The sequence below is a fragment of the Mytilus californianus genome, unplaced genomic scaffold (assembly GCF_021869535.1).
Source record: "Mytilus californianus isolate M0D057914Y unplaced genomic scaffold, xbMytCali1.0.p SCAF_3, whole genome shotgun sequence".
Lineage (NCBI taxonomy): Eukaryota > Metazoa > Mollusca > Bivalvia > Mytilida > Mytilidae > Mytilus > Mytilus californianus.
The window spans coordinates 57,973,491-58,095,386 of NW_026262679.1; the positions used below are offsets into that span (position 1 = coordinate 57,973,491).

The following is a 121,896-nucleotide window of genomic DNA, read 5'->3' on the forward strand; positions in this document are numbered from 1 at the left end:
CTTTCACTGAAGCCAGGAAAACTTTCACGAAAATTTTCCTTGTACAATGAGTCTTGAGTCAAACAGGAAGTGGCTACACGGCAAATGCAAAAATTGCTTACTCGCTACAACTACTAGTATACAATGTCATTATCAAGTTGCAGACTAATAATTAAATCATTTCCTTCAATAGGAGCTGAAAAACCTTTTACTTAACTTTTCCTTGTGCAATGAATGTTGTTAAACATGTAAAATTTCAAATTATCTGCAAACAAGAAGTGAATACATAGCAGATGTAAAATTTTACTACTTGCTACAACTTATTATAATCAAGCTGAAGTTCAAATATTAAATCATTCCCTTTCATAGAAGCCAAGAAGACTGACGAAAGATTTTTATCGGACGTACAGACGGACGGACGGACGAACGAACGGAGTCGAGCGGTTACTAAACTTGCTTCCGCCTTCGGCGACGCAGATAAAAAGATGTTTTGCCATTTTCGGCGACGTTTAATATTAACTGTAACAGATCATTTCTACATACCGGTACAATAATACATACTGAAATTTAAAAGACGTATACTATGTTCCATAGCATCCGTCATGCTCTTTTTTCAAAATTTTGCTGCTTTTTTTGTGTTTTTTTCAATTCCAACCTAACTTTGGACGCTTTAACACAGACATATCGTCATTTGCTGCCGAAAATGTAAAACGGGGTAAAATTGATGATATCTTTGCAAACTAAGATGGGTGTCATGTTACTCAATTCATGAAATATTTGCAATAACAATTCCTTGTTATATTTTTTTAAATTATCTGCAACTTAAAATGTACTCTAATAATCAAATCTGTAATAATGTGTTTCAAAGAAAATTTACTAACATTGTTCAGCTTCTATTCTAAAATGACAGTATATCTATTAATTTTTGTCATGGTTACAGAATATTAGGAAATTTATTTAACTTGCCAAAAATGTAACACCTTGTAAAAATCAATTTACAGTCCATGTATATAAACGATATTTTTTACAAGGTTATCAAACTTCAGGAATGCACATTTTAGACATCAAGATGATTCTCTATACGACCATATCGCTGATTATCTTTACTGGAAACACTTTTGCAGAAACAACGCCAGGAAAGGACTGCGCATCTGGTATAATATTCTTTAAATTATAATGCTTTAAATTAATTCTGAAATTTTATTTCGACTTCCCTAAAGTTTTAGAATTTTGTCTCGTCAGTTTCAGTCCTAATCTCCTTTCCCCGGTTATTTTCTCAGTGATAGTTCATCGATTGTTATAAAGAAACAAACTATTTGATATGCTCTGGTTAATATATAAGACATATAAATTAGAAAAAAAGTTATAAATACCAATGATACCATTATGTGACAAACTATCAAATGTATAATAAATTATTTCGTGAAATTTATTTCTGTTGTAGCTGTTACATTTTATGGTGAAACAGCTAATAAAGTCGTTGGGTTACTCTCTGACAACTGTGCATTCAAAACAGCCAAAGAAAAACCAAATAAAATAGAAGATAAAAATGATGATGAATCCCAATCCTCATCCACAGGTATGAAAGCCATTTAAATAATTTATTGCAAAATAACTGATCTAATGTGGTAGCAAACATGACTGTTTTCGTTCATCTCTCAAGTGTTTATGTCTAATTGATACCAACATTTTATACATAAATATATATATATAATATACATAAACATTAATACCAATTCCTTAAAAAAAGTAATCTAGGCTCAAAGTCACGTGTTTTGTTCTCATGTGGTAGCAATAATTGAAAAAAAAAACATCTTTGCTTGCTTTTTTAAATTTCGGATGAGTTATATGTTTATATGTCTATATTTGTTATTTGTTGTTATTTTCAGGTTTTTCAACGTAGAATGAATGGAAAGACTAATTTCTATAGAGACTGGGTCACTTATATACAAGGATTTGGTAACCAGAAGGAAGAATTTTGGTTAGGTAAAAATACTTTCACATATATAAAGAAAGTTTATAAGTTTATCTACTATACAATTATTTACTCAGAGCTAACAACTATAATAAACGGTCTTAAGATTCGTCTTTGTAGGTTGATAGACTGATTTCTAAAGGATCAATTTATTGTACTGTTGTATAGTCATATCAAATTCTATTTATAATTTTTATCAACATCAGTTTTCTTATTTAAACTTTGTAAAAACTAAAATGTTCACTTTTGTACATTGTATTCCTAAACAAAATGAATTCTACATGTCAAAAATCACGTCTTTCTGCATTGATTATGAAATTGCATTGTGATCGTCCTCTCCGAGGTAGGGCAATTAAAATAAGAGATTCAGTGTAGAACCTAGTGATTTTATATCAGCAATAACTGCTTCCATCCTCTTTCCAGTTATGTGAACATTCTTTAATACGGTATTGTTTGAACTTGTGCTTTTTCTAATTTATTTTGCCGGTATTATAGAGTACGTCCGATCTGTGGTTTTGTTTGATGTTTTTCTGCTTTGTATCGATCTAATGAGTTAAGCCTTTTCAACTGATTTTTATAGTTTGTTCTTATGTTGTGCTGTTACACCACTGTCCAAGGTTAGGGGAGGGTTGAGCGCTCACAAACATGTTTAACCCCGCAAAATTCTTTATGTGCCTGTCCCAAGTCTGGAGCCTGTAGTTCGGTGGTTGTCGTTGGTTCATGTCTGTCATATTTGTTTTTCGTAAATTGTTTTGTTATAAATCAGGCTTTTAGTTTTTCTCAATTGAACTGTTTCATATTTTTTAGGTCGGGGACTTTTATAGCCAACTATACAATTTGGGTTTTTCTCATTATTGAAGGCCGTATGGTTGCCTATGATTGCTTACATCAACTTCATTTGAACTTTGGTGTATAGTTTTCTCATTGGCAATCATACCACATCTCCTTATTTTTTATATTAAGTGCTCTTCTGTAATGATTTTATCGTACGCTTTTAATGTAGCTTTTTATGTCACTAATAAAAAGTATGAAAGGTGTATGTGCCCGTCTTGAGTCGGGGAAACTTTTCAGTGGCTGTAATAACTTTATGTTTCCGTCTTTCAAGGAATTCGGTTTGGCTGTCAGATCTTTGATAGTTTCTGCTAAAATCTATCTAAAATTTTCAGACTTTGTCCGATTGAGAGCTTAGCATATTTTATGTATCTGTATTGCTGTAACAATGACAAATATCTGAAATCTCCTTTCAACACGCGTTGTTAAATTTACCAGATGCAATCAAGATCTGCCAATATCACCCAATTCTAGAAAATAACAAACAATATTAAGATCTGTCATTTAAAGTACATTTTAACTTGAATTTACGTAAGGTAACGACCATCTTCATCAACTTACCTCGCAAGGAAAATACAAATTGAGGATTGATATGGAAGACTTCGAAAACAGCCAAAAGTATGCCCTGTATAAGAAGTTCAGCGTTGGAAGCGAAAGTTCTGGATATATTTTGGATGTTGGTGGTTATTCTGGCGATGCAGGTAAGCTTCTTTTGTCTTTAGAACCTTTATTTTTTTTTATCTTATCTTCAACCCATTCTTTTATTCATTTTTCTGTTTTGACTTTCCGTTTGATGAGAGGAGAAAATATCTGATGACGTAATATTTTAACATATTTTTGCAGATTTCAAGTCGACTGTTTATCTATACAACATGAAAGAAAGCCATTTAACACTTTCCCATCGTTCTTAAAATCTGACTAAATGATATGGGTTTTGACTAAAATTAATTTAAAGATCTAAGGCATTAACAGAATTAATGTTCAAATTTTCAAGTTTTAATGTTACCGGTGTTTTAAATGATTTCCCAAAACATACAGGTAAAAAAGGGAAGATGATACAAAGGCTTTTTGAAGACTAAAAGAGGATTGAGCACCCATAAACGTTTTAACCACATTCACTTATTAGAACTCCATGTTATCTTTTTCATGTATCATTTGCTTTTCAATTTATGATCATATATGGATTCGTAAAATTTCCTGCAAAACATTTGTAACGTGTACACCAGTTTTATGCTCGATCCGAAATATTCTATTTTCATATTAATCAAAACTTTAATTGTATTCATAAAATGGTATCAATAGCTAAAATATGTACAACTGCTCTTTCTTTGACAGTTAAATTCATTTATAAAAATCATTTCCCTGTCAATCTATATACACTGATACAAATTTGTTCAATTACTTTTTTGTCCTGTGTAAGGGACAAACTTGTCCTTATTGTAGAATTTGATACCCTACAAGCTATGCCTTGTATGATAAGGTACAATGTTTACTTGATAAGCTACAACACTTGTCAAAGTCTGAAAGAACTGGCTTCAACCTTGTCCTTCGATGAAATGCCATATTAGAGACTACAATCTCTCATAATCACGTGACCGACCGTGCAAGAATCTCATGGGTAGTCAAGGTCGTTAAAATCCCCCTCGTCATAATCACGTACCGTACGTATCGTGGTCATTGTCTTCGTAGACCTGCGACTAGTGACACTGAACTAGAATTCTTCTTAGCTCATATACGACCCTTATGGTCAAACCATTATTGTTACCTTACATTCCTTATAGCTCATTAGGTTTTCCCTGCGAACACCCCTTTACATTTGACCTGGCCTCAAATTTACCCATCAAATATCTTGTTCGTTTCTATGTTTTATCTAGGTATTATAACCGAAACATAAAATAAGGTTGCTTTCAACCCGTTTCTATTGTAAACTCTCAAAACTTTATATCAGTAAACATCACACAATCATGTGTATCAAAGTATTCAATTTTGGAAATTTGCTCATGGTATCTATTTAATAAATAATTTGCTATTTCATGAAGAAATAAAAAAATATATATGAATAAAATATCAAAACTTCTGTTTTCAAGAAAAAAATTGTGTCACAGCCAATGTAAAAAAAGAACGAATCTTTAAAAAGTAAATTTTCCGTAAATTGAAATTTTGACAATTAGAAGGGGTATCCAAAGCACAAGTAAACAAAACCAAATTGAAATAAAAGTGAATTTTATTGATGTTTTTACTTCTTCTCACAGTACGATTTATTTTTCCGTACCATACGTATCCAGCAACTTTCACCTCAAAACACTTTGGATATTTTGATAACTTTAAATTGCTAAACAAAGAATGGTCAAAATAAAATTGATAATCAACGTCTCTTCAACGGAAAACGCAATGATTAGTTTATTAATTGTAACAAATTATTTTTAGATCCGAAAACATAGTTACATAATTAACATTACCATCGTTGTTACGTATTTTGGATATGACTTGAGTTCAGAATGGACAGAAATTCTCGGCAAAAGATAGGGATAACGATAAATGGGGCAAGTCATGCGCAGTGGACTTCAAGGGAGGTTGGTGGTATAATGCATGTCACCACAGCAACCTGAATGGTCTCTATCTGAAAGGGAAACACAAATCATCTGCTACTGGAGTCAACTGGTACCACTGGAAGGGATATCACTACTCACTGAAAGAAACAGTCATGATGATCCGCAAAGCCTAGATAGTTGAACATAAATATTGGCCAATAAATAATGCATATTTTCATTTTCATTTTTTATTATTTTGATATTCAAATTATTATGCAGAGTGTACCAGTCTATCATTAGATTTCGGTTTTATAGTTTGTGTTGAAATATTATTAGTGTCATGGTTGGTTCCTTATTGCCTGAGTTTGATCTGATCACAGATTCAAACAGATTCCTTACAGTTCGAGTCGTCTTCATTATAATATTTTATTTTAAACAGTTTTTTTAATTGATATCAAACCCCATGGGTAAGATGAGTTCCTGGTCTGTTTTCTAGAGGATGCATGTGATATTACAATAAAAGATAATATATGAATGCAATTATGGATCAAAAAGTTGTATTTTCAGTATATCTTAATTATAGGTAATACTTTTTACCATACATCAATATGGTAATAGTTGTAGACTGCTAGTATATTACCTTTGCTGTTAGTTGAACCGTTAAACTAAATGACCATGTTGTCGTGAGAGGATCAAAGCGAGATACAAATAAACTATATCAAAATACATGTAGTTTAGACCAAAGGTGTGTATTAGGCACATTTGTTTTGCCATTTATGAACTCATTCTTGATGAATCGCATCTCTTAACTAGGTGAAAATAATATAATTTCAAGGCTTTCAATTACTTTTACCTAACAGCTAAAATTGAAGCAGATTGATACATGTTTGATAATCTGATCATCTAAGCCAACAGTTATTAATTTGACTTGACTGTTAGTGTTGCTATCCACCTATTGCAACTTACTCAAAATTCTGACCACATTGCAATTTGTTTTATAAAACCAAACTGTTCAACTGGTCAGAAATTTGAACAAACTGCTGTAGAAAATCGTCAAGAATCAGACATCGTTTGAATTAAAACATTTTATATTCAGTAAATAAAGGCAACAGTAGTATACCGCTGTTCGAAACTCATAAATCGAAAAAGATAAAAACAAATCCGGGTTACAAACTAAAACTGAGGGAAACGCATCAAATATAAGAGGAGAACAACGACACAACAAAAACACAACATTAAAATGTAACACACACAGAAACGAACTATAATATAACAATGGCCATATTCCTGACTTGGTACAGAACATTTTAAGAAAAAATGGTGGGTTGAACCTGGTTTTGTGGCATGCCAAACCTCCCGCTTTTATGGCAACGTCAAACACAACATCAAAACGACAACATCACATGACAGGACCACAATACAAATAAATGGGAGAACATAAAGGACAAAGAAACACACGAATAATAGCTAACAAAAGGTACTAGGCTTAAAATTTAATACGCCAGACGTGCGTCTCGTCCACACAAGACCAACCAGTGAAATATGTGTGAAATTACAATACGTTGTTAGGAAGTTTCCATGAGCGATAATCAATTTTTCTTTCGAAAAGTCTTCTATTATAAGTTATATGGTTTGCTACTGACCCCCTACGGATACATAGAGTGTTAGTAAAATCCATAGGGGTGGGTAGGCCGAGTCCCCCATGAATTTTATTAACCCTCTATGGATTCGTAGGGGGTCAGTAGTGAACCGTATAACGAATTTATCGCACGCAGACTTTTCCTGCTGCGTTTTGTAGAAAAATAAACAATGAAATACAACTACGTCAATAGATAACATCACCATTAACAGTAGACGTGACGTGACGTCATGAACCCCCTATGAAATTTACTAACCCCCTACGGTTCCATAGGGGGTCACCACGTGACGGCGTTAAACCAATCACGACGTGATAATTTACCCGCGGTGCGATAAATTCAAATGGATAATGTTTTAGGTTAATATCTGATTCTTATAAATATAGAAGACTTTTCGAAAGAAAAATTGTATGAAAGCTTAGTTTGGACATTTTATAGCAATTCAAAATTTCTATCCATCACCTTTAGCATGACAATAACAATAAATTGTCTATACAAACTGTAAGACTGATTTTTCATAATAACATTGAAGTGGAATTAATGTCTTATAGGATTGTAAGTATGCCTTATTTTATCACCTTGCACTTTCATGACTTGACTGTGGTTTTCTACAGCAGTTTGTTCAAATTTTTGACCAGTTGAACAGTTTGGTTTTATAAAACAAACTGCAATTTGGTCAGATTTTGAATTAGTTGCAATAGGTGGAAAGCAACACTAACAGTCAAGTCACAGTCACATTTTTTTTTAATTGGTCAAATCAAATGTGTAAGATGAGATCCTGGTCCGTATTATAATTGTCATTAAAATCCATTTCGGAAACGAATGCAAACAGGCATTTAAATCATAGTTTAGAAATAACAGTAGACTTAACATCTGCAAAAAAATGTTAAAATATTACGTCTTCAGTCATGTTTTCCCTCTCATCAAATTGAGATGCAAAGAAGAAAAATAAATATCATTATTGATTAAGAATAAATTCCAAAGTTTGAAAGATTAAGAAAAGCTTATCTGCATCGCCAGAATAACCACTAACATACAAAATATAACCGGAACTTTCGTTACCTATATCGAACTTGTCATACAACGCATACTTTCGGTTGTTTTCGAAGTCGTCCATATCAATCCTCATTTTGTATTTTCCTTGAGAGGTAAGTTGATGGCGATGGTCATTACCTAATGCAAATGTAAACTGAAATGTATTGTTTATGACGGTGCTGTATGAAATCCTTTGTGAAATATAACAACAGAAATTAGGTGTATGCTGCGACTCCTGTAGTTGAAGGAAGGTATGATTTCTCAGCAGCAGATTTACAACTTTGAGCTTACTATCAGTAACTGCGAACATACTTTGATACGGTATAATTTGTTATTTGTTATTTTTGTTATCTATTACTAGTATATAGTTATTTGATAGTAATGGCTTTATAGTATGATCTTTTATGTACACTTTGTTAATCTATTGATTGGAATTAAAAAGCAGTGGAGTTGAGATCTCAAAAACAAGCCTAACACCGCAAAATGTTACTGCTACTGTCTCCAGCAAGGAGCCTCGTATATATATATATATATATATATATATATATATATACATAATAAAATTGAAAATGGAAACGGGGAATATGTCAAAGAGACAACTACCCGACAAAAGAGCAGAAAACAGCCGAAGCATCCTATAAGCCATTTTTTGTAATTTAGCCCTTCAATCCGAAATAGCCCGCTTTTGGAAACGACAAATGATTTAACGCATGATTAAATTCAAATTACTGGTAAGATGCAATTTTCTAAAGCTGATGTTGAGGAAAAAAAACGTATGCCTGTTAAACATATGTCTTTAAATTGCAAACGTATAAACTTCTTTAAACACGATGGGTGCCACATGTGGAGCAGGATCTGCTTACCCTTCCAGAGCACCGTAGATCACCCCCAGTTTTTGGTGGGGTTCATGTTGCTCAGTCTTTAGTTTTCTATGTTGTGTTTTGTGTACTATTGTTTGTCTGTTTGTCTGTTTGTCTGTTGGTCTTTTTCTTTTTCAGCCATGGCGTTGTGAGTTTATTTTTGACTTATGAGTTTGAATGTCTCTTTGGTATCTTTCGCCTCTCTTTTTTAAAAAGGTCTACATTACGGTAAATAGCTCCTTGTAGTTAACGAACGGAGAAACGACTACCGGGAGCATAGTGCAACCTAACGGGCAGTTCGAGTCTGCATAATTCAGCAAGGGCTTTATTTCTCTCTGGTTTAATTTTTCTATTGTAAATAGTAGAAACAAAGGAAAAGGAATATAGGAGCATAAAAAAGAACCTAAGTGACATGTTCAGACTACGTAGTCTTTATTTGATATCATTCTAGTGCTAACACACGAGAACAAAAGCTGCTGTTTTTTAATAATCTTTTGTCGTTTACTTCATTATTTTATTCGATGAACTTAGTTATTTTCGGCTGTTTTACTTTCAGGGGGTTGTTTTATAGTTTGTGCCCTGAAGACAAATTCCCGAAATTCTACAATAAGATGAATATTAATTTGCTGACTTAAAGTTTGAAAAAAGTAAAATAACAAAAGTACCGAATTCCAAGGAAAATTCAAAACGGAAAGAGCAGAAAACAGCCCAAATGCAAAATCAAAAGATCAAACACAACAAACTAATGGAAAACAGCTGTCATATTCCTGACTTGGTACAGGCATTTCCTTATGTTGAAAATGGTGGATTAAACCTGGTTTTATAGCTATTGAAGCGATCTTAAAATAATTTATATATTTTTCTGTTTGAAATTATGTAGTTTATAGTTTATTCTGGGCATTCCACAAGATCGAGCCGACTTCTACTGGTTATGACGTTGATGTATGAAATTGAAGTCACAGCAGCAATATCACAGTGTTGGACGGTATTAATTTGAATCAGAAAGTTGTGTGTTTTGATTTTAGTTTTTATAGTTTATATATTTTGTGCTTTTGTTTTTACCTCTTAAATGAAATCTAAATAAGATCTGTGTTTTCGCTATGCTTATTACTACGTGAGTAAGCGAGTCACACTAGATCGGTAGATCGGGATTGTAATCAGTGTCTTAAGTTTTTTTTTATTTTCTTTCTGAGTAAAGTCCTTTTCCTGTAAAATTTTTTATAATATGTTTTTGTATGTACCTTTTGTTAGTCCAATGATTTGGATAAAAAGCTACTGGATTGAGATTTAAAAAAAACTAGTTTAACCCTGGTATCTATGTATGTACCTGTCAAAAGCTGGGAACTCGTCAATGGTTGATTAATGGTTTTTGTTATTGAAGAATTTGGTGTTGATGGCACACCTGTTTACTACTGAATTATTTACCACTTATTTTAGACACGGGGTATAAGTTTTAGAGTTCTACGCAAGATGCATTTCTTGTACTAAGTTTGATAAAAACAGTTCTGCTAAAACTCGGTGCAGAAAAATCTACTACTCGACATACGTGGTGCATATAGTCAATCAATTATCCGAGCAAACAGTACGTCAGCATTTTGATATGAAGACTATCAAGTTTATACAAATCTTGTCACTACATAATCTTACTAGGTGCCGCAAATCATACAAGAACCTTAAAATGGATCGTTATATTTGAAGCGTTGCAATGAAGGTTAATGTAAACAAATACAAAAATGAACAATTACATTCAAGTTGATACGTAGATTTAACAAAGTCGTTTAATTATGTTAGGTCCACGTAAGCTAGTTTCCTTCTGTTAAATACGAAAAAGAACGCAACACGAACATCTTCTTCTTCAACATTTATACATCCGTTTCCTTGAGCTATACTACAGGTAGTCTAAAAAATGTTTATAGAGTAAGCACAGTCTAAAAAATAGCTAATGTTCAAAGTCACGTGCAAATCACATATAGCTGAATTGTGGAAGATATATATATACATTAAGATAAGGATACGTTCCTATATCAAACGTACATGAATTTCAAGTTGTACTGTCTATCTGCGTAACGAATGGAAATAAAAGAAAAAGATCATTGTAAAGTATATTTAGAGAGCATATTCATAGAGCGTGGAAACTCTCTCACCACGAGGCATCGGATTAAACTTCCCCATTTAGATCAGACATGACTGCCCGCGAACGAACTAACGAACGCCCCACATTGGCAAGGGATTAACTGGATGAAGACAGATGTGACCATATGTATACAAGCTGTATACACGCTTGTGGTATGACAATTTCATCATCAGGGGTTGGGAATCCTATTGTGTAAAAAAGAATAGATTGTTAGCTCACATGGCATAAAAGCCAATTCGGGCTAATGTCACCACTTGGCGTTCGTCAACCCGTCTCCCTAAACTTCTCCTCAGACTACTGTGCCAAATGCTACAAAAAATTACTTGAATATCTATATTGTTTCTAGGGATTTAATCCATTAACAAATATTGTGGCTGTTGCTAAAAATAAATCATAAGGGGTGAAATACAGTTTTTAACTTATATCTCAAAAAGTAAAGCGATAATAGATAGATAGACACTTAAAATATCAAAAATGATCATCAAGACAAGATCTACAAATAAGTCAACATGGCTAAATCGTCTGTTAACTCCTTATTGGAGTTCTTGATCTTACATGACGATTTTTGCCATTTTATTTTTGCGTTTATGCCTACTACCTTGAAAACTATAAAAGATAGATATATACACTTTAAATATAAAAAAAAAATTGTCAGCAAGACAAAATCTACAAATAAGTCAAATGTTGCCGTAATCTTAAATAGACGCTTTATAGATGTGATTGCTCATAAATGACGACTATTTTGTGTTTTTGGGCAACAACTAAGATAGAGATAAACTGTAAACAGAAAAAAATATCAACAATACAAGATCAACAAAAAATAAAGGATTTTTGTCATGAATTTTATTCTAGTCTACAATGTTGGAGAGTGTCCATTGTTGAAGATGGACATAAATCTAGGTGATCGACAAAGGCTCTTTCATATACTAGTAAATAGACCTTTCCGTTCATTGAAGGATGTACCTTTCAAAGTGTTACTATATTTGACACAATGATTAAACATATTCTTACAATGGGCTCATATTTTATATTACGAAAGTGTTTACAGAAACGACAAATAAACTCATAATATTATTGACAACACCTCAAGAAATGAAAGATTTGTGAATATGTTTTTAAAACCGAAATACAACTGCAACTAGCTTATAACAATCCCCTTCCGCCTATATTTCATAAATCATTCGAATCGACTTGTTGGTGGTAGGTTCGTTTACCAGATGGTACAAACAACTTTTTGAAAATTTTGTGTTTACTGTTTCTCTTCTAAGCATGCAACATTGAGAAGTAACAGCCAAAAAAGGTTAACTCGGTGTCCAAATAATGCTTTCGGGTGAGATTCCATGTTGACCTGCGGACCTGTACCATATAAAGAAATTCTAAGAAGCGTTAATGTTCATGTCTGGCATGGTTCATTGATCAATGTTAAGTTTTCGTGTTTTTGTCTGTTTCTCAGATACTATAAGCAATAGGTCAGCTGTATTTGGTGTATGGAATTATTGCATGGTGTACATGTTGTCTGGTAGGGTTCATCTGACCTTGACCTCATTTACATGTATTTGATAATGTTAAGTGTATGTGATACATGTAGTAAACCCTTCATATTACAGACTTTCAATATAAATTCAATAATGATAAGTAAAGCATGCTAGACATTTCAGCGTGAACACTCTTGATTAGTGATTGAGGTCGTCAGTTAGGACAGAGACATATATACTTAAATTTAGTATATATGTCTCTGGTTAGGATTATCTACCACAATTCCTCAAAGGGTGATAATATATGTCTCTGGTTAGGATTATCTACCACAATTCCTCAAAGGGTGATAATATATGTCTCTGGTTAGGATTATCTACCACAATTCCTCAAAGGGTGATAATATATGTCTCTGGTTAGATTTATCTACCACAATTCCTCAAAGGGTGATAATATATGTCTCTGGTTAGGATTATCTACCACAATTCCTCAAAGGGTGATAATATATGTCTCTGGTTAGGATTATCTACCACAATTCCTCAAAGGGTGATAATATATGTCTCTGGTTAGGATTATCTACCACAATTCCTCAAAGGGTGATAATATATGTCTCTGGTTAGATTTATCTACCACAATTCCTCAAAGGGTGATAATATATGTCTCTGGTTAGATTTATCTACCACAATTCCTCAAAGGGTGATAATATATGTCTCTGGTTAGATTTATCTACCACAATTCCTCAAAGGGTGATAATATATGTCTCTGGTTAGATTTATCTACCACAATTCCTCAAAGGGTGATAATATATGTCTCTGGTTAGGATTATCTACCACAATTCCTCAAAGGGTGATAATATATGTCTCTGGTTAGGATTATCTACCACAATTCCTCAAAGGGTGATAATATATGTCTCTGGTTAGGATTATCTACCACATTTCCTCAAAGGGTGATAATATATGTCTCTGGTTAGGATTATCTACCACAATTCCTCAAAGGGTGATAATATATGTCTCTGGTTAGATTTATCTACCACAATTCCTCAAAGGGTGATAATATATGTCTCTGGTTAGATTTATCTACCACAATTCCTCAAAGGGTGATAATATATGTCTCTGGTTAGATTTATCTACCACAATTCCTCAAAGGGTGATAATATATGTCTCTGGTTAGGATTATCTACCACAATTCCTCAAAGGGTGATAATATATGTCTCTGGTTAGGATTATCTACCACAATTCCTCAAAGGGTGATAATATATGTCTCTGGTTAGGATTATCTACCACAATTCCTCAAAGGGTGATAATATATGTCTCTGGTTAGGATTATCTACCACAATTCCTCAAAGGGTGATAATATATGTCTCTGGTTAGATTTATCTACCACAATTCCTCAAAAGGTGATAATATATGTCTCTGGTTAGATTTATCTACCACAATTCCTCAAAGGGTGATAATATATGTCTCTGGTTAGATTTATCTACCACAATTCCTCAAAGGGTGATAATATATGTCTCTGGTTAGGATTATCTACCACAATTCCTCAAAGGGTGATAATATATGTCTCTGGTTAGGATTATCTACCACAATTCCTCAAAGGGTGATAATATATGTCTCTGGTTAGGATTATCTACCACAATTCCTCAAAGGGTGATAATATATGTCTCTGGTTAGGATTATCTACCACAATTCCTCAAAGGGTGATAATATATGTCTCTGGTTAGATTTATCTACCACAATTCCTCAAAAGGTGATAATATATGTCTCTGGTTAGATTTATCTACCACAATTCCTCAAAGGGTGATAATATATGTCTCTGGTTAGATTTATCTACCACAATTCCTCAAAGGGTGATAATATATGTCTCTGGTTAGGATTATCTACCACAATTCCTCAAAGGGTGATAATATATGTCTCTGGTTAGATTTATCTACCACAATTCCTCAAAGGGAGATAAATGTATTATTTATACTGTTTTATAAGGTTATTCCGTTAATACATTCAATGGACCCATGGAAGGCGTGTCAAAATCTTAACTATGGGTGGGTGTTGAGTACCGTACAGTGAAAATGCAAGAGAAATTCTAAATTTTGCTTCTGTAGGTGGTCATCCCATTTTGAAAGTGCCTTCCTTCCGTACCATGCATGTTTAAATGGAAACAGCCCTTTGCAGATTATTGAATTGATTGTTGTTTAATGGCAAATATTTCATGCATATTCAGGACGAATTATTGAATTGAATAACTGTTAGAGACCTATCCTCAATTTCATCACAAATTGAAGTCTTTTTTCTTTTAAATGTATGTCCTTTTCACAAAGTCATACACTTTGTGTTACTAATGTTTGGTATACACATGTGTATTTTTAGCTACAAATGTTTCACTGTCATATTTTGGTAGGACTCTGTGCTTAGAGTTGTAAAACTTTACTCAGTACTTGCAAAATTGTTCTAGAACCATCAAATCCAGCATTTTGATTGGTTGAATTCTGAGTACGATAATTATGCTCCAAATTTTTATGACCATAAGGCCTGGTGTCTGCTCAGACAGAAATGGTTTGCTTGCTTATAAAAAAAGGTTAATATAAGGTACACTTGTAGAGGTCAGAAATCTACCAATATAAACTTGCAAAACTTAGTCATTGTAGATAATTGTATGGCCTGTAATGATAAATATTGTAACTGATAACAAGAAGTAAGATGTAAATGGCACAAGATAAGGGAAGCAGATCTAAATAATGATCTCAATATACTAGTTTTTGAGATTTCAGCACTAACCCTGAGCTCAACTAGTTTATGAGATTTCAGCACTGACCCTTCACTTTTTTGAGATTTCAGCACTGACCATGCGCTTAACTAAGTTTTGAGATTTCAGCACGGACTCTGCGCTTTACTTGTTTTTGAGATTTCGACACTGACCCTGCCCTTTTTATGCTGCTCAAATCAGTAACAAAGCAATGATGGCTAAATGTTCCAACAGATTGAAAATGAAACATAAGTGCACAGATTTTAATCCCTTGGCAAGTGTACCTCATAAAAAGGACAGACACAAGATTTGAGTCTAATGACGTCACAGGAAACAGATTTGAGGCTGGACATAGATTTGACTCTTTTATATATATATAATGGAAATAGGTTCAATATCATTGTACTAAGTAGATTGCACTACAGTATCTTAACATTTAACTCACCTGACAATATTGTGTGACTTGAACAATGTACATAAAGTAGAAACAAAGAATGGTTGACTGATGTATATGAAACCATTAAGTGTTTAATGGTGTCCTTCCCAAAGCCAGTAATAAGAATAAGAATAATATAATTATAAAAGTTAACATCACAATGAACATCCACTTTATTTGAACTTTGCTGGATAGTTGTCTCATTGGCAATCATACCTCATCTCCTTATTTTTATAATGTTAACTACATTTCAATCGATGTGACCTGAGAATGCACTTATTTTACACTTTCACATTTGTATGTTAAATGAACCATAAAAACAGGGTAAAAACTGTAATTTGGTATATAAATTAAGTTCAAGTAATTATGAACATGTGTACTAAGAGTCAAGTTGATGTACTACCATAACCAAAAACATGAACCAGGTATGTTATGGACTAACAGACTAAAACAACAGAAAAACATAAGGATCCCATACTAAATGAAACCTTACGTGGGGTATAAAAATTGTAAGAAAGATGTTGAAAAACTACCTAGACTACTAAGCCAAAAAGAGTAGTAGTTACTTTTTGTGTCGCAACCGAAACTGTAATGTCAGTGTTAATAATTTTTTTGCAAGTGGTCAACACTATATTTATTGAGTTGTTTTAACTGGAGGCTCTGAAGAGCATATGTCACCAACAAAGACCTATGTGCATCTTCAACAATGGATTCTCTTCAACATTGTAGACTAGAATAGAATTTATGACAAAAATCTCTTTTTTGTTGATTTTGTATTGCTGATAATTTTTGCCCAAAACACAAAAAAAGGTTAAAAAAAATCATTTAAGGGCAATCACTCATATATAAAGTGTCTACTAACGATTTCAGCAAAATTAGACTTATATGTAGATCTTGTCATGCTCATCTTTTTTGCAATTTTAAGTTTCTTTCTATCTAATATATTGTTCAAGATAGTAGGAAAAAAAACAAAATTCATAAAATTCATCATTTAAGGGCAAAACTTCCTTAAGAAGTTGTCTGACAGTTTTGATGTAAATGGACAGAAGGTAGATCACAACATTCTGAACATTTCTGCCCCTGTCAGATTTTCTCTATTGTTAGCGGCTTTCAAGATATAACATAAAACTCGCATTTTCCCCAATATGTTCTATTTTTTGCCATGTTGGCCATTCTGGTTGACAGGCGGGTCATCAGACACATTTTTTAATCAAGATACCCCAATGATGATTGTGGCCAAGCTTGGTTAAATTTGGTCCAGTAATTTCAGAGGAGAAGATTTTTGTAAAATTTAACAGACATTGCCGAAAGCCAAGTGATGAGAAAAGCTTACTTGGCCATTTGGGCCGGGTAAGCTAAAAATTTAAGGTGCTGAACCAAAATTTCTCCAGTGGAAACTCAGTAAATGTAGGTCAAAATGAAGTAAGCAGACTAATGTCATCAGTCTGAAACCAAATTTACAATTTTAGACCAAGTCAAGGGCATAACTCTAAAATGGTAATTGCAGCAGCAGTTAAAAACAAACTAGTCATTTTTGGGGCCCTTTACAGCTTGTTTTTCAGTGTGAGCAAAGGCTCTGTGTTGAAGGCCGTACTTTGACCTATAATGGTTTACTTTTACAAATTGTGACTTGGATGGAGAGTTGTCTCATTGGCACTCATACCACATCTTCTTATATCTATCTACTGACCTGCATTTAATGGCATTAAGTAATGCTGCAAAGCTATTGGATTCTTATTTAAAGTGAACATTTTTGGCATGAAATCCCCATACCTTTAAAACTTTGTAGTTAATATGGAGTTAGGAAGATAAAATACACAATGTCTATATGTACATCTTCTGTATCATTTTTAAAGCTATTCAAGAAGTAACATCTGTGTCTCAATTTTTGGGATAATTTTCATGATCTTACATGGTAAACGAAACACCTGCGATAATGCATTTTTCATTTGTAGGAAATATAAAATATGATCTCTTCCATGACACTGATACTTTAATTTTCGACAGTCTGGATTTATTTTTGGCGAGAAACTAAACATACTACAAACATAATTTTTATTGACTTTTTGTTTGAATCTCTCAATTATAAGTCATTTGTTCTTCTTTTTTTTCATTCACACTTTGACTATTTTCTTGTCAGTTACACAATAAATGAACACAATTTGATAGTGTGGTTTATCATAAGCATTCATAGAGGTGCACTGTATTTTTCTTCCACAGAGACTTATAAACAACTAATCCAGTTCATATCCTAGAGTGTCTCTGTTCTGATCCAGTACAGCTAATGATGAATCTCGTAGCAATTTCAAAAGCTGCTGAAGCTCGTCTTTTCGGAAAACCTACAAAATTATATGCAAAATTAATTTTATGCAAATGATTGATTATTCTGATATTTCTAATAAAATACAGCAAAAAATCTAAACACCAAGCAAACCTATATCCAGTAATGGATTCTGTAATAAAATAACCACCAAATTTTATTTTTTTTCAACAATTCAAAGACAAAACAAGAGTGCACACGCTGAAATGTCTCGCATGCTTTACTGGTCATTGATTTTATGTTGAAAGTTTTAACTTAAAGCATTACAGAAACTCAGGTCAGATAAATGCTGTACCTTACAATTTTTTTATACACAAAATATATTTGACCTATTGCTTATGATAATTGAAAAACATACCAAAACAAAAAAACTTAACATGACCAATGAAACATGAAAATGAGGTCAAGGTCAGATGATACCTGCCAGACAGACATGTACACCTTACAATCGTTCCATACATTAAATATAGTTGACCTATTGCTTAAAGTACTTGAAAAACAGACCAAACCACAAAAACTTAATATTGACCAATGAACCATGAAAATGAGGTCAAGGTTAGATGAAACCTGCCAGACTGACATGTACCCAGTACAGTCATTCCATACACCAAATACAGTTGACCAATTGCTTATAGTACTTGAAAAACAGACCAAAACACAAAAACTTGACATTCATGACCAATGAACCATGAAAATGAGGTCAAGGTCAGATGATACCTGCCAGACAGACATGTACACCTTACAATCCTTCCATACACCAAATATAGTTGACCTATTGCCTATAGTACTTGAAAAACAGACCAAAACACAAAAACTTATCATTGACCAATAAACCATGAAAATGAGGTCAAGGTCAGATGAAACCTGCCAGACTGACATGTACCCCTTACAATCATTCCATACACCACATATAGTTGACCTGCTGCTTATAATTTTTGAGAAACGGACATAATCACGTAACTTTAACCTTGATCACTGATCCATGAAATGAGGTCAAGGTCAGGTTAACCCTGTCTGACCGACCTGTAGACGTTGCAAGGAACCCAAATACTAAATATGGTTATCCTATTGCTCATAATAAGTGAGAAATTCACATGACAAAAAAACTAAAAAAAAATATTAAGCAGTCGTTGAACCATGAAAATGAGGTCAAGGACATTGGACATATGACAGACGGAAACTTCGTAACATAAGGTATATGCATACAAGATATGAAGCATCCAGGTTTTTCTACCTTCTGAAATATAAAGCTTTATACAAATAGTTTATGCCGCCGCCGCCAGATAGTAATACCTATGTCTCGCATACTGCGACTTTCGTTACAGGCGAGACAAAAATCAGAATTTTCAAGTTTACAAATCATTTGGTTGTTTTTATTAACACTTGATTATAAGAAGACACTTTTCAAGGCAGACTGGTCATACCTTATAAAGTAGATGTTGTTCTGATGCTATAACATCAGCTAGCTGTAAACACTCGGCATACTGTTGACTAGTGTGCAATGTTTTATGGAGTAAGAAGCAAAGTCCTGGTAAAACTAGCTGACGTAACAGCTTCATCTGTTGTTGTTTATTCTGGTCTGGCTCTTCTTCCTTAAATATACAACAAAAACATTAGAACCATAAAAAAAAGTGTTTACCTCAAAATCTGGTCATATGGGAATCCAAATAAGTAAGATTATCATAAAATTTAAGAAATTCTGTTGAATTCTAAAAACAGATATTCATATTCGTTGGAATAGATTCTTTTCTCAAAAAGATCGTTTTACAAAAAGAATTGAATGGAAGCTTAAAACAGAACTAAATGTTTTTCTTGCAGGTATAAAAAGGTGATGATTTTTAAAATCAATTAAGGTCATGTAAATCACTTACTACAGATGTGGCAGTATGATAACATAAGTTTTGTGACCCCTTACTTTTGGAAATTATTTTATTTGATGACTTGTCTTAGTTTCAAAACATAAGACCAAAATTCCCTCTCATATTCCAATGTAATAAGAGCTATTGCTACTTATCTAAGGACTATTTCATACTGTATGTTTAATCAAACTTTGCTACTTCGTATCGTACAACTATACAGTATGCCAGACAAGTGCACATGTATGTATTACCTCTTTCTGATCCACCATCCAACCACCATCAGCAAATAACAGTACATTGTACATCTTTCCTTTAGTTGTCTAAAATGAAGATAAGGTCTTAGTATTTTAGGAGAAGCTTTATGTGTGTTTTTTGCTTTTTTGTTTCTGTTCTTAGAAATCTTACTGCATGTGTAAATCTTACTTTCATTATGAACTTTCCATAGTAATTTGCCATCTTTTGTGTAATTTTAATATTACTTTTTACAATTTATACTCCATCATAAATATTTTTGTGAATTTTTTAACTTAAATAATGGTAAAGTTGTCAATTGAAAGGCTTTTGCCTGAACCAACAGGACACCAACCGAAACAGCATGACTTAGTCTCGTCTATGCGACTTCTTTGAGTCAAGACAAAAACCCTCAATGCATCTAAACAGAAATTAAAAAAATTATTATTTAAAATTTACTATTTACTTTAGTTTGGGAAATTAGATTATGTCGCCATCTCTCCATTTCGGCCTCATACTGTTTTATACGATGTTCATGAGCAACTTTCTCGGTAAATGTAGCACCATGTGACAATGTAGGTTTCGTTGGCTGTGTATGATGATAAGTGTTGAACCAATCATTAAAACTATCCATAGCATCCTGTAATGATAAAAAACAAAATCCATTAATTTATATATTTACATATAAAATATGGTGGCTTACTACCTACCTACCTATCTTCTTTGTCCCCGATGGAACATAAGGCCATAAATGGTGGCCTACAGCATAAACTATAAAAAGTCTATATACTGGTAGCAGACTGTGCGAGACCTTTTCAGATCACCAAGGTTATTAAACTTCCCCATGGTAGTATATATAGGTTAACTAATTTTGAATTAATTGGTCATACACGCTATTAATGGCTATAGGAATGGCAGATGCAATAGGCAACACAGATTGAAATCTGATGTGCATGATTGCAAAATCCATTTCCATTGCAATGGCAATTGGGAACGCAGACAAAACTTGGCTGTGCACGATAGCCAAATCAATGGTTTTTATAGCAATCTGGAACACCAATCCTTTTGTGTCTGCTGTACCTACAGCCATAGAGTATGGATCAGTTTTTAATTTGAAATCTATAAAGAGGTTATTTAGAAATTGTAAGTTTTGAAGTCTGTTTTCCAGGTGAGACAGCTGGATTTAGGTAATCTGGTTTAAAAACTGGAACTTATCAAAATTAGCTTTTGATGAATCAAAACAGGATTGATTGAATGTTCATTTTAAAAAGTATCTTACAAGGAAATTTTCCTTGGCTTTTTATGACACTTATCAGTGATGCATTATAGCATGTACACAACAAGAAATTTGCAATAGGACAAAATAATTAAAATAATCGCTCTTCCCTGGACCTATATCACCCTGTGCAGTCTTATTATGGTCTTTGTAATTCTTTTGCAGCATTGAAAAAACTATGAGAATAATCAGAGGCGGATTTAGTGGAAGGGGCAGGGTGCCCAGGCTCCCCTTTTGTGGGAAAAATTTAGTTGATTATTTAGGGAATCGCTGAAGCATGACTAAGCGGGCCCCCTCTTATGGCAGTCAGTGTGCCCCCCCCCCCCCCCCCTCCCTTATGAAAATTTCTGGATCGGCCAGTGATTATTCATCTTTTCCAACTTAAATTCTGTATAGAGCTAATTGAAAACAAAATAGATCAGGAGGAACTCTGATAAATCTAAAGTAGAGTCCCCTGATATGGGCTGTTCCAACTGAAAAATTCTTATTTCAATTTTTTTTAACTAGCTCTTAATTATATTTCAAATTGATTTGACAAACCAAACAAAATGCATGGATTTGTTACAGCCATTATCATAAGTAAATGCAAGATATTTTCAAGGTTTACTATTTTTGTTTTGTTGCAGACAAGGCAACTTTATTCACAGTACTACTTACCAAGTAAGCTCTGTGGCAAATAAACTCTCTGATGGAATTTTCATCTTCTGCAGATAAATCTGTAGTTCCTGTCTGTAACAGATAAAAAGTTATAAAATTCACAATTTTAATACCTCATCATCCTTATTAATGATAAAAATCATACATTTCTCCAACAACAATGCCACACACATTGCATGACCCATGATTTATCTTACATTTCTCCAACAACAATGCCACACACATTGCATGACCCATGATTTATCTTACATTTCTCCAACAACAATGCCACACACATTGCATGACCCATGATTTATCTTACATTTCTCCAACAACAATGCCACACACATTGCATGACCCATGATTTATCTTACATTTTTTCAACAACAAAACCACACATTGCATGACCCATGATTTATAACACATATCTTGTAAAATTTTCTGTTTTTATTTTTATAACTGCATGGTTTTAACTCTATCACAAAAAGCCATCTTCAAAGTTTAACAATGCTATTTATGTTAGGCTCTTCAGATTTTATTAGTCTGATTTTATCTATACATCTTTACTGTGCCAAAATTTTGACTCTATGTATTCCTGATGGAGTCTAATCAGGAAAATCATTTCTAATTGAACAAATTTAGCATGCTTGGCTTATAGTTTTGAATATCAGATGAATGAAGAATTTAGTAACCACTCGTACATTATACACCATATGAGAATTAATCATGATGTTAGTAAAGAAGAATACAATGTAACCTTTAACTTTTTTGGGGTGGTGGGTCAAATGTTCCATGTCTTGAGCAAATTAAATTTTTTTAGAAAAGCAGTATCATTTTCAAAAATTTCAGGTCAATTCATCATTATGGTGTCTATAGTAGCTTATTATTTTTTTTACAACAAATAATAGAATTACCTGCATTGACTGGACTTTGAAGACAACATCTATAGAATCTGGTGGTAGCTTATCAAATAATTCCTTTGCTGCAGTTAATTTCTTCACAGCTGAAATAAACAAAGTACTTCAATAAATATGTCATATCTTAATGGGTATTACTAATATACTGACTGTGTTTCCATATTAATCAGTTATTGCAATAATCTGTCATCCAAAGGATCAACCCCAAAAGAAAAAAGAAAAACAGACTTGCATGGAAAGCATTGACAACCAGAACAATTTCTCCATATATAAAAACAGTAATATTTGATGCAGTTAACTGGAGTTTTGTTATGTAATTCTACTACTGAAGTAAATATTTGAGTACAATATCAATTGACAGGGATTATGAAGGTAGTGTGTTTGTGAAAATAACAACTTCTGTAGTAAGTTGGACATTTCAATCAAGAATACTTATTTTCGTGGATACCAATTTTTGTAAATTGAGGAAATATTGCATTTTCCTGGATATTTGATTTCGTGGTTTTGTCAAAGTCTGAATATAAGCCTATAGGAAATTTGTACTTCGTTGAACATTGAAATTTGTGCTTCATCTTTAACCACAAAATCCACAAAAATTGGTATCCTACGAATAATGAATCCACAGAAACATTGTTTTAGAAAGCCTATTTATATCCTTTACATTTTACTTTATAAATCAGTTATAACAAAATGCAGGCTGTTTTAAAAAAACAAAAGGACATGGATGTCTGCAAAGCACTTTTTCATAAATACCTTAACCATGGATTTTTTTGCTAATAAACTCATTGTTGAAATATGTTCTAATCTAAACAACTAATAGAAATTTATATGCAAATGCAATCAAACACTCCAACTTGAAAATGATTTTTTCTGGAACTATTATACAGTGTTCTCCCCAGGATTTTTGGATAGCACCAGGGTAACACGTGTGGACTTCTTGGTGAAATATTTCATGCAATCAGTCGTGTCGCATCGCGTCGCTAAGCTCTAGTTACTGTAGTTTTTATGTCTCTTGTTTTTTTTAATACTGTGGTACTTAGTTATGTAGACATTGATTCAGAAAATTATTGGTAAAATAGAAGTAAATCACAAAACAGTTTGTATACTCTAATATTTTTTTTTAATAAATAAATTATGATTCATAATAAAATATACATCTGAATTTAAAGTAATTAAATCTTTTATAAAATCCCAAATCAATAAAAAATAAAATATCATTCAAAAGTTAACAAAAATGTTCTATTTAAAAAACTTTCTAGTTTCTAGAAAAAAGTTGTTGTATGTGAAAGGATTCTTGTCATAAGAAAATATAAAATTAACAAGAACAATTGCAAATATTATTTGAACCAGTTTCTATCTTAGATTTTAATAAAAAGAAATTTTTCATAAATTTTAGAACATTTTGCCATAGATTTCATGTAAATATTAACCTTTCTTGTCTTTGGTGATAATCAAACATAGATACAGACTTAATACTGCCCAGAAATCTAAATCTTTATTTGTCATGAACCATTTAAAAGGAATTCCTAAATCTATAAATTTATCTTTGGTCTATAGATCTATAAGTAACCATATTCAATGTCAACAACTAAGTCACCCTATTTTTCCGCCTAAATGACAGGAAGTAGATATAAATAGATTTAACATGTGCTTATGGATAAAATTTGCAAGAATTAAATTACTTCTGTTATTCATTGATTATGGATATAAATATCCAGTTTTAAGGTACAGTCATGCATTTTATTTATAAAATATAATAGAGTGCAATTAATTGTAAATAAACTTGAATATTCTACGTGAACTAACTGGGTCATGTGATATGTACAGACAGATACTACAGTTTGAAACCCGACTATCATGCAATAACTATGTCATAATTAATGATAATATTGTCCATGGTTTAATCAGAGACATATAATACTATATTTATTATAAGAATTGGGAAATGTATAGTTGTCCATTATACGTAATGAGCCACCTTTATGATGTACACAAAATGTACCTATCGGGTCAAGACACTGTTTGTGTACAAAGTATTTACCGGACCGTATTTACCGACTTGTCACAGGTCAGTGCTTGGGTGGAGAGTGAAGCCATAAAATAGTTATCTGTGATCATAAAGTTATGAATTCTTAAATAAAACACAAAAGAATCATGTTACAAGTGTTTATTACATCGATTAAATGCAATCAACAAGGTTAACCTCATAAGGTAAATCGATCACGTGGTGTAAACAATCTGTGTTGAACTGGTCAAATTTCACCTGGAATTTTATACCGCACAGAAAAGATTTAACAGGTCGTTTAAAACTTTACCGATTTACGATTTTTAACTGAAAATTTTAGCACCACGGATAAAAATTATACATCGCGGTAAGAACGATACCACCGCGGTAAAAAATTATACATTGCGGGCCCGCGGTCCTTTAAGGGCCTGGGGAGAACACTGTATTATATGGAAGTTATATGGAAACATTTCACGTACCAACAAATGCCCTCATGATGGCATTAGCTTGCTTTATTGCCTCTGACCTTTGGTAAGTGTCAAATACCAGCCAATCAACAGAATCTATCTTTTTCTTATCATCCTGCAGAAAAAAACATAATCAACAAATCTGAATATCAATCAAATTGTATATCAAATTTCAAAAAGAGTTATACAATGATAACATATGTTACACATTAAAACAAGCTGAAAGATTTCTCAGAAAATATAATTTAATATTATTGTTACCAAGCTTACTGTACCAGATGTGCATTTCGACAATAAATGTCTCATCAGCGATACTCCAGGCCAAAATATTTGAAAGTCCAAAACTTATTAAACAATAAAGAGCTTATAAACCAATAAAATGCTCCGCTGGGCGCAGCTTGATACGACCACAGAGGTTGAACCCTGAACAGTTGGCGCAAGTATGGACACAACATTGAAGCTTGATACAGCTCTGAATTTGGATTGTGATTAAATATTTGACGCAGCATAGGTTTCTGACACAGAAAGAATGTGGTCTAAGAACTTAAATTTTTTTAATTTACCTATTATGGTCCAATATCCAAAATCAAAATACATGGTTAGATTCAGCATATCAAAGAACATCATATATTCAATTTTTGTTGAAATCAAACAAAGTTTGGACCCCAACTTGGACCAACTTGAAAACTGGGCCCATAATCAAAAATCTAAACACATGTTTAGATTCAGCATATCAAAGAACCCCAAGAATTCAATTTTTGTTAAAATCAAACTAAGTTTAATTTTGGACCCTTTGGACCTTAATGTAGACCAATTTAAAAAACGGGACCCAAAATTAAAAATCTAAATACACGGTTAGATTTGGAATATCAAAGAACCCCAATAATTCAATTTTTGATGAAATCAAACAAAGTTTAATTTTGGACCCTTTTGACCTCAATATGAACCAATTTGATAGCGGGGCCCACAAATAAAAAATCTAAATACATGGTTAGATTCAGCATATCAAAGAACCCCATATTTCAATTTTTGTTGAAATCAAACAAAGTTTAATTTTGGACCCCAATTTGGACCAACTTGAAAACTGGGCCCAAAATCAAAAATCTAAATACATGTTTAGATTCAGCATATCAAAGAACCCCATATATTCAATTTTTGTTAAAATCAAACAAAGTTTAATTTTGGACCCTTTGGACCTTAATGTAGACCAATTTGAAAACTGGACCCAAAATTAAAAATCTAAATACACGGTTAGATTCGGCATAACAAATAAATAAATGTGGTCAAAGATTTTACAAATCTAATGCGCCATACTGTGCAATTAAAGATTACTTCTTGAAATTTTTCAATATTTGAAATTTGAAAAAAAAATAATATTTGAAGAATAATTCTTTTTAATTTCTGAAATCTGAAATGAGAAAAAATTGCCCCCCACAATTTCTTTTTAACCCCCCCCCCCCCACACTTGTTCCCCCCAAAAAAATTCTTTCCCTCAAGATATGGTCATAATCTCAATTCAAATTTCCAATGGAGTTTGCAACCATAACAACCCATTTAAATTTACCATAGTGCTAACTTAACCTTTTTTATAATAGAATTTAAAATATGGTGTCAAATCTTTCATTTGGATTTTTTTGTAAAAAAAAAAGATGCAACATTTGCAGATATTTTTACTGGTCTTCCTTTATAAATATGCATTGCTTTAAACATAATTTTAAAGCAGTGTAAGGGAGGTAATTCAAATGATGTATTTGATTTATCTCCCTTACACTGCTTTAAATTATGTTTTGTACTAAAGTATTTGTCCATTAACCAGGACAACCTTGTTTTTCCCCTTTTTTTGCCCCTAATTCCTAAACGGTTTGAGCCATAACCTCCCAAAGAAAATCCTAACCATCCTTTTGTGGTATGGAAACTTGTGGTATAATTTCAGAGAGATCCATACACCGTTCCACAGTTATTGTCTGGAGACTAAAAATGCTTATTTTTGGCCCCTAATTCCTTAACTGTTGGTACCATAACCCCCAAAATCAATCCCAACCTTCCTTTTGTGGTATTGAACCTTATGGTAAAATTTCAAAGAGATCCATTCACTTAAACTAAAGTTACAGTGGGAAAACCAATGTGTCTTTGGACGACGATAACGACGTCATACCAATATATGACCGGTCATATAAAAAGGCCAAAAAGTATAGCCAAAGCCAGGCAAGGAACACATTCATCAAAGTTGATTGTAAGATGATGTCATTCAAAAATGGAGTATTTGGTAAGTACCTGCACTGAACATGTCCATACTCAATAATCTCTTTATATGGCATTGCTACCTCTCTGCCCTCAGAAATGAGACTTATTAAGTTCATCTTATTTTGAGAAAGGGAGGAAAAAGCCTATAAAACATGTATACCTCTGTAATACTTGTATCTATGTTGGCTTCTAAGTTTTTGCTGAAATCAATGATATGATGGCTACGTATGTTTTCTACAACTGTCTTTGTAATGGATTGAACATCTAGTCCTGCTTCTCTTGCCAACTCCAAGCACTGCTGTCTTTCTCCTAATTCTGTAATTCCTGCAATAATTATTTGGAAATCAAAAATATTATCTTCCATTCATAAGTTTAATTTGTTTTCTCAATAGGGCAAAATAATGTAACAAATATTGTTTTTTTTTCCAAATGATTTAGTTTGTCATAGCATTTTTCAGACCAATACCATTAAAAAGGTTACATACAAAAAATAGACAAAAAAATGTTGTTTACAAATGCAAAGCAGTGATCTAGCCAGCAACTGAGGGCAGACGGACACAGTTGTATAAACAGGGCAATTTTGCAGTTTTCATTTTTACAAATGATTTGTCTTTTACAATAATTATTATAAGATGCCCCTTTCAATTGTTTTCGTTACCAAAGCAAAACTTCCCTCCTAAAGAAATAAATGCGAAACCAGGAATTCTTTACTTAAAATATAGAAAAAGGTTTCTTTTCACTCAATTACATTTTTTCAAGGGTTAACCATAATCAAGATACTGTATGATTAGTTAAGTGTATATAAGAGCAGGGCCCTCAGTCATAAAACTTCACTCAGTACTCAAAGTGTACGAAATTTGTGCTCGAAACACCAAATCCAGTAGTTTGATTGGTTGATTTCTGAGTCTGAATACCATAATCCTGCTTGAAATTTTTATTACCGCAAAGCCAGGTCTAGGATATAGTATCATCAATGATTATTGTCATTAACAGTTTGTTCATCACTTCATATTTGACGACCTTGAATTACCAACAAGGTCTCACATTATCAGTGATATACATGTATTATACTATTTCAACGGGGGTGTTAAATGACCTTGACTACCCCCTGAGGGTTTCACTCTGACAGTCAGTATGTATTATAAATTGCAATTAATTACCATGATAAAAAATATTAACATTAATTAAGCATAAATAGAAGCTTTCAACAGATAAAAGAATAGTTATAAATATCTAATTTGACCAGCATTGATTTCTATCTTATCTGTTGAATAAGAAAAATAAACATTTCTTATATAATTATAATTAAAGAAATAAGTAAGATGTTATATAACAATAAACAAGTAACTATCTTTATTTAAATTACCTTCAAAGAATCGAGCACACCATAAAATCTGCATTTCTGGTGGTAAAGTTGCAATGAAATGTGGTACTAATGATTTTTTGTCTTCCTGGATCAGGTCCTCTACATAGGCTTCTAATATTACATTTACATAATCATCCTGAAAAATCAAATGTTGAATTAAAAAAAAAGTGTACATGCTGGAATGTTTCACCTACTTAATTGATTAAAGGTTTATAATATGCATCTTTGTTGACAGTCTTTAAGATGAGGTGTTACTAAATGTATGTAAAACTTAATGCTAATCAATGAACTATGAAAATGAGGTCAAGGTCAGTTGACCCCTGTCACAAAGAAACATACATCTTACACTACTTATAGTTATTCTATATTATAAACCAATTAAACATTTAGATATATTCTACCCAGAGTATCTTAGATACTACCTAAGAAGAAAAACTAATTGTCGATCAGTTAACCATGAAACTATTTCATAGACTAAATGAAGTTCTATTATATATAGTAACTGAAAAACCCACTGAAGCCTGAAAACTAAGAGTGGATCACTGATCTATAAAAAGAAGTCAAGGTCAAATAACTCCTGTCAGAAGGACATGTATACCTAACAAACAGTCAATAAACCTAATATAGTTTACTTTTTCTTCAAGGAAATTGAGAAACTGATCTTCATTTAAATCATCTTGATGCCATTCATATCATTTACAATGTTAAATCAATCATTTTGCTCTTTACATGTCGTAAAATATTGGATAGATAATTTTCTTCAGTTTACATACCCTAAATCCTTGTCTGGTACCTCTGAAGAACAAAACAAGATGAGCCATAAACCTGACCAGATGAGTATGTAACTTTGCCCTGTCTGTATGAATCCACTGTGCCATTACCTCTAATACTTCTGAAAGATAACAGAAAAATCACTAATGCTTAATATCATTTATAATGTTTTATTATGAAACATCTTAAAAATTTGCAAAGTATGAAATTTCTTTAAAATAAATTTCTAAACAAAATTATTGTCATTTGCTTAAACCAGCATGATCAAATATTTGACTGATTGAATGTTACTTGTTTAACATCCAGTCCAAAATATATTTCATGCATATTCAGGACAATTAAAAAATTTAGGATGTGAATGCAAATTAAGAAATTAAAACCAATGTATGTTTAAACTCATTCTTTTCTTTTACTTATGCAAAAAATTAATGGTACAGGATGAGCACCAAGTAAATTAAATCCCAATATTTCAATATTTGCTTGTAATATACAGAAATTACATTAATCAATTTCATTTAATTTACAAACGAAAGTGAACCAACGCGCCTGGTAAATCTGTAGTACGGTAGAATCCCTGAAGTGGATACCTCGGGTATGCAGGGTTGTTATGATAAAGCACATAAAATTTATTGATCTACATGTTTCGGTGCCTAGGGCACCGTCATCAGGATAAAAACAATACAGAAAATTGCGCCTGAAGTACAAAATCGGGTATGCATAAATACATCACAATGTAACCATGGTGAGTATAAATAAAAAGTGGAAGTATACATGTATGGAAGTAAACTTGAACAAGAAAGTTGAATAAAATGTGAATGTCATTGAAATTTAAATGTTTGTTGAATGAATACGTGTTTGTCATCTTACATAACGGAACTAAAATATATAATAAGTTATTGTCCGGCTGTGTACAAATGGAACTGACGCGATTTGAAGAAGTACCTCTGGCCAAGTGAAGACAGTCGAAATGGTACGGAATTGCAAGTCAAGTGCCGTTCATATTTGGATATAACACAATATGTACACAGCCGGACAATAACTTATTATATATTTTAGTTCCATTATGTAAGATGACAAACATGTATTCATTCAACAAACATTTAAATTTCAATGACATTCACATTTTATTCAACTTTCTTGTTCAAGTTTACTTTCATACATGTATACTTTCACTTTCTATTTATTTTCACCATGGTTAAAGTGTCTCACAGATTGTATTTTTCTAGATAACCTTTTTTTGCTGTTCAACTATGATTGGCGTGCCAGTTTTCCTGTTAAATGTTGGACATTCATTATTGCTACCCCTGATTTCCTCAATCAATAAAATCTGGCAGCCTTGTTATAGTCAAGGTCGCTGAAAGTGGTATTAAACACCAACAAACTAACTAACCCACAGACTTTTCATGGAATTAGGGAGACATTCATGTCATCATGATTAAGCATTTATTGGCTGAAAATTCTTACTGTTCAGGTTTTTTAAACGACCAGTTATTAAAGAGCATATATAAACTTACTGTCTATATTGCCCAATATGATGTGTTTCTGTATGACATGGTACCACTCTTGTGATTATGTTAACTTACTGTCTATATTGCCCAATATGATGTGTTTCTGTATGACATGGTACCACTCTTGTGATTATGTTTACTTACTGTCTATATTGCCCAATATGATGTGTTTCTGTATGACATGGTACCACTCTTGTGATTATGTTAACTTACTGTCTATATTGCCCAATATGATGTGTTTCTGTATGACATGGTACCACTCTTGTGATTATGTTTACTTACTGTCTATATTGCCCAATATGATGTGTTTCTGTATGACATGGTACCACTCTTGTGATTATGTTTACTTACTGTCTATATTGCCCAATATGATGTGTTTCTGTATGACATGGTACCACTCTTGTGATTATGTTAACTTACTGTCTATATTGCCCAATATGATGTGTTTCTGTATGACATGGTACCACTCTTGTGATTATGTTTACTTACTGTCTATATTGCCCAATATGATGTGTTTCTGTATGACATGGCACCACTCTTGTGATTATGTTAACTTACTGTCTATATTGCCCAATATGATGTGTTTCTGTATGACATGGTACCACTCTTGTGATTATGTTTACTTACTGTCTATATTGCCCAATATGATGTGTTTCTGTATGACATGGTACCACTCTTGTGATTCTTGTCTCACATCCTACAATGAAGGATAAAACAAGATGTACTGTGAGGTATTGCTAACTACAGGTAATTATAACCCTGCTAAATGTTATTGATTCTGTTGTCCCTATTTTTTTCTCTCCTCACGAGTTCATGGTTGGACAGCTGAGACTCTTGTTTTTCTTTATAGAAAGGGATTTGCTAACTTTGACTAAAATTCAATAAATTGAGTGCCTGAGCTCAAATAAGCTGAATCAATCGCATACATTCTATAAATAACACCATGTACTCTATGCTGCCTGTATCTTTCTACCATCATCATATATATTGTAAAACAACTTATTTCCGCTTGTAGAAAAAAAACTTTAATTTAAATCGTCACTAATATGGAAAACTTTGATCTTCCCTTATATAAATATACCATGAAAATGAAAAGATCATGAAAATTATTCGCCATGAGGTTGGGCTAGAAGGAACTTTATATGAAATAAAGTATGCATGAAAATAAGGTTGTTTACAGTATATATATATATCCATGACTTTTACAGGAGATGGATAACTGTAAACGAACAATTTTTTTGTCCATTCATTTACACATTTTTCAGAAAAAAGTAACAAATATAAATCGTCAAGAATATTTTAAACTGAGATCTTCTCTTATACCAATATAGATATATGAAAAATAGAAAATCATGAAAATAAATAGCTGTGAAGCAAGTAACAAAAGGCTTAACATAAACAACTGTATCTTGGAAAATAAGCTGATTTACTGTATGTATCTCTTTCAAGTCTCATCACATACTTCTTTCTTGCATTAAAATGAAATTTCACAAACTGCTCTGGGAAATTGGAATCATTTCTGTGAACCAAGGTGATCAAGTCAAGGCTTATGTTTTTTTTAAGAGTGTTATATTTAATATAGAAACTTGTTTTTTGCTAAAGATATAGATATCTATTTGTTTTGTTTTAAGGTGTTGTCTGGTTCTGTCTCATTTACATAAACCCTCATATAGGCTAATTTGGCTGACTGCAAGGATCCGGAAATTTTTCCACACAATTTCGGTCATTTTGAGATGATTGAAAAGTTGGTGCCCCTTTCCAAATTGTCGATGTCAACTTGACTAGATTCATATCATCAACGAACTGCTGTTTCGTCGCATTTACTAAGTAAATGTCTTACCATTACCATGAAGAACAGTTTAGGGAAGACAATAGTTTAAAATTGAAATGATTTTAATGACTCAAAATGGTAAATCTCTCAGACATTGCATACGTTTCTTTCGATTTGACAAAAGTTAAAACCGGAAGTTTGCGATAAATTACGAATAATTCCGGATTCATTTCCGGGATTTGTTTTGTTTATCAAATTGACAGGAAATCACCGGCTTTTTATGGCTTTTTTATTTTATTACCTTTAAAAGTGTTTGAATGTAACAGACAATATTTGCACTCGTTTAATTTAGCATGAAATCAATTTGCATTTTACGATTAAATATTAAATTTGCTGAAGACAATTTCACGCATGCGTATTATATAGTAAATAAAGCACATTAAAATTATTTTTTTCTCAGTAAATTTAGGTTTAATTTTTAAATCTGATTTGATGATTGTCTTTGCTGAAAAGTAATTAAATAATGAATACACTTGTCAGGGAATTTCAATTTTTGTTAAGAAATTATTCTGAGCTTGTGATCACTGTCAGGTGTGAATTAAAACCACAGGTAAAAAGTGATTAGCGATCATTAGCCAATGTTTCCCGGAGGCATTGATATAGATATTAGGAGGGCCCTCAGGATTATCAAACTACTGAAGTGGCAGTTTTATTACAGGAAAGGGATTATAAACAAAAACAAGTGATCACAACTTACACAAGACAGTGCAAAATGGCGATTAAGAAATCCGATTTCAAACATTTAGTCAATGAAATGACCGAAATTACTTCTTTAAAAAAATAAAATTTGTCCTAAATCCCAATTACTCGTTTAGGACAAATAGTTTCATCTTAGGACATGACTGGCATATATGACCGTTTCCGGACCCTTGGCTGACTGGAACATGTATATGGTTTTGCAAACAGTGTTAACCCTTAATAAAAATATTTGTACTTGTAATTTCACATTTAAATCAACTGTTGTTCCTTAGGCATTTAAATGCATAATTTTAAGGACACTGAAATCCTTCCTATATGGTACATTTTTTTTTTGTACTTCATAAAACTTCATGGTATAATTTATCAAAACAACCACACAATACATTTTTATAGTTAGGAACAAAAATAAATCTACTTACCTCATAAGATTCTATTTTTTGAAATATTGATTCTTTATCAGTCCTGACAAAAAACATAAAGAATGATTAAAGCAAATTAAACAAATTAATACTTTTACTATGTCACATGAAAATATACTTTCTCTTCTACAGTTATATAAATAAGGATTGGTCACTACAAATGACACCGATTACGAAACTACCAAACAAAATATTGGTATGTCTCAACCTTGTGCATATTTTCTTGCATCTAATAAATTTGTATCTTGGTACCCTCGGATTGTCAGTTTATAGAAGAAATGAACATCCTAGCACTCATCGGACAATAGATCAATAAAAGATTTCATAAATAGATATATTAATATATTTCCAATAGATCTTTTGAAATGAAAATACATTTGAAAAGTGTCAAGAAAAATTTATTAAGTTGAACCTTTTTACTGTAATACTTACAACTGATCCCAATATTCTGGTGGGAGACTCTCTAATGTTCTAGGAATAGTCTGATGTAATCGTATTTCCTGCTCTACCCAGACATCTATACCTGCCCTTAAATGTGCCCATAGATGATCTGACCATGATTTACATGCTGGTAATACGGCTCTAAGATTACCAGAAAGTACACCGTACATAGCCTTCTCATGAATATCAAACTTTGGCTGAAATGAAATATTATAAATAAATGTTTGTCAAAGAAAAAGATATAATTTTGTAGTAATTTAGTGTGTTAGAATCTATTTGTTGAATGTTTCAGATTTTTTTTTTGGGGGGAGGGGGAATTAACAAAAATGTGAGAAATAAGGCGCTTTACAACTTTTTGAAAATTTCAATTTTTTATGCTCTTCAACTTCATATTTTTGGCCTTCCAACTCTTTTGATTCAAGTGTTACTGATGAGGCTTATGTAGATGAAACCACCTCTGGAGAAGAGGCTTATGTAGATGAAACCACTTCTGGAGAACCATATAATAAGCTTGGTATCTTTGACTGTTCAGTGTTTCATCCATTTTTTTCTTCTAGAAAGCCCTTTTAATATAAAAGCAGAATGAGAATACTGTTTAAATTGCAATCAAGACTGTCTAATAAGCCAGTATTTCTCACCCAATATCTTTGTCTAAATGTTACAATGTAAAATTGTCATCTTTACAAGTTTTCTGTCCATTTAAAGAATATGAAAATTCGCAAAAAAGTTTTGTGATTTAAACATTCTATGAAAGACTATGAACAGATACTATTTTCCTCTCAATCCTATGATCTAAAGGGTCAACAGACACATGCGCTCTTTGAGATATGAACAGTTGCTTCTTAAAAGTAACAATGTTTATAGCAAAAGACTTTTTTGGCCAAAAAATTAATATAAACATTATCAAATGATACCATCTGTTCATTTTATATTTTCACATAAAAGAAATAAAATCATATCAACTGTTTATAAAAATTACTTCTTGAGCCATGTTCCAACAAACACTTTTCCAAATATCTCTGTAAGGATTGCCTTCTATTGTAGATAAGCTGCCATCTTCTGATATACTTGAGAAGTTTGGATCGTGATGGAGTCTCCATCCTTCTAAAGTTGCTGCTCTCCAAGACTGGCCATGAGATCTACACATATCTTGAGCCTGAGATAAAAAGTTATCTTATCAAAACCTTTATATTTAAATATTTATAACTGCCAATGCAAATGAATATCATTTTAAAATTAGTCTTGTGATTTTAAAGGTCTTTAATTCTAATTTTGCAGATTATAACTCCTAGACCTGTGGACAGTGATGATTTTTGTTATTTTTTGACAGTTTGGAGTTAATTTAGTTACTGAAATTCCTGCATAGTTATATAAAGTCAAATACTGAATATATTTTAAATGTTTTATATTAATCAGTACATGTACTTTTCATTGGCTGACAACAATCATGAGGCATTAAAAATTACAATCTATTCCACAATTAAATGCAAAATTCATGACTCCACATGCTTCTCTTGACAACGTCACAACAATGCATAGAAAAATAAACTAAAAACTTGAAATAACTCGTAATTTTATGTTTGTAGAATATAAATGTAATTACAAGAATTGAATGCTTCTTTTTATAAAAGGGTTGATCATGGGCACAAAATGTACTTCTGTCAATGCTTTTACATCCAAATAAAATTACAACAAGAATGTGGCCTTAGTACACGGATACCCCACTCGCACTATCATTTTCTATGTTCAGTGGACTGTGAAATTGGGGTCAAAACTCTAATTTGGCATTTAAATTAGAAAGATCATATCATAGGGAACATGTGTACTAAGTTTCAAGTTGATTGGACTTCAACTTCATCAAAAACTACCTTGACCAAAAACTTTAACCTGAAGCGGGACAGACGGACGAACGGATGAACGGAACGAACAAACGGATGCAGACTGAAAAACATAATGCCCCTAGGTGGGGCATAAAAAGAAATATTTTAAATTTTAAATACAAAGATCCATTAGAGAAATTGAAGGCCAAATAGTGGAATAATGAATGATATAATCATTTGTACATTCAAGCACAAATACTTAAACCAATGAATAACATACCAAATCAACCCTTCCACCACGTAAACAAAGGAAAAGTGTTTGCAGCAATCGTCTTTCATCATCTTTGTCAAGGTCATCAAGAAGTTTATTCTGTCTGATTGGTGCATCAGGATCCTGTAATGTAATGTTTCCATAGAATTTGAATAACAGTTTGTCATCATGTGTACTCTTAAAACCCCTCCTCCATTCTGATAGCTAAATATATATAACCAAAGGATTGACTGGGGTATCTAAATAGTCACTTTGACCTTTCGTGTGGCAGGAAGAGAAATCCATTTGGTTCAGCTGGTTGAATATACAGACACATCCCACACAGATAAAAGAGACTTTAAGTCTGATGAGTGTTGTTGGAAGAGTACCATGTTTACTGTAAGTAAATAAACTCTTGCAGAAGCTCTGTGAGAGGTCCATGAAAGATGACATATTACACCCCTACCCAACATACTCTTTTTTTCCAGGGGCATTCCAAATATTCCATCCTTTACATCTGACCCACATAGCAGATCCTACATAACTGATTTTGTTTACTTTTCTTTACGAATATATATAATACATTTACCACTGAATATTAAACTATGTTGTACACTCACTCATTATATACTTATGGACAGTCAGATTCTTGGATTAGTTATTCTATAATTCTTGAAAAAATTGAATCATATAATAACATTTTTCCATCACAGTATGCTAACCTGATAAAAATATATGACCAGCATTTGCCAAATATTACAATTAGTATTACTTGATAGGGCTATGTCCATATCTATTTATTCTATATCTGGGTCTCTTATTATACATTTACAATCTAACAGATATCATCCTTATAACTGTAAAATCAAAGACTATTATAAAACACAGAACATACCATTTCATCCACCATTGGCCTTTCACTACCAAATAGTCCTGATTCTTTGCTTTTAAGTTTACTCAATGTATTTTCCCTGAAAAATAAACATTGGCTAGAGGTATAGGGGGAGGGTTGAGATCTCATAAACATGTTTAACCCCGCCGCATTTTTGCGCCTGTCCCAAGTCAGGAGCCTCTAGCCTTTGTTAGTCTTGTATTATTTTTAATTTTAGTTTCTTGTGTACAATTTGGAGTTTAGTATGGCGTTCATTATCACTGAACTAGTATATATATTTGTTTAGGGGCCAGCTGAAGGACGCCTCCGTATGCGGGAATTTCTCGCTGCATTGAAGACCTGTTGGTGACCTTCTGCTGTTGTCTGTTCTATGGTCGGGTTGTTCTCTCTGTGACACATTCCCCATTTCCATTCTCAATTTTATGATAAATACACAAACTAATTTTAAAAATTAATAAAATCATTTCACATTTTTTTTTAATGAGATTGATTGGTGTTTAACCTCCCACTTTCAGCACTGTTGGCTATTTTGTGGCGGTCAGTTTTTTTTGGCGGAGGATGCTGGAGTGCCCTAGGAAAGAACCCCCAACCTTCAGCAGGAAAACTAGTCAATTAAGATTGGAGTCCATACCAGCCACATACAGTGTCCCTACTCATAACCTCAGTGTTGACAGGCTAGTGATACAGTAGTTGGGCTACTTAGACCACTTGGCCACCAAGGCCCCTTTTTAAAATGAGAAGGAAATTCATAAACTTTGATATTAACTCAACTCACAATTATAATAATACTTCAATAAGAAGCTAAAAATATGACAAAGAACACTACTGTTTACATGTATATCTATATATAGAATATTTCAAAAGACAAAAAACATAGTGCATTCTAAACTGTCTGATATCTAAATAAAAAATCTTTTAACATTAATTTATCATTAAAAGCAGAGCTATTTAAAGTTTTCTTCTTACAATTTTGAATCAATTTTGAGTTCTGTCATTAAAATTTATTACAGACTTATATTTGCACTTATTTGCAATGTCAGAAAGGAAAACTTTGTATTCACATAACTTTTCTTATATTTGTTACTTGAAAAAAAATAATTTTTAAATAATTTTTCTTTTAAATTATTAAAGGAAATTTTGTTGATTAAAGAAAAAAAAACCTTTTTTTTCAATGTTGTTTCGAATGAAATATATGTAATTATATTTAACTGGCATCTTCCTTTTGACCACCAAAGTCTGTAAAATCCTGACTCACCATGCTACAGCTCTGTCAGAAAAGAAATGTACATTTTCTGTGTAATTATCCACACTTTCCTGTGCACAACTTTCTAACCAATCTACTACACACTGTAAAAGAAAATACACTATTCATAAAACAACTTCATATTTCTTAATTTAAAATATTGTGACTTGTGGGGTTAAAAATTGGTTTGTGTCCTTTTGAGCACTGTAAATTCATAATGAAATTTCGTAATTCAATGTGTGCATTTAATCGGGAAAAACAAGACAAATCTCACATTTTCCCTATAAATTATATAAGTACCCCATAAATTTAATACTTCTACAGTATAGAGGTGTTTAAATCTGTGTAACTTGACCTGCAACTAATTCACCAAAATATCAAAGGTTTTAGTAAAAAAAAAAAGCAAGAGCCATAAGAATGGACATAATGACAAACCTTGTTCAAAATGAAATGGTTAATGGTATTAAAACTAATGATCATGAAAAATTAATAAAGCATGACAAAAAAATCAACAAACCTGGCATTGTCTAACATCAGAGTGTTTTTCAAACAAACTTTCTGCAATTTCTTTATCGCTCCTTCTAAAAGGTGTTTCCTGAAAATAGAGATCAAACAATATTTTTAATTTATTATCAAGTACAGTTTCAACTACATAACCATTCAAACGTTTGGTTAAAGCCTTTTGCACATTACCTTCACAGACAAAAACATAGACAAATTCAGCTGATTAACTTAATATCAAATGTTAATATCACAATATTAATTTTATCTAAAATTTACTAAATAGCAACAGATAATCAGAATTAACTATAAGTATTTCATAGCATTTTTTAAATATCAGTTTGATTTCATCCAATGGTATTTTTCAAATTTTGGATTTTAAAAAGGGATGACAAACCCATACTTTAATTTTTTCTTGTAATAAAAAAGACAACAGATGGATAATAAATTAAGTTCCAAAAGACAATTTAAAAAGGTATGTAAAAGCTTGTCTTTTATGAACTACACTGACGATAAGGTCATGTGATGTTATCTTACAAGTATAAATATGAATTTAGACATCATTAAAGTAATGATATAAAAACACATGAGTCATTACATGGAATAACTTTAACTTTTTATACATGTAAAGACAAATATTTGTTTGAATTACCAGTACAAAAACAGAATATCCTCCTAGACAAAATAGGTAAAATGGGCTCATCGGAAACAACAGATTGATAATCTGAAGCTACACACTCTTGATAGTCTAGTTCTTAGTTCTCCAACAAGTGCTAGTTTGTAGTCCTGAACACTGCAATCTCTGATATTGGGCCTCCTTGATCTGACAGATACTGAATTCCAAAACTCAACAGCATCAGTTGGATCATAGGTAGATAATTAGATATTGGCTTTGCACCCCGATATAAATGAATTGCTCTTGGGGTTGCCACCATGCTGTTTACAAATGGAACAAAGTCGTTTCTTATCTAAATCTACCATATACTGCAACCATTTTCTGTCAGAGATTAAGGTACTGTCTTTCAAACAAATTGTATGAAGATCCAATATTTTCTTCTCGAGAGAAATTCTACATCTTTTGCTCTTCTTCCTCTATGCATCACTCGAGAAAATGAAAACTTTTTACACTCATGTAAGAACCAATGATTTACCTGATCAACTGCCATATCTTCATCCATTTCATCTTTCTGTTCTGTTTCCACCTGATCTTTAAACAGTGACATAACTAACTGCCAAGTGTTTCTCTCTTCATTCAGTAAGTGTAACAAAGCATATTTCTGTTGTGACCTAAGAGCAATAGGTTTAGAGTAGTAAAATGAAATCTAGAATTTATTTGGAATTCCTTTGAAAAAAAATTTATTTCTATTTTCAGTGTAGGGCATTAAAGCATTTTTGCTCTTAATTCTCATAGAATGTATTTTATGTGATTTTACTGCCCACCTTCATTCAGTTTTAAGTTCAAGGTATATATCAAATTTCATCCACGATACAAACATAGTCTAAAAATAGCAAATATGCTTTTTGATTTTTAACCGGGATTCCCTTCATCAAAACGACTGTAGATTAACCTTTTCATTATGTATAACACATAAACGGTAACTTAAACAGATAACTTCCTAATAAACTACAAAAATGTATATAAAATGACATAAAATAGCTTATTTTCTGTTAAATCTCTCATACATTCAATTAACAACAATTCAAATATGATGTTCTTCTTTCGCTTTGGAAACAAAGCCATGTTCTAATTCAAATAAAACATGGGCTGCATGTGACTGGCATCACAATTGAAATTGCAAAGTCAGTTGTATTTCAAACAACACCGGAGATCAAAATGGACATTTGTGTTTGTGTTGCTCACTAGGAATTTAATAAAATCATTCTAAAATTTAGTTTACATGCATCTGTCCATTTTATATCGTGAAACCGTTGATTTTCTATATCCTTTTTGGATTCTTCAAATCAAAATGGTTGCCTTTCGAACGCATATTATAGGTCCACTTCAGAGGATAAAAGTTCTAAATTTTCCTATTAGAATCAAAATAATTCTATCATGCCATGCTCTATGCTCATTTTAACATGGGTAGGCATTATATTTGTCAACATTTTACTACTCGCCAACCACAGTATAAAGATATTGGCCAATATAATGCCTACCCATGTTAAAATGAGCATAGAGCATGGCATGAAAGAATTATTTCTGAATCAACACCAAGCTCATTAAGGGAAAGGTTTGATTGGTTAGTTATTTAAATGCTTCATATATTATTAAGCAAAGTTTAATGTTTCCAAAACTGAATTATTCCTTACACTGAATCTCTTGTCGCTCCACGGAAAGTTTTCTTTAACATTGTAACCTGTTCTCTGCAAGTCTTCTCATAACCTTGTAACAAACTAAACGACTGATTTGCTGATTGGAAGGATTTCATTATTTGCATAAAATCCTGGAATAAACCTTTACACCCTGAAAAATAAATCAATTCTAAGAAGCCAGGTTAAGAATAAATGTATATGTAATTATAAACATCATTTGTAGTACATGTATTTTTATTTTTTTAAGCTGCTCAAAATCTTCAAAGACTGATAGGTTCCTTGGTGGCCGAATGCTCTAAGTAGTACATCTACTGTATCACTAGCATGTCAACACTGAGGTCGGTAGTTGGAACCCGGCACTTGGCATGTACGTACAAATCCTTTCTTAATTGACTAATAATAATGTCTGAAATATGAAATATCCCAATTTAATTTTTTTTTTCATGCAGACTTTGTCCTAATATACGCCAATCAACTTTTTGGAAGAAAATATATATTGTAATTATACTTAATTTTCCACTGAACCAAAAAGTAGTTTGTTGACAAGTTACTCAGCATTTTCTACATAAGTCACTTATCAGTTCATGGTTCACCTAAAAAACGAGCAGATTTAAATGTGTATTCACTTAATGCAGACACAAAATAGTAAAGCTGTAAGACAAACCTAACATACCAGAACCTTCCTCTAATAACAGTCCTACATTTGTGGTTGTCAAATCTTCTGTCATATCCTCCTGCAGAAAGAGAAATTTCATATTACAGTAACTTCATGTTCAATTCTTGTAATTATAAACAGCAAATTATTGTGAACTAAACATTTTTTTAAGTAACAAACAACATCACATGCAGATTTGTGAGTTAAAACATGTCTTTTCATCTTTTAGAAGATAATCTTTTTACTCAGGTAAATTAATCAATGAGTGATGGATTTCTCTGAAAAGAAACTTAAAGGTCCCAGTGAATAAACTACACAGAGAACAATAGCTATTGTATTTATTCAATGGGACAATAGAACTGACAAAAGTTTAATTAGATTGACCAATAGAAGACGATCTCTGGAAAACTATCATTTGGTTCGTAATAATTCTTATGAAATAAAAAAAAGCAGCCCAATATGAAATTATCTTTTTTCGTATGAGAATGACTAGATAATTAACTGTTATCACAGAGATATGTCTCGCCTTTTTGTTATTTTGATAATGCAAATGTTGAAATTAAAATAGCAATACTTTGACATGTAAGTTATGCAAATATTCAAAGTCGATGAACCATGACTGAAGGTACATGACTAAACAATCTCCATGGAATGAGATGTGCCAATGCTAATACAACTGCATACCAAATACCATTGACTTATTATAAGTCGTTCCCTTTAAACAAACCTAAACACAAACATTAACTTGTAAACTATGTAAAAGTTTCAAAGTCAATGAACCATGATCAGGGGTGGGGCTATATAATCTCCATGGAAACAATACTTGCAAATGCCAATAAATTTGCATACCAAATATCATTGACTTAACATTAGCAGTTCATCTTAAACTGATCTAATCACAAACTAATACATGTAAAGTAAGCAAAAGTTTCAAAGCAAATAGACCATGACTGAGGGGGCGGGGCCAAATATTCTCCATGGAAATGAGATGTGCTAATGCTTATACAACTGAACATCAATTAACATTGGCCTACCACTAATGGTTCCCCTTGAACTGACCTAATCACAAACTAATACATGTTAACTTAGCAAAATTTTCAAAGTCTATAGACCATGACTAAGGGGGCGGAGCCAAATAATCTCCATGGAAATGAGATATGCCAATGCTTATACAACTGCATACCAAATATCATTGACCTACCACTAGTGGTTCCCCATAAATTGACCTAATCACAAACTAACACATGTAAACTATGAAAAGTTTCAAAGTCAACAGACCTTGACTGAGGTGGCGGGGCCAAATAATCTCCATGGTAATAAGATGTGCCAATGCTAATACAACTGCATACCAAATATTATTGACCTACCACTAGTGGTTCACCATGAACTAGACCTAATCACAAACTAATACATTGTTGACACCGCCGCCGGAAACAGCATACCTATGTCTTGCTTTTTGACTCCATCAAGGCAAGACAAAAATGACAATGAAATATCGCATATCATCATCAGGAGTCAAAACTAATTTTTCAACAGAATTAAAACTAAATAAAAGGTTAAAAGTCGTACAGTTTAGGTTTTTTAATGATTAAATGGGTAAAATCATGTCTGAAGTTGTATATACAGTTCATAGTGCGTTTGTTGATCTCCATGTATTCTCTAGATTATATGGCGGTATACATGCAGTCAAACCTACATGGCGATCTTTTCATGTCTTGATTTGGACATCAGTTGTTATATTTCGTTGGCAACTTAAATTCATAGATAAAGCCATCCACGAAAACCATGATAATTGGTACCCCACGAATAAAAGTACTTTCACAGTATAAGTCCTCCTGGAATCTTTACTGATTCAAGATTACAAAGGAAAATTACATCCACAGCTGATACACAATCTGCCAGTATCTTGACCAACTGACTTTTATCAGAAAGTCTAATTACTTTCACTCCAGATAAAACAAATAGGCATAACTAAATCTTATTACCCTATATAAATATAAGAAGATGTGGTATGAGTGCCAATGAGACAACTCTCCATCCAAGTCACAATTTGTAAAAGTAAACCATTATAGGTCAAAGTATATACAGTCGACTCCACTTAATCGCATACCGCTTAATTGCATAATTCGGTTAATTGCATAATTTGGTTAATTGCATAATTTTCTCCTGCACAAAACCATTTCCCATTCATCTAATGTTAAATTATCCGGTTATCTGCATAGCCTAAAAAGTGGCCTTTCGGTTAATTGCATAGAAAATAATCGCCAGCTAGATACGCTTAGTTAAAACTTGCAAGATTTTTTACTGGAAACGGCAATTTGGTAAGTATATTTTTCTTGAATGCATTATTATTTTCGTTATTATTTCATATTCACTTTTGTGTTGTTTAAATCAAGTTTTAAAACAGTTTCTTTCATGTTTATATGATAGGATATTGATTAATAACCCTTGATGTGTACACAGGTAAAGTTTCCCTTGTTCTATTTTAAGCCTTGAGGTTAAAAAAAATATCAAACAGGTAATTGTTGTAAAAACACAACCATTCTCTCTCAAAAGGTGTTAATTATTGATTGGAATTCAAACACTGTCCATAGATTTAATTTGGGTTGAATTTTAAAAACAAAGACACCTGCTAATTCGCTTTAAAAAACCATCCGATGTGTACAATCGTAATTCACTTGGGGTGATTTGCAGTCATGTTAAACATTACCATGTGTCAAATTAGCCTTAGCTTGCGGCATTACTTTCTCTGTTCACAAATACACTAAGTTATAGCCAAATTGACCAAAGGTCAATATTTACAAAAATTAAAATATTACAGTCAATCATGACATTACACACAAGTTGATTCAATGAAAAATTACCAATGTTTATGTAGAAAAATTCAGTGCTAGTAAAAAGAAGTGATAACATTCTGATCTATAACCTTTTTATATACTGGGGATTCATTTATTTTCGTAGGTACCAATTATCGTGGATTGAAGAAAACCTGCATTTTCATGGATATTTAATGTTGTGGTTTTGACAAATTTTGTATACATTCCCTTAGAAAATTCTTCATTCCTTGAACACTTAAATTTGTAGTACCCCTGTTCCCATGAAAATTGATATCCAACGAATAATAATGAATCCACAGTATTACCTATGGTATGTCAGAGTGAATCATCAGCATCCACTATGAAAATTCCCCAGAGAAGCTATTTTTAAGTGAATCACCTTTTATGTTCTGTATCTAAATCCATACTTAAATAATCCAACTTACCAAATATTGCGTCCCTGAAATATTCTGTGGTGGGTGCTTTAACAGTGAGGTCTGGAATGAGATATTGTTTGGTTTCTGTGGAGTTTTTCTAGGTGTTGGACCCAAAATGGTTGACACATCAATTGCCTTTGGAGCATCTAAATAACAAATTCATATAAACTTAAAAGAAGTGTCTACTATGAGGGACATAAATCCCCAATTACAGCTTCAGGAAACAAAACAAATATATGATTGGGGTTTTGACATTATTGAATCTGACCTTGACCTATCCAATTTGACATTGGGTAAAGTTCAATATACAAAATTCTACAAAGTAAATTAGCTTTCAGGAAATTATGCTCAGAGTAACTTACACAAGGTATCATCATGTTACAATATGCAACAAATAGCTGAAGTTCATAAATTATTTCTAACCAAAAAGTTGTCAAATAAAAATAACAATGTAGCCAACTAAACATCATGAACATTGTTACATACAAGCTTACTATAAGTAAGAAAGATATATGATATATAGTGTCACAGGAACAGCCTATGGACTTTAAAATTTGATCTTGGACTATGTTCATTACATACCCCTAAATCCAAGCAAGTACAAAGTTGTATACAACACAAAAGATGGGACACATGCACAGATACAGAGTCAAGACATACAGACATATACCCCAAAAAAGAGGAAGGGAGGGATATAAAGTTATAAACCAGGGTCTCTGAAGTTGTTTCTTATACAAGTTCAGTTTATTTGTAAAATGTCATAATAATTGCTCCTCTACAGATACATTTAATAGCTTCATGTATTAACTGCATTAAACAAAATCCTATTTGTACTTACATGATGTGTACCTAAGGCCACCACGAATAGGTGTTCTTGAAAAACTAGAAGATGCTGCATTTCTGGCTTCTAGAGGAGAGGCAATACTTTCATCAAGCATTTGTAAAGCTACAATTTGTCAAGGATGTTAAAATAATTTTGTAAAGATATCAAGTTAAACCTACTCCAGCAATAACTATGGAGAATTGGCCAGATGGCATTTTGAAATTACTTCCACTAAAAGTCTACCTCCTGCAACACTTTAATTGGAATACTTCACATTTCTAGATTTCAGAATGGGAAGGAAACATTTTTTTAAATAAACATATTAAAACCTGAAGACAATTTGTCATGTGATCTTTTTTCAGGTTACCACCCGCCTCAACCTATTTGAAAGAAACAGGTAAAATTGGTGATTTCAAATGTTTCATTCACAATACATTATCAAAATACAAAGGAAATCAGTGAAATGAAACAAAGACTGTATGCAGACTAGCTATGCACATACAAGATTTTCGTACAAACAAATTGTGCTGATGTTTATTGACTAAAACTTTATAAATCAAGCAAAAAAATATACATGTGTAATTAGGGCTTCCCAACTGACCATAATCTGGTGCTCTGACCATTAATTTAAACTTTTCATCAACATATCAGTTGTCATAACTTCTACTTAATTCTATGTAAATATGTAACAGAGTTGATGGTAATCAATGTTAATCATTCTCACTTACAGCTGTTATCCTAATGCTAGAAAGTTAAAGGTTTGGTTGGCTTGCTTGCTTTGTTTGTATTAAAGTTTGCTCAAGCATTGTAATTAAGATTGACATCTGCAAACAATATAAGTAGGCAGAGTTAAACCTGTATATAGGTAAATTTGAATATTTGGTAATGTCCAATCAAATTTAAATATCTTGTATACAAGTTTAACTCCACCTTTTTATATTGTTTTCATATGTCAATCTTAATTACAATGCTTGAGCAAACATTAATACATACAAAGCAAGCAAGCAAACCAAACCTTTAACTTGCTAGCATTAGGATAACAGCTGTAAGTTATTGATAGGTTACAAATTGCTTGCTTCTGGTAAAACAATAATACCATTACTGGTACTAGACTCTGCCTTAATTCCCCCAAAAAATCACAGACCACACAGACCATCAATTATTTGGCAAGAAATTCTTAACATGATTAATCCAGTTAAATAGTTGTTTTTTTCCAATACACATATACTGTAATAGTGGTTATTTTCTAAACAAAATGGATACATTTCTGTATGTTAACATTAGCACTCCTCCTCCTGAAAGTTCTACTCTGTTCTTGTCCTCGTACAGCTGGGGATTCTCCTTCTAACATGGCCTCTAATCTCATTTGTCTTGGCCTTCAAAAATCAAACAGTACAGGATATATTTATAAATTTTCCAAACGAAAAGTGCATCAGATTTTGTCAAAGGCATATCAATATTTATCACATAACGTTTTCAACTTTATAAGTTGGTGCAAGGGACAGAAACTGTTACTATAGTAGGTCCGAGGACACATTTATCGTCCTTCAGTTTTTGTTGTCTACGAATATAGTCCCTAGTGTGAACAGTGTATAACTTGCAAATTTTTTTCTTACACTTTCCCAATTTATTTCTTTATATTTTATGCATGAAATATTAAGTAAGGGGATGAAATTACATGTTAAAAAAAATTGGGTGTTGAATCTTTATGTTTAGTGATTTGGTCCAGTTAAAAAAGGTCAAAAATTAGAGTATGTCTGTAGCTGTCAAAATGAATATTAGACCCTCTTACCATAGAATTGTCCATATTTTGAGTTAGAGCTGGTAGACTTTTCTATAATTTTGATATTATTTGTCCCAATAGTAGTACACTACACTGTAAAAATCTTTTTGAGATAGAGCAGATGCGATTTTTTTAATTTGAATTTATTGTCTAAAAGAAATGCACTACGAAATACCAGTAGGCCCCTGGTGCATATAATATTCATTTTCTTTTATCCTTGTATACACCTCATTAAAAGTCATTTATTGTTTCATGCTAGATAGCAATTTCACTGGAACATTTTGACCAGATGGTGAAAAAGCTGTTTCATGAAGATTTTTGAATGTGGAAGGACTGCTTACACAATAATATGTAAATAGCTATCATGGCTCTATGAGCCTGTTGAGCTTCAAACCATTAGTGAAAAAAATACAGATCACCATGGCCACAAAAAAAAAAAGAAGAAAATTTAACAAAATTCAAACACACTACATGAAAAACTAACAGATTGAGCAGTATGAACCAATCTAAAAACAGGTGGTGAACTGACATTTCTTAATTAAAACCATTAGGGCAAATTATGAACAGTTATTGACATTAAAGGTTCAAAGTGCTCAACTGACTATGTTTAAAGTATTACTGTTTACTACATTTACTTTATCATTCAATCACAAATGCAGACTGACCTTTTGAGATTTTGAGAATAAAACAATTTAAAAAGGCACATAAGTTGTAATGGGAACTTTCGTTGATTACACATGTCAATCACCTTGTATGCAAGTGCATAAGCATAAACATGATAAAATGCTGAATATTTTAGAGGGGCTTCTTCTATACTATAAAGTATAATATTATATTTGCTCGGAACTTTAGAAAAGAAGATATTTGAAAATTGATTACTGGTAGAATCAAGAATTGCCTCAGGCTTAATTTTTAAAAGATCTGACTAAACAAGGGACAATATAAGAAGTTTAAATAAATTAATGCTGCAAAGTTTGGTCCGATTAGCCAAGTAATTTCAGTGAAAAAGTTCAATATAAGATTTCCAATGATATCTTATTGAAACTGGTTGTCATACATGTTTGACATGTGAAACAACATGAGGAAGGTCTCCCATTCATCACCTCTTTAATGCTTAACTGAAGAAAGTTGATAATTGAATTAGATTGGAATGACATGAGGAATAGATACATGAAGGGAATTTGCAAATACTATTGTGCCACCTTTATCCAAATTGATCAATCAAACAAGAAATATGAAAAGTTAACAGAAGTTGACATAAGTTGAGAAAAGAAACTTTTCAGATTGTAATCTTAGTCATAATGATTGTACCAGAATCAGCCCCAGAAAAGGAAAAAGAAATATAAGAGAGAACTGCCATTAATACAAAAATAAGATGTGGTATGATTGCCAATCAGACAACTCTCCACCAGAGACCAAATGTTGTAGAAGTTAGCAACCATAGGTCACTGTACAGCCATCAACAATGAGCAAAACCCATATTGCATAGAATGCTATAAAAGGACCCAAAATGACAAATGTAAAACAATTCAAACGATTTATGTACAAAACAATAAACAAAATACAAATATGATATACAGCATCATTAAGACTGCTATATCTGATACACAAACAGGCATTCATTTATTCTTTACCTACCTTTGATCTAATGTCATGTCTGACTCATCCATCATGATTATTTACAATTTTCCTGTAAAACAACAAAGAAAATCATATCAGTAAGACAATGTTAAAAAGGACGATTTGAAGGAAGGCTAGTGTTTACTTAGGTTTTTCTAATAATCAAAAAATCAAATATATGGTTAATAGTATAAATGTTACGTTCCTTTTAAAAAAACAAAACAGTGTTTTTTCTCAAATTAAACATTCATTATTATAATGTTGTTATGCTTTTGGACAAAAATATTTCTTTTGAGACGCTGACTTTCTAAATGTAAACAATTTTGTTTCATGTTGTATTAAAATTTTAATATTAATGTTAACAACTATATATAATTTCCCCATATTACGATAGTCTGTAAGATAAATTCGTTACATCGTGTGCTAGTAACATAATACGACATATACATGTGATATATGGGGTCAGTAAATCCCATAAGGGGCTTAGACTTCACTCGCTCTCGCCCCATGTGGAATTTACTGATCCTGTATATATCGTATAAGGTCACTAGCACACGGTATAATATAAGTTATATGGTTCACTACTGACCCCCTAAGGATCCATAGAGGGTTAGTGAAATCCATAGGGGTTGAGGCCTAAGGCCCAATCTCCTATGTATTTTACTCACCCTCTATGGTCCGCAGTGAACCGTGTAACGAATTTATCGCACACGGGACTTTTCATGCAGCGTTTTGTAGAAAAAGAAACAATGAAAAACAACAAAATCAATAGATGACGTCACCATTAACAGTAGACGTGATGTCATGAACCCCCTATGAAATTTACTAACCCCCTACCGATCCATAGGGGGTCACCACGTGGCGGCTTTAAAACAATCACAACTTCATAATTTACCCGCGGTGCGATAACTAATAATATTATTCTTTAACAATACATTACAGTTCAATTATATCACATGCAACATGATACAAGGGTCTGACAAATCTTATACTTCAGTCTAATTTTGTTTTGTTTTTAGTATTGATTGTAAAATAAGGGAGTGTATCATAGTTGATAAAGTCACCCAAAACAATGTTAAACAGGCAAAGCACATATAAGTACAGTACATTTTAAGTCTTGCTCCTATAAATGTTCCTATGGGACAAGAAGTCCAACTAGTCCAACATATGTCTGACTGTAATTAACCCCTGCAGTGATATTACCTGTGTAATACCTTGCTGGTAGGTTGTAAATTAATTTGTAGCTGTGATTGGTAAATTTGGATTCTTACCTGTAAAGACTTTTAAAGATTTATGGATGATATTCACTGTTTTAGTATAGAAAATATCAGATAAAACAAGAATGTGTCCATAGTACAAGGATGCCCCACTCACACTATCATTTTCTATGTTCAGTGGACCGTGAAATTGGGGTCAAAACTCTAATTTGGCATTAAAATTACATGTAGAAAGATCATATCATATGGAACATGTGTACTAAGTTTAAAGTTGATTGGACTTCAACTTCATCAAAGACTACCTTGACCAAAACTTTAACCTGAAGCGGAACAGGCGGACAGACGAACGAACGGACTCACAGACCGAAAAACATAATGCCCCTAGGTGGGGCATAAAAATGGCACTAGATATTATCACTTTCTAAAAGGGAACTCTAAGAAGAACTATGAAATTGTGTATTTCAACTATGCTAAATCTATTCTAACATTCTAGTTATTAGGCATAGACAAATCAATTGTAATTTATTCAAAACTCAGGAAATTAATCAGTTTTAAAAAATAAACTTTTCATTTTTCTTTTGATATCACGCTCCCTGTAAGAGCCTCTACATTTATTCTTTCGTGTCAATCATTGCTCGAATTCGACCCTGGTCATCCAAATCAATTGTGCAGATGATAGATTTATGTAACATATTTCACTATCTTTATAAAGAAAATTACGGATAAAAAAATACAGAACAGGATATTAATTTTTTGTTACATTTATAAAACTCTCTAAAAAGAAACGCTCAAGACAAACTTCGACATGTTCGGAATTGTTCAATCCCTCTGAGCTTCATTACTTGCAATGCTTTTGTCATACATGAATAAATCAATTGTGATTTTTAATCAAAACTCGGAAAATTAATCAGCTCTAAAAAATAAACTTTTATTTTTTTCTTCCAACTTTACGCTTCCCGTAAGAGCCTTATCATTTATTCTTCTCTATCAATTGTTACACTCATTTGACCCTGGTCATTTAAATGACTTTTGTTTACCGTTAAGTAATTTCTTAAAATCTTAGCCTGTGCAGTCGTAATTTCTTAAAATCTTAGCCTGTGCAGTCGGCAGGTTTTTGTAAACTGTTGTCAGCCAGTTCTAACTTTTTTATAAAATGAGTAATCAAGGTCAAGTTCATTTTACGAATCAATCAAGTGATTTTAAACGATATACTGATTACCCGTAACTGAATTTATTGGAATATATGTTTCCCAATGTTTACAATACCGTTAACATGCTCTTATTTAATCCATTCTTTTTCATTTGTTTAATTAATTATCAAATAACAGCTTTGTTTGCAACCGTGACAAAAATTATTGCGTATCCGATTTTAACGGTATTAATGGATTGTAATGCATGATTAATTTTACGCCAACTTGATAAAGAATACTTTTAATTTGAAATGTTATTTAAGGAAAGGAAATTATACTTATCTGAATTGTATAAACAATTGAAAATTGTATCTTTTTTCAGGAAATATAAGGCGTTTGCGGCGATACATGAAACACATCAATTACTCATTTTAATAAGAGTGGCCTTTTCTTTTGGAAATATATGTGTCATAGATTTTTAAAAGAATGAATAAGCTATAAATATAATAAATTGATCATTACATCCCACTTTCAGCAATAAAATGTATCTATATAAAATATGCGACACAAGAGAGAGGTATACTTATTTCGAAAAAGAATAATACCAACTATGAGGACTTCTTGTGCATTGTGTAATTAGTATCGTAAGCCTTTAAAGTTGTCATAATGGTCAAACTTTGTTGCTTATTTATTTAATTTTAACAAACGTAAAATAATTAATAATTATAAACATCCATCGTTTTTCTCTAGTAAATACATAAATCACTGGTACACATTGTATAGGCTTTGAAGTTGGATGGATGGTTGTTTAACGTCCAGTGACAAATTCTGCATATTCAGAACAACCTTCTTTCTCTTTGCTGTTGGTGTTTATTATTCAGGTTATTCAGTTCGTTATGATTACGAATTTGTTTTCATTTTTATATTTTTGGTGAAAAATAATCTTATTCTCATTCATATTCTTACCAATATACAATTTGAGTTGAACATTTACCATTAAGACAACCTTTTAAAAGTTCATGCAAAGTCCCTTGTATTTTCGATAATAATAATGAAAGAATAATTAAATCTTAATTATAGTTATAAATATATATACAATATATACATAGAACTTTAATTTTTATCAGTAGCATTGTTATTCTCCGAAATCCAAACGACTTTTTGACACTTCACAGGAGAGAGCTAGGTAAAAAAAACAATCACTGGTACTCATTGTATGAAATGAATTCACCTCTTTACTATCAAAAATCAATACAACTACGATGTACGATGTACGTGTTCTACATCTGGCCATAAATTAAATTACATGGGGATTGACGACTTGTGCCAATTTAACATCTTGGTTTTATATTTTCATCCAGAAGTTGTTCACATAGTTTAAATATATATACCTATAGCTGATTGATAGACCATGATATAAATGTATTTAAATTGGAACATATCTTTTAACTTCATTTGAATATGCTGAATCCTATATTTAAATTGTAATTTATTAAGTCCATCAGTTTGAAATTATCTAATTGTCGGCACCCATGACAATATTTGTTTTGCAGCAAAAGGCGCAATGCGTATCTATTTTTCTTGTTAAAGTATTTATAGATTGTAACAAACTTTTGGAGCACATGTTTTATTGCAGAATTTCATGAATGAAATATTTTATGGACACAATTTATTGTGTACTTTCCCTAACATGAACGAGCAAAAAGAAAACGTTTATATTATTGATAGATAAAACGTAAAAAAGACAATGTACATGTAACAGTATATAAAATTGAGAATGGAAATGGGGAATATGTCAAAGAGACAACAACCCAACCAAAGAGTAGACAACAGACGAAGGCCACCAATGGGTCTTCAACGCAGCGAGAAAATCCCCTACCCGGAGGTGGTCCTCAGCTGGCCCCTAAATAAAATTGTGTACTAGTTCAGTGAAAATGGACGTCACACTAAACTCCAAAACATATAAATGAACTAAAATTAAAAAACATACAAGACTTACAAAGGCCAGAGGCTCCTGACTTGGGACAGGCGCAAAAATGCGGCGGGGTTAAACATGTTTCTCTGCGTGATATGAAAATAATGTATTAATCCTTATTTTTATAAATAAATGGTAAGTTATATGTAGTACGAAATTGTAAAATAGTTATTTCAAGATCGAAAGATAATGCTAACAACCGAAAAAAAAACAATAACAAATTATAACACGAACATGACAAAGAAACTAAAATTTATTGTAATAAAGTTACATCTATATCATTTTTCGTCAATTGCATACGACAAGAGAATTATGTGTAAATCCATTTACTGGTCAACACAGGTAGAGAAAAAGCGTTCAACTGTAACAGACCGATAAACGCATGCTGTCTTTCAGTGGCGATTAAGGATAAAAGGGTTCATGTAGTAGCTGTACCTGTGAACCATTTTATTTATGACTGTCCGGGATGAGATGACGGACACGTTAGATGGCACCGGAAAACCAGTTTATTGAAAAACTGACGGAAAAGTTCTGTGCTTTACAACACAGATCATGCGTCGATGATGCAAGAAAAAACTTGAACTGTTAAAAAAATGGCGAACTTTTGTTTAAATTTAAGGACAAAATGGATCTATGATTACCTTTAAAGGTAAAATGGTAATGTATTTTTAAAATTTTAAAATTCTGAAAGGCGGATATGTGTTCTAATCAATTCTTACTTGCTTCTGGTTTACAGAATGGTGCTGAAGGTGTAAAAGGTGACAGTTCGAGGTGAGGTAGTTGGCAAAATTTTTCCTGAATAGACTTGATAAGGAATTTTAAGGCGGCCAAATCAGAAAATCGTTCTGGACTCAGAATCCCAAAAGGGATATTTTTTAGAATAATTTTCATGTATTCCCTTCTCCCTCTTCTTTTAGGTTACAATACACCATTAGATTTTATGGGCGCAGCCATTTTATGAGCATAACATGGTATTCAGAATTAAGAGTATAGCTAATCCTGATTGGTTGATAAGTGCGCTCGTTATTTTTTGTTATTAGAGACTTCGTGCATTCTGCATTATACCAAAGGCCAAATAAATTATTTTCCTTAGCCCTAACGGAGCTGAGATGTCTTTTAAACGCTTGGATGAGACACGTATTTTTAAGTGCAAAATTGATAGGCATGGGAGATAAGTACAAATCACGCTAAGAAAAGCAACGCGAACCTATATTTTTTGGACCAAAAAATACTGTCCTAATAACTTTTCTTTAATTCTAGCAAGGTTTCGTTAAAAAAATCAACTTTCTAAAGTCTGTATCTCGAAAAAGGCTATCATTGTCGCCTATGGGGAAATTAATTGTTTATTTCAATCTATACAGCGTCGACATTTCTTTATCATAGTGCTCAAAAAGTGTCAAAAACAGTAATTTTACTTGATATTTGATGTGAAACCGTATTTTTTGGTGACAAATGAATTATTGATTAACTAGTTTTTATGCTATAGTCTGTTTCATATTTGTATTGCATTTTACCTTAGAAACAAGGGTGGGTTCGACTTTTGACTTACTGTGGAGAGAATATGTCATTTTCTGAACTTCTGCTGATTTGTTTGAAAAAAGCACGTACACGTCTAGAGTTTTAATATACAAATCGATTTTTAAACATGACAATCTCGATCCAAGTGCTGTTATCGAAATTACCAAATTCAGTGAAAATGTACAGAAATGATCCCCTTCGAACATTGAAATGTTCACTCGAATGGCAGACTATAAAAATTAGAATAGGCATGACATTTTGTAGTTAACGAATAGTTTTCGATGTTTAAACACAAATATTTACACATTTTTCATATTTTGAAATGCTATAGTCTGTTTCAAAAATGTACTTGTATACGAAAATGGTTTCATTTAAAACTGTTGTTCAAAATTCACTGTAGTAGTTACATATTGGATCGGTTTTGGTATCAATATAATCAGTACTTGATGACATATAAAGAATCATTGGAGAAAGTGGACATTATCTTCAGGCCCTTTTTAGCAGTACCGCATTTACTCCAAAAAATCAGAATTTTTTTTTCACATTTTTTGACTGGGGTCACCTCTGATAAAAAATTGTGAAAATTCAGAGAGTAATGCCAGAACGTTTTGAAGATGATTTTTATGTGGCATATATATTAGTGCATCTAACAAACTATGAATTGCATGATTCTAGAAAGTATTAAATACCGTATAGGTTCATACTTGCCAACCTCTGACAATGAAAAATCATGTCATGACATGACATGTCAAAAAGCGTGTGAAAATGTGTGATGTAGTTGCGGACTTTTTAATATGAACATTATACAAATTTGTTAATATAAAACAATAATATTCTACTGTAAAATTTTATTGCATTCAACAATGGCCTGATTTTGCTGCTTTCAAAACAACACTACTAGGCAAATATTCAAAATATCTGCCAGTTTGGTTACATTTACATGATAATAAGGCACACAATGTATCATTGAGTTCTGATCTGAAATCAGTGTAAATTTCTTTATAATTGAAAATGCTCTCTCACAGTAACAACTGTTAAATAATATAATTGGCAAAACTAAAATAGCTTTAACGTTTAAAATAGCAAGCTTTGAAAAAATGTCATATATATATATGATGTTTTTTTTTTTTGCCATTAAAAATGTCATCTATGTCTGCCATTGCGCTCCCCACAAATTATATATGTTGCTATTGTCCGGTCAAAATTCATCAGAAGACAGCTGGTACTCAGAGAACTGATCCAACAGTTTTGTGATATTCCCTTCCCATATGATCTGTGGAAATCTGTTGGCTAGATTTGAAACTGAAAAAGAAAAAAATCTTATAATTTGAATACCATTGAATACTTTATCAAATAGTACATGATTGATAATGTTTGCAGATGATCCAATATGAATATGAGAGTAACATAGGGTGCACATTGCATTGTTCGGCCCTCGATCACTTTCTTTTGATTGATTTTAACACGGACTCCCAACTTTTTTGGTACGTACACTGTTATCGTTTTCGTTTAGCCCTCGGCTCTTTCGACGACAGTACAGGTCCAGAAAGTGACCACTTTTTGCTTGACATTTCCCCAAAGTGAATTTGAGAGAAAGAAGTAACAAAACCTTAAAACCTACTTACAAACTTACCTGAAGTAAAGGGCTTTTGTTGTTCGTCCATATCGTAAATAAGCAAGTAACAATTTCTTCGAAATTCTCGGTATTTATCGTCTACTAATGAAAACACCCGTGAATCGCGATCTCAATAACGACCAAAAAATCAAAACAACAAAAAAGCGTGTAATAGCGTGTTAAGTGACGAAAAGCGTGTACACGCCATGTGACAAAATCCTCGCGTGTAAACCGTTGAAAAAGCGTGTATTACACGCGAATATCATGTGAGTTGGCAACTATGTATAGGTTACAATACACCATTAGATTTTATGGGCGCAGCCATTTTATGAGCATAACATGGTATTCAGAATTAAGAGTATAGCTAATCCTGATTGGTTGATATGTGCGCTCGTTATTTTTTGTTATTAGAGACTTCGTGCATTCTGCATTATACCAAAGGCCAAATAAATTATTTTCCTTAGCCCTAACGGAGCTGAGATGTCTTTTAAACGCTAGGATGAGACACGTATTTTTAAGTGCAAAATTGATAGGCATGGGAGATAAGTACAAATTACGCTAAGAAAAGCAACGCAAACCTATATTTTTTGGACCAAAAAAAAATACTGTCCTAATAACTTTTCTTTAATTCTAGCAAGGTTTCGTTAAAAAAATCAACTTTCTAAAGTCTGTATCTCGAAAAAGGCTATCATTGTCGACTATGGGGAAATTAATTGTTTATTTCAATCTATATCCTATATGATTCTTATATTTTGTAATAAGTCATTATAAGATCTTTGTAACCATGTACTTTGCGTACACTTAAAATAGATAAAACTATATATTTAGTCCTCCTGTATACGTATATGAGTCACCCAGTGTTTAATGAGGTTGCGTACTGATTTTCTCTGAAAATTTCTTATTTACATTCCCGCTGCCGGCAAAATCAAGGGAGGTAATAACTTATTTTCAACTTTCGCATCTTCAATGAAAACGAATGAACATTTAATTTTTTAAATGTACATTAAAAACTATATCATTCGTAAAATATCGAAAAAATTTGTTGAAATCAATACGTATAGTCAAATTTTGTAGAAAGAAAAAGATTTTGTCACCATTTTATAAAGGTTTAATTAGTTTTCGTTTTTCACAAGATTCTTAAAGACTCAAAATGGCTTCGAAGAAGAAACGTGTTGTGCAACTTGAAGAAAAAATGCAAGCCGACGAAGTCGTTGCCGATGATGAAGAAGCATCAAGTGGCATGGATGATGATGACAGTAGTGATTGTGAAGTTAATGAAGTAAGAAAAAACCCTGTCAACCAAATTAACAATATGAAAAAGTACTGAGTGAAAGGACGTTTTCTGGATAAAAGAGTTATCCCCCTTTTCCCACGGTTTTGTTTGTTCCTAAAACTGTTTGGCTACTGACATCTTAATATCAGATAGGTGTTTTTACTGTGAAAGAGATGGGATTTCGTATCAGCAGCTGTTTCAATAACTTTTACATTTTATTTACATAAATTAGTAACCTGATCTTAGACTTAGTATGGTATGGTGTCAGACATGTCCGTCGGACAGTATATTACACTGTGTACTCTGTCAAAAAGCAATTAACCCAAATAACCCCCACCATGTCAACGAATAAAGGATATCTTTCTAGTGTTCAAGAATATTTTCCATCAGGAACAGATATTATGGCATTGTTTATAACAAATTTTCCAGGGGAACTTCTGTTAGGCAGAACAGACATACGCTGACAAGACAACCCATAAATGGGGAAGAGATTCATATAGGGTCGCTATTCCTCAAATGAGGTATAATTTTCTAGTGTTGAATTATTTTTTTTTTAATCTACATTTTATACTTGAAATGACACATACTCACGAATAATGCAGCAAATTTTCCAAAAATGTTTTGGCATATTGCAAGATTATGAATTGAGTAATTTCCCCTTTGCATTAAAAAAAATCCTAGGTAGACCACTGTCAGCGTAATACAGTACAATATGTAATGTATGTCTAGCTCTACATGTAATTTAAGTACTCAAATGTATTTCAACTTTAACCTTGCAGGAAATTCAAGTAGAATTTGAAGCTAGAACGATTGAAGACAGTGATTTTCATGGTACTAGAGCATTGCTACAGCAGGTAAGTCGTCCACACTGGTCTTTATTTATATGTTTTATGGTTAACACTTTAACAACCCTTTTAAAATGCAAAAAAGAAGCATTCAGTTCTAATTTCAAAAAATAGAAAGTTACAAAAAAAAAAGTTTTTTTGTTTGCTTTGTTTAAACTATTCTTATGCATTGTTGTATGGCACCTACCATTATAGATAAATATCTGTGTACAACTATAGTTTGGTTTTCTTGTCATTACAGCTGTTTTTAAAAGCAAAGATAGATTTATCTGAGATGGCCAACACAATTATATCACAGAACTATATAGGAAGTGTTATAAAGGTTAGTTAATAATGTTATTAAGATCCTAATTAAATTTGTCCTGAACATACACATGTAAATGAAATATTTGCCACTGGATGTTAAGCAAACAACACTCAATCTGTCTAAATTAAAATTGATTTTAAAATTTGATAATTTGCCTAAATGAAATTTGAATCATGCTTTTGAAAAAGATATATGGTATAAAGTATGGGTTACAGGTTGTTTTTTTTTACAACTAAAGGTTATGCAAAATTTTCAGATTTTCTATAGATTATACATGAATTTTGTGTGATAGAAAGAAAACTTTATGACATAATTTAAAGATAAAATATGAAAATATGGCTCTTATAATGTGCTTTGTGCTTTCTGAATATAAAAAGAAAATTTTGGTCAAAGGACTAGTTTTCTTGCTACAAAATACACATAGACACACTCATTTTAAAAGGTACATTTTATGAGTTATCTCCCCTTATATGGCAAAGTGGGGGAAAATATAACTAAACAAATATTCTGTATTTGTTAAAACCGTCTTAAAAAAAGAAATCTTATAAATGCATTGCATTCCTCTCTTAAAATTTGAACATTTTTTAAAAGATCTAGATACTCTTTTCGCCTTTTTTACAACCCAAGATGGCAGAGACGCATAATATACCATAAAGGTGATGTTATTTTAATTTGATGTTTGAGATATCCCTCAATAGTGAGAGCAGACTGTTGTCTTTTCATATAAATGTTGGGTTCAAAATTTAATCATGTCAATGTGTAAAAAATGGTGAAAATCTGTATTACTTAAAAGCATCATTCTTTAGAATTAATTTCAGTTAAATTTCGATAAAAATGACAGAATATCAGTCTTCCTTTTGAAATGTCATTTCTAAGGATACTTTCAGTAAGAAAAGAAAGCTGTTTCTAGTTAAACAATTTAACGATACTCTTGAAAATAGCTCTTGATAAAAGTTAATTTTGATCTGTTCAGTTGCAAGAAAATTGATTAATACATAATGGTTTCTTTCTAAAATCAATTGTTATCTACCCTTTAGCAAATAGATATTCCAGACAGTGATGAAGAAGATGATGATATGGGAGAAGGTGACCCAGTTCTTGGTTTAATTACAGTTATCAACATCACTGAAAAACAGGTGGGATTTTATTTGTACATTACAAAATTTTGTATATCGTTTTATATCTGTTTTATATCTGTTTATATACAAAACTAGAAAGAAAATTTTACAAGCACAATTTCATGCACAACAATAAAAATGTTGACTTCCCTTTTTGGCGGAAAAAAAATGTGTAAATGTGGATTTGAATTTGATCAACAATTTTTCATATGGGATTATTATCTTAGGAATCCAGCATACCCTTTCTTTATCCAAATCAGTTCAAATTTCCTTCAGTCTTTTTTTCAGAACCTGTCTAAATAATATATTGTTAAAAAAAAATTTAACCTGAGTATTACTGTATATATGAAATATTTGTCACATAACATTAAGTGATCAACAATCTACATGTACAATGCATGGAAAATTTACATTTACAATTGTTAAGCCCTTTCATACAAAAGTTACATTACAGAATGTCGAGTGTGTTAAACAGTTCAGGTCAATGTTAATGGAGAAGTGTCAAGCATGTTCACAACAACAAAAAGAGAGGTTATCACAGATATTGACAGATGCAGAGCAACAAGTAGGATATCTGATATCAGAGAGATATATCAACATACCACCACAGATATCTGTCCCTATGTATGAATCTTTATTGTAAGTATACATGTACATGTACGTTAATACATATAAATTAAAACTTTTGCAGTATCTCTTGAAATTTCTGTCCTGTAAATCAATAGTACATGTATGTCACTATATACATGTATAAACCAATGATACCACTTCCTGTTTGCCAATAGTTTGGAATTTTTCAACACTCACTGTACAAGGAAAATTTTCGTCAACATTTTCTTGGCTGCTATGGAAGGGAATAATCAGTTATGCTTCAGTTTACATGTAACCTCAATCAGTTGCATGCAGTAACACAGGTCCAGACCCAGTATTTGGCTTGTTTATGCAGAAGTTTCATTTTTTGTGACACATAAACCTGAGACTTTGAGCTAAAACATAAAAATACCTGTCAACAAAATAAAATGCAGATTATCAGTCATGAAGAAAAAAATCTCATAAAGCTAATAGTAACCATTCATGTATGTTTTTAAGTAATTATGAAAAATATTCTGTTATTTTAGCAAAGAAATGGAGAAATGTACAAGAAAGAAAATGAAATATGATTTTGGACACTATATATTAATATCAAAGTGTTACAGACTTAAGGGTTCAGATCAGATGTTTTATACTAACGCTGAGGAGGAGTTCTTATCAAAGGTAAGCACTGATCAATTTACATGCTTTGCATTTGAAATCATGTATAAATCTTTTTATGAAAGAAGCATTTTCTTGAAATTATACCAAATCATTTTGTTATCAGGGAAAAGAATATCAGTATGCGTAGAAAAAATTCTTATTGATATGAAATCTTATGGTTCTACACTGTTATGTTGGTGGCTGTACTTCATAGAAAATTTCATAAAGCTACATCGTAAACAGACCAGGAAGACATGATCTTTTGCAATGCCCAAAACAAACTGTTCAGAATTTCAATGCAGGAAAACAAAAACCAATTTAGCTTTACTTCAAACTATAACTCAGCGAATTGATGTCCATCCCAAAAAATACTAGACTCAATGATTGAACAACACAGCATACAACTTGCATGCAAACAAAATAACATTTGGATTTACAAACAAGCTGTTTCCATCTTTTTCCTTTCGTACTGTTGGTACTTATATTAAAGAAATAAAGGATTATGTCAGTTTTTAAATTAGCCAACATAAATTTTCTAATATGAAGATTAAAGTTATGTTATTTTTATATAATTTGACCATTGTATACAAAATATTTCATCGTATTTTATTAATACATATTATGTGAAAATTAACTTTTCTTGTAATAATATTTATTTTGTTTTACAGGAATGTGAATTTTCCTTCACATACTCTGTTGCATCAGAGCGGGATACTGTGGTGGATGGGAAGTGGGATGCTGAGGATCAGATGGAGGCTATGAGAACTGTGCTTGTGATACCAAGAGAAAATCTCCAAACAGCTGTGGCTAACATTAAAACAGCTTTAGCTGCTACTTAAAAATAAATTTTATCTTTGTCTTAAATGCATATTTTATTGACAATTTTAAGGATGCTTTCTGCTGACATTTTCATTTTCCTCTGTGTTTTGTAAGCCCTGCGGCCTTTCTTAGGATGTAATGCATTTAGATATTTGGTCCACAACCCCATATTTGTCAATACTGAGGATTCATCATTATTAGTGGGATACAAAAATGGCAAATATGACCACCTTGGCCTATTCTAATTTCTGATTTGCTGGACTTTGAAAGTTTTCTTCTCAAGAACCATTGAATTACTAAAACCAGACTTCAATGATATTTTGTTTGAAAGTCCTATACCAATGTTATTTTTGTCAAGCAATTATAAAAAAAAATGACTTTTAGCAGTGGTCAAAGTTTACATTGAAACCCTATATGAAAATATATTTATTTATATTTTCAAGAACAAATGAAGTGCAATGAAACAAAACCATACATGAATGTTCTTTAGAGGGTACTAACTAAGCGTTGTTACTTTTGTTCTGATGAAAAGTTTATTGTGGGTCCAAGGGTTTCTATACATATTGTTATTGTAAAAAGTCATTCCAAAGGTGAGAGGAAGTAATTCTTGATTGCTATAAGAATGTCCAAACTAAGCTTTCATATAATTTTCTTTTAAAAGTCTTCTATATTCATAAGAATAGGACATAAGTTTGAATTAAAACATGTTATATACAGTAACATACATGTATATGTGAAATTACAATATACTGTTACTAAAATTCCATTGGAGATAGTCTAAAATCATTGATCTTTTGGAATATTGATCTTAAGATAATGTCTTAATGTTGTGGACATGATGTAATTCAACTTTTGCAATTGGATACAAAGTCGGAATATCATTTTGTGACCTCATTAACTTGTGTTTCATTTTTCCGTTTTTAATATCTCTATCTATGTGGTACTATAATGTGTATACATTCAGCTGGAGAATCATCTTTGTCTAGTTTAAATTGGTTCTGAAGTTTTACAGATTTCTGCATCTTAACTCTATGCAATATTACAATCAAGGAGTATTTTATTTCAAGAGATTTTTATACTGGTTTTACGAATCTTTAAGTTTGATGTGAAGTAACACAAGTTAATTTGTAGTGCAAGCAATAATGCTTTGATGTTATGGTACGAGTCATTGTCTGCGTAAACTATGTTTAATTACAATACCAATGTATCATTTGACCTATCCTAATAAACTATTTGGCAAAATGTTCCTTGGGCAGAAAACTTGACCTGGTTGTAATCTTCTGGTTTGTTGCCCCGCCTATTTCTGGAAAGGACTCCTAAACAGTGATTTTGACTAGTTTTAATAACAATGTATTCCCAACGCCAAGATGGAGCAGGTGTATAGTTGTGTATCTGTCTGTCCTTTGTCAGTCATTTTTGTTTCTGGATGCTAACTGCAATACTTCAGATTGCATCAATACTGAGATATATGGTGACATATAATGAGAGGAAAATTCTATTGATTTTCAGGTCACAACCTCTAAGGTCAAGTTCATTGTTACAAAAAATAGACTGAACTGCATGCAGAAAACTAAAGTCGCAATGCTAAATCCAATACTACCAACAACAAAAAAATTGCGACTATACTTGAATACATTGTCAAATACAATGAAATGAAGAACTCTTTTGATATTAAGTCATTAGTCCAAGGTCAAGGTCAATGCTACTAACAACAGACTGGAATTGTGCAGTAAAGTGGTATCTGGATTCTTATCAAATACTAATTATGGGTTGGCAACCTTACTTGGATCATGGTCACATATCATAAGAAAAGCTTATTGATTTTATGTAACCACATCAAAGGTCAAGGTCATAGTTATTAAAAAAAAGATCTAAATTTGAGCAGAAAACTTGTTTCCAGATGCTTAATCAAATACTACATGTATGGGAGGGCAAACTTACATGGATATAGTTCTTGTGTAATAAGAGGAAGATCCCTACTGATTTTTCAAGTCATAAGGTCTAAGGTTTTAGTTAATAAATATAGATGAGTATCTTAAAAAAAATGGAAAATCTATATCATCAGGTCAAATTAAGCTGTCCCCGTTTATATGGAGGGGTGTTGTGTACTCAAAGTACTTTAATTTGCATTCTTGTTATATACAGTTTTTTGTTGTTTTTTTTAAATCTCTCTAAGAAGAATGTTGCTAAATCTGATATAGCCTTAAATGGAAGAATCGCCTTTTGCTGTTAATAACTTAGAAAATATGTACGCATTTTTTCAGAGTGTCCATGTCTGTGTTTACATTTATAAAATTTTAATCATCCATGAAACTACAAGGCCAATTTGAACACTCTTGGGAGAAAAAATGTAAATTCTTTAATAAAATGATGATCCTCCAGAGGAAAAAATGATTTGGATTGGTCATTTCTCTTATTTCTTCTCTGAAACTTCATGGCCACATCTGATGGAATTTTACAGGAATAATGATGGGGTGACATAAATGATGTAGTGATGATGCCACAAAGGCACAATAGTCCCCCTTGAACCCTAAGGGAAATCACATTTTTCGTTCTCAAAATCTACTTGGATGAACTGCCCCAAACTTGCAAGAAATGAAGAATGGAAGATTTCATATTTCATTTAATCTGAATTAGTCAAACATTGCTATTCTTGATCCTGTTTACTCATTTAGCCTAATGAAAATATGAAAAACATAAGCTGATTTGTAACCTGTAGAGCTGCAAATAATGCACAGTATATTGGTCTCCTACATAAATTCTGCTTTCGTTCAAATCAGCTGACTAACAGGGCACCTATACAGCCAGAAGTAATTCTTACTTCCTATCAATTGAAAAGTTGCTACTGAATATATACACATAGATTTAATAGGTGCTTTTTCGGTTGTAAAGGTGGTTGTTGACATTGGGCTTAGTTCCAGGTGACCAATACAGGTTCTTAAGAGCCTTGAGTTTTGAATTATTTGTTATAATGATACCGGTTAACATTTTTTACACTTAAGTATGCTTTGGTTCTTTTGCTTAATATATGTAATTTATTGATGTTTGATGTGATAAAATAAAATATAGGAAGTATACCTTGTTTGGTATTTATTCCAAACGGACCATAGAGAGACAAATAAGGATTACTTTAAATTCCTCAATCTTATGTTTAAGGTTTAGAGATTTGGTGATTTTGGTTAACAAATTGGTGTTTTCTCCAATACAGTTTACAAGAATGTTTAGTCTAGTCACCCCTGTAATTTGTATTGCACTAAATCCTTTGCAGGGTGAAATATAGATTAAGGTACATGCATCAAAATACTTCACAAGTAGCCAATCTTGCCTTATTAGTCCCCTACCGACGAAGTCGAAGGGGACTTTAGGTTTGCACTCTGTCCGTCTGTCTGTCCGTCCGTCCGTCTGTCCATCCGTCAGTATGGCAAATCAGTTTTCCAGACTTTTTTTCTTCATGCTTGAAGATATTGATTTGATATTTGGTGTATTGTTTCATCATGACAAGTTACAGGTCAAGTTGGATTTTCACGATTTTAGCTTTTCTCCTTGTTCAGTTAAAGCCCTTTCCCTAGAATTAAATTTTTGATGAAATACTTATTAATTACTAGAATTCTGTTCAAAGGGAATTAACTCATTTTTTAACTTTCCCTAGAATTAAATTTTTGATGAAATACTTATTAATTACTAGATTTCTCTTCAAAGGGAAATAACTCATTTTTATATGGTATGACGTTGGCGTCGTCATCGTCCGAAGACACATTAGTTTTCGCACTCTAACTTTAGTTTAAGTGAATGGATCTCAATGAAATTTTACCATAAGGTTCAATACCACAAAAGGAAGGTTGGGATTGATTTTGGGGGTTATGGTACCAACAGTTAAGGAATTAGGGGCCAAAAATAAGCATTTTTGTAACTTCCAGACATAACTTGTGTGTAAGTGTATGGATCTCTCTGACATTGTACCACAAGGTTCCATATCACAAAGGGAATGCTGGGATTGATTTTGGGGGTAATTGCCTCCAAATTTTAGGAATTAGGGGCCAAAAAGGGGCAAAAAACAAGCATTTTTCTAGTTTCGTGACAATAACTTGTGTGTAAGTCTATGGATCTCTCTGAAATTGTATCACAAGGTTCCATATCACAAAGGGAATGCTGGGATTGATTTTGGGGGTAATTGCCTCCAAATTTTAGGAATTAGGGGCCAAAAATGGGCAAAAAACAAGCATTTTTCTAGTTTCATGACAATAACTTGTGTGTAAGTGTATGGATCTTTATGAAATTGTACTGCAAGGTTCCATATCACACAGGGAAAGCTGGAATTGAGTTTCGGGGTAATTGCCCAAAATGTTTAGGAATAAGGGGCCAAAAAGGGGCCAAAAATAAGCATTTTTCTAGTTTCCAGACAATAACTTGTGTTCAAGTGTATGGATCTCTCTGAAATTGTACTGCAAGGTTCCATACCTCAAAGGGAAGGCTGGGATTGATTTTGGGGGTAATTCCCTCAAAATTTTAGTAATTAGGGGCCATAAAAGGGCAAAAAAACAAGCATTTTTCTAGTTTCAGGACAATAACTCGTGTGTAAGTGTATGGATCTTTATGTAATTGTACTGCAAGGTTCCATATCACAAAGGGAAAGCTGGGTTTGAGTTTTGGGGTAATTGCCCTAAACATTTAGGAATTTGGGGCCAAAAAGGGGCTAAAAAACAAGCATTTGTCTAGTTTCCAGACAATAACTTGTGTTCAAGTGTATGGATCTCTCTGAAATTGTACTGCAAGGTACCATACCACACAGGGAAGGCTGGGATTGAGTTTGGGGGTGATGAATCATAAGGGGGTTCAAAAAATTGGGGGGGGGGGGTTTCCTTTTTTCTTTAAATTTTCCATTTTAAATTGGTTATTTCTGATTTATATATAAAAGCAAATAATAATGATATGGTTTGAATAGGTAAATTAAAGTTTTTTAAGTTCTTAGACCACTTTCATTCTGTGTCATAAACCTATGCTGTGTCAAATATTTAATTACAATCCAAATTCAGTGCTGTATCAAGCTTGAATGTTGTGTCCATACTTGCCCCAACTGTTCAGGGTTCGACCTCTGCGGTCGTATCAAGGTGCGCCCCAGCGGAGCATTTTATTTTTTAAGATTTGTAAAAGACATTGTACATTGTTTGTATTAAGATAAATGACATTTTGGATTTTTTTCCTTTTCTTTAGTAAATTGTTTGAAGAATGTAGTGGTAGGTTTGCTCCATTACAATGAATTTTTAACCGGTAGGGGACTATGTATTGCAATGCAATAATCACAGAATGCTTGTTTGGTGTTATTTGTATTCAGTTACTGTAAATTCAGAAATTATTGTGTGCATTTATTATTGCCATTTTTGAAGAATAGACAAAAATGCTGGATTTATTATTGTGATTTCAGGAAAATCTGCATAAAGATATATGTATCAGATTTCAGATTGTGAGTTCTTATTATTGTGATCCTAACACAGTCGCAATATAAGCATTAATAAAAACCTCGCAATAATTTCTGAATTTACAGTATCCCAGGATGAAGACCTAGAAGGGTTTTATTGATTTATCCTGGTCAGTTTATCCATCTGTACCTTTTGGTGTCACTAGTGAAGTTGGAAACTGCTTCTTTATTAAAATATCTGAGTTAAGTATGGTTTTTGGCGAGATCCATGTTCAATCTTTCAACATTACAACCTTCTTCCATATCACATCATAATTCACCAATAACTATACTCTACACATGATTGGTTATTAAGTATCACATGTATGTCCATTGGTCAGACCTCCATGGTGGTATATCAGTGGTACCATTACTTTAAACTTTTTCTCTAATTTATTGTGCATTTAAACCTGTTCTGACCAGCTTGATAAATTTTTGATTAATCATTTATTGATTAAATTGTTGTGTGTAATTTCCTCAAAATTTATTCAGAATAATAGACTTGAATTTTTCATTTACCCACTAGAGAAACAAATTCTACCACTTTACCCCCATTATGGTATTAATCCACTTAAAACATCACTCAATGGATCATCTGAATAAGGTAAGGGTCTGGTTATTTCTGTCTGACATGTATACCATTGAACAAATCTAAAAATAATATTGTTTTTCACCTAGTCATATAGTTTAAGAGGCACTTATCTAATTCCAAAATCAAATAAATGTGGACAGTGTCCACATGTGGACACAGATGATGCCCCCACTTGCATATCATATACATGTAGTTATAAAGGGACATAACTGAAGAACGGTAAAAGTGGCACTACCCAAATTTGAACTTGATCTGAGTTTTGTGGTAATAACTATGTGTGGAAGTCTCATTACATTTGGTTGAGGCTAAATTAAGTAGAGAACAGAAACTAAAAATTCAGCAATTTTTCTATTTGTAAACACGCATAACTCTAGAACGGTTGTGTATAAGTTTTATAACATTTAGTCGAGACAAAACTAAAGTTAGAGAACGGAAACGAAAAATTCAGCAATTATGTTTATAAACAGACATAACTCAAGAATGGTAAAAGTGTCGCCACCAAATTTCGTACTTAATCTGTATTATGTAGTAATAAGGATTGTGTATAAGTTTCATAACATTTGGTTGAGGCAAACTAAAGTTAGAAAACGGAAACAAAAAATTTGTACTTGATCTTAGTTTTGTGGTAATGAATATTGTGTATAGGTTTCATAATGTTTGGTTGGGGCAAACTTAAGTTACAGAATGGAAACTAAAAATTTTGCAATCTTTCGATTTATAAAGGGGCATAACTCAATAATGGTTAAAGTGACACTACCAAAATGTCAAAATTAAACATTGCATTGTATAAAGCATTGATTGTAGTTGATTCAACTATAATCATGGACAAAGGAAGATAACTCCAATTTTAAAAATTACTTGATATTTAGAAGAAAATAAAAATTTTGCAATTTTTCCATTTATAAAGGGCATAACTCTAGAAGTTAAAGTGACGCCACAAAATTCAAACTTCATCTGTGTTTTGTGGTAATAAGCATTGTGTATAAGTTTCATAACATTTGGTTGAGGCAAACTTAATTAATAGAACGGAAACTAAAAATTTTGCAATTTTTCCATTTATAAAGGGGCATAACTCTAGAACGGTTAAAGTGACGCCACCAAAATTCAAACTTTATCTGTGTTTTGTGGTAATAAGCATTGTGTATAAGTTTCATAACATTTAGTTGAGGCATACTTTAGTTAGAGAACGGAAACTAAAAATTTTGCAATTTTTATACGACCGCAAAAATTAAAAATTTTTTGGTCGTATATTGGTATGACGTTGGCGTCGTCGTCGTCCGGCGTCGTCCGAAGACACATTGGTTTTCGCACTCTAACTTTAGTTTAAGTGAATGGATCTCCATGAAATTTCACCATAAGGTTCAATACCACGAAAGGAAGGTTGGGATTGATTTTGGGGGTTATGGTACCAACAGTTAAGGAATTAGGGGCCAAAAAGGGGCCAAAAATAAGCATTTTTGTAACTTTCAGACCATAACTTGTGTGTAAGTGTATGGATCTCTCTGACATTGTACCACAAGGTTCCATATCACAAAGGGAAGGCTGTAATTGATTTTGGGGGTAATTGCCTCAAAATTTTAGGAATTAGGGGCCAAAAAAGGGGCAAAAAACAAGCATTTTTCTAGTTTCATGACAATAACTTGTGTGTAAGTGTTTGGATATTTCTGAAATTGTACTACAAGGTTCCATATCACAAAGGGAAAGCTGGAATTGAGTTTGGGGGTAATTGCCCGAAACGTTTAGGAATTGGGGGCCAAAAAGGGGCCAAAAATAAGCATTTTTCTAGTTTCCAGACAATAACTTGTGTTCAAGTGTATGGATCTCTCTGAAATTGTACTGCAAGGTACCATACCACAAAGGGAAGGCTGGAATTGAGTTTGGGGGTGATGAATCATAAGGGGGTTCAAAAAATTTGGGGGGGGGATTTTTTTTTTTTTTTTTTTTTCTTTTTTTCCTTTTTTTTTTTCTTTTAAAATTTTCCATTTTAAGTTGGTTATTTCTGATTTATATTTAAAAGCAAATAATAATGATATGGTAGGAGATACACACCAAACAGGATGTGTAAATTATTATATAATAAGTATTGTGCAATAGCAAGAAATTTTCAATTGCACAGTATTGCACAATAGCAAGAAATCTTCAATTGCACAGTATTGCGCAATAGCAAGAAATCTTCAATTTAACAGTATTGCGCCATAGCAAGAAATATCCAATAGCACAATATTGCGCAATAGCAAGAAATTGTCAATTGTACAGTATTGCGCAATAGCAAGAAATATTCAATTGCACAGTATTGTGCAAAAGAAGATACTTCGTATAAATTGCTTATTTCTTGATCAATTTCAATGGGGTTTTATTCTTGAATTCTTGGGGTTCTTTAATATGCTGAATCTAACCGTGTATTAAGTTTTTGGATTTTTGGGCCCCGTTTTTAAATTGGTCCACATTGAGGTCCAAAGGGTCCAAAATTGAACTTTGTTTGATTTCATCAAAAATTGAATTATTGGGGTTCTTTGATATGCCGAATCTAACCGTGTATTTAGATTTTTAATTTTGGGTCCCGTTTTTTAAATTGGTCTACATTAAGGTCCAAAGGGTCCAAAATTAAACTTAGTTTGATTTTAACAAAAATTGAATTCTTAGGGTTCTTTGATATGCTGAATCTAAACATGTGTTTAGATTTTTGATTATGGGCCCAGTTTTTAAGTTGGTCCAAGTTGGGGTCCAAAATTAAACTTTGTTTGATTTCAACAAAAATTGAATATATGGGGTTCTTTGATATGCTGAATCTAAACATGTATTTAGATTTTAGATTTTTGGCCCAGTTTTCAAGTTGGTCCAAATTGGGGTCCAAAATTAAACTTTGTTTGATTTCAACAAAAATTGAATATATGGGGTTCTTTGATATGCTGAATCTTACCATGTATTTAGATTTTTTATTTGTGGGCCCGCTATCAAATTGGTTCATATTGAGGTCAAAAGGGTCCAAAATTAAACTTTGTTTGATTTCATCAAAAATTGAATTATTGGGGTTCTTTGATATGCCAAATCTTACCGTGTTTTTAGATTTTTAATTTTGGGTCCCGTTTTTTAAATTTGTCTACATTAAGGTCCAAAGGGTCCAAAATTAAACTTAGTTTGATTTTAACAAAAATTGAATTCTTTGGGTACTTTGATATGCTGAATCTAAACATGTGTTTAGATTTTTGATTATGGGACCAGTTTTCAAGTTTGTCCAAGTTGGGGTCCAAAATTAAACTTTGTTTGATTTCAACAAAAATTGAATATATGGGGTTCTTTGATATGCTGAATTTAACCATGTATTTTGATTTTGGACATTGGACCATAATAGGTAAATTAAAAAAATTGAAGTTCTTAGACCACATTCTTTCTGTGTCAGAAACCTATGCTGTGTCAAATATTTAATCACAATCCAAATTCAGAGCTGTATCAAGCTTGAATGTTGTGTCCATACTTGCCCCAACTGTTCAGGGTTCGACCTCTGCGGTCGTATCAAGCTGCGCCCAGCGAAGCATTTTATTCCATTTATAAAGGGGCATAACTCTAGAATGGTGACGCCACCAAAATTCAAACTTGATCTGTGTTTTGTGGTTATAAGCATTGTGTATAAGTTTCATAACATTTGGTTGAGGCAAACTCAAGTTAGAGAACGGAAACCAATTTTGGGATGTATGGACGGACGTACGTACAGACGGACAAGGGTAAAACGTAATGCCCCCACCGCTACGGCGGGGGCATAAAAAGGAGCTGATGAACAAAGTGCTTATAATGGCCCTAAATACCCAAGAAAAATTCAAACATCATTTTCTACAGAAACATCATTTAAATACCAGATTAAGACAAAATTTTGATGTTGCCTTTGACTGATATGGCACACAGTGAATGGCATATAGACAAAATCCTTTAAATTTTTGTACTGCACCTGTGTGCCTGTGCTAGGAGACAAGTTCAGTAGAAATGATCACCATAACCTAGATTTTCTCTTTAACTCTATAAAAGTGGCAAACCCGTATTTGGAGTCCTTTTCATGGGAACGACAGCTGGACAAAATAGATATTTTTCAAGACACAACCTTTTTGTAAGTGATATATGCACCATACAGAAGTCAACTTTGATTCATCTGGGATGAAGGATTTCACAGTAAAACATTCCAAAAAAATTCACTATGTATGCTAAGTGATGGCATAAGCTCACATACCATAGTCAATTTGGACCACTTGATTTACTGCACTGTAAAACTTGTATTGCACCCTTTAACTATACGATCTAATGTGTTACACCTTTGATCAAGGTATTGAAATTTAGTTTAACACTATATTTCAAAATAAACCATATACAACTAATTTTAATGTTCATATAATTTATTCATTTCCTTCTCTTTTTCTTATTACCAAGTCCCGCAAACTCAAAACTTTTCAAAGGATCAGCTTTCCTTTTCTGAAAAAAGAGAAAAATATGTTAAAAGTATATAAACCACAGGCTTCTAGTATGTGATTTAAACATTGAATATGGTTCTCCAATATTTTTACAGAAAAGATATTTCTGTAAACACATCAATGTATCTCCTAACTAACATTGATTTAAAAGTTCTAAATTTTCTGTTAAAATGTTAAACACGACAAGCTGATGGATGGCTGTTTAACATCCAATGGCAAATTAAATACATATTCAGGACAAGAATATGAACTCTTCTATGTACAAAACCGACATGTTAAGCCAGATTTTTAATGTGTTAGTTCACATGGTAATATGCTGCAGGAAGACATGTAACCTTACTAATCACATTAAGCTGAGAAGCAGCAAATAACAATTTTAAAGTGTTTTGTTTGACCAGTCCAGGGGTCAAACCCACAACCTCCCGCACTCAAAGTGAGCACACTAACAAGAAACCACACAGGCGATCGAATGACAAGAAGCATCATTCCTATTACTGACATAAAACCTTATTACTATACCAAATTAAAAGCAAAATCATATACCTGGTATAAAAATCCTCTTGTATACGACTCACTTCATATAGTAATGCAATAATACAAATAAGTTAAAAGCTTGTTGTTGTCCGGCAAATTAAAAGTATTTATCAATCTATAATTTTATATAATATCCAGTTCAGTCTTAAATAAAATCTAAGCTTACCCTAAATTTCTTTTCAGTCTGTGTTGGGCCTCTGTTAAACTGTCTATTTCCTGATCTTGACTGTCTTCCTCTCCCACTCAAGTTTTTGAGTGTCTGTGGAACTATGTAAACAAGATTAATAACCATTGTGTTACCATTAATGCTTGATGTGATGGGGATTTATAGATAACAATGACACCTTAAATTTGTTGTATAGCATGGTATGAGTACTTGAAATTCAATCAAATTTATGTGATTTCTGGAAATGATGTTCAAAAAGATCTCATCAAAGATTAAAATTTTAGTGTTAGTTGTAAAATGAATAGTAAGAAAGCAAAACAAAACCCATCATCTCTAAATTTGCATCATTTGACTGGCTCTTGAAAGACATATCAATTTTTCATCAAAATAATATAGCAGGTAAAGAATTTGCTTTTCTTTCTTTTCGCTTAAAATTCCTTTTTTGTTGTTTCAATAATCAGCATCTTAAACTGAAAACAATTAAAAGTTCCATACAGATGAGATTTGTCTTACATGATCACAAGTCTACATTCAGTAAAAACATTAATTTCATATTTAAATTTATGCACTTTTGATGGGGAAAAAATGTTTGAAATGTATGATAGATTAATTATAATTAGGAGAAATAATTTTTCTTATCACTCCTGATAATCGGTCGACTTCATATCAGACCTTAACAGTGATCTGTTTTGAACTGAGCTTTTCTCCAGTTTGAAGTGGAAATCTAGATAAAAGTTAGACTAGGATCTGTTATACCCTCTATTCTAGACATTACAATTTTCAATATTTGATTTCTGAGCTATGATTTATACAGGTTGTATTCATTAACCTGGTCAGTTGCTTCGCAATTTTCCCATTACAGCTTTGAGACATGAGAAGAACTTATCAGCGTCATCAAAATGTCTGAGAAGCTATCAGCAACGTCACAATGTGTGAGGAGACATTATCAATCGTAAAACTGTCCAAGGGTGGAGGTGTAAACTTAAATATTATCCTTAGAATATAATTTCCCAAGGGACAATATATTAAGTAAAAACTATCCCTACAGATGAAATATAAGTCAATAATGGATATTTTTTACCTTTAAAAGTTGTCCCACTCTAAAAAATGTTATCCGCTACGAAGGATAAAATCAATGTAGATATAATATCCTAAGGATAAAAGTGAGTAGTAAAATAATTTCCCATGGGATAATATTACCAAGAAATTTATTATTTCTAGGGATAATATTTCTACAAAATTATATCCATTTGGGATAATATTTCAGTAAAATTATATCCGATGGGATACAATATCATGTAAATACTATCCTACTGCATCTTGATCAATGAAGTGTTTTAACAAATGGCACATTGCTTTAAAGGAACAAGTAAAATGATAATAGATAATCATTTATGTCAAGATGGATGGAGAGGAGTATAACGTTTTGTACAAATATCTGCTGAATAAAGAATACTCCGAAAACAGCTCTTTAAATGAGAAACGAGCATTACGAAAACGTGCCCAAAGCTTCATAATTAAAGAAAATAAGCTGTACTACAGAATTAATGAAGGTAAGTTTTATATTTATATTTGTATAATCATCAATAATTAACAGTGTTTGTTTTGAAATATGTTTTGAATTAAATAAAAGAGATTTTAAACCCAAAAATAATCAAATATCGATCATGGATCAGAAGATGTAGGTAAAATAGAACTATCCCATAAATAATATCGACAGGTTATAATACATGTAGTATACAGAGATAAAATGTCAGTGATATTTTATCCTAACTGGAATAAATCTTATCATAAATAGTATTCACTAATTAAAGGACAATTTTCTTCGGGGATAACATGTATGTTCAGAACAAAAAGGTGCGTTTGATTTTGTTTCCAGTTATTAGATTACAGTTGTCTCTCTTTTAATACTTATCCTATGTTGATTTTTATTAAAAAAATTATATAAATTTATATTTATACAAAAGATAAAATAATCTTTCATATTATTTTCAGGCAAATGTGTAGCAGCAGATGATCAAAATTTGAGATTGGTAATCCCATCAGACGAAAAATTTCGAATTATATCAGAATGTCACATAAATTGTGGGTCCCACCTTGGAGTCGACAAAACTGTGGTGAAAATACAAGAACGTTATTACTGGAAAGGTATAATAAAAGATATGAAAAGCTTCATAAAAACTTGTGAACAGTGTCAAACAAGTAATAAAAAACAGAAAACAACAAAACCAGAAATGACACCAATACCCATTCCTCCCTCAACATGGAAAAAAATTGCCATTGACTTAATCGGCCCATATAATGACAAAACTGGAAAACCTCTTTCCGATGCAGGATACAAATATGTATTAACCGTCATAGACTTTTTTTCAAATTATACAGAAGCATTTCCTCTCTATACCAAAAACGAAAGTGAAATAGCTGAAAACTTGTATACTTTATTTTGTCGCCATGGAGTACCACTGGAAATGATTAGCGATAATGGTGGTGAATTTAATTCCAAGTTATCTGGTGTGATATATGACATGTATGGATACAAACATATTAAAATAACCCCTTATAATCCACAGGCAAATGGCAAATGTGAAAGGTATAATCAGACTCTTAAAAACATGTTGAACAAAACCCTAAAAGAGGAAACTAATCTTTGGGAACGTTTTCTGCCAAAATGTTTGTTTTCTTACAACACTTCTTAACATTCATCTACTAATTTCTCACCTTTCTATTAATGTATTGGCGAAATCCGATATTACCAAATGAACAATCTATAGGTAATACTGTTAACACTTTTCAGTCATATGAAGAATTAAACCAAGGTCAAATTGAAGATTGTGCTATAAAATTACATGAAATTCAGAAGTTGATTTCGGAGAAAGTCATGGAAAATATCGATCAAGCACAAAAAAGACAGAAGTTGCATTTTGACAATAGACATAATATTCATGAAAATGAGTTTAAAGAAAATGATAATGTACTGGTGAAAAATAAGAAGAGAAAGAAAAGAATGGAAAAACAAAATTGGTTGGGGCCATACAAAATTGATAAAGTTGTAAAAAAGGGCACATACAGGATTAAATGTGTATCAAGTGATGATGTTATAGGCACATTCAAACAGATGAACATTAAGAAATATTATTCTCCCAATGACAATACTCAGACAGTATCAGCTGAAATACATTTTGAACCCAATAAAACACAACCTGTTGTTGATCATCATGATTTAGATAAAAGTTATGAATCAAACAATAATGAAAACCAAGATCAGAATTCGGATATGAACAATAATAACTGTGATGTTCTCGATGGATCCTTGTTCCTAACACAGTCCACTTTTAAAGAAATTGATACAGAGGATGAAATTGAAATCATTGAACAGTATATTCAAGAGCAAAATGATCAAGAAGATGAAACCCAAAATAAGCGTCCGAAAAGAAAGTGTAGAGATAAGAAACGTCAATCTAGTATTTTTGAATATTTTGCACATTAACAGATGAAATAGAAAAATGCATTGAAAATATGTTGTTTGTAACATAAATTTGTGAATGTAATATATATTTCTTTTGTATTTGTGTTATTGTTGAACAATTATTCAAAAAAATAATATAATTTATAGTGAATATTGTTTTATTTCGAGGACAGAATTTTCCAAGCATTAACTGGGTTATTCTTAACCAGATATTCCCAAAATTTCCTACTAAGGACTGTTTTTAATTTTTTCGTAAAATGATCCGGGAGATAAAATGTCTTTGAATATTTTATCCTCTAGGATAGAAAATTGCAACATTTTATATCCCACAACACTAAAGTAATATCCATCATTGTGGATATTTTTTTAGTGTTTGGGATATAATTTGTTGCAATTTTCTATCTTAGAGGATAAAATATTCCAAGACATTTTATCCCCCGGATCATTTTACAGGGGGGATCAAATTAATTGTTAAAAGACCAGAAAAAGGACAATTAACAGATTATCTGGTTTTCTGCGTAAAGATACAGTAGAATATCAGCTGCTCCACGCAATGTCAAGATTTTTTTGCTTGTTTGCTGCGCTCACTCAACAAAAAGGTTAACATTGTGGCTCGCTGCTGATATTTTATGATATCAATGTGCAGAAAACGATATGATCTATATGTATAGAAATTCATGGTAATTGATTACTTACTAAGATAGTCAGGAACATCTTTCAAATGACTAGAACTTTTTACTGTGTGCAAACTTTTATCATGTCTTAGTACTTGTAAATCTCTTGGATTATCTTCAAAATAAGACTGCAAAGAAAATAAAGGAATAATGCATAACAAAATTCTAGCTTTATTGTCTCCTTTTATTCAAAGGCATAAGTAATTCTAAATTTTAAAATAGGTATCATTTTTTGTTTATAATTCTTACTTGAATGTTAATGAGAGTTAAAACACTATAAAACTTTTTAAAAATCACCAAAACATTATGATTATAACTAACTTATAGGATCACAGTGTCTTCCATCCTAGACAAAATGTTTCAGGCTTGACAAAAAGCAAGATATTGTTAAGGTTGTGCACCAACAAAGTAATCAATAACTTTTGTTTCATTTAATCAAATAAAATGTGTCAAATATAATTCCACTGTGTACGGCTAAAAATTATGACCAATTGGTGCACAATCGAAATTATCAGGTGTTCTTCATTTAAATCATTTTTTATAGAGTAAAGTAACTTCTGATAATTTTAACAGGCGCATCAATAGGCAAAACTGTTACCTACCTTTAATTTCTGTGAAGTTAAAATTTCTATTTTAATTTCTTTTAATCTTGCTTCTCTAATTGCAACTTTGGTAACAGCCCTCATAGCATCCTTAAGTATAAAATTAAACATTAGTTTAATTGCATATACTCATATAATTCTCATATATAAAATTGAGAATGTAAATGGGGAATGTGTCAAAGAGACAACAACCCGACTATAGAGCAGACAACAGCCGAAGGCCACCAATGGGTCTTCAATGCAGCGAGAAACTCCAGCACCCAGAGGCGTCCTTCAGCTGGCCCCAAAACAAATATGTATACTAGTTCAGTGATAATGGACGTCATACTAAACTCCAAATTATACACAAAAACCAAAAATTAAAAATGATACAAGAATAACAAAGGCCAGAGGCTCCTGATATATCTGGTTTTGCTCCTCTTTCTAGTAAATACTTTATTCATAGATAATTAAAAAGTAGTTACTTGTTGATTTGGACTTTTGTGAGAGAAAAACAGTTGTGCATTGGTTTGAATAAAGAACTGAATCATCTGAACTTTTTTTTTTTTTAATCCTCTGAACTTTTTTTTTTTTTTAATCCTCTGAACTTAATCTGTATAGCATCCTGTCAGGTGTGAATGTAGGTACATGTAAAAGTGATTAGCTTTCTTTATTAGCCTGATATATCCATTGGTCATTAAAACAGGGGTCTCTGTGGATTATCATAAAATACTGAGTGGCAATTTCATTACCCGAAAAACATGGCCATTGGGATTAAATAACTGATAACCAAAAATTGCTATTTCTTAAAAATGACAGATTTGATAAATTTTTAATGTCAATTTGCCTGAAATTTGGAATTTCATTTTAGTCATTTGTAATTCTAAATCTGTCAAAACTAGCAATGTTACCTTCCTGGACCTTCAGTTTTACATGATATATAAAATTAAATAATAATTGCAAAAAAAAAAACATCATGCATGTTGATTTACTTAATGTATAAATATCAAACCTTTGCTCTGTATTTAAAACCGTCAATCTCCGCCATTTTGAAATTGTATGGCTTAAAAACATTTTCACCATCAGCTGAAACACAATATATTTTTCTATAAACAAGTAAATATTTACAAAATTTATTAAAATACGTTTGTAGTTTATATTGTATTAAAATAGACTATTACTTGTCCTGTACAATGGGTTTTCAGACAAATTATATCTCTTAAGTAATGCATTTGTGTTGGAAATAATGATAAGATGATAATGATGGTGACGACGGATTTGAAAAGTGGCGTCTTAGAGTGATCATATATTTAGTACTAAATACAGAAATTTTGTATATTAAAGGTTCTTTTCTCCGATCTGTATCATCTACCCTGTATCCCATACCCTGTATCGCATAGCTAAACCTGTATCCCATACCCTGTATCGCACCCCTTTTGGAACATCTCAAGATTGTTTCCTCAGCCCCTCATTTGTTATACACTTGAAATTTCAGAAGACGACAATGATGTTAACTCTCTTCATGCTGCCAGAGGGGCACATGTTTCCATATATCTAATTTATGCAAGCACTTATTCATTAACGCCTCTCTTTCAAATAAAACGCCGCTGGTTAAATAGTTTAATTTTTTTCTGAGGCTTCAATAGGTCTCCAATGTTACGTCATCAGGGCATGACATCATATATTGAATGACTTCAAAGTTAGACATAGTATGTCCAGTTGCTGTATTTCCTGGCATGATATGAAATGTAACCACATTGAATAAGCGCCAGCAACAGGGTTAAGCAGCAGTCTGTTAGGGGTCGACCATTTAATTTTGAAGGGGGCCTGGCAAATTTGATGAGGTCAGAATATTTATTTCCAACATAAAGGCGGCCAGATTATTCATGGTCACTCAGCTAGGGCCAGAATATTTATTTTCTGCTCATCCCCAAATTGACACAAATTCTGCCTCTCCTCGCCACCCCTCAGAAACAACTTTTCACCCCCTAAAATAATTTATCTTTTGTAATACAGATCACCTTTTTATAGGATACACATATATATTAATGTGTGATTAGGCAAGATTATTTATTTTCACCTAAATGGGGGCCAGAACAGTTATTTCCAAAATCTGCCAGGTCCTCACCTCAGAATCAAATGGTTGTCCCCTTATATATCATGAATCTGATTCTATTAAAATATATGATAAATAGATCAATACATGGCAAAATCTGTATTGCATGCTGTATCAACACTGGACCAATATCAGCCCTCAGGATTGATATTGGTTCCTTGTGGTGATTCAGCATGTGATACAGATTTTGCAATGTATTATTCTATATATACTATATATTACCAAAAATCAATTATTTTCTAAGAATCAAAGATAAAATGCACTATACATACGAGTTGACTCAGCTAGAGCTTCTTCAACTGCTTCTAATGATTTCATTTCCTTTATATTGACAAATGACAATGCAGTTCCTTGATTATCTCCCCTAGCAGTCCTGAAATATTTGTAAAAGATCTACTGCTTCTAAATGTATTAAATATTTTATATTGTTTACAAGTATAGAAGTAGTCAAATTAAACATACAAAATTTTAAAACCTTATTGTTAGTGACTGACAATATCCAGAAATCATTGAAACAGTAAACTAACTTTTGTTATGGATTATAGAAAAGAAAATAAACTGTTAACACAGAGATATGTCTCGCCGATTTGTTATTTTGATAATGAAAATGTTGAAATTAAAATAACAATACTTTAACATGTAAGTTATGCAAATATTCAAAGTCAATGAACCATGACTAAAGGTACAGGGCTAAACAATCTCCATGGAAATGAGATGTGCCAATGCTTATACAACTGCATACCAAATACCATTCCATAAGTCGTTCCCTTTAAAGAAACATAAACACAAACATTAACTTGTAAACTAAGCAAAAGTTTCAAAGTCAATAGACCATGACTGAAAGGGTGGGGCCAAATAATCTCCATGGAAATGAGATATGCCAGTGTTTATACAACTGCATACCAAATATCATTGACCTACTACTAGTGGTTCCCCATAAACTGACCTAATCACAAACTAATACATGAAAACTAAGCAAAAGTTTCAAAGTCAATAGACCATGACTGTAGGGGCGGGACCAAATAATCTCCATGAAAATGAGATATGCAAATGCTTATACAACTGCATACCAAATATCATTGACTTACCACTAGTGGTTCCCCATAAACTGACCTCATCACAAACTAATACATGAAAACTAAGCAAAAGTTTCAAAGTCAATAAACCATGACTGAAGGGACGGGGCCAAATAATCTCCATGGAAATGAGATATGCAAATGCTTATACAAGTGCATACCAAATATCATTGACCTACCACTAGTGGTTCCCCATAAACTGTCCTAATCACAAACTAATACATGTAACCTAAGCAAAGTTTCAAAGTCAATAAACCAAGACTGAGGGGATGGGGCCAAATAATCTCCATGGTGATGAGATGTCCCAATGCTAGCACAACTGCATACCAAATATCATTGACCTACCACTAGTGGTTCACCATAAACTAGACCTAATCACAAACTAATACATTGTTGACGCCGCCGCCGACGGAAACAGCATACCTATGTCTCGCTTTTTGACTCTGTCAAGGCGAGACAAAAACTGGAAAATGTAGTTATCTCCTCCTTAATGTTTAAGGTGGTACCAAACACCTCGACTAAAATTAATTTGGTTCGTTTAATTTTCATAAAGTTTTGACAAAGATTTACTTTGACCCTTTGACAAAAATATGAAAATTTTAAAAAATTTGAACCACACACTTTATCGGAAAAATTTCTTTGGATATATAGCAGTTTGACAAACACTAATTTTGATCATTTGAGAAACTTAATATTTCCTTAACAATAGAACATGGTTAAAACGTTCAGCTGATTTACAGATTTATCTCACTGTACTGTTATGTACCACCGTAAATGTATTTCAGAACATTCCTGGCCTAATTTAAAATAACATTTCCCCTATAAAGAAGTGGTATACTTTAGAATATGAAGAATTGTTCAAAAAGAAACTTTTTTGGCGACTGGAGATAGCAATTGTATAGAATATGCAGTAAAACATCTAAAAGGGAGACAATTTATGAAATATTTCCAAATGTAGTCATTTTCTATCTGAAATCTAAAAAATCAGCATAGCCATTCTACAACAATGCTTCATTTATAAAAAAACAGGGTTTTTTTTCTAATTGTGCTTTGAAAAAAGAAATAGGACTTGATTTTTAGGAAAAACCAATATAAAGATTCAGCTTCCGTTATATTTTTTAGTGCTAATGGCAGATCTCTGATGGTCTCTGTTGAATTTTGTCTAAATTTGGGGTAATTAGAAGCTTGACATGTTTTATGAACATTGTCTATCATTGAAGACAATAAGCTAACCTCTGGATGTCTTTTTGGTTATGCGTTGTTGTTGGTTTGCTAACTCATTGACATATACCCCTTATCTCATTTATACTGTTGGGTGAAACAATGACAAACATTATGCATACCTTCCTACTCTGTGAATGTATGTATCTACCGTTGATGGAAAATCAAAGTTAATAACATTCGACACATTCTGAAAGTCTATACCTCTGGAAACACCATATTCTTTATCTCTCTTTATTTGTCTAAAAGTATATTTACTTTATGATTAGTATGTGCAATAAAAACAGTACACGGTAGAGTACAAGAGAGAAGGGAGTATGAGGAAAAGAACTTTTTCCCCTATTTTGTCTCCATCTTTTGTATCTATCTAAAAAAAGTCTAACATCGAATTGTAAAACTTACAATTAAATTTCAAATATGAAATATTTAAACTTTGATACCACTAGAAAATATTTCCATCAGACAGAGATTTTCCACCTCAAAATCTTAGTATACATAAGGAAGCTAGATTTTCAAAATATCAACTTAAACACAAAATTTCAAATAAATTAATAAAAAACTCCAAGTCAATTTCAGTCCTGGTTAATTTTGAAGTTTCACTGTCTTTAAAAAAAGAGTCTGAACTGTTCTGTACATCAGAAACAGTGTTTTTCCCATAATGCATACCATTTTTCAATTGGTCTTTCGTAAAATATCACAGTTACAACACTCTGGACTATAAACATGAACCAAAACATGAGACATGAACATGATATGTTGTTAATGGTGACTAAAATGTTGCTAAATTGACTTGTACTATTAATACAATGAAGCAATGAAATACAATAGGTTACTGGGAAATATACAGAAATGCAAAACTGAGCAAAGTCACTCAATCTAATAACCCCAATCACAGTAGTACCATAAAATATGATTTTTTCATTTGTTGCAGGGCATAAAGTTATGAATTCTTTTTGGCTTTTATTTTATGAAATACAAAACTTGTTTTACTTGATTAAACAAGGATGTCCAATGCAGGTTACTGCTAGCTATAATATTTATTAAAGTTTTCCATACTGTGACAAACTTATACTTACTTATGTTTCTTTTTCGTAGGTTCATTTGGATTGGTTTTAGGATTCATCAGTAATGTTTCATCTGAGGCTATTATATAATCATACAATCCTTCATTATACTGTGTCACAATATGGCATCTGAAAAATAACAATACGGGTAGCATTGAATGATCTTTAGAGTATCAAATCATATTACAGTTAAACTATTCGAGTGTGTACATCATGCATAAAAGTTATGTTTGCTTGTTTGTTAAGTGAACCATGAAGTCTTTAGCAGCTATTGTAAATATAAAAACATTACAGTAAAACAGGTTTTTTAGTCACCCTTTTGTTACCCATCCCTTGATTTGATTGGATAGTAATAACTACTGATTCTCTTTCCATTGGTGGTAAACAAAGGTAGTATTGATTTTATGGTTCACCCAACAAACATGCAAACTTGACTTCATTGTTCTTGTAAAATGCTGTAAATTGGTCACTGCATTAACAGCAAGACTAATGAGGTATCTTATACAATTAAGACTTTTCTACAAAATGAAGGTGGTAAAACTTCTTTAATCTCATGCTAATCATAACTCTAAAGGAACACTCAGATAAATCACAGTAATAAATCTAAGGTCTATTTACGGCTAACATCAGTCAAATAGGTAAAAAGGATTATTTATTATATACTTAGTAGTAAATACAGGTATACTGTTATGTGTAATACAATCAATGAAAATCATGCTGTATCAACCATCCATGATGATATCAATATCAGTCACGGTTACATAAGCTTTACCAAACCCCTACAACTCTATGACGTCACGTCATCGATTATCAGTCACGCTTTTAAAGGCATTTTCAAACCACTAATCTGTATTACATCAACTTACGGGGGAAACATCTACTTGAAGTATATAATAAAGTGTATATGATATGGTTTTTTCAATATCACACCCTGTATCAACCCTCAACCAATATAATCCCTCGAGCAGAGCTCTTGGGATTATATTCGTGTCTCTGGTTGATACGGATGTGATATTGAAAAAGCCATATGATATTCTCTATATATACACACCCAGATAATGTGTTAAAGGACAATGACTTTTTTTATTATTTTTGCAGTGTTGATCTTTATAAGTGAATGCAATAAGTGTCATAACACCATAACTTTCCTAATATATATACACACTATTTGATACTACTGACATGTTAATACTGGTATACAAATGCTTTTTTTCATAAACAATCTTATCTATAAATATTATGTAGTTAAAATTACCTTGAACTAACAGGAAGTTCTGAATTCAGCACACAACTTTTTATACCAAACTGTTCCAAAAATAATTTTAATCTGAAAAAAATATAAACCACTTACAATAAATGACATAATCTTCTTAATTTCAATATTAAGGTGTTTTTTATTCATCCAAGATTTTGGCCTTTTTTTCAACATACTTTAATGCAAGAAGCTCTTTACTTAACTTGTTTTTTTAAGCATATTCAATTTTCTCCAAGCAAGAGATTATTTTTTTTATCACTGTATAAAGATAACTTTATGTAATGCTCTTCACTACAAAAATGCCCACTCTTTGATCCCTTTTAAAGAAAACCAGATATGACCCATGTTCAAACTGAAAGATAATTATACATATAACTCAAAAAACATAGAAAATAACACTGTTTAACATATTAGGTATCAGAATTCAAGTTTATTTTAAGACTTAAGTAAACTCTTTTGATACATGTGATGTTGCAATAATGGCCAGTATATCACAAACTTCTGTTGGTTAGCATTCCACACTTCAAAATATACACTGTCAGTAAAATAGAAACTGTATCCAAGTATGATTTAATCATTTTCAATAAAACCTTGTGCCCTTGGACACCCAGTGGTTTTGTGGATTTTCTGAAATGCTTACAAAGATTGAAAAAATGTCCAGCTTTCTTTACATTTTTTGGGAGATGTCTTCTTTCATCCAATTTCTGAAACAAGAGGTTGCACTTCTGTATATATAGACAATGCAATTTCCCATAGGAACTCCTTTTACGGCTAAAACTGTGCCACTTTTACTATGAAGTTTCATAAAAAATTATATCCTAGAATGGAAACTTCATATGCACTACTATTTTTTTCAAAGGTCAAAACATAGGGCTGTGTGGCATATTTTCAACATTTATATGCCCCGAACTTCTAAGAGTTTAAACTTATACTAAAATTCTGTACTATCCCTCCCTTCACTTTGGGTCTTCCTCAGAATTCATTTTAGCCGCTATCCATGAGTATTTATACTGGTAACATTCCCTAGTTATGTCTCTATGAGATGAAGTATAGAGATCATATCTGGGAACCAGTACGTAAACAAAACAAAATATCTATGAATATTATATATCTCCCCAAAAGAGGCATGGTTTGTGAAACAGCTGTATTTACAAAGTGCAACCTAGAACTATTCATTAATACAACACTAAATGCTAGATATCACAGTGAAACCTGTCTTAACCAACTCCAGTGTAATTGGTTACTCAATACTGGACTATTGTTTCAGGATTTACAATGAGTATTCTGTTTTAGTTGTAAAAGCAAATACTTGTCTAAATCTTTATTCCTGACTGAGTTCAGTTAAGACTGATTTTACTGTATTTCAATATGATAGTAGGGATACTTACTTATAACAACGATTAACATTATTTACAAATATAATAGACTTTCCTCGTACTAGTCCCAACTTTAACAAGGCACATATCAATGTAAACTTATCTTCTTCTTCACATCTACAAAAAGAAAGTTTTTTCTAATAAATGCATTTGCAATTAATTGATTCCAACATATTTGAGGAATGATGTAAAATCAATATTCAACAGGTGCGTTTTTCCTCATTTCCTCAAATCCCACAAGCGAAAATAACAGCATTAATCATAATCTTTTCTAGAAAAATATAATGGCTTAAAATGCAACTAAAACTAGAAGTTGAATAGATATGGATCCAATATGAACAGCTTTTCTTAACAACTATGACATACATTTTTCAGCCAATAAACGAAAACATCCCGAAACTGTCCAGTAAATAAAAGATCAACATGGCTTTAATAAAATTAAAGACTATTTGCTTTTTTGTAACAGAAACAAATCTAATAGAAATAATCTACAATTTGGTGTTGTATATATGCCCTTGCAAAGGTTCATAGTAAATTTGTTAAAAAATATGCAAATGTAGATAATGGTTCTTTACTTAAAGAGAAAATTGGTTTCATAAGAAATATTCACTTTACAATTCCATAAGGTCGAAAAAATTTCATTTCTATGTTAAGTGTCAACATTTTCTTCAAAAGGAGGTACGAAGCAAACCTATGCCCCATTTACTCCTAACACAGAATTAAATTGCTCTGGCCTTACTTACTTTATATGATACTGTGTCAGCTGTGAAGATTCAGGTAACTGTGATTCTTCTAACTTCAAAATTACCTGCAAAAATTTCATTGTTAACTAAAGCAAACACCAAACAAGTGTCACGAAATATGTTAACCTCTTAAAGCTGTTATCCTGATGCTAGCAATTTAAAAGTGTGGTTGGCTTGCTTGCTTTGTTTGTATAAATGTTTGCTCAAGCATTGTAATTAAGATTGACATCTGCAATCAATAGATAGGCGGGACTTCACCTTGTTCAAATTATACATAACACCCAATAACATTTAAGTATCAATACTGTATACAAGCTGAAGCCCCACCTATCTATTGATTGCAGATGCCAATCTTAATTACAATGCTTGAGCAAACATTTATACAAACAAAGCAAGCAAGCCAACCAAACCTTTAAACTACAAGCATTAGGATAACAGCTTTAATGTATATTTTTGTAAGCCTGTGTTGTTATGTAACTGTCTCACTGATTTTAATCCAACGTTTCCTTTTATTCATACTGAAATTCTATCTAGGATAAATATAACATTTTAATAGGTAGAATGTTATAGTTCTATCAAGCTTTTTCTAGAAATAATGGATACAGCATCAAGCAAGCATACAGAAACAAATGTTTTTATAAGTTTCATGTTTGATTGTATTTACAGTGCTTATTCAGTAGGCTTTGGCCTATTACTATATCAATTGCTCAAATAGTTTACCAAATTGCAGTTTGAATTCATCAATACAAACTGTTCAACTGGTAAAATATTTCAAGTAATTGCTTCAGTGATAGGTTGTTAGTGTGAAGTGAGTGCAGTGATAAAATAGTTTTACTTACCATTAGATATCAGTTAATTTTCGTCTATGTCATGAAATTCAAATAAAATTAAAGAACAGAGTTCCAATGTCCCACGTGTTGCACATATTTTATCTATCCAAGGTACAAGGGCAGTAACTTAAAAAGGCACTTTTTTTTTTATCTTTAAAACTTTTTATTAATATATTAAGAGAAATGAAGGCTTCAGAGAAAATGCAATGTGACTTTCATTATAATTTATATTTCCAAGGGGTATTCCTCTATAAAAATATTTGATCAGAACTTATTTTCGAAAGTGTCAAAGACATTGCTGATATAAACTTATGATATAAGTTCCATAAAATTCTGGCAAGAATTGAACACATGAGAGCGATAACATTGCAATTTTCCATATAATCAATATTTTCAACTCTTTTAAAAATAATTGATCAGCACTGATTTTTGAACTCTTCAAGTACATTGATGATATAAACCTATAATATAAATTTCATAATAAAATGCTTCGCTGGGCGCAGCTTGATACGACCGCAGAGGTCGAACCCTGAACAGTTGGGGCAAGTATGGACACAACATTCAAGCTTGATACAGCTCTGAATTTGGATTGTGATTAAATATTTGACACAGCATAGGTTTCTGACACAGAAAGAATGTGGTCTAAGAATTTCAATTTTTTTAATTTACCTATTATGGTCCAATGTCCAAAATCAAAATACATGGTTAGATTCAGCATATCAAAGAACCCCATATATTCAATTTTTGTTGAAATCAAACAAAGTTTAATTTTGGACCCCAACTTGGACAAACTTGAAAACTGGTCCCATAATCAAAAATCTAAACACATGTTTAGATTCAGCATATCAAAGAACCCCAAGAATTCAATTTTTGTTAAAATCAAACTAAGTTTAATTTTGGACCCTTTGGACCTTAATGTAGACCAATTTAAAAACGGGACCCAAAATCAAAAATCTAAATACACGGTTAGATTTGGCATATCAAAGAACCCCAATAGTTCGATTTTTGATGAAATCAAACAAAGTTTAATTTTGGACCCTTTTGACCTCAATATGAACCAATTTGATAGCGGGTCCACAAATAAAAAATCTAAATACATGGTTAGATTCAGCATATCAAAGAACCCCAAGAATTCAATTTTTGATGAAATCAAACAAAGTTTAATTTTGACCTCAATGTGGACAAAGTTGATAACGGGCCCAAAAATCAAAAATCTAAATATATGGTTAGATTCAGCATATCAAAGAACCCCATATATTCAACTTTTGTTGAAATCAAACAAAGTTTAATTTTGGACCCCGATTTGGACCAACTTGAAAACTGGGCCCATAATCAAAAATCTAAATACATGTTTAGATTCAGCGTATCAAAGAACCCTAAAAATTCAATTTTTGTTAAAATCAAACTAAGTTTAATTTTGGACCCTTTTGACCTTAATGTAGACCAATTTGAAAACGGAACCAAAAATTAAGAATCTAAATACATTGTTAGATTCGGCATATCAAAGAACCCCAATAATTCAATTTTTGATGAAATCAAACAAAGTTCAATTTTGGACCCTTTGGACCTCAATGTGGACCAATTTAAAAACGGGGGCCCAAAATCCAAAAACTTAATACACGGTTAGATTCAGCATATTAAAGAACCCCAAGAATTCAAGAATAAAACCCCATTGAAATTGATCGAGAAATAAGCAATTTATACGAAGTATCTTCTTTTGCACAATACTGTGCAATTAAATATTTCTTGCTATTGCGCAATACTGTACAATTGACAATTTCTTGCTATTGCACAATATTGTGCTATTGGATATTTCTTGCTATTGCGCAATACTGTGCAATTGAAGATTTCTTGCTATTGCGCAATACTGTGCAATTGAAGATTTCTTGCAATTGTGCAATACTGTGCAATTGAAAATTTCTTGCTATTGCACAATACTTATTATATAATAATTTACACATCCTGTTTGGTGAGTATCTCCTACCATATCATCATTATTTGCTTTTAAATATTAATCAGAAATAACCAACTTAAAATGGAAAATTTTAAAAGAAAAAAAAAAGGAAAAAAAGAAAAAAAAAGAAAAAAAAAAAATCCCCCCCCCAAATTTTTTGAACCCCCTTATGATTCATCACCCCCAAACTCAATCCCAGCCTTCCCTTTGTGGTATGGTACCTTGCAGTACAATTTCAGAGAGATCCATACACTTGAACACAAGTTATTGTCTGGAAACTAGAAAAATGCTTATTTTTGGCCCCTTTTTGGCCCCCAATTCCTAAACGTTTCGGGCAATTACCCACAAACTCAATTCCAGCTTTCCCTTTGTGATATGGAACCTTGTAGTACAATTTCAGAAATATCCAAACACTTACACACAAGTTATTGTCATGAAACTAGAAAAATGCTTGTTTTTTGCCCCTTTTTTGGCCCCTAATTCCTAAAATTTTGAGGCAATTACCCCAAAAATCAATTACAGCCTTCCCTTTGTGATATGGAACCTTGTGGTACAATGTCAGAGAGATCCATACACTTACACACAAGTTATTGTCTGGAAGTTACAAAAATGCTTATTTTTGGCCCCTTTTTGGCCCCTAATTCCTTAACTGTTGGTACCATAACCCCCAAAATCAATCCCAACCTTCCTTTCGTGGTATTGAACCTTATGGTAAAATTTCATGGAGATCCAATCACTTAAACTAAAGTTAGAGTGCGAAAACCAATGTGTCTTCGGACGACGCCAGACGACGCCGACGACGACGACGCCAACGTCATACCAATATACGACCAAAAAATTTTCAATTTTTGCGGTCGTATAAAAATCTGGCAAAAATTGTACACATTAGAGCGCTCATAAGGCAATTTTCCATATAATTAATATTTCCAAGGGGCATAACTCTTTTAAAAGTTATTGATCTGCATTGATTTTCAAAGTTGTCCAAGTCATTGCGAATATAAACCTATGATTTAAGTTTCATAAAATTCTGGCAAGAATTGTACATATGAGAGCACTAACAATGCAATTCTCCCTATAATTTATTTTTCCAAGGGGCATAACTCTTTTAAAAATGATTGATCGGCACTGATTTTCAAACTCGTCCAAGACATTGCTTATATAAACCTATGATATAAGTTTCATAAAATTCTGGCAAGAATTCAAAACACACGAGAGCGCTAACGAGGCAATTTTCCATAAAATGAATGTATCCAAGGGGCATAACTCTTTTAAAAATAATTGATCGGTACTGATTTTGAAACTCGTCCAAGACATTGCTAATATAAACCTATGATATAAGTTTCATAAAAATCTGGCAAGAATTGTACACGTGAGAGTGCAAACAAGACCAGACTGACAGACGCCCAGTATTTCCATGTCCCCAGCAATGCATTACGAGGGGGACAATAATGCATTTGTATAACATGAGGCAATGCTTTAAAAAGGTCTAACTTTGACATGAAAACTTCCATCCTAAATAAATTTCATAAATAATAATTCAAAACATTCTTTTTTTGGTCAATAATTAAAAGCTTTGTTTTCTAACAGGAAGTTGTTGTGTAATTGTAATTTGGATATTTTTTTGAAACCAATTAGTCATCTGCTAATAATAAAAGGAAATAATTCAAATTATAATCAGCAAAATTGTGTTCTGTCAACTATCAACTTTCTTCATATTGACATTTTATAAGTAATTTGTTCTAAAGATTGTTTCCATGATTATTAAACTATTATCCTCTGTTAAAAGAACACTGAAATCTAATTTTAAGATGATTAAAATTTTGAAAAAAACCTGTTTAAAACATATTATGACACATTCAAAGTTGCATAAATCATAGATTCCTCTGTAAATTAAGAGGGTATCACCAGCCCAGTAGTCAGCAATTCTGTGTTGACAAGAATTATAATTCATATGGTCAAAATTATAAATTAACTGTTTTGCAAAAATTTGAATTGTTCAAAAGAAATAAGAATTTTCTACACGTGAGGATTAGATTACTTATAAACAGTACTTTGCAAAAGCTTTTGGGATTTTGTTTCCTCAATTCACTTCAATTTCGTACTGAATTTGGCATTTCAATTTTTTTATTTGAGCTTCACTAATGAGTCTTCTGTAGACAAAACTTGTGTCTGCCGTACAAAATCATCAGCCTGGCATCTTTGATTAAATTTTTTTTTACAATGACTGAATAAAAATTATTTCCCTTTCATACCAGTAGATCAGTAATTTTTATAGAAAACATATCCAAGTTACAATTACACAATAACTTCCTGTTAGAAAACAAAACAATAAATTATTGACTAACCAAACAATTGTAAAACCTAATTATTTATGAAATGTCATTAGGATAGAAGTTTTCATATCAAAGTCAGGCCTTTTTAAACCAGTGCCTCATATAATAGTAGGTGATCATTTTATTTCATTTTTATTACACAGACATTAAATAACTGAAGTTGAATAGTAAATATAATTTTTATTTCACAGCACTCACTTCATACTAACAACCTATCACTGAAGCAATTAGCTAAAATATTTAACCTGTTGATCAGTTTGTGGAGATGAATTCAAACTGCAGTTTGGTAGACTATAGTGATAGGCCAAAGCCTTCAGGATAAGCACTATAACTGTTTTAATGTTCACTGTAGTAATAGTATAGTATTTGATTTAATTTTTGTATAGAGAATATATTTTTATGGAAATCAATGAACCAGCATAATTATATTTAAACTTAAGAAGATATTAGAAAGGTGAAAAGACATTCGAACATGAAATATTGTGGACATTGACCAGCTTTTTATGTGACATTTTTTACATACAAAAATAAGTTCTGCATACAATTTGAGAACAATTTTCTTGACTGAAGAGTACATTTTAATTGAAAGCAATGAAAGTCCAATGCTTTAGTTTAAGAAATCAAAGCTTAAGAGTTAGAAACAGGAAGCTTTGTGACATAAAAAAATATTATGTGACTTACTGCATTATGAAGTACTAATTTCTTCAAACTTAATACATCATCACTGAGTGTAGCCGACATAAGGAAAGCTTGATATATCTTTGGCAGTTGTCTAAAATACAAATATTGTTCATTTTTATATCATTCAGACTTCTGCAGTGCTCCATCCTCATAAATTGCATTGCATAGTCATTGGAAAATTATGCTTTGTCCAATAAGAAACAGATACAACATTTACATTCCACATTTTTAATCAGTCTTTGAAAAAATATCTTATGTGCCAACCAATCTTAAAGGACATGCAAAGCGATTTTTGCAAAATGATCCCTTCATTTATTGAACAAATACACCTTTTTTCTTCCATGTACTTTATAAATCATTACTAAAATGGCGTGGATGTACCACAATATTGAAGTTTTACATCTCTATTTTCTGTATTCCAAAACAAAGTATACAAGAAAACTTTTAAAAAGTACTGCTCCACAGATTGTTTTACCATTCAGACTATGTGGAAAATAGAAAGAACCTAACATAACCTGTTGTTTAAAACTGTGAGCAAAAGAGGGTAAAAATTCAAATTTGTCTTTACAAATAAGATTTGAAACATGCCTTTTCCAAAATATTTGGATGATGATCTGCTGTAAACTATTATTAATTCAACAGTGTGTAGTACAGATGTAGATTCAGGATTTGAAAAAGGGGGTCCCTCAGGCAACGTTTGGAACGGAACAGGTAAAAAGGTCTGCATTAACCATAAATGTAGCTCCATAAGGGGGTACCTTATCCACATCTGTCGTATCAAAGTCTCCAAAAAGGCATTGATGAGGGTTTTGGAATAAAACACTCAAAAATTGACAAGAATGAAAAATTTACTTTATGATAGCTTTAACATCATCCTCATAGCCAAAAGAGAAAACCAGATCTGCTTCATCTATAACAAGCATCTCCAAGGTGTCTTTGATACTGAGGTTACCAGCCTGTATGTGTGCCAAGATACGTGTAGGTGTCCCAACAACTATATCTGGTTTCTCCATCAATTTGGGTCTGTAAAAATGAAAATACATAAATCTTACATCAATCTGAATGTGAATAAGTTTATATGTTGTCCAATATTTCTTTACAGAGTCAGCAAAACAACAGATAAAATGGTTCAACTTTACCATTATGTATGCTAAGATACATGTAATCATCTTTTAACAGCATTGGGTTGTTCTACCAAATATGACTCTATCAGGAATGCTTACCATTTCAGAGTAAAAAAGAGTTCTCTGGGTTTTTTCAGGGTTTGTGTTGCTTAATCTTTAGTTTTTCTATGCAGCATTTTGTGGTCTAATGTTTGTCTTTTCATCTTTTTTCTTCTAGACATGGTGTTGTCTGTCTTTTTTCAATGTATGATTTTTTATTACCTTTTTGGTATTTTCATGAGAAAAAAAGGCAACCAATTCAACACCCTACATAAATGTAATCACCGTGATGAAACTTATTTGGTTGACAGCCGGGCATGGTGTTCAATGGACAAATAATACTTATTTCCATATATTTTGTCTTTTCCTTCACATACATGTTGTTTGAGCTCAATTACTTTGTGATGGTTGTTTCTTTGATAAATATGATCACTATTGTTTGTGATGTTACCTTTGTGTAAGCAGTGGAACTTTAGGTGAAACATCAACACACTTTATTTCTCTGGAACAGCATGATGTCAATTCCTGAAAAAGAAGTAGCAATCATATACTAATGCAATATTTCTATATCATAATAAAATAAATTCATATGTACCTACTTTAAATAAAATTCTATGATTACAAAATTTATATAATACATGTTTTCATATATACACAAATACACTACTGTAATTTCTATTCTAATGCATTACATGAAACTAATTTTTATGTTATAAGCAAGACCTTCTGTAGGTAAAAATTAAGGTAGGGCTTTTATAAAAAGAAATGTTATACATTTTTTATTCAATCTTAGAGTACAATTTACTTGAACACAGGTTAAGCTCTGTAATGTTGATTTACCAAGAACGCCCAAGGAACCAAAATTGTACAAAAGTAATTAAATACTCCCTCCCCCCTTTTTTTTTAAACAATTTTTTTGTTAGGTTGTGAGATTTTGAACCCTGCATCAAATCTAATCTCAATGGACTAGGATTGTCAGTTTTCCTGCCGAAGGTTGGTGGTTCTCTCCAGCTTCCTCAAACAATAAAAGCAGACGGCCACGAAATTGCCAATGGTGCTGAAAGTGGCGTTAAACACCAATGAGTCAATTTTAGTGTGCTACAAATGAGTTTTAAATATCTTTGTGATATACATGTATGTACACTAATGTTACATGTAACTGTATAAATACAATATACAAACCATAAGATTTTTATATGCTTGGTTACATAGTTCCTTTGAAGGTGTCAGGAAAAGAGCCTTTGTACACTGTTCTTTACTGGTCTTAAAAAAGTAATTGAGAAAATGTACTGTCTGCAAAACTATTTGTAATACATATCAATATCTAAAATAAGCTTGTAACACAATATATTTTGATTTTTTTTTTTTTTTATGTCCTTTGTCAGCTATGGTTATAGCTTAATTTATCAATGACTAAAATATGGTACCGGTAATGAATAAATCACCTTTACAGACAATGATTTATATTTTTAAATATATACTTACAGTATTTGATCTATTTTTCAGTTCAAGAGAATGCAAAATGTTTGTGTTCCATGCTACATATGTAGTGTCCAATCAGTTTGCAATTCAAAGTAAAATATGAAATATTCATTGTATGTATTGTTATGCACACAATTTCAGAGTAAATCTTACTCCGTAACATTTGTATATCAAAAATATTTGTCTAGTGTCAGTTTCATTACTTGATTTGCTTCAGATTTGAACCTGTGACATGTTTGTAATAAATTTATAGATTTCAAAGTAGTATCATTTCTTACCTGTTTAGACTGTAATATTTTCTGCACAACAGGAATAGAGAATGCAGCTGTTTTACCGGAACCAGTCCGAGCCCTTGCCAAAATGTCTTTTCCTTCTAAAGCCAGAGGGATTGCTTTTTCCTGAATTGGTGTTGGTGTTTCCCAGCCTAAATTTGCTATTGCCTTTAAACATGAAATATAAATAAAATAAAATATTAACCTATTGGTAAACAATGGGATATCCTTCTACACTCTATCTGCTGTTGCACAGTGCGTTCTTCATAGAAGATTTCATACAACAATGTCATAAACAGTACAGGAAGACACTTATAATCTTGTGCCAAACCAAGATCAAACAGTACAGAAGTTCAATGTAGAAAAAAGGAAACATTTCTGTCTTGCTTTATCTATAAATTAGGGTATTGATGTTTTTTCCTAAACATACCCATTTCCAGTGATTGTAAACTTAATCAATAAGTCTATCCATTCAAAAAGAATGATTTGAAGGACAAACCCTAAAATTGTATCTTTCTATGATTACATGTATCTTACTGCAAAATGCTGGATGCAAGAATCAATTTTTTATTGTATTCCTGTAGCTGGAATCATATACTTTCCAAACAAATTAAATTCTCTCCCTTACTATTCGATCATGTAAATCATTTTTCTTCCTCTTTAGTTTTTAATATGAATATGTGCATTTCATAAAATTTTGTATGTCTTCAATATAAAAGCCTGAGAAAAGTGATTAAAAGAAAAATTATATATATAAACTTTTATGCAGTTTTTGGACTTTCTAAGATAAGGGCTAAAATATAATAAAGCTTGTTTGGCCTTCCTTGACCAACCCAAAACATTTTATTGCAATAATAATAAAAGTAAAAGAACAGAGTTCCAATGTCCCCCGCGATGCACATATTTTATATTTCCAAGGGGCATAACTCTTTAAAAAAAAAGTTGATCGTCCACAATTATAGAACTTGTCTGAGATATTGCTGATATTAACCTATAGAAAATAATAAGTTTTATAAAAATCTGGCTAGAATTGTACCTATGAGAGCGCTAACGAGGCCATTTTCCATAAATTTAATATTTCCAAGGGACATAACTCTTTTTAAAAAAGTCGATCAGCTGCCATTAAAGAACTTGTCTAAGATATTGCTTATATTAAGCTATAGTTTAAGTTTTATAAAAATCTGGCAAGAATTGTACCCATGAGAGTGCTATCGAGGCCATTTTCCATAAATTTAAAATATCCAAGGGACATAACTCTTTTAAAAAAAGTCTGAATTCAAACAAAGTTTAATTTTGGACCCTATGGACCTTAATATGGACTAATTTGAAAACAGGACCCAAAATTAAAAATCTGAATGCACAGTTGGATTTAGTTTGTCATAGTTCCACAAGAATTCAGTTTTTGATGAAATCAAACAAAGTCTAATTTTGGACCCTTTGGACCTCAATGTAGACCTATTTAAAAATGTCCAAATATCCCATATAATAATACATGGTAAAAATCTCAAACAATTCAAGACTTTAAATTAATCCTCATTGAATTGGTTAAAAGATTTGTATTTATTTTCAAATGAAGATTTCTTGCTGTTGAGCAATACTTTGCTGTTGCGCAATACTTTGCTGTTGCGCAATACTTAGTAAATCTGTTTACAAACTAAATAATATAATTTACACACCCTGTTTGGTGTGTATCTCCTGCCATATCAGTATTTGTTGTTTCTTTATATAGATCAGAAATAATTTATGTTAGAACCAGCTTAGCCAGTACTAGAAAAGTCTTGTTTTTGGCCCCTATTTGGCCTCTGGTTTCTTAATGATTAAAGCCACAACCCACAAAATCGACCCAAACCTTCTGTGTGTGGTATGGAACTTTGTGGTACAATTTCATTGAGATCCATGGACTAATACTTAAGTATTTGTCCGGAAACCAGAAAAACATTGTTCCTCCTCCCCCTTTTTGCCCTTTATTCCTAAACGGTTTGAGCCATAACCCCCAAAGTCAAACCCAACCTTCCCTTTGTGGAATGGAACCTTGTGGTACAATTTCATAGAGATCCATAGACTAATACTCAGGTTTACGTAATTGATCATTAACCAGAAAAACTTTTTTCCCCCCTTTTTTTGCCCCTAATTCCAGAACGGTTTGGGCCATAACCCCTAAAGTCAATCCCAACCTTCCCTTTGTGGTATGGAACCTTGTGGTACAATTTCATAGAGATCCATACACTTATACAAGTTATTGTCCGGAAACAAGAAAAATGCCTTTTTTGGCCCTTTTTTTACCCCTAATTCCTAAACAGTTGTGACCACATTAACCCCCAAAATCAATCCCAACCTTCATTTCGCACTATTGAACCTTGAGGTTAAATTTCATAGAGATCCATTCACTTATACTAAAGGTATTGTCCAGAAACCAAATGTCTTCGGCGAGGACAACAACATGATAGCAATATACAAACGCAAATTTTTTGCGGTCATATAAAAAATGCCAATCTTTGCTGAATATGCAAAAAGAAAAATTGGAAAAATCATGTACATACAAAATCTAAAGATCTTTCGGATCACCAATTTTCAGAGTGTTCTTTAATATCCTTACCATGTTACAATTTCCCAAAGTATACTTATTTTTTCACACCTAAGTTATCGAGCACACCGTGTCTGGTCTTGTCACATGTACATTCAATAGAGAAATATTGTCTTTTCGTGAATATAAAAATTTAAAAGTCTGTATGTGCAGGTTAAGAAATGAAAGATAACTATTCTTATAAAGTAGGTATCCTTCTACTATTTTTTATACAATTATAAGAAAAGGTTGTCTCGATTTTTGTACATGTATTTGCAGTCTTCTCAATCTATTCACATTCAATGTTTACATCGAGATAAGTTCCATTTGAATTTGCTTATTAACTTATTTTCAAAAGTGCCAATCTGTGCTGTACAGTACAAATTTCGCGAAAGGCTTCCCAAACTCCGAACACCAAGTTTTTTCTTGGTGTGACACCAGGAAACTCCGACATCCCTCCCTAAATTCTCGGAGAAATTTGGGAGTATTCCCTCCGACTTCCGCGTAAATTCGCTACCTTTTGTTTATTGTATTAGCGACATCTCTCCCAGTCCGGTGTGATGCGGTGTCACACCAGGTAATTAATTGCCCTAATCCTTCTGATCTATACCGGCACGCGACAGTCAAGGTATGTGAGATTACATATGTAATTAAACAATTGTATTTCCTGTCTATTGATAATCAGGTTATATTTCTGATTGCTTGAAACAAATAAAAGATTTAAAAGCAAAACGTTGTTGTTAATTCTTTCAATTACACTGTACATTTAAAAATAGTTTTTATTAAAAAAAAACTATATTTGATTTTTACCTCGTTTTTTTTTCTGGTCAGTAAATTAATATTTAATTTACAAAAGAGATATACTTGTGTAAAAATAAACGGAGACTTACGCTGAATAAATGTGGGCAGTTTAAAGGAAAATTACATGTCTCAAAGTTTTGTATACAAGTAAAAAAGAAAATATTATTCACTATTCGTTATGCTAATAAGTCCACGCCATTTTCATTTTACGATTACATAATTGCTTGAAACAAATTAAAGATTTAAAAGCAGAATGTTGTTGTTAATTCTTTCAATTGCATTAAAGTTTTATAACAAAAACTATACTTGATTTTGACCTTGTTTAAGGTTCATCATAACAAATGGACAAAAATGGCTGTATTTTCACCTCAAACACTACTCTGAGTACAGACTTACCTGTCCAGTTGGAAAAGTTTTAAGGCCTGGTATCCACTAGATATATAAAATTTAAGTGCATTTTGTGTTTCAGAAAGATAAAATCTTTTTTGGATTTTGATGGGCATTTTTTTTCGTTCAGGCAGAAGGTGTAAAAATAAACTAAGTTGGGATACAACTTTGAGATGCTCCCTCTCAGGTAGAAACTGTATTGTATTGTATTGATTGTCCTTGATTGACATGGACAATAGGCAGACACTAGGTATCTACACATTTATAGGTGAGTTAAAGGGTTTAACTGAGTGGACAGTATCAAAGCAATTCAGGTGTTTGTTTATTTTTACACCTTCTGCAGAAAGGAAAAAAAATGCCCATCAAAATCCAAAAAAGATTACATCCTTCTGAAACACAAATTGCATTTAACTTTTATATATCTAGTGGATGCCAGGCCTTAAAACTTATCCAACTGGACAGGTAAGTCTGTACTCAGAGTAGTTTTTGAGGTGCAAATACAGCCATTTTTGTCCATTTGTAATGATGAACCTTAAGTTCATCGGTAAATTATTTTATTTACGAAAAGAGACATACTTGCGTAAAAATAAACGGAAACTAACGCTGAATATAAAAGTGAGCAGTTTAAAGAAAATTACGTGTCTCAAAATTTGTATATGCAAGTAAAAAAGAAAATACTATTCACCATTCGTTATGCTTAATAAGTCTACGGCATTTTCTCTTTACGATTTGTTGGCATTACTTTAGGATAAATAATTACATTTCGGCTACAACAGGAATACTTATATAGCTGCATCAACTCGTCGTTGCATAATATTCATTTACGCACAATGAATGTAAACTTGTGTGTTGTATAAAGGACAGTGATTTTTTATTTTTTTAAAAGGAATTAATTGCCGTGGGAAGACGGTACACATCTCAGTGATCGACAGTCCGTGGTTGAACTTTGAACTTGACTTCGCTCACAATATTGAATGCTAAAAATAGTGACATCAATTTTGTCCACGAGATTTTTATTTGGCGGGAAATATTATCACGTAACAGTAAACTCAGGTGACCTTTCTGGATGACCGTGGGAAAATTCATTCGGGGTTTAAACTTGCTTTGGAATGATTGACATTTGTATGCCTTAAGATTGAGGCTCTAGAAGGTCCTTTTACAATTGATTAACCGGAATCTAAAATATAATCCTTTTCTGAATAAACGAACACCAGCCTTTTAATTTTACGTTTCTCAGTCAACACAGGACATAAACCTGGACATTATTTAAACGTCCATGGTCAACAATATACATAAATGGTAGATGAAAACAGGATGCATGTCGTTCAGTTCCTGTTGGGCGTTGGTAGAGATCCTCTGTGAAAATGTGTAGATCGTGAAAATGTGTAGATCGTAAAAATCCGATCCACATTTTTTTCACATATTTCTTTCTTGTAGAACACAATATAATTTCATTTAAATATTCTATAGTATTAATTGTTGAAATACTTCTTTTTTTTTTATTTCGCCAAGGACTTTTAACGAGCTGTAAAATACGGATTGCGCCCATCCAATTTTATTTTAAATAATAAAGGATCAATAACAGATCATGACAGAGATAAACAACACATGATTTTTTCTTCTTCATATAATTAAATTAGGTTGTGATTATTGTGTTGTGTCTGGGCGGGGATTGTCTCTCAGTGTTGTGTTTTTATGAATATAGGGCACATTGCATACAAAAAGTTTTCCTTTCGTTCAACAGAGTTGTCACTTTACAGTTTCTTTTCCGAGTTCAAATATTTCAAGTCGGTAATCTACCGAGGTAGTGAAACATAATATTTTACATTGCAAAATAAATTGAAAGTAACAGAGTTCACTTGTTGATCACATAAATTAACTCTTGGGTTTAGATTGGACAAATTACCGTAAAAACATCATTTTGTTTTAAGCCAGTTGATATTTATATATTGAACAATTAATGAACCGGATATTGCTCACTGAGTAGGTCATAAAAGATTCTAATTGTAGTAAAATCGTCTTTGTTGAAAAAACAAAAATTATGACCTGACCGGACTATAATAAAAATACAAAATAAGTGTTTTATTCGTATTTTTATACGTTTGTACGTTTTATTTCACATGACAATGACATGGGGCAAAAACATACAAGAATAATTATCTTATTTTGAATGAAAATGTCACATTTTTATCTGTCAAAGAAAGGAAATTTTAATACCGTGTTTTAAAGCACACACGTGCAATCAAGATCGATTAAATGTACAAAGGTAATAAATCTGGCTAATCCGATTATGTTGTCACGCGTCATTAATTTTCAGTACATCCGATGGGCAATAAACCAATTAACAGCCACGCGGTGTTGGGAGAGAATCTTTGGAGGAAATTGGGAGTATAATCCGTGATTCGCGGTGTGACACCGCTACACTCCGAAATCCGTGATTAGAGTTCGCGATTACAAACTCTCTGTGCGTACTGTATATCAATCGATTTCTTTGGATTTTTTTTCCCCCCCCCCCCCGACTTTCTCTGATCTAGCTGTATATCTATATATGGATAATTAGCATGTTCCAGAGAGGTATACAGCCAGCAGAAAAATAAATTGAAGTTTGTACTCTGTAATTTATTCGCATAGCAACATTTTAAACCAATTTTACATCAAGCTTCTATAGCCGGCTGTACTTGTCGTTTGCTACTTAAGGAGGGAAATGATAACACTAAATGGAAGTTTTGTTTTTATTTCAACTTATTTCTATTTTTACTATTTACCAGATCCATAATTAATAAACATTGGAAAAGATCTAGTATTCAGTGTTTACAGGGGAGGTAATACATATTTTGTCACAGGATTTCCCACTGAATGTTCGTTGCCTTGCTGGGGACATTAAATACTGACATCGGACTAATACTGTTAATTCTGTTAACATGGACTTTTTATACTTGTAATATAATTTGTCTCTCCGGACACATTTTACCAGGACTAATTTATCTCTTACAGTTGTGGGCAGACCTTTATTCATCAGGATTTTACTATTCCATGATTCTTCATAAGTGGGGTGAGTTGCCAGGACTAAATCCAACAGGATATAACCCTTTTTCATAAATTGGCCGAGTTGACAGGAGTAAATTCAATCGGATTTTACCCTTTTCATAAGTGGGCCGAGTTGGTAAACCAGAGTGGGGCAAGTAGTTAGAAAGTTGGACGAGTTGTAGAAAAAGTGGGGCGATTTGGCAGTGGGCGAGTTGTCTTCAGCATTTTCAATTCAATGAGCACAACAGAGGCGCGATCCAATTACATATCACAAAAAAAATGATTGTATTTAATCATGTGCACCTTTAAAATTCTGTCATCCAATCCCATCTCATGGAAATTCAAGGTTTTCTCCTCATCCGTTTCTGACATACTCGTTCTTGTTTTGATTTTAACCGGAAGTAGGAAACATGTGCTTCCTTTACCTTAAGTCTGACAGAATTCTCAGTTATTCAAGCGTGACCATAGCCATTCTGAGCTCTCATGGTTTTTCTCAATATTTTGTAGTAATACTTCCGAATGACGTCATTTGCCGTACAGCTATTCATAGGGTAACTACAAAATGTCGAAACGACACAGAATCGACGTTGGCGACTCTTTGCCAAAACGCACACGGTATGACAGCTTTATATTCATGTCAGACTTTGTCCTATTCAATATATTTAGATACACAATTGCTTTTTCTAACTGCAGAATACGTATAACACTGTGATCTGGACATTTCCACAGCAGCACATACGCATGCTGAATCAGTCCTTACCCCCTTTTCTTCTTAATTTTAAGTACCATAAAGAGGGAGGGGTTTGTATTTAAATGATTATGCAGGAAGTTCACGCCATTGCCAGGCACTGGCTTATTCAACAGGAGTTAGATTTTTTATGCCCCCGCCGAATCGGAGGGGGCATTAAATTTTACCTTTGTCCGTACGTCCGTTCGTCCGTACTTCCCAAAGTTGGTTTCCGTTCTCTAACTTTAGTTTGCCTCAACCAAATGTCATGAAACTTATACACAATGCTTATTACCACAAAATACTGATCAAGTTTGAATTTTGGATGTGTCTCTTTTACTTATTACTACAAAACTCAGATCAATAACAAATATGGGTAGCGTCACTTTTACCGCTCTTCAGTTATGTCCCTTTATAACTTTATATGATATGCAAGCGGGGGCATCATCTGTGTCCCATGGACACATTCCCCATTTATTTCTCATTAATACAATTTACAGATGTGATCATAGTCTAAAATCATATGACAAAAATTGATTTAAACCTGGACACATGCTGGAGGAAAAATCGTTTGATTGTCTGAATTGATTGAACAAGTTTGAGTTCTGAATTAATTGTGCCAGTTTGTTTGTCTGAGTTGAAACAAGTTTGATTGTCTGAGTTGATAGGCAAGTGTGATTGTCTGAATTGATTGAGCAATTTTGAGCAGAAATGTAAAAGTTGTCTGAAAAGGCAGGAAAGTATGAAGAAAGAATTAAAACCTGTTAAAATAGTGAGGCCCAAAAGAAAAATTGGTGTGTTTCCGGTCATCTGACTGTCCCTAACCTATTTTCCTAGAAAAAGTTTCTTTAAAAATCTGTAATTTTTAGGCGTGATAAAAAAAACTCTTCCATTAGCATACCCCAAAAATTGCTATGATCGAAAAGCTCTTCCTCGAGTATGTCCCAATGTCGTCTGGGTCTACTTAGCGCTGTTTTGTGACCGTGAATGATAAAATATTAATAAACATGGCTGGCTAAGTAACTAGTGTGCATGCAGTTGGTTGATGATACGCAACCATGAACCTGATAATAGTTAGGTTTCACACACAAAAACATGAACAACAGTTCAAAGAACTTTATGATGGATCGATGACAGAAAAAAAAATCCTGACCTACTGACCCTATTTTTACAGGAAAAACACCGTTTCTATTCTTTTGCCTGAGCCAACAGAGTGATATACAGTTAGTCATTTTGTGGATGCTGTGAGAATAATACTTTTAGAAATGTTCAAAGATACCAAGAATATGGATTCAATTGATGTTTAAATTAAAACATGAAATTAACATTAATAAGTAAATTTAGAAAATAAACGACAACAAAAGCTTGTTCTACCATAATATTCTAACAAATCTTGACATCTTTTCCCAATCCTGTTGAAAAGAAAATAGGACTGGCAAAAGCTAAATCAATGTCCGTCCAAATGAATGACAGGTAAAAGATTTTTTTTAAATTTCAAGAACTCTGGTAATACAAAATTACCTCTTTTTGGCTTACAATATAAATTGCAAAGTTATAACCCCTCAAGTATTTATTATTTTAGTTAAAACATCACTTGGTCCAATTTGTCAAAATATTTAGCTTTATTTACATACATACAATGTATCTTTGGCTCCACCCCTCATCCATAAAATTGTTGTGTCTGTGGATTCCAATATAAACTCTGGCACCTTCTGGTAAAAAAAAAAAATGGTTCATAGGTGGGGCCAAGGTTTTTCTAAAGCTTTTACACATGTAGGTTTGAAAAAAAATGCAAAAAATTATGTTTTGACAACAGATCATGTTACGATGTAATGTATTCTTATGGGGAGATTTGATTTACTTGTCATTGAGGCATTTAAAAAAGACTCATTTAAGAACCTAAATGTGGCCTTAACAATAATAATCATTCATTCTTAAATTTAATCATATTATCATTCTATTGCAGGGAAGAAATGGATAAGAACATTTCCAAAGATGATAAACCATCAAAAAGTATATTTGAGGAGTTCAATATTCAAAAACCAACAATTAAGATGAATCCATTTACAGGTAAAAATGAAGTTCCTATACTGTATCACTTACTCAGAATGAAAGTAAAGTTATATGATGTTCACAGCATCTTGTTGGGCAGCTAAGGCTTATCAAGGAGTTAGTCAAGTACAAATTGCAATTGGTATTACTGTGCTTATCTGGAAGGCTTTGGCCTATCACAATACCAATTGCGAAAATAGTTTACCAAATTGCAGTTTGAATTCATCTCCACAAACTGATCAACTGGTAAAATATTTTAGCTAATTGCTTCAGTGAAAGGTTGTTAGTATGAAGTGAGTGTAGTGAAATAAAAATAATGCTTACCATCCAACTTCAGTTATTTAATGTCTGTGTAATGAAATTGAAATAAAATAATCACCTACTGTGAAAGTACTTTTATTCGTGGGGTACCAATTTTCGTGGTTTTCGTGGAAGGCTTTATTCAGGAGTTTTAAGTGTCCAACAAAACATAACAACTGTTGTCAAAATCAAGACCTGGAAAGATCCCCATGTAGGTTTGAATACTTTTTATCCATTTAAGCTTTAAAAAAACCTAAACTGTCCAACTTTTAACCTTTTAGTTCTCATGAAGAATTAGTTCCGATCAATGAAAGTCACTCCCATTGATGATATGCGATGATGAAGTGTTCATTTTATCTCCTCATAATTCTCAAACCAAAAAAAAAATCATATTGGGCATGCTTTTTTATTTCATAAGAATTAATTCTAAAAATCAAAGTACATTTGTAGCATATTTTTTATGTAATTGTTTCTTTAAGTGACATATTTATTGCCCAATTAACACCTCTGATGATCGTTAATCTGTAGATCATTCGATCTCGGGTCAATTCGTGTCATCACATTGATTACACGTGTGCAACAATTAAAATGTTTACTTTGGAATTTCATTCAATAGAGACACATTTTGTAAGCATAGATGAATCAGTTTATTTCCGAAAGCAATTATTATATTGAAAAATGTATGAATGTTGTCAGTAATGAAAGACTAACAAGAAAGATTTTTTTCAGAAAACTAAAATCCACGAATTTAAGAACCCACGAACATGTAACTTTTGCTCAAACCATGAAAATTGATACCCATGAATAATAGTACTTTCACAGTACTATTATATAAGGCTCTTGTTTAAAAAGGTCTGACTTTGACATGAAAACTTCTATCCTAATGACATTTTATAAATAATTAGTTCTTACAATTGTTTAGTTAGTCAATAATTTATTGCTTTGTTTTCTAACAGGAAGTTATTGTGTAATTGTAATTTGGATAAATTTTTCTAAAAAAAATTACTGATCTGCTGGTATTAAGGGAAATAATTTTTACTCAGTCATTGTATAAAATTTTTAATTAAAGATAACCAGGCTGATAATTTTGTACGCCATACACATATTTTGTCTACAGAAGACTCATCAGTGAGGCTCAAATAAAAAAATTGAAATGCCAAATTCAGTACGAAGTTGAAGTGAATTGAGGATCAAAATTCCGAAAGCTTTTGCAAAATACTGTTTGTAAGTAATCTAATACTTGCGGGTAGAAAATCCTTAGTTCTTTTGAACAATTCAAAATTTTGCAAAACAGTTAATTTATAATTTTGACCATATATATGAATGATAATTCATGTCAACACAGAATTGCTGACTACTGGGCTGGTGACACCCTCTTAATTTACAGAGGAACTATGTTTTATACAACTTTGAATGTGTCCCATGGTATGTTTTCAACAGGTTTTTTTTCAAAATTTTAATCATCTTAAAATTAGATTTCAGTGTTCTTTTAAGATCAGTGGATAATAGTTTAATAATCATGGAAATAATGTTTAGAACAAATTACTTATAAAATCAATATGAACAAATGATGAAGGAAGTTGATAGTTGACAGAACACAATTTTGCTGATTAAAATTTGATTTATTTCCCTTTATTATAAGCAGATTAGTAATTGGTTTCAAAAAAATATCCAAATTACAATTACACAATAACATCCTGTGAGAAAACAAAGCTATAAATTATTGAATGTAGGACAGAAAGTCACAGGACAAAAAGACATAATTCAGTTTTGAGATTATTTTTCTTTGAACAAGTCATTATTCAGTTTTGAGATTATTTTTCTTTGAACAAGATAAACAAGTCATAATTCAGTTTTGAGATTATTTTTTCTTTGAACAAGATAACCATGATAACACTAATTTTAAAAAAAATATTTTTGTTTTTTCTGATACTATTATATATAAAGCAACATTGTAATTAAAATTTATGAAAACAAAATGTCAAAGAGGCCTGATCCTTAAATGGCTTCAAATGGCTTGGTGCCAAGAAATATATCCTTTGCACTATTAAAATTTAATTAATTTTCATTTATTTAGGCTTATGAGCAATTTCCTAAACTTAAAAATGAATATATGTTAAAGAAAGAAACTATTTCAACATCTTTCTCTTATATATTCAAACAATTGTCAACAAATTATTTGTGACTTTATGTCCTATCAAATTTGTGACTCTATGTCCTGTGACTTTTTGTCCTGTGACTTTCTGTCTGTTAACCAAATTAACTAACTATTTATGAAATTTATGTAGAATGGAAGTTTTCATGTCAAATTTAGACCCTTTTAAAGCATGCCTCATATTATAGTAACTCATTATTTTATGTGAATTTCATGACATAGACAAAAATTAACTGATATCTAATGGTAAGTAAAACTATTTTACCACTGCACTCACTTCACACTAACAACCTATCACTGAAGCAATTACTTGAAATATTTTACCAGTTGAACAGTTTGTATTGATGAATTCAAACTGCAATTTGGTAAACTATTTGAGCAATTGGTATAGTAATAGGCCAAAGCCTACTGAATAAGCACTGTAAATAAGACAGTTGTTGGTAGTTGCTAATTACATTTATACCAAGTAATCAATTGAAATAAATTGGAAGTTAAAAATATAGAAACTTTTTTTGTTCAGAGATTACCAGTAAATCATAATGATTTTAATGAAAAACATTTATGTTTGTTAGAAAATCAAAAGATTTAAGTGATTGTTTTTATTCTAGTTTTGAAAGTAATAATAATTTTGAAAACTCCACTTTATAATTAATGTTTCTTTTATCAGGGATGCCATATACACCCAGATACTTTGAACTATTCAACAAAAGAACTCTTCTGCCTGTATGGGAATACAAAGATAAATTTCATGATGTGCTAGAAAAACATCAGTGTTTGGTATTGGTAGGAGAAACAGGTTCTGGTAAAACAACTCAGGTAAGATATATATCATCAGTGAGCCAGTCAGGGCTTCCAAAATTATTTTTAGCCAGCCGGACATTTTATATATTATCCCGATTTTAATCCCTTAAGACTAAATAAACAAAAGGCAATTATGGTAATCAGTTGCCGAGTTGGCCATCCCAATGATTGATATTTAAAAAAAACGATATTAAACTTTCTTTGATTCAAATTCGAAGTTCTGACGTAAACTGTTAAATTGGCAGTGCATCATCCGAAGTGTGCAACATCAGCGTACTTATATCTGCATTTATAGACTCTTTATTTGTGCAAAATAATGTTGTCAAAAACTTTACTTTCATTTTTAAATCTGAAACCGGATGTTATCTTGACAATGGTAAAACATAGACCAGAGACGGATACGTAAATTCCATGTACGTTTGCAAAGCATGAATGAGTGTAAGTAGCTCATTCTACGTTATTTCTTCAAGAAAATATTCGAAATAAACGTGAGATAAAGGTATCAATGACAATTTAAGCATTTTTTTAAGAAATTAGGATGCATAATTAAATTTCACACCTGCGCACATGCACATGCGCACACGTGTACTAGTTCAAACAGAGAAATGTCTCTGGTTCAAACAACGTGGTTATGACGATTTTTCATTTTCACTTCTTTAATTTTTTCATCAAATCTTATTTGTAAATGTATTTCTGATAATTTAAATCTTTTTGACTAAATTAATTAGATGCAAACCGGTGAAATGTAAGAAAATAACTTTGAATAGACCGATCAATGTCCGGTTCAAAATAGTTTACCTGTCACCTGAACAGGTAATTTCAGCTGTTCGACAACTAATTAGCCTTGATTAAAATGAGAAGGTATTAAAGTAGGGGTTGTTTTGATAGTACTTAATGATCATGTCATTTTTATGACCGGAAATGTGTGGCTGTTGAAGGCAAAAGGTTGGGTCAAAAAGATCGCGAATTATGTTAAAATTACCGTCTCTTAAGAAAGCCATGAAATCTAAAAAGTAGATGACCGTTTCATGCTTTGCCCAGCCGGACTTTTACCGGACTTTATACAAATGTCCGGAATATATGACCGTTTTGGAAGCCTTGGAGCCAGTGACAATATTTGTGCCAAAAAAAATATATGTGTGGTTCCATGTACGTCCTGAAAAAAATTAGGGTCAGTTTGTAGGTATGTTAGAACCAGAAGTATCGGAAAAAAATCTGGAAAAACTGGAAGTGAATGTTGAAATAAGAAAAAAAGGTTAAGATTGAGGAATGGGGTACACACTAGGGTTGGTTGGGTAATTGGAACACACTTATAAATTTTGTTTGGCCATAGTTTATGTACAAGAATGTTTTAATGTAACATAATAACAAAAAATAAAGTATAAGGATCTGGTACAAATCAACACATTATATGATTAAATTTGTGATCCAATGAAAATGACAGGAACTGCTCAGGCCTCAAACTTTGTCTCCAGGATAATCGCAAGTTTTAAAATATTTGCATCAAATTCCATTTCTCCTCTTTTCAGACATGCATTACATTTTGTAAACCTTTATATGAAGTTATTTCATGCATATTAAATATCACAAACTATTACTCACTTTTGAGTAAGGTAATTATTTTCAATTGTCCCTAGAGGGTCATAATGACAATTGATTCAAGGATCAACAGGTGTATGTTTTAGTAAATCAGTTGATAATTTGTTTACATGTCAATTAGAATCTATTGGTTACATTTGAATTGTTCAATAATCAAAGGAAATAGAAGTCATAAATAAATTAACCTGTACTTGTGGTTATCGACATATGCATTTATAATTTCATACAACATGACTCAACTGTTTTGGTCTCTAATATCAATTTTAATACAGTTTCAGTATGAAATTTTGACATGGGAAAAATAGTGTGTTGCCATAAATATCACAAGCAAATTTTTCTGTTTGCTGGATGAAACTCAAAATCTCATATAGTCAAATTAAACATTGTATATAAAATGATATCTATTTCATACAGATTCCCCAATGGTGCTTGGAATGGGTCAGAGCAAGATTTAATAAAAAGGGTGTAGCTTGTACCCAGCCTAGGAGAGTAGCAGCTATGTCTGTAGCACAGCGTGTGTCAGAGGAAATGGATGTGTGCCTGGGGTCAGAGGTTGGATACAGTATACGATTTGAAGACTGCACATCATCGAGAACTTTATTAAAGTAAGAATTGTGTGAAATTGGACTGCTAATGAAAATGAAACAGAAACAATAAAAAATCATAAAATGTATACTTATACTATTTCAAAAGCAATTACTGTAAACCAACTAATTTTCGCGAGTAGAAAAATAACGCGAGTTCTTTATAACAAGATTGTACTCTGCCATTTGTTCCCATGATAAGTTCCGACATGTTTATATTGTCCATCCTTGTCTGACACATTTTCTATCCAGTCATGTAAAGTTGAGCTTGATATAATATCTTTCAATCAATTCAGACAATCAAACATTTCCAAACCATTCTGTAAAACTTGCTCAATCAGTATTCAGGTAAGGAACCTTCGATAGTATTTTTTACCTGTAAGAGCATGTCTAGTAACCCCTTAACTGTCCATCTGTAACTCCAACAGTTCTCTTGAACCCTTTTTCAGACTGCACAATGGTTACTAAGAGATTTATGATTTGCACCTATTCATGTCTGCAGAAATGCACTTTAATTACATTGATTAATCATAATCTGGCACAGTCCAATAGAAAAAGGTATTAGTATACTATACAGCCTTCATGATAAACTTTTGAATCCACAAACCTGAAGCTCAATTTTACTAAAACTTTAGTTAGATTCTATTAGCCTGTAGATATGATTTTTACAAGCCTGGATTAATTATAATTTGGTTTACATTATATAAAAAAACTATGTAGATTTAAATTGAATATGTATATTAACAGATATATGACAGATGGTATGTTGTTAAGAGAAGCTATGTCTGACCCTTTACTTGAGAATTATGGGATAGTTATGCTTGATGAGGCTCATGAACGTACACTGGCTACAGATATATTGATGGGCTTGTTGAAGGAAGTCAGTAAACAAAGAAAAGACTTGAAGATCATCATTATGAGTGCTACATTGGATGCTGGAAAATTTCAGGTATAAACCCCTCCAAAAATTCTGCCTAGAACATCTTGAAACCCTGTAAAGCGACCCTAGAATTTTTCACAATGAAAATATTTACATTCCGTTTCTAGTACTTTTCAAAATTTATTGCAGGGGTCTTGACAAAACTGAAATGGTTGTACTGAAATATTTGAAGTTTTTTTTTGATTTTAGAAGTAAATTCCTTGCCTGTTTTCTGTTTTCTGATCAATATCTGTAAAAATTGAGAGTAACAAATGTACTTTATTCCTAGGTACATCGTAAATCAATGTCAAAATTTATCTTGTCTTATAAGCTATACATATACAATTTAACCCATATTGTCTCCTGGACTCCTGCTTCTATTGTGAACAAAACATTAAGATTTATATTACTGTAATTGAAATTTCAACACATTTTTCCAGTAGTTTGAGAGTTGTTCTATTTTATCCTGACATTGTTCACAAGGAATGAACTTTGAAAATGGACTTCCCATCTCCAAAAGTAAATTTCACACGCATTATCACTCTGAAAAGAAGTTTTAGACAGTATCCTCTAGATATGACCAACAGATCTTCATTGGCTAATTACTGATGATCATGATTGTCACCTGCAGGAAAAGTTCACAATCAGGAGCCAACAGATTTTTCATGTAGATTTAAAAAAAAAATGAGATTTAGGGCTTTTTCACAATCATGATCTTGAATTCGGAACAAGTCAAAATTGTGTAATTCACATCTGAATCATGTAAATTGACAGATATGCAAACAAATCATGAAAGCAAGCTTCAGAAACTCATCTCTTTATGAATATCTTATAAAAGAGGTCCTTGCCAAGTCACTGCAATCAGATCATTGTGATAAAAGACCAAGCTCTTAGCCTCTTATATTTCATGTCTATTTTATTCCAGCATTACTTTGACAATGCTCCATTGATGACAGTACCTGGCAGAACACATCCTGTGGAGATCTTCTACACACCAGAACCAGAAAGAGATTACTTAGAAGCTGCCATCAGAACTGTTATACAGATACATATGTGTGAAGAGATGGCTGGAGATTGTCTGCTCTTTTTGACAGGACAAGAGGTACATTGAATGCCTTGTTCATGATGTGATATCATTTCATTTTATATAATAGTATTTAAAGTTTTTGTTTCACACCTGGTACTTATAGTGCTGAAGTTAGTATATAAATAAATACTCAACTGCAATCTTTCAAGAGTTAGAAATGTTTAGGAAATTTGTTGTCAGCAAAATTCGTGAGATTGAGAGTTGAAATTTAAAGTAAATTAGCTGATTGTTTTTCTGTGGTTCGGCTGTTTTAATTTGTTTAAAGTTGAATTGAAAATGTCTATATATGTTTTAAATAGTACTTGTCAGTCTGAATTTCTACGCTCTAATCCATCAGACACATATCTGGTGTATTAATGACACGAAGTACATTAAGGCTTTGCCTTGAAAGAATGCTAAGAAGGTTTTAGAGAAACCCACATACAGTCATAAAATATCAAGTGCGAAAAGGCTCAAATAACGTAAGAAGAACAGTTGAAAAATAATTGCCCTTGAGAAAAGCATCATCTTCAAAGTCTTCAATAAATTTCTCTCCTTTTTCTTCACAAATTTAATGGTTTATTGGCTTTCATTTTTCTCATTGGCTTAGCTATTGTTAAGTGTGCTTCCTATAAAATGAGATATTTCTTCGATTGTAGGAAATAGATGAAGCCTGCAAGAGAATACAGAGAGAAGTAGATAACCTAGGACCAGAAGTTGGAGACATGAAATGTATTCCTTTATATTCAACTCTACCACCAAATCTACAACAGAGAATCTTCGAGCCAGCACCTCCTAACAAGCCTAATGGAGCCATTGGACGAAAAATAGTTGTGTCAACAAATATTGCAGAAACATCACTGACTATAGATGGTGTTGTTTTTGTCATAGATCCAGGATTTGCTAAACAGAAAGTAAGTTATCAACAAATTGTAAAATTTAAAGATTCGTAAAATAAGCAGAATCAAAAACAAAATTTACATTAAATACACACAAATGATTGAAGAAATTGAAAATATAGAAAATAAATCTTTAGTCCACTTACTCTTAGAATATCAGAGTGGACTTAGGTTAGAAGAAACATAGCTGTTGGGCCTGTGGTTAATCATAACTATTCCAAAAAAAATGTTGAGAAAGTTAGCTAGGCAGATAAAGGACCTATAAACTGTCTGTTTTTATACGACCGCAAAAAAATTTTGTGGTCGTATATTGGTATGACGTTGGCGTCGTCATCGTCGTCCGGTGTCGTCGTCCGAAGACACATTGGTTTTCGCACTCTAACTTTAGTTTAAGTGAATGGATCTCTATGAAATTTTACCATAAGGTTCAATACCTCAAAAGGAAGGTGGGGATTGATTTTAGGGGTTATGGTACCAACAGTTAAGGAATTAGGGGCCAAAAATAAGCATTTTTGTAACTTCCGGACATAACTTGTGTGTTAGTGTATGGATCTCTCTGACATTGTACCACAAGGTTCCATATCACAAAGGGAATGCTGGGATAGATTTTGGGGGTAATTGCCTCCAAATTTTAGGAATTAGGGGCCAAAAAGGGGCAAAAAACAAGCATTTTTCTAGTTTCATGACAATAACTTGTGTGTAAGTGTATGGATCTCTCTGACATTGTTCCACAAGGTTCCATATCACAAAGGGAATGCTGGGATTGATTTTGGGGGTAATTGCCTCCAAATTTTAGGAATTAGGGGCCAAAAAGGGGCAAAAAACAAGCATTTTTCTAGTTTCATGACAATAACTTGTGTGTAAGTGTATGGATCTTTATGAAATTGTACTACAAGGTTCCATATCACAAAGGGAAAGCTGGAATTGATTTTGGGGGTAATTTCCCACAACGTTCAGGAATCAGGGGCCAAAAAGGGGCCAACAATAAGCATTTTTCTAGTTTCCAGACAATAACTTGTTCAAGTGTATGGATCTCTCTGAAATTGTACTGCAAGGTACCATACCACAAAGGAAAGGCTGGGATTGATTTTTGGGTTAAATCCCTAGAAATTTGAGGAATTAGGGGCCATAAAGGGGCAAAAAACAAGCATTTTTCTAGTTTCAGGACAATAACTTGTGTGCAAGTGTATGGATCTTTATGAAATTGTACTGCAAGGTTCCATATCACAAAGGGAAAGCTGGGTTTGAGTTTGGGGGTAATTGCCATAAATGTTTAGGAATTTTGGGCCAAAAAGGGGCCAAAAAATAAGCATTTTTCTAGTTTCCAGAAAATAACTTTTGTTCAAGTGTATTGATCTCTCTGAAATTGTACAGTAATCATACATGTGAACCTCCCGAAGGGAATACAATAATCCCGTTTTCAGGGGTCTCCTCCCGACCTCCCGTTGAAGACAAAAAAATCCTGTGTATGAAATATTTCATGAATGAATAATTTCAGCCCAACATATCTGGTGTAAGTGACATTACCTGAAGTTATATTTTACCTGTAAATCAATTAACATGATAATTATATGGCTTCACTTGTCACCTTGGGTGTCAAACATACTGGTAATCAACGATTTTTACATCAGGCTAACTGCCGTTGTGTAATAAAACTTTGTATATTTATAAATGAATGTTGGGTTACTTCCCTTGATTTATCCTGTTTTAAGTTACTTTCCTTTAAATAATGTAAATTTTTAAAAGAATATAAATAAAATATAAATTGAACAAATAATCATAAAAGGATGGTAATTAAATGATTTTAAATGTCTTAGGACAAATAAAAAAATAATAATTTGAAAATTATTTGAGGGTTCTATACTTCCTTTCAAGGCATAAATTGAAATTTATATATTAACTATGACCGAGGATTACAGTTTGAATGTGTTACTTATCATGCATTAAAAATCTACTAAATCAGTCAAAAAACTGGGCTAGATGATAGATGAGAAAAATTTTCAATTTTTCAAATTAAAATTCCGTATTATAAATAAAGTGGCTTATTTCTCCTTTTTCATTCTTCTAAGCAGTATGTAAGCACTCTTTTAGCACACTAAACCCAAATTAACATTCTCAACCACTACGGTTGTATATTGTATTAGTATTTTCAAATAAGCAAGTTCACACCAATCTGAGTGTTGAGAAAGAAAAAAAAAAAAAAAAAAAAAAAAAAAAAATTAAAAATCTACTTGCATAAAGATAAAAATAAAAGATCTACTTGCAGATAGATAAGCAAATATTCTGAATGCAATGAATAATGGAAAAAAAGATATGACCTAAAAAATTTAAAGAACATACTTAAAAAGAAGAATGTTAGATTGAACAAGTTGAAAGTTTAAAAAGATAGAGAAAATTTAAAAGTACAAGGGTACTATAAACATAATACATTCGGATGGAAAGTTGAAGAAAACACACTTTAACAGACAATTTCTACAGCACACGGTTACATTTACGACAGAATTTATGTCGATTAAAAACCTCCTGATCTGAGTCCTAATCTCCTGACCAAAGTTTCCCAAACTCCTGATCTTAGTTTGTCAGTCCATCATATGTACTGCAAGGTACTGTACCACAAAGGGAAGGCTGGGATTGAGTTTGGGGGTGATGAATCATAAGGGGGTTCAAAAAATTTTGGGGGGAGGGGGATTTTTTTTTCCTTTTTTTTCTTTGAAATTTTCCATTTTAAATTGGTTATTTCTGATTTATATATAAAAGCAAAAAATAATGATATGGTTTGAATAGATAAATTAAAATTTTTTAAGTTCTTAGACCACATTCATTCTGTGTCAGAAACCTATGCTGTGTCAAATATTTAATTACAATCCAAATTCAGTGCTGTATCAAGCTTGAATGTTGTGTCCATACTTGCCCCAACTGTTCAGGGTTCGACCTCTGCGGTCGTATCAAGCTTCGCCCCAGCGAAGCATTTTATTGTTTCATGCAATGATTTGTTTCAATTTTTCTTTGAAAACACTGGACATGTGATATGTTTGGTAGTACATTCAAGGTAGTATATATGGATGAGAAGTAAATTTGCTGTAATATGTCTTGGTTTACAATAATAAAGACATGAACAATTGATTGTATGTGATTGATTTATGTGTCTGCTTATCATCCAGTGACAAGTATTTCATGCATATTTAGGACAAATTTATATGGGAAAGTATGTGTGCTAATAATTATAAATTCTTTTTTATGTAAATTACAGGTATATAATCCACGCATCAGAGTAGAGTCATTACTTGTAACTGCCATTAGCAAAGCCAGTGCCCAGCAGAGAGCTGGTAGAGCAGGACGTACAAAACCGGGAAAATGTTTTCGTCTTTATACAGAGAAGGCCTATAAACAGGAAATGCAAGACAATACATACCCAGAAATCTTACGATCAAATCTTGGATCGGTTGTCTTGCAGCTGAAAAAACTTGGAATTGATGATTTAGTCCATTTTGATTTCATGGATCCTCCAGGTAAAGTTTTCATGATTAAATCTTAGAAAATCTGAGGTAGGGCTTTTGGTCCTTATTGAAGGCTTGACTGTGACTTTGAGATGAACTGCAGTAAAAGCACAATTCCTTTGCTTTGGTTTTTTTGGGTTTTTTTTTGGAAGTTTGGGTCAAGAATTGATGCTCCATATCTCATCTTTCCTATTTATTGCTTTTGCCTTTTCATATTTTTTTAAAGATCAAAAGTCCATGAAATATTTGGCTTAAAGCTAAGGATTATTCTTTATTATATATGCAGAAATATTAGCTAGAGTTTGTCGACAGGGCAATTTTTTGGCTAACAAAGATTGGAAAATAAGATGTTATGTAATAAATTTACTATTAAATTGAAAAACTTAGTAATTTACTCGATACTTTTTTTTAAAATTTCAGCCCCAGAAACTTTAATGAGAGCTTTAGAATTGTTAAATTACCTAGCAGCTTTAGATGATGATGGAGAACTGACAGAACTTGGGTCAATGATGGCAGAATTTCCACTTGACCCACAGTTAGCTAAAATGGTCATAGCAAGTTGTGATTTTGGATGTTCCAATGAAATCCTCTCCATTACAGCAATGTTGTCAGGTAGTAAATGTTTTATAATTAAAATATTTCATCAATTGAATTTAATGAGTTTTCATTTCTGTATTTTTAAATTTGTCTTTATATTTTCATTTTAAAGCTTATAAAATAATGATATAACTGATCAAAGATTACAACTGTTCAGAGTTTTCATACTTTTAAATATTTCTGGATAAAATTTCGTCCAGGGCACCAAGTTAAATGTTAAAGACAGCTCTTAGAAACCGGGTGCTCTGGATAACATTATGGCTTGCTTTTAGTTTTGACTACATGTATGATGATTAATGGCGATGGGGATGGGCCGTCTGGCCCCTACCGCATCCACCCTGTTTAGTCCCACAGTGCTTTGTGAGACCCACTGAAGCTAAGAAAGCAGCTGATGAAGCCAAGATGAGATTTGCACACATAGATGGAGACCACCTGACATTGCTGAATGTGTACCATGCCTTTAAGCAGAGTAAGTTTTTTAGTAAAAAGTCATATGAATTTAAATGTTCTCATATTTATAATCTGAGGGGAGTTTGAAATCATCTTATTTTGATAATATTGGGGTAGTGGAGGTGGAAACAACTTTTCACATGATGCATTACATATTTCTAATTTAAATTGTATGGATTTTGGTTGGGGGGGGAAGGGGTAATGCCTTTCAAAGTCTCCCACGTATATATTTTTTGAAGTGTTCTTTGTAATAATTTTTTCAATTTCCTGAAATCTCAGAAAACTGACTACAATTAAACAGAAAAACAATTTATTCCTTTTCTTCTGGAATAGGACATAGTTTTATTTGTATAAAGAGTAAATTATTTACAGATCTTACTCCCCCTCCTTATTCCCTCTAAACATGTAATATCCAATTTGTTTAATGACTTATTTTTGCTTCTAAATCCAACTTGATCATAAAGCTTGTAATCCTTGTATATTAAGGTAACTTATAATTTGTTTTATATACTTGTTACCAGAGCATTGCATTGCAGGGGACCAGAACAACTGCCTAAAAAAGAGAATGCACATTAATTGTCTATTAAAGTAATACTAGACAATTTATTAAAAATACATTTGATGCACTAGGACAGCCCATATTTCTGTATTTATTTTTTGAAAAATTATGTAAACATTATTTTAATAAGTCATATGTTACAGTTAAATTTGGAAAATGTTCTGAAGAGATAAAAATCCTTTTTTGATCGAAATTTATTTCTCAAAACATTTGAAAATTACATCTGATTGGATTGAATATATATTTATTATATAAGCCAATCAAAATATCGTTTTTGTTTGTCTGTAGGTCAAGAAGATCCACAGTGGTGTTATGACAATTTTGTAAACTACAGATCATTGAAGAGTGCAGATAATGTGAGACAACAGTTGGCCAGAATTATGGACAGGTTTAATTTGAGACGAACAAGTACAGACTTTTCCAGCCGGGATTACTACATCAACATCAGAAAGGCTTTGGTGTCTGGATTTTTCATGCAGGTATAAATCGCTTTTTTCCTTCCTTTTCAAGAAACAAGAGGCAGTTTCGGTTTGTGAGATATTACCAACAAAGTTTCAAGCAAAACCATTTTTGTTATGCTCCTTTTCCTTAATAGAAGTTTTTTCAATGTGATGAGAAAAATAAACAAACACAATAGTCAGGAAGAAAAATATACAATATCAATTGTTCAGTAAAAAAATTACAAATACAATGTTTAGATAGAAGTTTTTATAAACAAATTTTTTGGAAAGAATAATATACAAATACAGTTGTTAGATAGGCAGCCATCTTAGAGATTCAGAATCAATTTTACAATTTGAACATGTTTAAATATATTTAATTTTTTTAATATCTTTCATGTTTTAGAATGTCTTGAAAATATTGCTCATAAAGCATTTGTCAGACTATGTATTTATTGATGAATTGTTGTTTTCTTAATATAAATAAGAAGATGTGGTATGAGTGCCAATGAGACAAATGGTCAAATCTATATAAAAAACGAGAAACACTTATGAACCACATCAACAAACGACAACCACAGAACAACAGGCTCCTGACTTCTGACAGGTGCATTCTTAATGTCCAGTTGTAAATATTTTATGCATTTGCAGCGTATTCTTTTGTAATTGAATCTCTGTTCCCCACAATTCTGTCTTTTTCTGAACAAAATCATCAGTCCCAAGTGGATTTGTATTAGGTTTGATTTTCCTGCTTTAATTGTTTTTAAAAAAATGCTACTTGCATAAATCTAAGTATTTAGAACAAGTATATTTGTAAATCTCATTCATGCATTTTCTTTAGGTTGCACATTTAGAAAGGACAGGACATTATCTTACGGTAAAAGACAACCAAGTTGTCCAGCTTCATCCTTCAACATGTCTCGATCACAAACCAGAATGGGTGCTTTACAATGAATTCGTATTGACTACAAAGAATTATATACGTACAGTATCGGACGTGAAACCTGAATGGTATGGATAATGTATATAGCAAAAATTATTTAACCGATAGGGTATTTATTAAGATTTTCATTAAAAGAAGATCGAAACAAAAATAGCAAGTAAGACTTGACAATTGATATAATTTCAGAGGTGAAAAACTTTGTGATAGTCTCAAAACTAAGATACATATTTTTAAGCAAAGACAAAGATATGCCAATCTTTTTTAGAAAAGTATGCTAATGATCAGGAATACAATTCCAAACAAAAATGCTCTCTGTTCGGAAAGTGTTTTTTCTCAAAAAATAGTACATGGACATAAGGAGAGTGAAGCATTACATTGAATCCTTGCAAAATGTGTCACAAAATTAATTGGTCATTTGTCATAAAAAAAATGAAACAGATTTTTCATTGCCAAAAAAATTTCAACTACTTAATTGTAATTTTCATATGAGCTTATTTGTGGAGATTCACCACAGCTGGTAAACAGTTATTTATTGATAAATCTCATAAGGGCAGTCAAATTATTATTTTTATATTTCTACATTATAATTTAAGTACAATTTATACTTATGTAGTGATTGTACTTATGACACAACTGATATTTTTGGTATCCAGTTGAAATAAGTCAACAGTTTCTTTTGTATGGAAAAAAAAATATAATCTTATATGTTGCTCATTTAATAATGATTTTGTTCTGTTTTGTAGGTTAGTGGCAATAGCACCTCAGTATTATGACATGGACAATTTCCCTCAATGTGAAGCTAAGAGACAACTAGAAAGAATTATAGCAAAGTTTGAATCTAAAAAGTTTCAGCAGGATGGAGCTGCATCATATTGATGATATTTGCTATATGTAAACAGTTACATTTAATGTCATCGCTGAAAGAGTCATAGTTATCCTTCATTTTGTCTGCACTGTTCCCCTCGTTAAAGGGAGACAACTTATGAGGGTAAATATGATGCTTTCTTGTTACGGTTAACATGGAAATTTATGTTGGCTGATTTTTTTTATGATTACAGGAACATTCAATGTTGGTTTATTTATCATTAAGTTAAATACTGAAATAAAAAATCATTATTGAAATATGATAAAAACAAACCATACCTCAGCTTTGAAATTTCTAGGTTAACTTTGTACATTTCATCATATTTTGTCAATTTTATATGAAAGTAAATTA

General features: G+C 32.1%; 4 protein-coding genes and 2 long non-coding RNA genes across 10 annotated transcripts; 4 read left to right on the forward strand and 2 right to left on the reverse strand.

The window, feature by feature from the left end:
* Positions 1–1,026: 1,026 nt before the first annotated feature.
* LOC127733061 (uncharacterized) lies at positions 1,027–1,494 on the forward strand. The gene is made up of 2 exons (XR_007996692.1): positions 1,027–1,133; positions 1,424–1,494. It is a non-coding gene; the product is annotated as an uncharacterized LOC127733061 (long non-coding RNA).
* A 16,177-nt stretch (positions 1,495–17,671) lies between these two features.
* On the reverse strand, positions 17,672–58,179 carry LOC127733014 (nuclear pore complex protein Nup107-like). 5 transcript variants are annotated; one of them, XM_052242267.1, is made up of 26 exons: positions 58,107–58,179; positions 49,792–49,843; positions 47,634–47,746; positions 46,386–46,493; positions 45,557–45,693; positions 42,313–42,373; positions 41,637–41,790; positions 40,478–40,613; positions 39,343–39,420; positions 38,838–38,929; positions 37,586–37,661; positions 36,721–36,834; positions 35,600–35,776; positions 34,612–34,817; positions 34,180–34,222; positions 31,858–31,927; positions 29,725–29,843; positions 28,952–29,087; positions 27,746–27,909; positions 25,354–25,456; positions 22,867–22,955; positions 21,974–22,045; positions 20,507–20,680; positions 20,061–20,129; positions 19,375–19,542; positions 17,672–17,969 (listed from the first exon to the last, which is right to left on the reverse strand). In XM_052242267.1, the coding sequence occupies exons 2-26, from the start codon at positions 49,824–49,826 to the stop codon at positions 17,865–17,867; spliced, it is 2,799 nt and encodes a 932-aa protein (XP_052098227.1). In that variant the 5' UTR covers positions 49,827–49,843; positions 58,107–58,179; the 3' UTR covers positions 17,672–17,864. The 5 variants fall into 5 exon arrangements, with proteins under 5 accessions (XP_052098227.1, XP_052098223.1, XP_052098225.1 ...); XM_052242263.1 differs by having other exon boundaries at positions 42,304–42,373; XM_052242265.1 differs by having other exon boundaries at positions 42,304–42,373; positions 58,135–58,160.
* A 193-nt stretch (positions 58,180–58,372) lies between these two features.
* LOC127733035 (protein BCCIP homolog) lies at positions 58,373–65,898 on the forward strand. Its single transcript, XM_052242302.1, has 7 exons — positions 58,373–58,507; positions 59,281–59,355; positions 59,588–59,668; positions 60,691–60,789; positions 61,226–61,410; positions 61,890–62,025; positions 62,673–65,898. The coding sequence occupies exons 1-7, from the start codon at positions 58,379–58,381 to the stop codon at positions 62,841–62,843; spliced, it is 876 nt and encodes a 291-aa protein (XP_052098262.1). The 5' UTR covers positions 58,373–58,378; the 3' UTR covers positions 62,844–65,898.
* Positions 65,899–73,234: 7,336 nt separating this feature from the next.
* Positions 73,235–103,541, reverse strand: LOC127733021 (probable ATP-dependent RNA helicase DDX56). The gene is made up of 17 exons (XM_052242274.1): positions 103,396–103,541; positions 96,321–96,482; positions 95,743–95,823; positions 95,012–95,085; positions 94,250–94,420; positions 93,398–93,488; positions 87,600–87,664; positions 86,869–86,973; positions 85,481–85,552; positions 84,238–84,354; positions 83,284–83,403; positions 81,137–81,237; positions 79,761–79,834; positions 78,770–78,859; positions 78,190–78,295; positions 74,028–74,128; positions 73,235–73,328 (listed from the first exon to the last, which is right to left on the reverse strand). The coding sequence occupies exons 1-17, from the start codon at positions 103,462–103,464 to the stop codon at positions 73,257–73,259; spliced, it is 1,671 nt and encodes a 556-aa protein (XP_052098234.1). The 5' UTR covers positions 103,465–103,541; the 3' UTR covers positions 73,235–73,256.
* LOC127733060 (uncharacterized) lies at positions 99,891–101,493 on the forward strand. The gene is made up of 2 exons (XR_007996691.1): positions 99,891–100,005; positions 100,603–101,493. It is a non-coding gene; the product is annotated as an uncharacterized LOC127733060 (long non-coding RNA).
* Positions 103,542–103,615: 74 nt separating the features above from the next.
* On the forward strand, positions 103,616–121,558 carry LOC127733016 (putative pre-mRNA-splicing factor ATP-dependent RNA helicase PRP1). Its single transcript, XM_052242268.1, has 13 exons — positions 103,616–103,707; positions 105,786–105,889; positions 108,994–109,142; positions 111,141–111,331; positions 112,058–112,259; positions 113,155–113,331; positions 113,955–114,209; positions 117,445–117,703; positions 118,112–118,303; positions 118,635–118,757; positions 119,586–119,776; positions 120,579–120,748; positions 121,424–121,558. Exons 1-13 carry the CDS (start codon positions 103,655–103,657, stop codon positions 121,554–121,556), a joined length of 2,199 nt encoding a protein of 732 aa, XP_052098228.1. The 5' UTR covers positions 103,616–103,654; the 3' UTR covers positions 121,557–121,558.
* The last annotated feature ends 338 nt before the right edge of the window (positions 121,559–121,896 follow it).

Excerpts from the sequence above, each read along its gene's own strand:
- LOC127733016 (XM_052242268.1), top strand. The coding sequence starts at position 103,655 with ATGTCGAAACGACACAGAATCGACGTTGGCGACTCTTTGCCAAAACGC. Across the intron at positions 103,708-105,785 it reads TCTTTGCCAAAACGCACACG|GGAAGAAATGGATAAGAACA; the intron begins GTATGACAGCTT and ends ATTCTATTGCAG. Across the intron at positions 114,210-117,444 it reads CAGGATTTGCTAAACAGAAA|GTATATAATCCACGCATCAG; the intron begins GTAAGTTATCAA and ends TGTAAATTACAG.
- LOC127733021 (XM_052242274.1), bottom strand. The coding sequence starts at position 103,464 with ATGTCAGAAACGGATGAGGAGAAAACCTTGAATTTCCATGAGATGGGA. Across the intron at positions 96,483-103,395 it reads TGGATGACAGAATTTTAAAG|GCAATAGCAAATTTAGGCTG; the intron begins GTGCACATGATT and ends TCATGTTTAAAG. Across the intron at positions 81,238-83,283 it reads TACATTCACAGAGTAGGAAG|GACTGCTAGGGGAGATAATC; the intron begins GTATGCATAATG and ends CAAATATTTCAG.
- LOC127733035 (XM_052242302.1), top strand. The coding sequence starts at position 58,379 with ATGGCTTCGAAGAAGAAACGTGTTGTGCAACTTGAAGAAAAAATGCAA. Across the intron at positions 58,508-59,280 it reads GTGATTGTGAAGTTAATGAA|GAAATTCAAGTAGAATTTGA; the intron begins GTAAGAAAAAAC and ends TTAACCTTGCAG. Across the intron at positions 62,026-62,672 it reads AGGAGGAGTTCTTATCAAAG|GAATGTGAATTTTCCTTCAC; the intron begins GTAAGCACTGAT and ends TTTGTTTTACAG.
- LOC127733014 (XM_052242263.1), bottom strand. The coding sequence starts at position 49,826 with ATGATGGATGAGTCAGACATGACATTAGATCAAAG. Across the intron at positions 40,614-41,636 it reads GGAGCGACAAGAGATTCAGT|GTCACAACAGAAATATGCTT; the intron begins GTAAGGAATAAT and ends TATTGCTCTTAG. Across the intron at positions 29,844-31,857 it reads CATATTGGGCAATATAGACA|AAGTATTAGAGGTAATGGCA; the intron begins GTAAGTAAACAT and ends GTTATCTTTCAG.